Raw genomic sequence first — 144,179 nt, 5'->3', positions numbered from 1 at the left:
GTTGGATATCCTAACAAACTTCTGGCAGACGAAGGAGGTCAGCTCATCAAGGGCTGTGAGACAATGAAACTCGACATTGTTGACATCGCATTCCAACTTCATCGAGATCAAAGAATCAACTTTGAAACATGCCCAGTTGGTGGTCATAATCATCATGGCCGTGTTGAGAGGAAAATTCGTGAGGTCAGATCATCCTTAGAAAAATCAATGCACAACGAAAGACTTTCAATCATACAGTGGGAGACAATGGCAGCCATCCTCACAAACTCCATTAATGATGCACCAATAGCTGTTCGAAACGTGAAAGGAAACTTCGAAATGGGAGACTTGCTAACACCCAACCGCTTAATCCTTGGGCGAAACAACAATCGTGGCCCAAGTGGTACCTTATCTGTTGAAAATGATTATGACAAGATTATCCGATCGAACCAAAAGATCTACGACGCTTGGTTTGACTCATGGCTAGTGTCACACGTTCCAAATCTTATTGAACAACCAAAATGGTTCAATTCAAACAAGCACGTCAAGGCTGGTGATATCGTTCTGTTCACAAAACAGGATTCCGTCATTTCATCCACGTATCAATATGGGATTATCAAAGAAGTGAAAGTGGATCGTGATGACAAAATACGAAAAGTTGTCGTTGAATACCAAAATTCATCTGAAAATGTAAAACGTCTGACTACAAGATCTGTGAGATCACTGGTATTAATTCACTGTGTTGATGAACTAGATCTATCTAAAGAACTTTTCAAGTGTTCAACTTGAATATATGATCAATGGGAAAATTCAAATAAATTGTTTTTTCAAATACAAATATATTTTTCAATTCAATATTTTGTGGGGGGAGTGTTACAGCATCAGCTGCAGTTTTGTTTGTTTTCAGTTTCATGTTCTTTTGGTCTTTTCAGTTTCCTGCCTTTTGGCATTTTTTCAGTCTGGTCTGTGTTTTGTCTTGTTTTTTGCATTTGGAGTTTTTGTGCCTTTTGGCCATTTTTATGTTAATTTATGTTAATTTATTCATCAAATCAATATTTATTTAGTCAACTTTGCTTTATTTTTGCATAATTAAATTATAAATTTTTGGTCTGTATTTTACACATCAAAGTGCATAAATTGCAGAGTCACTCTCAGACCTGCTATTCATTTCACAAGAGACACTTGAAGGGTGAACATCAAATTCAATAATTCAAATTCAAACTCAAAATATCATTTCACATTTCACAACATTCACACCCAGGCTAGCTGGTAAGTTTGCTTTTCAGTGTTTGCTTTTGTTTGCCATTTTTGCCTGGGTGCTTTCTTTTTGCTTAGTCATGCACTTGTAGGATTTAGGTCGGCCATCTTGGATTTTTATTTTCTACTTACATTTTTTCAACATAGACATACAAATTATACATATACTCTTAGATTTCATTTTTCAATTCAAATATTCAAATCAATCTTTGTACTGACATATAAATTTCAAATTAGACTTAGATTTTCAGACTTATATTTTTCAAACTTATACTTTTCAGACTTAGAGACATTTTGTAAGACTTAGTCAAATTTTTCTCTTTTAGTTTGAACACATTCACATCAAGTGTTACGAACACAGCCTTCTATTGTCACCCTTCATTGTTTCTGCCCCAACTTATGACAAAGCAGAAGTGAACCTTGAAAAAGTGGACCTTCAATTCGCGTAACCACGCAATTTGTTTTCACATATTCATGCAATGTCTAATTTGTAAATCAAGCAATTTCTGTTCATGCATTCACGAAATTTGTTAAGAATTTTCACGCATTCGTGCAAGTAAAACACAAAATTGGATTTGTCATATTCTGCAACGTTGTCAAATTTTGCAGCTTTTCCGTTGCTGAATTTGACAACGCTTGCTTTTGAAACAAATACGAGGTTGCAGTGTCTTGAGCACGATCTCAAAATTGTGTGCATAGAACAACCCAAAAGTAAACTTTTCACCCTATGATTTTAAATTCCTACCTAGGGATTTTTTACAATCATCCTTGACAGGAAGGCGAGATTTTGCCTGATTTTGCTTAAGATTTCTAGAAAATTAGCCGGTGTTGATATTTTTCAATCACAAAGCTTCAGTTGGAAGTGTTGCGCAGAATACAGCCCCAGAAAAAAAGCGTTTGGAAAAACCACAATGTTATGGAATTGCTTCAATAGTTCTTTCGTTATTAAGAGGATACCGTTGAAAGGTATTAATAAAGGTATTAAAAATAATTTCAATTTGAAAATAAACAAACATTTTTTTAGCTCATCCTAACTTCAACTCCGTGACAGTAGACCTTGAGGACTAGATTGATATCAACGCACAACTTCTCCATCTAAAAATCCTATTTGGCAATCTAGACTTTTACTTTATAGGATTAGACCTTTACCTTTTTTTATTATTACCTTACAGGATTAGGAACTAGGCTAATCTTAACTCTTTTATCTTTCCCTTTGCAACAATACAATGCTGACAAGTTGACACGACATTGACAAGTGTGAGAAGTTCTGCAACCAAAACGCAAGTGGTCTCTTCTAGTATCTACTGATGGCAGACTACCTTAAGTGGATAAATTTTGGTGTGGATTTAATTTGGCGATAGATCAATTTCTTAAAATTTGCCGGGATTTAATTTGGCAAATTTGAAATTTTGTCACACTGAAATGGGTGAAAATTACTCAAAAATATACTAAAAAGTTGAGATCTTTCACATAATTCTCTTTTGTTAAATTTGGTGGGGATTTAAATTTGGCGAATTGCCGAATTTGGAAATTTTGGCGAGGATTTAATTTGGCGAATTTTGGCAAAATTTGCCAAATTCGCCAAATTTAATCCCCGCCAAAATTGATCCACTTAAGGTAGTTTCAAATTTCCACCAATGACATTGCAGCATTTTACATGGCCCTGCTTTAAGGCGTCTGTGGCCTTTCAGTGCCTTGCATGACGGGTGGCTGTCAATGGTTTTATTTTTTTCAATCCTGGATCTAAAGGTGTAGACTATTTCTCGTCTCAAATTCTCATCTGAAGAAAGCGGAAATTTGATGCAAGAGTTAAATTGTCAATAAAGTGCTGTAAGTACTTTCATGTATATAAGTACTTTTTAGTTTTTAATGGAAAATAACTTTTAAAATATTGATATGGCTCTGGTTCTTTACTAACCGAGCACTCTGATGGCAACGATTTACCACACTTGTTTTTTTTTAAAGTACTGTAAAAGTCTTTTTAATAAAGAAGAACTTAAAATCTTAAATATATACCTTATTGGTATTATTAAATTTTGCGATTTTTTAGGTCAAATTTTGCAAAATTTAAGACCGTTTAAATTTTTCAAAAATTCAAGATCGCAAAATTAAATACACGCGAAAAATTTTCAAAATAGGCCGAAAATTGAAAATACCTATTTGTTAAACTTAGTTACTATTTTTGTCAGTAGTTTTGTTACTATTTTTGGTATGTTTACACCCAATACGTCGTGTTTCAAGCAACTAAATCAAAAAAATTTTCAAAATAGGCTGAAAATTGAAAATACTTATTTGTTAAACTTAGTTACTATTTTTGTCAGTAGTTTTGTTACTATTTTTGGTATGTTTACACCCAATACGTTGTGTTTCAAGCGACTAAATCATTTTTTTGCTTTATTCCCACTTTTTAAAAATGCCCAATTTAGTGAATCGCAAAATTTAATACACCCAAAAATTTCCAAAAACTGGCAATCGCAAAATTTAATACACGCGACACACGTCTCCTCGAAAAAATTTCACGATTGTAACCCGCGAAATTTAATACCAATAAGATATATATATATTTTCATTTTTGAAGGATTGGTCCATTGATGCAGATTTCGATATAAACTTCTCTCAGGGATTACTTGTCAATGTTTCCCTTTCACAACAATAAATACAATGCTGACAAGTTGGCCAACTTGTCAGCATTGTATATTGTTGTAAAAGGGAAAGATAAAAGAGGCTTACGAGTCTAGCCAGCCTTGTTTCTAATCCTGATATCAGGAGTTTTTATACAAAAAGGAAAAATTCGTAAATACTAAGTTCAGCACTGGAAAAGTGCGCCTGATTATTTTTGGTCCAGACAAGGTGCACCTTATCTTATTATACCTCGGAAATTGGCCCAAAAAGGCAAAAAATTGCTAGAATTAGCTGCACCTTCCTTGAGGAGAAAATAGCAGAGAACTCTGCACTTGGGGTTAAAAAATTGTCTGCACTTGCACCTGAAAACCTCAAATTTTGCACCTGCACTGGAGTTTTTCCGAGTTGTGCACTCGAGATCTTGATGAGCAAACGTGCCACACTCTGCAACTTGCCAAACACACTAACTAATGACTAAACACATCCTATCTTGCAAAAGATCAATTAGGGCCCTATTTGTTTCACTTATTGTGAAAGTTGTAGATGGTATCTTCAAAAAGTGCTACAAAGATTATACTGCAAACCTAGTTTATTACCTGGATTCGATTTTAAAACTTGAATCTTGAATCTTGAAAATGAAAAGCAAGCAAAATTGGAAGAAAATGTTTTGTTGTCTGCCATTTTGGTGTCCCTGGTTGTTCTTGAAATTTAAAAAAATGAGTTTTGACTCATTGTTTATTGACGGAAGTGTGGCCACAACCCTGCAATTATGAAAAGAGCTGCCATCTTGATTTCAGATATAGACCGGTCTGTGAAGCAAGCTACAGTTTCAGCTCTTCAATTCTCTAATCTCATTGGTTTAAAATCGGCTGCTCTAACTTAGGTATCGGTGAAGAAATTACCAGGTAGTAGCTTTTTACTATTTTTACTGGCCAATGAGTTTGCAACAATAGTAAGTATATTACAAGACAGTTTAGGACAGAAGAAAATGCCCGTTTACCTACCTATTTGCTTGAAGCCACCTCTGATCAAGAGGCAAAAATTGCATGATAAATGTTTAGAACCAGTTTAGAAGGAAGGATGTGAATTTGAACATAGTGACAAAGTTTGGATAATGGCCCCATTTACCCTTCTCAATTTAGCAGCAACAAAAGAAGTATGAACCTTCCAGTTTAGATGATTGTCAAGGTGAACACCCAAATACTTCACACTCTTACTTGGTGATAGAATCTTCCTGCAAAGCTTAATTCTTGGAATACAGTCCATCTGTCTCCAAGGGGAACGAAAAATACCAAACTGTAAACTGACTAAGACTCTGAGATCAGCGTGAACCCTGAGGAACTCCATGATTAGGTTTTAAAAGGGAATTTGAGCCTGCAAGAGAAACATACTGGGAGCAGTTAGTGAGGTAAGATCGGAACCAGTCATTGACAATGCCTTTGACTCCGTAGTGATTGAGTTTTTCAAGTAAAATTTCGTGATCAACTGTGTCGAAAGCTTTTTGTAGAATGACCAAATACACTACAGGCAAACCCACCATTGTTTCGAATACGTTCGACAATTAATGAGTGTATGCCTAGTAGAGTAAGCCTTACGAAAACCAAATTGTTGAGAGTAGATTTGATTATATTATGATGTTCAAGAAAGTCAGAAGACGTGAATACATCACTTTCTCAAAAAAAATTTCAATGTTAGATAAAAGTGACATTGGCCTATAATTAGCTAGAGACTACAAGGGAAGAACCTCAGTGAGGCTGGAACTTCAATTTTTGAGAATTACAATTTTACCAGCTTTTTAGCGATTTTTGCCTCGCTAACCCAAATCTCTCAACCTCTTAAGGAAGATCGAAATTAGAGTTTTTCAGCGTTCCGTAAAAAACACATAGCAGACTGATCCTTTTGTTTCGATAATAACATCAAAGCGGGAACTAATTTTCTTCTCGTTTCTTTCTTTCCTTTTTCTTTCTCAAAAGTTCAAGCTTTCCCTCACACTCTCCAAGCTGAAGAGATTACAGATGCATATGTTAAACTATTCACCGCCTCACTTAAACAAGGGAAAGTACCGGAAGACTGGAAAAATAGCACTGTCACTCCAATTCACATAGGAGGAAACAAACCCAGATCAACTGCTGAAAACTATCGACCAGTCAGCCTCACTTCTATTTCCTGCAAGATCATGGAGCACATCCTATTCAGCCATATCATGACCCATCTCGAGAAAGACGGTACACTTAGTGATGCTCAACACGGTTTTCGCAAACAACGCGAAAAAATTTGCAAAAGCCCTTAACAACAGTGAACAGATTGACTCAGTCCTTCTAGACTTTAGCAAGGCTTTCGATAAAGTTAACCACAGAAAGCTACTCATCAAATTACATCACTACGGCATTCGAAATGAAATATTATCGTGGATCACTGACTTTCTATCCAACAGAACCCAATGTGTTGTTGTCCGAGGATCTACGTCCCCACAATCAAAAGTTGAATCAGGAGTACCGCAGGGATCTGTATTGGGCCCATTACTCTTTCTCTTATATATTAACGATATGCCACTCACAACCGAATCCACACTTGCTTTATTTGCTGACGACTCACTCCTACACCGTATCATTCGTAGCCTAAACGACACCACTATTCTCCAAAACGACCTTGACAAGTTACAAAAATGAGAAGACGATTGGTCCATGGAATTCCATCCCAAGAAATGTAAAGTTTTGCGAATAACAAATAAAGTAAAACCTACTGTCTGTGATTACTTCATCCACAATGAGAAACTAGAAACAGTCAGCAAAGCCAAATACTTAGGGGTAACCATCAAAAAAAAGCTAAATTGGAAAGACCACGTTAACACGATTGTCTCTAAAGCTACCAATGTGAGACTTTTCCTGCAACGCAACCTTCAATCATGTCTTGAAGAGACCAAACTCGAATGCTACAAAATATTCATCCGCCCAATTCTCGAATATGCTAGCCCTCACTACTGGGTCAGAAACCGTTCGATTCGGACACACGAACGCTTTTCCATGCGTGACGAACGGGTCACCCGTTCGTGACGAATGCTTATGATTTTTTTTAATAAAAGCGTTCGTCACGAACGGGAAACCGTTTGTGACGAACGGTTTTTATAGAAAACCGCTCGTGAAGAACGCTTTAAAACCATACGCGAAGAATGCTTTTCCGTTTACCGCGAATGCTTTTGAACAATCGTTTAAAATCGTTCGTCACAAACGGTTGTAAGTTTTTAAAAATGTGTGCTGAATGGCTCTTCTTAACAATTGTCAAAATTGTCGTCCTTAAAGGTATTCTATAGGAATAAAAGGAGCCTTTTTTATGCAGTCTTTATGCTGAGCCAGATAAATCAAAGCTACTTTTTTACGCAACGATATCCTGTAAACAAGTGAAAGATCAAAATTTGTTTCGAGATGTGACCTCGCATTCTTTTGCTTTCGTAAACAAAAAAAACTAAGTTGATTTCGAGCAAATTTACAATCGAATGTTTTGATTATACATAAGATAGAAAACGTTCTATTTATTATAAACATAAAAAGATTCGAAAGAGTATCAGTAAAAGTCTGAGGAATGAGGAAGTGTTTTTTTATTCAATGTATTTTCATTTTTTCAAAACCTTTTTTAATCTTGTCGCACTTGTTTTTACTACATCCGCATCATCAGACCTTTCAATCAAAACAAAACCTTTAACAGAGGTTTTCCTCACATTGACTGTTTTTAAAGTTTAATGATGATAAAAATAATTTGATTTTTCTTTGACTTTAAACGGAGTCACTGAGACAGGGGTGTATAAGGAAAGTTTGATAATAATTAAAATCATTTGATTATTCTTTGACTTCAGTCGGAGTCACTGAGACAGGGTTGTAAGGAAAGTTTAATCTACTAAGGATGAAAATCATTTCATTTTATTTTTACTTCAAACGGGGTCACTGAGACATGGTGTAAAGAAAGTTTATTTGATACTGATGAAAATCATTTGACTTTTCTTTAACTTTTTACATTATTTGATCGGGTTCTTCGATTTGGGAGGGCTTGGCTTTTAGGCTATAATTTCAGCCACGTTGTAGGCTGTACACATCCCTTCTGATATGAGTTGTTATAGGAGATGCCGTATCGTCTGGAATGTCGGTGAACAACCCTTGTCGAAGTACAAGGTAAGAAAAAAGAGCTAATCCTCTGTGGAAATTCACTTTATAGCATATTTCATTTCATCAAGGATTTCATCGATACTTAACATGTCATTTCTGCTCTCTGTGAAGAAAAGGAAGACAACGCAGTGTCATTTTATCAAGATAAAAAAGACCGCCATTCTTGGGCAACATTTTCTCTCCTTTTTTGCAACATTTAAAAGAAAAAGAAGACATTCTAATGCTTATTACGTGATAGCAATCTCCCACGCTCTAAGAAAAGCTCTGATTTTCATTTTTACAATGTATATAACCTTTTCTTAAAATTAAAGAAGGACGGAAGTAGAAAAACGTGCAAGTTTTCGTACTAAACGCTTGTGACGAACGCTAGCTTCTTAAAACGCTCGTTGCATAAACGAGTCGAATTCTACGTTTATAACGAACGCTTTGGAAAAGAAAGTCGCTCGAAAAGCATTAGTAATAGTCATTGCATTGTTTTTCTAAAGATTTTCGTGTTCGAATGTTTTTGAATATGTACAAATTAAAACATTCGAAACTAGAGAACGTAAATTTAGAACGGGATCTCTCCTTCAAAAATGGTGTGGGGACTGATAACTTTTCACCATCTTTTGTTTTTGGAGAACAAATCTTACATAAACCCTGTCTCTTACTCTATTCTTTATCGAATGCTCTCCGTAACTTTTATGAGTACATGTTTTTTTATAAGTATTGCGCTTATAAGCATATCTAGGCTCATGTATGGCAAAAATTTAAGAGTTTTTCAGAATTTGTTTGCTTTTGGCTGGATTTTCGAAATTTCTCTAAAATTTTGCTTAGGATATAAGCATCCTTCAAAGCATTTTTCAGCTTTGTAAATCTCTCGATCTAAGCATTTCCGAGCCAGCTTTTGGATTTTTGTATGCTTATAAAAAATTAATTGTATTTCTAAGATCGCTTTTATTGAATCGCTTTTTTCGAATCGCTTTCTTTGCAACTTTTAAGAGAGTTTCTAAGATCACTTTTATCAAATCGCTTTCTTCGTAACTTTTCAGAGTGTTTTCTAAGATCACTTTTATCAAATCGCTTTCTTCGTAACTTTTAAGAGTGTTTCAAATATCACTTTTATCAAATCGCTTTTTTCGAAACATTTTTAAGAGTGTTTCTAAGATCACTTTTATCAAATCGCTTTCTTCGTAACTTTTCAGAGTGTTTCTAAGATCACTTTTATCAAATCGCTTTCTTCGTAACTTTTAAGGGTGTTTTCTAAGATAACTTTTATCAAATCGCTTTTTTCGAAACATTTTTAAGAGTGTTTCAAAGATCACTTTTATCAAATCGCTTTCTTCGTAACTTTAAGAGTGTTTCTAAGATCACTTTTTTCAAATCGCTTTCTTCGTAACTTTTGAGAGTGTTTCTAAGATCACTTTTATCAAATCACTTTCTTCGAAACTTTTAAGAGTGTTACAAAGATCACTTTTATCAAATCGCTTTCTTCGTAACTTTTAAGAGTGTTACAAAGATCACTTTTATCAAATCGCTTTCTTCGTAACTTTTAAGAGTGTTTCTAAGATAACTTTTATCAAATCGCTTTTTTCGAAACATTTAAGAGTGTTTCAAATATCACTTTTATCAAATCGGTTTTTTCGAAACTTTTAAGAGTGTTTCAAAGATCACTTTTATCAAATCGCTTTCTTCGTAACTTTTAAGAGTGTTACAAAGATCACTTTTATCAAATCGCTTTCTTCGTAACTTTTAAGAGTGTTTCTAAGATCACTTTTATCAAATCGCTTTTTTCGAAACATTTAAGAGTGTTTCAAATATCACTTTTATCAAATCGGTTTTTTCGTAACTTTTAAGAGTGTTACAAAGATCACTTTTATCAAATCGCTTTCTTCGTAACTTTTAAGAGTGTTACAAAGATCACTTTTATCAAATCGCTTCATTTGTAACTTTTAAGAGTGTTTCTAAGATCACTTTTATCAAATCGCTTTCTTCGTAACTTTTAAGAGTGTTTCAAATATCACTTTTATCAAATCGGTTTTTTCGTAACTTTTAAGAGTGTTTCAAATATCACTTTTATCAAATCGATTTTTTCGTAACTTTTAAGAGTGTTACAAAGATCACTTTTATCAAATCGCTTTCTTCGTAACTTTTAAGGGTGTTTTCTAAGATAACTTTTATCAAATCGCTTTTTTCGAAACATTTTTAAGAGTGTTTCTAAGATCACTTTTATCAAATCGCTTTCTTCGTAACTTTTCAGAGTGTTTCTAAGATCACTTTTATCAAATCGCTTTCTTCGTAACTTTTAAGGGTGTTTTCTAAGATAACTTTTATCAAATCGCTTTTTTCGAAACATTTTTAAGAGTGTTACAAAGATCACTTTTATCAAATCGCTTTCTTCGTAACTTTTCAGAGTGTTTCTAAGATCACTTCTTTCAAATCGCTTTCTTCGTAACTTTTGAGAGTGTTTCTAAGATCACTTTTATCAAATCACTTTCTTCGAAACTTTTAAGAGTGTTACAAAGATCACTTTTATCAAATCGGTTTCTTCGTAACTTTTAAGAGTGTTACAAAGATCACTTTTATCAAATCGCTTTCTTCGTAACTTTTAAGAGTGTTTCTAAGATAACTTTTATCAAATCGCTTTTTTCGAAACATTTAAGAGTGTTTCAAATATCACTTTTATCAAATCGGTTTTTTCGTAACTTTTAAGAGTGTTACAAAGATCACTTTTATCAAATCGGTTTCTTCGTAACTTTTAAGAGTGTTACAAAGATCACTTTTATCAAATCGCTTTCTTCGTAACTTTTAAGAGTGTTTCTAAGATAACTTTTATCAAATCGCTTTTTTCGAAACATTTAAGAGTGTTTCAAATATCACTTTTATCAAATCGGTTTTTTCGTAACTTTTAAGAGTGTTACAAAGATCACTTTTATCAAATCGCTTTCTTCGTAACTTTTAAGAGTGTTACAAAGATCACTTTTATCAAATCGCTTCATTTGTAACTTTTAAGAGTGTTTCTAAGATCACTTTTATCAAATCGCTTTCTTCGTAACTTTTAAGAGTGTTTCAAATATCACTTTTATCAAATCGGTTTTTTCGTAACTTTTAAGAGTGTTTCAAATATCACTTTTATCAAATCGATTTTTTCGTAACTTTTAAGAGTGTTACAAAGATCACTTTTATCAAATCGCTTTCTTCGTAACTTTTAAGGGTGTTTTCTAAGATAACTTTTATCAATCGCTTTTTCGAAACATTTTAAGAGTGTTTCTAAGATCACTTTTATCAAATCGCTTTCTTCGTAACTTTTCAGAGTGTTTCTAAGATCACTTTTATCAAATCGCTTTCTTCGTAACTTTTAAGGGTGTTTTCTAAGATAACTTTTATCAAATCGCTTTTTTCGAAACATTTTTAAGAGTGTTACAAAGATCACTTTTATCAAATCGCTTTCTTCGTAACTTTTCAGAGTGTTTCTAAGATCACTTCTTTCAAATCGCTTTCTTCGTAACTTTTGAGGGTGTTTTCTAAGATAACTTTTATAAAATCGCTTTTTTTGAAACATTTAAGAGTGTTTCAAATATCACTTTTATCAAATCACTTTCTTCGAAACTTTTAAGAGTGTTTCAAATATCACTTTTATCAAATCGCTTTTTTCGAAACATTTAAGAGTGTTTCAAATATCACTTTTATCAAATCGGTTTTTTCGAAACTTTTAAGAGTGTTTCTAAGATCACTTTTATCAAATCACTTTCTTCGAAACTTTTAAGAGTGTTTCAAATATCACTTTTATCAAAGTCCGATTGCAGCCCTGCATTGTCGAAAATAATAACAAAGAATTTCAATGAGTGGGACAGGGCTATATATACCAAACTTAATTTTTTATTCGGTTATTCCGATACAGGTGTTCTCTAAAAGATCGTTTGTGGTGAGACAGGGGTATCTTCAAAGTTTTTCTTTTAACTACTTAAATATTCTGGTTTTGACTTTCTAGACGGAAGGAAGATTTGATTTGGACTTGAAAAGAAAAGTTACAAATGATTTTTACTTAAAGTTTCCTTATACCTTATCGACCCAGAACAGTTTTTTAAAGCAATTTTGCTGCAAATTTTTAATGACTTTTATTTCAATTTTGACCTCTTCTATAAAGTTGTCCTTTTGAAAAAAACATTAATGAAAGAAGTAACTCAATAAGTAAATTCATTCCCCGTTCCATAAATCCAAGTACATATGCTAAGTAAATTTTCTTAGAAATCTTTCCCATTAAAATCCATTCGTTGCGTTTGTGACGAACGGTTTTTTGAATAATTCTTTAAAAGCATTCGCGGCAAACGGAAAAGCACTCTTCGCGTACGGTTTCATTTCTCAAATTTTTGTAAGCGTTCTTCACGAACGCTTTTCTTTTTAAGCCGTTCGTCACAAACGGGTTAAAAAGAAAAAGCGTTCGTCGCGAACGGTCGCAATCAAACTTTTTTGTAGGGCGTTCGCGAAGGATGCAAAAGCATTCGTCGCGAACGGTTAACCCGTTCGTCACGAATGGAAAAGCGTTCGTGTGTCCGAATCGAACGGTTTCTGACCCAGTAGTGCCTGTCTGGTGCCCTCATAACAACACAACGTTATCTAGCAAGATCGAAATGGTCCAGCGCAAAGCTTGTAGATGGATTGAGAACAAATGGGCATACCATTACAGCCCAACAGCAATGGCTAAACGATTGAATCTCGAGTCTCTTGAAATGCGAAGAGACTTATCTTGTTTGAAAATGTTATTTGATTGCGTAAATGGCTTTAAATACATGGAGAAGCCTTTACTACCAACAAGACAAAGGACTTCTAATGTAAGATATAACTTGATCCATGCAAAACTTAAAGTTTATGAAAACTCATTTTTTCCTTTCACTATCAAACTATGGAATAGCTTGGACAATGGAATTGTAAATTTAAAAGAAAGGGATGAATTTAGAAACTATTTGACTATTAAATAAGTATTATAATCATATACACTTTTCAATTACTCAAGAAAAAACACTTAAGCTTCTGTCTAATTCTCCAGTCATGTCTATAATCTACCTCACGACAAACTTTTGCAAACTTTTGCCTTCGTTAAATTCCTAACTACTGTTAGTTTTTCTGGAAATATTATCTTTAACTTACTATTTAAACTTACTTATCTATTATTTATTATTTACCATTTTAATATTTTAACCATTATGTACATTTTAAATAAACTTAACTTAATAGACTTAAATTTTTTTATTTTCCTAAAAAAATTTTTTGTTAAATATTTGCGAAAGTAATTCTAATGAATTTATGCAAATAAATATATAGAAAATATAGAAAGCATGGTTAGCTCAAGCGGTTAGAGCGTCTGTCTCATAAGCATGGGTTTCCAGGTTCGATCCCGCTGGGTGTCAAGTTTTTTCAATTTTTCAAATTATTTTTTTTATATATTACCTCCGCTCTCCGTGTAAGTTTTAGATAAGCTATGATAGCATCACTTAATAAGAACTTTTTTAAGTTTTTTTTTCTTCAATCTTGTTTTTACCACAAGCGATTATTCAAGGCTGAGATATAGAAGAACAGGTATAGGCGTTTGCGCCTGCGTTTGGTGACTGACAGTTTCAGTTTCATTTTCACTACTTTCACTTTCACTTTCAGCCAGCGAGTGAGCGAGCGATTCTTTGTAAGAGAATCGTCAAATAACTCCTTTCAGAATCATTCTCGTTTTATACTTTAAAGACAGAATGATAATTGATTTCCAGGTCAAAATGTTTGACACTTGATCCAATCGTTTGCTTATCTTTCTTGCATGGGCGTCATTTGAATTTCAGTATTCAATGCTTATAAAATACGGTTGTTATAAGGGTATTAAACTCCTCACTAGGAGGGAACAGATCATAGATTCGAATTGAACGCGTAATTACTAATAGCAATTAACATTACATAACGCATCGATATCACTTCACTCTCATGAAATGTGATTCATAACTAAAGTGATGAGCACAAAAACAAAATCAAGAATTGGAAAATTTGTCCCCCATCGGGATCGAACTCGGAAACCCATGCTTATGAGACAGGCGCTCTAACCGCTTGAGCTAACCACGCTTGGAGTGTGTGAGGGAAAGCGTGAACTTACTAGAAAGAAAAAGGAAAGAAAGAACCGAGAAGAAAATTAGTTCCCGCTTTGATGTTAATTATCGAAACAAAAGGATCAGTCACACCGACATTCCTTTCCACACGTCAGCAATCTAGTTTTTATAAATATAAAAACTACATTGTAAGGTTGATTCTAAAAAAGAATAGGCGTTTTTTTAGACGACTACATTGTTTGTTTCTGACGTTTTTTCTTCAAAGAATATCGATCACTTTCTAATTCCCCTTGAGCGCGCGAGAAAAAAATGAATAGCTCGCGTTCTCGCGCGGGCGAATAAAGATGAGGCGGCAATCTTGCACTGAGGGAGCTACTTAGTTTCCGCCCTATTTTGCGCCCACGATAGAATGGTCCAAACACAGGGGTATTCCAAATGATAAACTATGTTGTTCTTTAACAAGTGTTTATTTTCTGAGAGATACAAATAGTATATTGAATATTATTAACTTATTTATTCAAATATTTTTGAGCGCAAATTTAAATATACAGATAAATAAAAAACAAATTATAGCAGCTCTGTTTATTCCTCAAACCCCAGGGAAAAGTTTTTTTGCCGACTTAGCTATATTACAAATCTCGGAAAAGAACTCCCATGGGAAGTCCGATACATAACCCGATTGGTTAATTTCAGAAAGGCTTCAAGAAAGTCATTAATGGTAGATAATTTTAAAAGTTTCTGAGTAAATGTGTGTAATTTATCGATGTTGATGTCTTGTTGGTTCTTTAATAAAGAAAACGCTGGAAAAAAGCTGGAAAAAAGTCTTTAGAGAAAAGCAACAAAAAAAGTGGCGTTTGGACGTGTTCAAATTATGCACTTTTAAAATGCTCCCAATCGTCCCAAGTTAGAGCAGTTGGCGGTAGGGTGCGCACTTGTCGGGATTTTTGGTGCGGAACAAGGAAGAATTCACCAAAATAAACTTCAATGCATCAGTACTTACCTTTTAAGTCATTCAAATCTTTTCATTCACTGGAAATACACAACTTGCGGAAGTTAATTTTTTTTCGGTTGTGCTTCGTTTTAAAAAAAAGTTACCATCGATCCAGCGAGTAAAAAGAGGTATTCTGACTAGGATACGAAAATGTGCTCGCGTGCGGTGAATAGATTATCTCGCAAATTAATATATATGCATAAAACTGACAAATTCCTTTCTCTTTTATTCTTAGGTGACGTCACCATCGATCCTGACTTGACAATAAGAAAAATGGAGAACACCAAATTTGACAATACATAATTATTACAAACGGTCGAGAAAGGCGCTAGAAAAACGCCTACTGAAAATTGAAACTAGGAATTTATGAAATATTTCACTACTGTAATTTAGCATCAAACTTTTTGTTTTTTGTAAGTATTATAGATTCATAGTTTTTAAATACCTTTTTTGGAAGTTATTAGATTAAAAAATTTAATACATTAACAGGGCTGCAAATAAATATTTTTAGTCAATCGGACATCATGTCCGACAGAAATGAAATCCTGTCGGTCAAACTCAAAATCCTGTCGGTCATTCAGTGTATTTTTTTTTTTAAGTTACGGAGAAAGCGCGTAGGAAAAATAAAAGTTACCTTTGAACAGTTTGTTACTGTATATAACAGAGAAATTGATTCGATAAAAGTGATCTTAGAAACACCCTTGGAAGTTACGAAGAAAGCAATTAACTTTGAAACACCCTTGAAAGTTACGAAGAAAGCGAATTGATAAAAGTGATCTTAGAAACACTCTTGAAAGTTACGAAGAAAGCGAGTCGATAAAAGTTAACTTTGAAACACCCTTGAAAGTTACAAAGAAAGCAAATTGATAAAAGTGATCTTAGAAACAAAGAAGGTTACGAAGAAAGCAAGTTGACAAAAGTAATTTAGAAATACCCTTAAAAGAGTTACAAAGAAAGCGGGTTGATAAAAGTGATCTTAGAAACAAAGAAAGTAACGAAGAAAGCAAGTCGATAAAAGTTAACTTACAAACACCCTGAAAGCTACAAAGGAAGCGAGTATTAAAAGAATAGGCTAAGTAAGAGACAGGGGTGTAAGAGATTTATTTTCAACTCTTAAGTTAATGGTTTATTCCTTTTTTCATTCGGACATCATCATGACCGACACAAAAGATTTTCAGTCGGTCAAATAGCTTTTTCAGTCGGACATTGACCAATGACCGACGCTTATTTGCAGCCCGGCATTAACGCCCCGTCTTTAATTTTGTCTAATTTCCAATCTTGGAATATGATGAACCGGACTGACCGAATGCATTACATAAATTATTGTAGAAGTGAACACATAAGAGGAATGTTGGGGAAATCAAAAAGACAACTTTTGTAAGGATGTTGAGTTTTGTGTATATCGCATTTTGTGACGCACTGATTGTATTATGTATTTATTCTGAAATGAGTTTTGTATTGTTTTATGTCCTTCAGTCCTTGGGGTATTACGTAATATTTACAGGGATCAAAGATAGTATTTATATGTGAAACAGTGTTTGTAGTGGTTTATGTTGTGTATACGTGTTGTAGTGACGTGATCTGTGTCAATGTTGTGCCAAAGAGTTTTAGTAAGTAAATTTCTTGTACATACATTTTTCTTTATCTCATGTTTGATGTATTTTCCTATTGTTCTAGGCTTACATAATATGTTGTTGTACATTTTATTTACTCGTGTTTTCTTGTAATTATTTTTAGCGCCTTTCTTATGTCAAAGAAGCCAGTAAAGCTTCAAGCACCTCAATGGTCATTTTCTTTTGACCATTACACTATCTTTATATATTCTGTAAGCGTATAAACATACCCAATACTTTTTCATTAAGGTATTTTTCTTCATAGATTTTGGTTGACTCCTCTCTGAATCTTCAGTGGATTTGTCAACTCTGTGAAATATTAAATTGCATGCTGTGGATTGAATTTGTCGTTTTGTTCTTCTTGTCTTTCTCTTCAAAATGCGTTTTCTACTATGAGGCCCCCCAGCAGACCTTCAATATTCATGCAATCACACAAAATTTTTTTCAAAATTCACACAATTTCTGTTCACACAAAGTTCTCCAATTCACACTTTCACACAATTTTTCAAAACTTTCACGCATTCATGCAGCTGAAAAAGCCCATTCACGCAAACTGCTGCGTTCTATTTGCAAGCTGTCAAAATTCATTAAAAACAGTAAGCAAAATTTGAAATGTAGAACTCACACTATTGTAAAGTAAATATTAGGGAAATTATAATTAATTAGAGATCAATCAAGCTGAGAGTTTTGAGTATTGTTTTTGGGGATATACCTTAAAGTTAAAAGGAGAGAAATTTTGGCAAGAATTTAATTTGGCAGATGGCTGAAAAAGTTTTTTCAAAGGTAACTTGAAAAATTAAAATTTGGGGAAATTTACTTTGGCAGATGAAGGACATTTTTGTCCAAAAATGCCATTAAATGAGAAAAAATCTGTTTCAAAGCCTGAAAGATAAATACACTGGTTTAAACTAGACGGGAATTTAATTTAGCAGATGGTGGAAAAGATTTATCTGTGGAATTTAATTTGGTAGATTTCAAGAAATTAACCTAAATTTCTTTCCTCAAGGTATTGTTTTGATGTTTTTGGGACCCTCAAAATACCATTTTGTTAAAAAGCAATCCAAATAAAGCATGCAAAACTGCACCTAATAGTGTCAAAATATTGATGTGCTTGTATTTTGAGCAGCTTTCTTAAATATTAGGTGACACATTTTTCTTTGTTTATAGCTATTTAACCAGAATTTTGATGATGTTAACTTGAAATTTTGACCAGTGATAGATGTTGATAATGCAAATTAACTTTAACTTTTATTGTTTCACCCAGTCACCGGAATCTATTAGAGACTTTAGTGTAATGCTCAATAACAAAATCAACCTCCCAACTTGTTTTAAAGTATCCTGTATTTTCTTACTTTTTATTTTTTTCTTTCTATTTTCTTATTATATCAATCTCCAAATATGTCCATTCAGTATGAAGCTTTTTTATTCTGATTTAGAAATGCCTCACTTTACCAAAAAGCCTGGACCATTTTTTTGCATACATTGCCATAGAGGTGTTCCGAGGCAACATGAGGAAGGGGTAATGAATTGTTTTTTTAAATAAGATTTGACTGCCTTTGCTTTTAACATTTAACCTTGAAATCAGTGAAATCAATCAGTGAAGCTCCCTCTTCTATTTCCTTCTTTAAAATTTTCATCTTTCATACCTCCAAAAATGGACCAAAATTGAATCCCTTATTTATAGACCAGAGGTGATATGCTTTTTGGGCTATCAATAACACCTTTTAAATAAAATCTTTTTTAAGCTTATAATTTTCATCGCTAATAGTTGCTAACTGTATTTATTAATTTCAATAGCTCAACACAGTGTTATCATTTAATAGGTTAATTGATTTTATGTTTCCATTGTTTATGAATTTAACTAAAAGAAAAAAAAGTATTTTATGTAAACATTTCTCAACTTCCTTTTAGATTGTTTTGAAATGATACTAAAAATTATAATTACTTTGTAGGTAACTTTGTATTAAAGGAAATTAAGATATCAGACTTTCAGGACAGGTATCTATCCTTTGTGACAATTTTTTCTTCTACATTGGTTAATAATACTAATCATAAGTCATATAAACAGTGTTTTATCCTAAAAGATCTAAATCTTTTGCCCACTTGGTGCTGGTCAAATCAAGATAATATAAATTTGATTTGAATTATATTTGTCTTTTATTATAATGTAACAGTCCGATAGATATTTATAGTACAGCTAGATAGTCTTTGCTGAACTAGGAAGTTTAATTTTCAATGATTGATCAGATCAAAACGATAGTTAGTTGTATTGAATGACTTCCAATTTTTGCATACCAATGTTAAATTTGTTCTCATATTTTTGTACTTTTATTGCTTAATAAGATAAGTGTTTTTATTGAATAATACATTGGTCATTTAAATCTGTCTGTTAGTGTAAAATTCCTTTCATTAAAAATACTTTTTTCTGTTTTCATAACATATTAAAAAATGCTTGACGTTGAGAGGTCAATCAAACTGTTTTTTTATGTCTGCTTGATTTTTTTTTGCTGCAAAGTGTCTCGAGTTTAGAAAATGCTTTTTTTCTTTATAGTAGTTTTAAAGGTGTGTTACTTTTTCTATGCTTTATGGTTTAAATTCTACAATCTTGTTACTAAAGATTTCTTAACTAACAAATCATTGGATGTGAATGGTATAAGCTAAAATAAGAACCTAAGAATTTTGTTTTTACTTTTGTAGGTAGAAAATACATTATCCTTAAAATTTCTTAACATTAACAATGATCTAAAGTAAGGGAATATCCTTAGAATGACCCTAAAAAGAGGAGCTTTGAAAGAATAGAAAAAGTACAAATTGAGAAAGTTTGTTTTTAACAAAAGATTAACCGATTAACGTCGATACTCAGTCACTTCATCATAGTTTTGCTGTCCCAAGCAATGCAAAGAGATAAAAATTAAACTTTGAGATATTTTTTGTAAAGAAAGAAATTTATGTTGCCAATTAGACATCGTCGATAGTTCATGTCAACGTGTATTGCAACCAAGTTGCAACCAAATTGCAAGTTTACAAGAGAAAGTAAAAGAAACCAAGTTTTCTGGAAATGCCTAATTAATATAGTCCCTGCTTTGGTAAAAATCTCACTTTCTTGCTTTTGTCTCATTTTAGCTCAACTAAAAAAGAAAAATCATGAAAAATGGTACCAAAACAAAATGCAAATGAAATTGCTAAATAAAAATAGCATAATCATGTAACAAGTTTTACACGTTATTGAGTGGTTCAACTTGGCATGAAACAAGTACATATAATGATTGTGTAACTCGATCCCTATTTTTGACATAACATAACAAGATCCTCCATGAAATGTCTGAATCACCAACACCATCGTGTGATGACTATATCACTACCGAAGAACTTTTCCAATCCTTTATGGATGTGGCTTTAATTGCTGAGCAGGAAATCAATAATCCGGAAAATGGTGAAATTATACAAACAAACAATGAAATCACGCAAACAAACAATATTAAAAGATCTGTAAAGAACCACACATACGCTGAAATCAGTTTCCCCCCTAAGACTGATACTAAACCATCAGAAACACACAATAATAATGAAGTTTTAATGCCATTACCGCTAATGGTCAAAACAAGTGACCCTATCTATGAATGCGTAGCTGAACAGCCACAACTGTTAGCAACACCAGATTATCCACAATTTTCAGATACAAATAAAGATGATGGTACTATTGTGACTGTCTCAGCTTCACCAACAAAAAAGACAAGCTTGCCAACACCTGATTACCCAGGAGCTGATGATAATGACATTGTAACGACACCAATACATAATGACTACGAATCTGTTATACAACCACCTATAAGACTGGTCACAGATATTTATGCTAAAGTTGATAAACATAAGACTACTGAGGTTCACAATGAGATTTCAGTGTCCCCAAATTTGTTACACAGACAATCTGGCTCTAATGAATCCATTGAAATTATTCATCAACCAGCAAGCAGGAGCAGTAGTAACAGTAGCCTGGTCCCGACTTCACCGCCAAGTAGAACAAGTAGTATGAGTAGTCAGGTTGGACATTTAACGGCTAGCAGAACAACCAGCTCCGGCAGTCAAATCGGGCATTCACCACCAAGTAGGACAAGCAGTATAAGTAGTCAGGTTGGACATTTACCGGCTAGCAGAACCACCAGCTCCGGCAGTCAAATCGGGCATTTACCTGCTAGCAGAACAAGCAGTTCCAGCAGTCAAACCCAATATCTACCAGGTAGCAGAACAAATAGCTCTGCCAGTCAAATAGGACATTTACCGGCAAGCAGAACAAATAGTTCTAACAGTTCAATTAATCACCATCCCGCAAACCGGACCAGCAGTACCACCAGTAATGTTCATATACCGGCAAGAAGAGAACACAGTTTCAGTAATACTCAACCATTATCTAAGGGTGATACTTATGAGACTATAATAAGCATCTCATCTTCACCACCAACCCCTGTGACTGAGATTGAAACAAAGGTTTCACCTTTAAGTGAATATGCTATTATTCATACAGAAGGTGAGGAGGAAGAACAAGAGCCAGATTCCTGTACATATGAATCCGTAGATGATTTGAAACTTGATTTAAGGAAACAAGGATTGGATATCCCAACACCAAGTGATGGAGAATTAAGTCCTGAAGTTATTGCTTTTGGGTTCCGCTCACAAAGGCTACATACAGAAGGACAAGCACAACTATATCAATCTTGTTTGAATACCATTGATCGGTCAGCACGTAATTCGGATAAGAAGAAACATCATTTCTTTGGTTTTGGCAAGAAACATCAAGATGTGTAAGTCTCGCTTTTTTCTTCATTTGAACCCTGTACTGAAAATGGAGACCCCACCAGTATAACTGCTTTTGTTGTTCTAATACCTTTCGTTTTAACCTTATACTGAAAATGGAGATCTTCCCCCTCCCTGGCCCTATATTTTTATCATTCCCAACCCTCCCCCGGCTCTCAAAGCAAAGAAAACGCCAGGATGTAAAAGTCTTGCTTTTGTTGTGCAAATACCTTTCGTTTAATCCTATACTGAAAATGGAGACCCCCCACCACCACTATATTTTCATCATTCTCAACCCTTTCCTGGCTCTCAAAGCAAAGAAAACGCCAGGATGTGTAAGTTTCACCTTTTTTTCATTTGAACCCTATATGAAAATGGAGATTTCCCTCCAATACTATATTTTCAAGTTTTCCCAACTCTGTCCCAATATTTTTTGCAGCTCTCAAAAGATAACAAACAATAAACATTCAATTAAAGGATGAGGTTTTGTTAAGTATTTCAATTAATTGTTTTAATTGCTAACAAATGTTGCCTGTAATTAACTTGATCTTTGTTTCCTTGTTTATTTGTTTGTCAACAAAAAATGTTTGAAGATTTTGCTGTTTGATGTTTTGTATGAATGCTTTTTGTTTGGTTACTCTTTAAATGTTTTGTTTTTTAATAAGAGTGATATCGTTTGCTTACTCATCAATTTTAATTCACAAGCTTTGGATTGACACGAATGCGGAGCAAGATTGGTCAGAAAGAGGAAAAGAAAAACATTTTTTGTTTATATCAGCACAATATAATAATAGCAAGATATATGATGTAAAATGATATGAAATGTGTGCCTGATGTGAAACGAAAACACTTTATATGTAAAAATAAGACCTTTAAGACCCTTTAATGTTTTGGACCAGCTTTTGCTTTTGCATTCTCTTACTGTCTTACAATACAACACTGCCACAATTTTTTTCTTGTTCGATTGCCAAACATTTTAGTTCGTTAAATTGTTGCAATTACATGAGGCAAAATTAAAATGAAAAACTTCGAAAAATAATTATTTCTGAGAGAGAGAGTCTTCTTCAATTAAGCAAACAAGATCTCTTTTGCTACTGCCAACCATTCATAATAATAAACGACTCAACAGTTTGAAATATATGTTAAGTTGTCTTCGATTTAAAAAATCTTCGGTACTTCAAATAAGCGCAGTGTCTTTGTTATACTCGTTTATAAGAACATCCGAAATTCTTCATGCCCTCGGATGTTCTTAACTTGTTTCTAATATTTTGGCCATAAGAGCCTTCATCTCCTCATTTAGTTTATACTTTATATTTTATAAAAAACGCGTAACTTTTCACGAAATAAAATTTAAATTCTCTCTTTGTACCAAGAATATCAATAATTCGGGTATAGAAGTACACGTTTTTTTGATTCCCTTGAGAACGGACCGAGTCCGAAACATGTCGGGAAAGATCAAAATATAATAGCCGCATTCTTTTTCACCCTTTAACATAAGTACACGTTTTATATAAATAAGAACGTAAGGCTTCGATGGCTAAAATATTAAGAACATTTTAGGGTTTCGCGGGACCTAAAACGCCCTTTTTCTTAGGAAAATCGACAAAAATGCTCGAAAAAAAGCGAAAAATAAGAATAAGAACATGTTAAGAACATTTTTAGGCTTAAAGAACATCGGAAGGCTTCAAAAATTTTGTATGTTCTTATAAAACGTGTAGTAGCTCTACCTGCCTGGAGAGTCCCTTAGAGACCATTATTGTGTGCCTGCAAAAGACAAAAAACGAAGCGCTCCAATATTTGCATTTTGAAAATAAACAAAAGCTGAAAGATTATTCCGCTTCTATTCAACATTTCTTGAAAAAGAAAAAATCTTTGAAGTTTTCAGTTATGAAAGATTATTTTGTCCACTCTGTCCAGTTCAGAAGTTTGCAAGAAATCTTACTGTAAACAATTTTGTAACGCTTCTTCAGAATGATGTCAGCATGTAGCTGGGAAGATATTCCTCTGAATGAGGATGGAAGGTGAGACTTGCTACTTGGCTACAAATATTTTCACTCGTGACAAAATGAAAATATTGTCATTTTTTTATACATTTGGTGGTATCTTTGAGGAAAAGAATCTATCTAAGTGACACTATACATGGAATCAGATATTTTTTAATTTTACAGAATTTAAATTAAAACACCAACAGAATACCAGCACTTGCTCTAGCCAAATTGGCCGAGCGACATAGCCTGTCCCACCCCCACCACGGGCGATTTGATAAATTTTGCCGTATGTCTGTCTGTTACGGTTAGAGATTAGATTTTGTGTCTCGCTAGTGCCAGCTTTCTGGTACTAAATCATCGAAAAACAGATGCATTGGAGTGCTCTTTTGAAAACGAAAAATGTCACTTCATTGTGTCGGATAAAGTAACGTTACTTAGGCCATGTTCACACGTTACTGTTCCGTTTCGTTCCGGTATGATTTTCGTTATGGATCGAGTGTGTTCATATATTGGTTTCGGAACGTTTCGGAGAAAGGAAACGGAGCAATTCCATTCCGATGAAAAAAGTGGAGTGAAACCGTTTCGATCTGTTTTGCTTTGTAACGTCTTCTTTTTTGACGTTTCGAATTTTGACGTTCACACTTGTTTTCGGAACTGTTTCGAAACGGAACGGAACGGAATTGTAACGTCTGAACATAGTCTTAAAGTGGAGGGAATTCGAATGCTAAATAAGAACATCATTCACACCGCAGAGGCCAACGAAGAACTTGCGAGAAATGTCTTAGACATGAAAAAGTACTTAACCATAACAGACCGTACTTCGCACACTTTTTCTTGTCAAAAGAGTTTGGTACAGATTCCGTCACAAAGCATAAAATCTCTTCAACATAAGCATTCCATCCTTAGTACACTCAACTCTCTCTCTCTCTCTAATTCGGAACTCTATTTTTCCAATCTTTCTGTAATTCGAACTAAAACATCGGTAGCCTCATCTGGAAAGTGGTATAAAATACTCACCGTAATCCGAATCTTTCTATAAATCGAAGAAAATTCATGGTTCCTCAAAGATCGAATTAGAGAGAGAAACCACTGTAGTGTGCTACCATTTACCTTTTCACCCACTCATCGAAAACAAAACAACATCATATATTTTTTCCAACTAAGGGAATAAAAACGTTAAAATTAATACGCAAATAATACCTCAGTTTGTTGACGGCAGAGATTTTTATCCTCTAGGTAAACAATGATTGTCCTCATGTAAACATGCAGGTTTAGTTTTAAGCATTTTCACATTTTCTTATTTTGAATTCAACACAGTGTTCAATACCGTACGTTAATTGGCAGAGCAGTGTCATATTTTCGATTGACGAAAGAACCTTTGTTTCCAATACTCAGAGAGTTTTAGCTTAGGAAAACAAAAGTTTCTCGGTCTATCAAAAGCTTGAAAGATTCATATATGAAAACGAATTAACCTTGATTGTTGATTTAAAAGATGATACTCTCTAGTTAGAATTCGAAGCAAGGAAGAGGGCAAGAAGTTTTTCGATTTAAAGAAGAATGGGCTCTTCCAGAAAAAATTTTTACATGGGGGGTGGAGGATATATTGTCTGGGGGTAGCAAAAAATCATCAAAATTTGCCTTGTCCGGGGTGTAAATTTGGTGTGTAATTTGGTGTGTCCGGGGGGTCAGCAGATGCTTGTCCGGGGGGTAAAACCTATTGTCCGGGGGGCCAAAAGTCACCCTGTCCGGGGGTAAATCACTAAAAATTGTTATATCCTCCACCCCCCATGTAAAATTTTTTCTGGAAGAGCCCAATTCTGAATTCTTTTCATCATTGGCAAAATCTATTTGTACTTATGTTTTGTAAGTCTGAAAGAATTATATCCACAGACATCTATTATAAAAATTCTAGAAAGAACTACTCCTTTTTCTGAAGCCACGGCAGTTAGAACAAAATTATGCGCCAGAGGAGGTTACAGAATTGTCTCGATTTATCTAGTGTTTTATATGAGATATATGTGACTTCACCCAATGTTTAGTATCAACCTTTCTGAGACAATAGTGCGTGGCTTGATTGTTGACAATAAGATTTTACACTTTTATGCTTTTGGGCTCTGGCTTAACCTCCAATGTACGAAGGGGCTTATGAGTTTTTTCTTTCATTTCCTCAATTTGTCGTAAGTTAAGTGAGATTTTCAATGAGACTCCGATGTTCTTATCTTTTGGAATTTTGAGCCTAAAATTGTTCTTATCTTGTTCTTATCTTTAAGGCAGAAACTGTAAGAATAATTTAAATTTAATGTCTAGTAAACAAATTCAGTCAATAATGTAATATATACGGCTTCTGGCGAGATTAGTTTCCAAACGATGTTGCGTACCTTAGCTCCAAATTTAAGTTGAGAATCTTTTTGATTCATTTTAAATGTTCTTATAAAAATCAACTATTTGTGATATTGGCTAAGTCATCATTTGTTTATTTTCGCAACTGTTCTTTTTTAATTTTGTCATTTTTTTGTAAAGAAATGCTAGAGAGACTGCTAGAGGTTTGGTTTCTCAGTAAACTAAAGGTTTTATTTTATCAGACTGGACTTCAAGTTTTTATAAATTTTGGGAAAGTTTTGCGATATCAGTTTTATTGTTGTGTTTTGCTACTTATAGAAATCTCTTGTTATTTCTGGTATGTGATATTTTAACTTCTTAGTCGAGTGATTAGAAATTGATACTAGTTAGAATTTTCATCATCTACGTAAAACATTGAAATGACATCATCATATCGTAGTTTCCAAGTAAAGAATCTTTCTTTAAAAATTAGCTGACGAAAACTATCTAAAACGTAGCGAGCACTTCACTAAAAACCGGGATTTTTCATCTCGTTTCTTGCGTAAAAAAAGCGCGGGTGATGTCTAGTATAGGCTATCTAAAACGGGGCCACCCAGCGATTTGCGTGAATGCGTTAATACGTGAATTTGGACAAAACGAATTGTGCGATTGCATGAATTAAAGGCCTGCCTGGGGGCGGGGAGGGGGTGCTTTGAAACAAGCATTGAAAAATTTTAACCATTTTACTGTTTATTTCTGTTATATATTTCTGAAATCTTTTTCAATTAAAATGGCAATCTCGCCAAGTGCTCTACACTGACCTCCATGTCATCAAAACTTTAAAAAAACAAACATTGAGAGACACATACTGACTTCACTATGGGGTAGTCTATTCCAGACAATTTCACTTTTGATATTTTGTGATAGAGGGGGTCAATGAAACATTATGCAAAATGCAACCAGTATTGGGTTTCTCGGAAAATGAAATAAGGGGGGCGCTGATGAGCGATAAGGGGCGATGACCGTGTGGTCAAGGGCACCAGCGTTTCAAACCAGTGTTTCGTGGTTCGAATCTCCGCTCTTTCCAATGTTTCGTTCTGTCCATAGTTAGCCTAGCCGGCTGGCCGTGGACCCCGTGAAAACAATCAAAAGACTGTCTAAAAGTCCTAGGTTTTTGGCCTATTTACTTTATCTCTATCTCGGACTCTATCTATCCATAAGAAAGGTCAAAATATACTTTGAAAATCCTTACTTTACTTTTTCTCTCCAGAATCGAGATCAAACCAGAAGAAAAAACGGCCTCAATGAACCGAAAGGATACCAGTAAGTATTTCACCCGATTTTTCACCCGATTTTTCACCCGATGTTTCATCCGATATTTCACCCGATATTTCACCCGATATTTCACCCGATATTTCACCCGATATTTCACCCGGCATTTCACCTAGCATTTTGTAAGTTCTTGTAATAATGACATTATACATGTTTTTGCGACTTCTGCGATAATTTTTCCTCTTTCGCCAAAATTATCTCCGAGAATTTTAAACATGGCGGCAATTCGCGAAAGTATGTTTTGTATTCTTGAAATTCGATCTTCATCAAATAAAGGATCGTTACTCTCTTTGTAATATTCAGATTTTATTGTCATGACAACAACAAATAACAAGAAACAAGACTCTTTCTGATATTATAAGCAACCACCTTTCGTTTTTCATTGATTAAAACATGCACAAACTATTACCTTCCCAAAATAAATCCAAGTCCAACATCACATCTTTGATCATGTCATAATCTAATATAAGATCACGGCATAATTATATTATTTCCAATTATGTATTGCCTACCATCCAACTACTCGAATATCTTATCTTGGCGTCCCCTTCTGTTGATCATTTATATCTGTATAGTGCAGATCGCATACCTTATCGTGGAAAAAAATGTCGGGGGAAAGTGACAAAAATTTTGAGGGGGTGACGAAATTTTCCCCTGACGATTTTTTCCCCGATATTTTATCACCCGACCAAAACTTTTACCCGATTTTTTTATCCCCAACCAAAACTTTTACCCGATTTTTTAAACCCCAACCAAAATTAAAATCTAAATTTTTCACACCTTTAGTAACCGAAATTAGTGCTTTAAACGTCGAATTACAAGATCTTTTTTCGAGCTAGTGAAGGAAACCATTTCATTTGGACAATTTAGTTGGGTGAAAGTGACTAAATAGTAAATTTCGTCGGGGAAAAGTGACAAATTTGAAATTTTGGTCGGGGGAAAGTGACGAAAATGCCTCTAGGTGACGAAATTTTTCCCCGACTAAATAAAACTGACATTTTTTTCCCCGATAAGGTATTATGCCTTGCCAATGTATCTTCTATCAGAGTGGTTTTCAATGTTCCAGATATTTCAGCGGGATAAGATTTCAGGGGATTTTTTGCGGTTGAACTTTTATGAGTATGACATATTTATTTGATGGACAATTTCAATGCAATAAAGAAAAAAAATTGATTCTTTTCTAAAAAACTTTTCGACTTAATAATGTGTTTCACGGGCGAGAAAATTCCCATAGGACTTGTATTATTGCAGTTCCCCAGAAGTGAGCTATTTAATATTTAATATTCCCATTATTTCGTTGTATAATTGCTTTTTCCGTACTTTAGGTATACCGTGCTTATGTTCCGGTTATTTATTCAAGCAAGGTGGAACGGGAATCACACCAAAAAACTGGAGATTAAGATGGTAAGAATGAATGAATGAATGATTGAATGAATGAATGATTGATTGAATGAATGAGTGAATGAATGAGATGTAAAGAATAAGAGAATGATGGTCGGCCAATGAACGGATGATAAGCATAGATATTGGTGTTGGTCTATAGATTTCCATATCTGGATCGTTCATTGTTTTTGATTTACTTCAAATTTGCTAGAAGTAGCACAGTGCTTCATCCGAGATCGTATCGAAGCTTCTGTTGTAGAAACCAAAGCTAGTTGCACGGTGTTCTAGAAAACTTCCAGACACAGCGAGTAGGGAGAGCGGACTCGAGATAGTTGACCTGGGAATCGCCACACAGCGAGTAGGGGCAATGGACTCGAGATAGTTGACCTGGGAATCGCCATGAGAGACCGTGACAGAATCCATTGTTTCGACCGTGGTCGAGCAATGATGATGATAATCAAAAGCTGATGCTAGCTTTTTCCTTCTTTTTCTTCTAGGTTCGAATTGAAAAAGGATAACTGCTTATATTATTATAAGAACGAACAGGTTTGATAACTTACTAATTTCCATCGTTTTAATGCAGTGTCTCCTTCTTATAAAGATTTGGTCATAATTATCTCAGAAACTTCTCTATGTTTTCTGGTAAATTCGTATCTTTGAAAGTACCGTTGATGCTCTCTAATTGGATGTTCGACTGTTCGATACGCTCCATTATTTGATGATATTGAAAGCCACCCTCAGCAAGAAACTATCATAAACGACGCTCTATCGTTCGACACGCTCCCTTATTTGAGAGAGCGCTAACTGTACACTTCATTTTGCGCTTAAACTTTTGGAGATCTTAAATGATTTCCGCAGACATAGAGTGGGGTACCCAGTTGGCGTGAGTTTAAAGATTCCCGTTTACTTATATCGGCAGTATATTTTGCTGGTACTTATTTTCAGTTCTTCCGCGTGGACTAATTTCTGGCGAGGAAATATTTCATGTTTTCTTAACATGAAATGCCATAACGAAAAATAGAAAAATAAAACTATTACGAAAGTTTTCACTTTTCCGATTACTGTTACAAAATTGTGCACCCTAACTGCTATGGTGGATTTTTATTCCTAAATTTTTCTCTATAAGTTACTAAAAGATACTTCTTTCAGACTCCGAATCTGATTTTCTCTGAAACGCCATAGATTTTGTTAAATTCATGATATTCATGACGTAATGTTTTCTACGGAAACACCCCGGTTTTAGCCATTAGTGTCAAATTTAAACTCGACAAAAGTTGTATAAAATTTGCCACTACTGCCAAAAAACGGGGTCTTTCCGTAGAAAACATTACATCATGAATATCATAAACTAGCAGTTAGCTGAAGCTATAAATGCCCCGAAACCGCCGGAGTTAAACATTTATTGCCAGCCATTTATAATTTGATAAGTAACATTTAGTTACGACGATAAAAGCCTTTTAAAACAACATTATGTTCTAAAGTTGAAATTAGATGTAAAGTCCTTTTCTTGGCTGTCATCCTTAAAGTCCGGCAGTAGGACGTGACAACTGAGGAGTATATTCTGACTCAACCTCAAGATTACTTTGGAATAATTAGGTTTGAGAAGAACGTTTCACAATATACGCAATCAGGGTAAACTTGGGTAGGATTTGTAGGACAAATTTTTCTGGAAAATAAACATTTCTTTTTTGTTGTTTTAAGACTGAGTGTAATAGAAGAGTGGAAAATTAGAAGGAATTTCAAGATCAAGTGAGGGTGTAGCCTTGAGGCGCTTTCAGAGACACACTCATAGCTGTCAACTCTCCCGCATTGCGCGGGAGACTCCCGCATTTCTCGACGCGCGTTTAAACCCTTTATCTAAATCGGAATATTACGGAATTATTTGAAAAGTCATTGTCTAAATTCGCCCGATTTTTCGATCCCGATTTCCCAATAATAATATCCTGATTTCCCGAATTAGAAAGAATCGAATATCGCATTTTTATTCCTAATTTCCCGATTCCCTGATTTTTTTCCTGACTGTTTTTTGAATCTGTTTCTACCGCATTCTAGACGCTTCAGGTTGACAGCTATGCACACTGCATATATTAAGTTATTTGATATAATAGAGGCCACTAGTGCGTCTACTCAAATCTATTGTGGTTTGTTGTTTCGGACGTTATTTAATGAGAGAATGATAGTCATAGGTGAAATTTTGCAGTGAATATTAGGCTTTAGCCAAAGTTCAGAGCGCTTTAATTAAAAGAGTTGTTAGCTTTAAGTGAAAATAAAGGAGTTTTAAAAATGCCAAAATTAACAAGAAAGAAATGTTAAAGAAAACCATCCTTAAAACTGAAAGTTACAAATGTCTACTTAGTCAAAAGAAAAAAATACTAACTTGAGTAAATGTAAAATAGCTAAACATTTGAAGGCTTCAACTTAAATAATTTGTTTACACACCAAAGCACAAAAGCTAGATGTGGAAGCTTCAAAAAGATAACCTCATATTCAGATGGTGTTATTTCAAAGCTCTAAAGAAGCAATTAAAATACACCATCTGACAAATTTGGTTTGTGGTTTGTGCAGGGATCGCGCTTAACCCTTAGAAGCCAGAATACGTATATATACGTTTTGAAAAGGCCATTTTACCGATACACAGTCTTTTGGTCATAACTCCTGACCACTTGAGATTCAGAGAAAAAAAATCTGCTATTTTTTGTAGCTGAGAGAAAGAGCTTTCCAACGATACCAAAGTTGATACCTGAATCGTTTGTCCTGGTCGAGAAATTGCCTTTGAAAGAAATAATTTCCAGAAAAAAATGATGAAATTTTTGGCATTTTTCAAAAAAGAGAGCGGCTTCTAAGGGTTAATAAAAATTTTTCAAGGATATTTTAAGATTATACCTCTGTTTTCTTGATTCTTGACTGTGAACTTGTCCAAATGATTCGGGATAGCTCAGAAACCTACCTTCTCTTTAGGGTGTACGTATATATAGCTAGTTTATTCGGACGCAGCAAAAGTAAAGTAAGTACGCACGCGTGAACATTTTTAGAACCTCGGCGGCCCGCCTGAGAAACGAAACAACATCAACATCATGAATATTTTTTTGGCGAGCAAGTCCGCTACGTGAAGCAACAAAAGCCCCTTCGGGGCAATGAGTACCCAAGTCGAAATTCACACCAACTGGGTTATGACGCCAACTGGGTACCGCACTCTAGTGCAGTATCGATTAATAAGCTTTACACTGACATGGTTTGCTTTCAGGATCCTACACCGGCTGGAGCTGTTATTTTAACAAAGTATCAAGTGACCAGAGCTGTGGAAGCGAACAAGAGGTTTTCATTCAAGCTAACTAAAGGTGGAGCCAGAACATACTATTTTGCTGCCAACTCAGAAGACGAAATGAAAAAGTAAGACTTCCACTTAATACAGTTTTCGGTGTTAAAAGTTGTTCTTAGATGGATTTCCATTGAGCTTACTTTCCGCGCGGTATTAATTTTTCATGCGGTACACATGTGCACTATGTATTTTTGACGTCATCTGAAATGAAAAACTTCCACTCGCTCGCATAATAAAAAGCAGAACCATGCTCTAGTTTTTTGAAAAACCAAAACAGCGAATTAAATTAAATGCGATTGACGTCACAATTCAATTGTTATAAAGTGCCACGCTGAAAATAGAACATTGGAATCTTTTTCAGAATGTCGCCAAGATGAAAATTCAGCTCAAGAAAAATTCATCCACTCGGAAAATAAGCTCAATGGAAAACCGGCTTTTTAGACGGATTTTCTTCTGAGCGAAGTATGTAAAAAATAAAAAGCCTTTGCCCTCTCATAATTCTACAAAATTCCAAATTCACCAAATTTTGAAGAATATGTGCTGATTTGCTGTATACAATCCATTTTCCGCTGTGACCACTGTTTTATGTGCCTTAGTCAAAGGGGGGGGGGTGCAGAGGCAGGGTACTAAGTAACCCATACTAACTTGATTTTTTACTAAAATTTTGTTTAGTACCACCCACCCATATTTAGTACCGGGTACTACTTCATCTTTGCTGTAAAAAATAGGGACACCACCCCTAAAATCTTAAATTTTACAGATTAGACCAAGAGACGGGTACTATTGTTAGTTTTTGGACCTACCCCGGTGGGGTGAAGGTCTTATAAATTCACCTCTGTCCGTCCGTCCGTTCGTTCGTTACCAGCTTTTCTCGAGATTGAATCATAGGAATCATTTGATTTTTGGTACAAAGGTGCAAAACGGTGGTGGCCAAAATGTGACGGAGCCCGATTTTCGAAAGAAAAATTTTTTGGCCAAATTTGGGCCAAAAAACGGCTAAAAAACGGGTTAATTAAATTTTTTTGATTTTTTGCATGTAAGTAGGGTACCATCATAGGTAAAAGATAGCTCAAGCAGATTTTTGCTAAAAAATTTATTTGTCTTAAAAAACACATGTTTATCTATAAGAATCACTATTAAGAAGCATACATCAATGTTCTTAGTCAAATTACTCAATTTCTTTATGAGATAGAAGTTTTTTTTTGCTCACGAGGGCTTACTTTTGAAGAATATGTGTGTTTAGACATGAAATTTTGGTTGCTTGGCGTGTTTTTATAGAAAAACTGGCCAAGTTCAATATTTTTTTATAAGCACATTATCAATTACTTAGGTAATAGCTTTGTTCGAGATTGGCTCTTTCATTCTTTAAGACTTTTTGCACAAAGATGCATAACTAAAAACCCTCGAATGTGACGGAGCCCAATTTTCGAAAAAAAAATGTTTTTGGGCAAATTTAGGCCAAAAAACGGCTAAAAAGCAGGTTTTTTGGACTTTGTGAAAAATTGGATCATTGATTTTTTCTGATTTTTTGCATGGAAGTAGGGTACCATCATAGGTAAAAGATCGCTCAGGGAGATTTTTGCAAAAAGATTTATTGGCTCAAAAAACGCATGTTTATCTATAAGAATCACTATTAATAAGCTATACATTAATGTTCTTAGTCAAATTACTCAATTTTTATATGAGATAGATGTTTTTTTTGCTCACAAGGGCTTACTTTTGAAGCATATGTGTGATTAGACATGAAATTTTGGTTGTTTGGCGTGTTTTTATAGAAAAACTGGCCAAGTTCGATATTTTTTTATAAGCACATTATCAATTACTTAGGTATTAGCTTTTCTCGAGATTGGCTCTTTCATTCTTTATGATTTTTTGCACAAAGATGCATAACTATAAACCCTTGAATGTGACTGAGCCCGATTTTCGAAAAAAAATGTTTTTGGGCAAATTTGGGCCAAAAAACGGCTAAAAAAAGGGTTTTTTGGACTTTGTGAAATAATTGGATCATTGTTTTTTCTGATTTTTTGCATGAAAGTAGGTAAAAGATGGGTCAAGCAGATTTTTGTAAAAAAACTTTCAGCTCAAAAAACGCATCTTTATCTATAAGAATCACTATTAATAAGCATACATCAATGTTCTTAGCCAAATTACTCAATTTTTTGATGAGATAGATGTTTTTTATGCTCACGAAGTCTTGATTATGAAAGAATATTTCAAGAGCATGAAATTTTGGTTTCTAAACGTTTTTTTATAAGAGACAAACGACTAATTTTAATAAATCGTCACTATTTGTGTTCTGAATGATTGTTTAACGTTCATTCTCACGTAGATATCAATTATATATGTGTTAAATGCATAACCAGGTAGGTCCATAAAAGTATCACTTGTTCAGACTTAAAATTCAAATCAAAAAAATTTATTTATTTGAAAAAAGTCAAAATATTACAACAAACTACTTTTTTTATTGAAAAACAGCAAAATTCTGTGAAAAAGTACCCAAATTGTATCCTGTACTTGCTTGAAGAGTGAAAAATACACACCCCTACCCCCAAAGTAGTACCGGGTACTAACTTTTTTGAAATGCAAAAATAGACACCACCACCTGGCTATGGGTCAGTACCCTGTGTCTGTACCCCCCCCCCACCTGCTTAGTCTGGACCCACTGGCTGTCTGGGTAAATATTTAAGAATCTTGGCAGACAGACAAGAAAAAAATTCAAAAATTTACTGTTTCTAGTGGTTATATGGTTCTATAATTACCGTGTAATGACTGAAAATATCCTTTTATTTCACTTTCTGTCTCTAGATGGATGAAAAACCTCGGTGAAGCAGTTACCATTGCAATGTCGGACCAGGTACGATTTGAATATAATTTCTTCTCGTTTTCCAAAATACAGTGCAGCCTCTTTAACTGGAACTTTTCTAACTCGAATCGAAGTACAAGTGTCTATCACGTATGAGAAAATTAAGCATAAATCAGTCAAGTCTCTTTAACCCAAACCTCGATAACTCGAATGTCTCCTTAACTCGAACAAGTTTTATGGTCCCAACAGTTTTAACAATACCTTATAAACCTTGCTCCATACAATCGATTGTCACTTTAACTCGAATGTCACCTTAACTCGAATGGGTTTTATGGTCCCAACAGTTAACAATAACTTATAAACCTTGCTCCATACAATCGAATGTCACTTTAACTCGAATGTCACCTTAACTCGAATGGGTTTTATGGTCCCAACAGTTAACAATACCTTAAAAGCCTTACTCCATACAATCGAATGTCACTTTAACTCGAATGTCACCTTAACTCGAATGGGTTTTATGGTCCCAACAGTTAACAATAACTTATAAACCTTGCTCCATACAATCGAATGTCACTTTAACTCGAATGTCACCTTAACTCAAATGGGTTTTATGGTCCCAACAGTTAACAATAACTTATAAACCTTGCTCCATACAATCGAATGTCACTTTAACTCGAATGTCACCTTAACTCGAATGGGTTTTATGGTCCCAACAGTTAAACAATACCTTAAAAGCCGTACTCCATACAATCGAATGTCACTTAACGCGAATGTCACTCGAATGGGTTTTATGTCCCAACATTACAAACCTAAAAGCCTTACTCCATACAATCGAATGTCACTTAACTCGAATGTCACGACCTTAACTCGAATGGGTGTTTATGGTCCCACAGTTAACAATAACTTATAAACCTTGCTCATACAATCGAATGTCACTTTAACTCGAATGTCACCTAACTCGAAGGGTTTTTAGGTCCAAACAGTTAACATTTATAACCTTGCTCCATACAATCGAATGGATGTCACCTTTAACTCGAATGTCCCAACAGTTAACAATAACTAGAAATGCTCCAACTTTAATCGAATGTCACCTTAACTCGAATGTCCCTTAACGCGAATGGGGTTTATGGGCCCAACAGTTAACAATAACTTATAAACCTTGCTCCATACAATCGAATGTCACTTTAACTCGAATGTCACCTTAACTCGAATGGGTTTTATGGTCCCAACAGTTAACAATACCTTAAAACCTTACTCCAATCGAATGTCACTTTACTCGAATGTCACCTGAACTCGAAGGGTTTTATGGTCTCAACAGTTAACATAACTTATAACGCCCATACAATCGAATGTCACTTTAACTCGAATGTCACCTAACTTAACTCGAATGGGTTTTATGGTCCCAACAGTTAACAAACCTTAAAAGCCTTACTCCGTACATCGAATGTCACTTTAACTCGATGTCACCTTAACTCGAATGGGTTTTATGGTCCCAACAGTTAACAATAACTTAAAACCTCTCCATACAATCGAATGTCACTTTAACTCGAATGTCACCTTAACTCGAATGGGTTTTATGGTCCCAACAGTTACAATAACTTATAACCTTGCTCCATACAATCGAAAATCGAATGTCACCTTAACTCGAATGGGTTTTATGGTCCCAACAGTTAACAATAACTTATAAACCTTGCTCCATACAAGCGAATGTCACTTAACTCGAATGTCCCACCTTAACTCGAATGGGTTTTTATGGTCCCAACAGTTAACAATAACCTTAAAGCCTTACTCCCATACAATCGAATGTCACTTTAACGCGAATTTTAACTCGAAGGGTTTTATGGTCCCAACAGTTAACAATAACTTATAAACCTTGCTCCATACAATCGAATGTCACTTTAACTCGAATGTCACCTTAACTCGAATGGGTTTTATGGTCCCAACAGTTAACAATACCTTAAAAGCCTTACTCCGTACAATCGAATGTCACTTTAACTCGAATGTCACCTTAACTCGAATGGGTTTTATGGTCCCAACAGTTAACAATACCTAAAACCTTGCTCCATACAATCGAATGTCACTTTAACTCGAATGTCACCTTAACTCGAATGGGTTTTATGGTCCCAACAGTTAACAATACCTTAAAAGCCTTACTCCATAACTCGAATGTCTCCTTAACTCAAACAAATTTGCGTTACCCGTGCGTTACCGAGTTATAGAGACTCCACTGTATTCTTGCCTAAGTCCATGTTTTGTTCAAAATGATTAAAACAAAGACTTTGTCTATACAGTTGACGCTCTCTAATTTGACGTTCTATCATTCGATACACTCCATTATTCGATAATATTGAAGTCACCGTCTGCATACAAGAAACTCTCATAAATAACACTCCCTTATTTAATGAAAATCCAACCTCTTGAAAATCGGATTAGAGAGCGTCAACTGCAGTGCGATTTCTTTCTACTTTTCCTCTTAATCTTAGGTGCCTAATAAACGCCCCTCCCCCCCCGGCTTGTTAATTGTTCGATTTTTCTCCAACCCCATCAGGACCCCCATCCCGTTTATTAATTCTTTAAAACAATTTCAGCTGTCAAAAGAAAAACCTCTTATTCTGCTCTAAAAAGCTTGGTTCTAGTCTATAATTACCTTTTTTGGGGGGATTTTTTGAGGTACCGTCAATCAGCTCCCCTTATCGTTTATTAGACACCCGAGGGTAAGTTGTGAATGAATTTCAGAAGATTTTCATACCACTACTATTTCTATTTTCAGTCCTCAATCCCAGAATGTAGTTTAAAGAACGTCAGCGTACCAGCAACCTCCATTATGGAACCCGATTGTCATGGGTTTCTATGGAAACAAGGAAACTTTCACAAATCATGGCGTCGTCGTTACTGTGTCTTGAAATACGGTTGTTTGTTTTATTATGAAGAAATCACTGACCAATCAGCTATCGGTGTCTTCAAACTACACAATTATACGATCGCCCATTTTGACATGAAAGATTCTAACAAACATGGCATCCAAGCTTTGCCGCCTGGTCGTAAAATGCGAACATATTATTTTTACGCCGAAAGTGAAATTGATTGGAAAAGGTAGAAACTTATTGGGCTTTTCCAGAAAAAAATTTAATATTGGGGGTGGAGAATATGACATTTTTTGGAAATTTACCCCCCCCCCCCGGACATTGTGACTTTTGACCCCCAAAACAGCAGATCCATGGAGAGCCCATTCTAAGAAAAATAGGTCTCTATAAAGACAAGATATTCAACTTTGAGTTTTTTCGATCTTGGTATGAATCAGATTTTGCTTTAGGAGAATTTTGAAATCATAAGTTAGCAGAGCACAGAAAGTATTTTTTAATATACATGTTTTAATTTGGGCACGCCAAGCAAAGAAGGATGGGGAAGCAAGACTCAGTCAATTAATTAAGGATCAGTGGGATTGTCTCATTCAGATCTTTTATCTTTTATTGTTTAGATGGATGGAGGCTTTAAAACATTCGATTCAAGTCAAGAAACCTCCTGTTGGTTCTTGAAAACTTACATTGTGACGTTTGGGACGCTGTTTCATTTGTGGATGTAGAAGAAGATGGTACGTTATTTCGGAGTGTGGATTGCAGAAGCTTTGCCAATTCAATTCAAGATGCTGTTTGAATCGACTCGTCTAAGCAGAGCCTGAGGGTGAAACTAAGATTGTTTCAATCTCGTACCCAGACCCACTTGTACAACACTTTGGTTTTTCTGTCTCGTGAGCGTTTTAGAAAAATCATGAAAAGGCACTGGATAAAAGATTATGGTTTGTTTGATGACAAAGTTTGTCTGAAAACCGACTCTAAAGGGAATTAAAGTTCATGTACAATGTGATTACATTTGTGGAAAGATTTGCTATCCTTAGAAAGGCGATGGGTGAACGACCAATTCTTATCGTCTGCTCAACGGCTATTTTTGCTTGAGTACTTTTTTGTTTTTAAATTTGTTTTAACAACTGCAAAGTTTTTTCAAGCTCGTCATTTTTTTCATAGCGATTAAGACCCCACTTCAAATGTAGTTGACTTTGAAAATTTTCTGTAAAATAATTGATTCAATGAATTTGGAGGCTCTGATTATTTCTTTCGATGGCTTCAGTATTTAAAATTTTGTTTTACAAAAGGCCACGTGGGTTGGTGGTACTAGGGTTAGAGAATGCTGGGTATGTGGACTGGACCTCTGAAAATCGACCTTTAGAGAAACTAAATCTTTGCGGAAAAGTTACTCTGAGAGAGACGCGAAAAGTGATCTTTAGAGAGATAATTCTTAAGAAAATTCCTAACCTCATAACCTTACAGAGAGATTTTTTTACTTTTCATGGTTTTGCCGTCCGAACATACCAACGTATCACCTATTGCTGTCCGTTTTTGAAAGGCTTATGATGGTAGAACTGATAGAATTTAGACGTTTCTGAAAACCATCAAAATCATAAAAACGTACGAATCAGACAATTTGTACGAGGTTGGGCCCATCCATAAATGGAGTAATTTCCACTACTTTTTTCCTAGGAAATAGGAAATGCCCAGATTCTGTAAAAATATGTATATATTTATATAAAAAGATGTATTTTTTGTGTGCAAAAAAGTGTTTTTGTATTTTAGAGAGTTCTAAAGTTAATACCGGGTGGTTTTGATGTATCGCTTTAATAACTATATATACTTTATAATATTTTTATTTGAGTTTTATTTTTTTTTATCTTTTTTTTCTTGAATTCTTTTCTTGCAGTGAGCGCAAACTGAATTTGTACCAAAAATTAAGATATCTTTTTCAAAATATTATTTTCTCAATATGCTTTTAATAATTTTTTTTTTTTAGGGAGAAGAATGATATAGATTTTAGTTTTATCCTTTTGAGCAAAGTTTTATATTTTATGATTTTTACACTTATCTTAGTTTCTATAAATTTGAGATCGTTGATATTTTGAAATTGTTAAAATTGATTTATCCTTTGAAAAAGAAATTACATAATACATAGTTAATTGTTAATTGTTAAAGATTAAATTCTGAAAATAATTTTCCCTCTCAATAGATGGACCTGATAGACTACAGATTTCCTCCTTCACTTCAGACCACTACTCGCTTGAAAGAAGACTTCTATATAATTTTACGAGAGCCTTCTATAAATTGGTTTTGGCCTAAAGTAAGTTAGAAATTTCCATAAAAATTTGACTCTTGGACTCACGGGGAGGCTACTACCATTTGTGCCCTTCCCGACAGACGGGGGTGTTCCGTTGAGGTTTGAAAAAATGGACCTTATGTGGGACTCGTTTTTTTGAAAATTTTGCCAAATTTTGAGGAAAGTGCATCACAGGCGGCACATCCCCGTGTCTCTTTTCAGCCAAAGCACCCTAGGACTTGGACTGTTTGCTTAAGCTAAGTTACACCTAATGGGGGGGAGTTTTCACTTTTACGGTATGACGGTATTGGGCCTTTTTACCACCGGTAAATCGGTATTACGAGAAAAAAACGACGGGATTACGGTATTTCATTTTCTACCGGTATCGGTAAATTGCCTGTTTTTTTGTCGGTATTTCGATATTCTTATCAATAAAAAACGGTATTTCGGTATAAAACTATTTACCTTTTAGTTTCTTTATGAGTTTCATGCAGAAAAATTTTCAAAAAAAGATAAGTCTATTCCGCTATTTAACCAGTAAAATTTTCTTGCTCGCTTCGCTCGCACAATCTCGGATGTCCTATTGACTTATTCTCATTGTCATTGTGAGGTTATTCAAAATAAGCAAAACTTTACGACATCTAAACAAATATTTTCGTTATTTATCTGCGGGCGCATTTTTTTAATGACAACACTTTTGTGATGCAAATACTGCATCCAACGAATGAGTCTAGATAAAGTTTTCTCCGTCAGCCCTAAATGATATGGTCGTCTCTCCGTATTCACTTATATTGCTACTGCAATACAATACACTGATACTGCAGTAACTTTGAGACAGTAAAGGCGGTATTTACTCCTTCAATAATTTGTAAAAGTAGGTTCTAAAAACATCTTGTGCAGCATCGAACGATTAAAAAATGATTCACATCATGATGCATATGATGCGTTTTCAGGCAATCTAGGCATTCTAAATTTTAAATTTTTTCTTGGGCGAAACTCTTGGAACGCCGCACTGGGTATGGCAGGTACGTCGCTTTGCCGTACCATATTTTTGCCAACAAATGTTTAGTGTTAAATAAAATCAAAAATTGTGTGACCAAACAAGGCATACTTGGCTAGCAATAGCGTATTAAGGCCGTTTTTTAATAAAAAAGGAGAGCGAAACTTGGCGAAAAATTTTCGCGCTCGCTTCGCTCGCGTTCTTATTTTTCACTTCTTTTCTTTCCTCCGATAGGGGGAGGGTTAAACTTTAGAATTCGCCTCCTCTAGTAGCACCACAAAACCACCTCTATGAAGCCTATGTGGACGTCTACCGCTTCTCTGACCATGATTGGCCCAAACCTCGATTTTAAATTAATTCTCAATATAAAAGATATCTTACGGGTCTGCGATGAAGAATTATTGGGGAAAGGCTTCATTTTGCATCTACCTCCCGTAACAAGCAAGTAGTTGGGCGCAGTAGACCTAAAATATTCCTTTATGAAAGCTCAAATACCTGTAAAAGAGGCCTTAAAAAGTCGACGATATCGAGAATAAGGTCACAAAACTAGCAAATAACTTTATATATTGGCAAAAATGTTTGGTATAAGAATAGGTCAATCTGTTTAAAAAGACCATAAAAAGGTTAAATTTAGCCCAATAAGGTCACAATCGTTTAACCAAAGATGTCAAAGCAAAATTGGTGCGTGAACGTGAAAAGTTTTTTTTTCGCGCGTGAATACGTGAATTGGCAAAGATTTGTGCGTGAATACCTGAATTGAGGCTTGACTGGGGGGCCTCATAAAGTACAAGACTTGTTTCTACACCCGGGGGGCACTGAGTTTGGTGGACTGACGGTATGTGCGGGCCAAAAATTGGCTTTTAAAATTGCACCCTTACAGTGCAGCAAAAATCAGTGAAAATCAAACCCTTAGAGTGCATTTTCCCCCCAAAAAATTTGTCAAAATTCTAGCATTTTCATCTAGATTTTCAAGAATTTTCTGAAATTTCTACCCTTACAGTGCATTTCTAGTTATTCCGACCTTTACAGTGCATTTTTAACATATTGGAAAAGGTACCCTTAGGACCCGCACATACCCATCGGTCCTTTTGCCCAGCTGCCCCCCTCCGGGTTTGTACAGTTTCAAATTTGTTACTACACAATAGATTTGATAGCTGAAAATTCATTTATCATTATTTTTGAAAAAAAAACATAAATATGATATCGGTATCGGTATTAGGCTTCCTTCACCGACAGTATTACGGTATTTGATCCAAAATTCTGTCGGTATGACGGTATTTAAGACCCCTGAAAACCCCCCCCCCCTAATGGGTCTAGAGGTAGAAATAATGACTACCCTAAAACTTTTCTGGGCTTTTCTGAACACAACGTAACTCTTTTACATCGGGAAAAAAAACAGGGAAAAAAGGTCATTTCGCCACGTTCTCGCTTCTTAGACTGTTACATCAAGGATTTTGAAAATAGGATTTAATTTGATTTGAAATTTCTATTTCAAAATCCTTGGTTTTATAAAAGATTCGCACGAGGGCGGGATTGTTCATTGGGCGGAACAGAATAAACGCCCATTTTCCTCTCTTTGTAGCCTGGGTTCATTTTTTTTTTCGCGCGTCAAATATTCAAAATCGAAAGTGTCAGTAGTGGTGAAGAAGTAAAGCTCGAATCTCATTGGCTATCCATTTTTTCAAAAATCCAGGCTATTTATTATCGAAGATTCAGGCTATTTAATTCCGTATTCTAATTCAAAGTTGATAAATTTCAAAATTCAAATCCAAATCTTGTGTTCTCCGTGTTCTTGTGTCCGCGATGGCAAAAATAAATTTTAAATAAAATGGTACTGAATCTTTAGGAGTTATCTAAAAAGTTAAAAAATTATTGTCAATCGACTTATAATTCTAACTTTTTATATATAAAAGAGTATGATAAATTAACTATTACATCACGATAACGATGTGTTAATTTTGGTATGGTTTGTATATAAATCTTATAAAATTGAAGTAAAAACAAAACATTTAGAAATGAGTTCAGAGTTTCTCAGATTTCTATGGTATGTGAGGTAAGTGAAATTATAGTATCTGGCGAAAAGCATAGGGTTGTTTTGAGAAGGTTGTATATAAATTGATATGAGGCTCTAGTGTTCGATATTTAAGATTGCAATTTGCAATCTAGTAGTATATTCTAAAAATGAGTACTGAAGAACCATGGACATTCAAATATGTTACAAGGCTTCAGTCATTTTGAAGTGGTCCATTAAGATATCATTGGTGCATAACTCATTTAGAAGGACGGGTGAGGAGAATGGTGTGGTAGGAGCGAATAATGTAAGTCTTACCGTCGGCAAAGTATGAAGTGTTGTTGGCCATCATGTCTTATTTATCAGTGGTTGTGGAGAAAAGGAGTCTCGTGGTATTTAGAAGCTGCTTTTCTAGTATGGGGTTTGGGTCCGATTTTGGTCTATTTGTATTCTTCCTTTTGTATTTTCTGTTATGGCACGCGTATATAAGCGAGGGGTCTGGATACGATTTTGGTGCGCTTTTGTTTTTATAGTAGTTTGTTGAATAGTAGTCAATCAGTGGGTTGTTGTATTGTTCTTCTTATTTGATAATGCTTTGAGCTATCAGTGGAATTAGTGGGGTTTCTTGTTTTGAGTTGGTTATGATTATGGCTTATTTAGTTTAGTTTATTTAGGTCGAGGGCTAATGTAGTGGATATATATTGTGGGTTTTATAATAGGGCGTTGTTGGTGGTTATTAGATTGGCATATTGAAGGTTTTGTGGTGGGGCGCCGTTGGTTAATTTGATTGACAGGTTGAGATTATGTGGTAGGGTGTTCTATAGTGCAATAGTTTAGTAATCAGTTGAATGTTATGTAATTGATTATTTGATTGACAGGTAGGGCGTTTGTTGGGGATTTTTTCATTTTTTAGTTATTTGACTGCTATTAGTAGCTATTCGATTGACATATTGGTGGTTATGGGGTAGAGTGTTTTTGTGGTGGTTATCTATTTATATTTTGATAGGGTATTTTGTTCGTTGGTGGTTATTTGGTCCGCAGGTTGAGTATTGTGTGGTCGTGTAGTAGCGAAAGTTAGGTTGTTTGTATATTTATGTGAAAGGTGTATGCTGGTTGTTGATCATGTGATTAAGATAATTTTCAGATTTAGCGTGTTTCAGATGAGGAAGCCCCATATTTTATTCAGGAGATGTGTGCTAATATATAATTATAGGGAGGAAATGGAAAGTATTGGTACTGTTGGTAGTAAGTTGAGGATTATATTGTTATTTCATATGCAATATTGACTATATACTAAATATCACTAATAAAGTTGTTTATTCTACAAAGCATGTTCTGGTCAGGTGTTGTCCGATATTTTTATGACGTTTATGTACAATGAATGGTTTATTAGGAAATATATCATGCAGTGAGGGGTCATTACGTATTAAGTGCCAGTGTCTGTTTAAGATATTTTTTATAAGATTTATGTTTTCATAGTATTCTACAATAAATGGTAGATTGTGTTTTTTGGATGAGATTCTTTTATGTCGAGTGATGTTGTTCTTTTGTGTAATTTTATTATGTAGACACTCATCTTGTGTTAAATGGGCAGTTTTATTAAAGATTTTTTTAATCAGGTGTAAGGGGTAACCTCTATTTATAAGTGTTTTTGTTAGGTCTTTCAGTTCTCTAGTGTAAATTTTGTTGTCCGTTGTTAGTGACCGGTAGCGTAGAGCTTGTGAATATATAATATTTTCTTTTGTATGTGTTGGGTGGTAGGAATTGTAATGAAGAAGTGGTTTAGAATCTGTAGGTTTTGTGTATACTTTGCTTTTGAATTTTCTTTTGTCAATGTAAATTGTAGTGTCAAGAAAGTTGATGCTTGTTTTGGAATGTTCAGAAGTAAATTTTATAGTTGGGTGTATTTGGTTAATGTGTGTTTCAAAATCCTGTAATTCATTTAAAGTGCCTTTCCAAAGGAGGAAAATGTCGTCTAGAAAACGATAGTATTGTAAAATATTTGATGTATAAGGGTCAATCAGAATGTGTTCTTCTTCAAATTTTCCAAGGAATAAGTTTGCATAGGCTGGTGCCATTCTGCTTCCCATTGCTGTGCCATATTTCTGTCTATATAAGATTTCTTGGAACAAGAAGTAGTTGTTTTCAAGTACAAATTTGAAGAGTGTTTTTAAGATTCTTTTGTTAGGTACGAATTTTGGGAGTTCTGTGCCAAACAGGTCAACGTAGTGTAGACATGCTTCAATTCCCTCGTCGTGTGGTATGTTTGTGTATAACGACTTTACGTCTATTGTGACAATATAATCAGTTTTATCTACTAGATGTTGGTTGGCCAATAGTTTAATTAGAAAGTCTTTGGTGTCCTTAATAAAGGATTTTATGTTTAATGTCAATGGCTGAATACATTTCGTGAGGAATTCTGATATATTTTCAGTCATTGAGTTGAAAGATGAAACGATAGGCCTTCCTGGGATCAGTGGTTTGTGTATCTTTGGTAATATATAAAATAAACTTATACGTGGTTGATCTGGTGGTATTAAAAAATCGTATACTTCTTTATCAATATGGTAATGGTAAAATATTGTTTCCAGGAAGGCTTCTATGTTTGTTTTTATGTCTTTAAGAGGGTTATCTTTTATTATTTCGTAGGAAGTAGTATCATTAAGGTGTGTCATAACTTTTTCTTTGTACATGGTTTTGGTTAAAACGACGATTGAACCTCCTTTATCAGCCTTTTTTATTTCTAATCTTCTGTTGTGGCTTAGGCGGTTTAATGTTTTCATTTCTTGTTTGTTTAGGTTTGCAGTTAGTTTTGATCTGGTTAGTGTATTGATACACCTATGTATGTCATGTGTAACATTTCGGAAATATGCCAAAAGTTTTTGGTTCTTTGGTTTTGGGGCTTGCCAGTTAGTCTTTCTCCTTAGGGTTTTGTTTTTGTGTTGGTTTTGGCTGAAAAAATATCGTACTGACATTTTGTTAAGAAAAGTTTTTAGTGCAATAGTGATGTGTTTTTTTATGTTGTAGGTATTAGGTGTTGGGACAAAAGTGAGTCCTTTTTTCAATAAGTCTAATTCAACTGTTCTTAAAGTCTGTCCAGATATAATTGGCAGTGGAAACAAGAATGCCTGTAACTTTTGACAGTCAAATATAATTATGGAAATTTTTTTTTGCTTGTTTTAGAGAATCAAGAGCGCTATATTTCAATGTATTTTTTGTTGAAAAATTCGCGATTCTTAACGGTTAAATTTGCGATTGCAAAAATTGAGCATTTTTTCTACTTATGCTATAACCTTCATTTTTACACCAGTGGTAGTTCAACCTTAGGTTAAGAAGTTTGTAAAATTTCAAGGCAAACAGAAAAGTCCTTCGGAAGATATGGGACCCGAAATACCCCTTGGTAGCACTTTTATGTGAAATATCAAATCTCCAACTTATTACTAAAAACGGGGGTTGTGTTATCTTTTTTTAACAGTGCAATTAAAAGTTGGAAAATGTTAAGTGTTGGTGCATTGGTATTATTCGTATCATTGATTATTTCGAAACGAAGTCACAGTATAATTGTTTTTATTGAAAAGATAAGCATGAACTTATATTGCCTTTGTTATTTTTAAGTCATTAAAGAACTTTGCTAATTCCCAAAACACTAAAGACAGTTTGGCTATGAGGTCATTAAAGAGATCGTAAAATCTTTTATGATCAAAAAACTGTTTTATCAATCATATCACTACCCCCGTTTTTAGTAATAAGTTGGAGATTTGATATTTCACAGAAAAGTGCTACCAAGGGGTATTTCGGGTCCCATATCTTACGAAGGACTTTTCTGTTTGCCTTGAAATTTTACAAACTTCTTAACCTAAGGTTGAACTACTACTGGTGTAAAAATGAACGTTATAGCATAAGTAGAAAAAAAGCTCAATTTTTTTAATCGCAAATTTGACCGCTAAAAATCGCGAATTTTTCAACCAAAAATACATTGAAATATAGCGCTCTTGACTCTCTAAAACAAGCAAAAAAAAATTTCCATAATTATATTTGACTGTCAAAAGTTACAGGCATTCTTGTTTCCACTGCCAATTATATCTGGACAGACTTTAGTTTTCGGGAAGTTACTATAGGTATTATTCAGTTTTGCGAGTTTTCTTTTAGAAGAGTATATGTATGAGCTATTTACATTATTTACATTATGTACATTATAAACTAGTTTTTTTGGAGTTTTTGTGGTCTTTGTCTTGGTCGGTATTCCTTGTTTCCGGTGTTTTCTAGTAGTCGTTGTTGCTTTTCTTTTCTTGGTCGATATTCCTTGTTTCCGGTGTTTTCTAGTAGTCGTTGTTGCTTTTCTTTTCTTGGTCGATATTCCTTGTTTTCGTTGTTTTCGTCACGGTTTCTCTTTCTAGTGTGGTACTCCTCGTGAGCAGCGTTGTTGAGGGCCTCAATGGTTGTTGGTTGTAGGTGTTGCTTGGCGTTTTTGCGTTTTGAGGTGTGATGGTTCCTCCAAAATTCATGGTGTTCAATGAGGATGTCCCTTGCGATGCTACCTGCCCTCAACAAGTTAGCATCCCACCTTCGTTTTAGTTCATCATTGAGAATTGAACGGGTGTTGATTGTGGGTTTACATCCATTGGGTACTTCTTGCTTTGTTTGCTTGTCTTTTAAAAAATTGAATTGTAGGGTGTGGTCGATGGTTTTGATGGCGTGGTGTTTGTATTTGTCTTTGTAGTCAGGTTGGTTCGTAATTGTTGGTTGTGGTCGTTTTGGAATTTTGAAAGAATTACGCTGTTTTAGTGATTTGTCAAAGTCATCATCGGAGTCGTTGGGCGAGGCTGCTGGTGTTGTTTCGTTTCGGTCTGTGTTGGGTTTGTTCAGTGGTGTTTTTTCGTTTCGATCGATAGGTTTTGTAAACGACAGTGGCGTTTTGTGTAGTGTCATTCCATGTCTGGTCATTCCGGGCGAGTTTTCTATTTGTTCCAGATCTTCCTGGTCGATATCTGGAGTTATGGAAAAAAGATGTAGAAATATTAATAAATTTGTAAATTTTGAATGTGTTAGTTTTAGTTATAGGAATGATTTAATATTAGTTATTTAAATATTAGAGTCTGGGTATGTGTTAAGTAGGTGGCATGTAAAGTAGGTAGGTAAACTTATGTGTAAGCTTTTAAGAGATTTTCCAAATAAGAGGTCAAATATATGTTGTAGATTCTTTTTATCAAATCATTAGTTATTGTGCTTATAAAATTATTGTGCTTATAAAAGTATTTCTTCGTGTGTTGCAGAAGAAGTGTATATGTATGTGTGTATATAATCTTTTTGCAGTTTAATCGAAGTTTTCATTTCGGTTCTTTATTATAAAGTGAAGCTATTTTGTGTTAGTTCATTATTTATGTATCTATTGTTATAGCTATGTTCGAGTTGTGGTAAGAATAGAAGTTTTATTTGTTCGTGTAATTTTTATATAATGTTCATAGTGAAGTCCAGTGTTTTATAGTTTCGGTCCGTTTTGTTCTCTTCTATGACTCTATTGTGTTAATTTTTGTGATTTCGCTGTGAAGGTTGTTATAATTATTTGCTCAAAAATATGTATTCCTTTGTGTTTAGAGAGTTTATTTGTTCAAAATTATATATTCTTTTGTGTTTCGAGAGTTTATACAAATAAGTCTTTTGATTATACTCTCGTTATTATTGGTGTTGAAATTTTGAGTTTTTTGAACATTGCTGTTTTTTGAACATTGCTGTTTTTTTGGTTTTATTGTATTATGCTTGAAGAAAAAGATTTTTCGTATGTTTATAATTTTTGAGGCCCGGAATTCCCGAGTTATTTTTTCCGAGTTAAAAAAACCGAGTTAAAAAAAACCCGAGTTATCCTGAGTTATGACGTCATTTTTGGAATTTAGTGACGTCATTTTTCATTTCATAACTCGGTTTATTTTGCTTCCTTTAACTTTCCGAGTTATTTTCCATTTTTTAACTCGGGAATTTTTGCTTCCTTTAACATTCCGAGTTATTTTCCATTTTTTAACTCGGGAATTTTTGCTTCCTTTAACTTTCCGAGTTATTTTCCATTTTTTAACTCGGGAATTTTTGCTTCCTTTAACTTTCCGAGTTATTTTTCATTTTTTAACTCGAGAATTTTTGCTTCCTTTAGCTTTCCGAGTTATTTTTGAATTTTTAACTCGGGAATTTTTGTTTCCTTTAGCTTTCCGAGTTATTTTTCTTCATAAAAAAAACACCAGTTTTAATCTTTTGATCCCATACCAACCTAAATCAAAGACATAACCATCCATTACCAACTAGAAAAACCTTAACTTGCTTAATAAAATGAATAATCAACAAACAAGTGAATAATTGAAAAGCAAGAACTTAAGTTAAAACCTGCTAGATAAACAAAGTGTAAGCCCTTCAAAAATATTACAGCATAAATAAAATCTCAAAAAATACAGCAGGTAAGTGATGAGATAAAGCTATTTCAAAATTCATATTTCCTCCCTATTTCATTAAAGAATACTGTAAGTGACATAACAAGATTCTCAGAAAAATTCACTGAGTCCTTCCCCCTTCGCGGTAAAAAAATTGAATGAATCACCAACGATTCTTGAATCAATCATTTCACAGACTATTCGTAGATTTTTATGAGAGATATTAAAAAATAAATAAATAAAACTGTCCAGAGTGCACACACTCACCAAATCAACTTACCGAAAAACATTGGAAAGTTTCCCGCACGCATGTGTGACCTTTGCAAAACATTCGAATTATGAATCGAATCTTTTTGTGTCATAAGGCTCTAATTAGACTTGCGGGTAAAAAACATTCCGGGGGTCAAATACGCTACTTTTTCAAAGTGGAAAGTCTTTAAATGTTGACCTGAAGGTATATTGTTATTCGAATGTTTACCCCCGTCTTTTTATAAAAATAATTCGAACATCAAACCCATTCTGCGCAATGTGAAGTGAAAGATACTGGAAAATTTTACTTAAGCAACGAGGAAACTGCTAGTCGAGTTTTTTGTCACTCGTTGTCACACGTACAAAGAATAAACGTAACGTAAGCGAATGAATGAACACCAAATTTTCGTGAGAAAATTTTTAGAAGCAGAAAAGTCGCCCTTGGCTTGGCACATCCCTGTGTTATTGAAAAACAATGGAGGGATCGTGTAAGACCCGTTCGGCTTTAAAGAAGCCCCGGGGATACTAGGGTTGCGAGCTGACGGGTATGTGCCGCAAAAATTGATGAAAAAACTGATTATTTCGGGATTTTGTGACCCTTATTGGAACTTTTGGCAGTTTTAACAAGCCAAAAAAAATGGAAAATAACTCAGAAAGCTACAGGAAGCAAAAATTCCCGAGTTAAAAATTCAAAAATAACTCGGAAAGCTAAAGGAAGAAAAAATTCCCGAGTTAAAAAATGAAAAATAACTCGGAAAGTTAAAGGAAGCAAAAATTCCCGAGTTAAAAAATGGAAAATAACTCGGAATGTTAGAGGAAGCAAAAATTCCCGAGTTAAAAAATGGAAAATAACTCGGAAAGTTAAAGGAAGCAAAAATTCCCGAGTTAAAAAATGGAAAATAACTCGGAAAGTTAAAGGAAGCAAAATAAACCGAGTTATGAAATGAAGAATGACGTCACTAAATTCCAAAAATGACGTCATAACTCGGGATAACTCGGGTTTTTTTTAACTCGGTTTTTTTAACTCGGAAAAAATAACTCGGGAATTCCGGGCCTCATAATTTTTTCGTGTAAAATGTGTTGGTAGTTTTATTTAACATTGAGAAAAAATGATTTGGAAGTATGTTTGGTTTTTATTATTATGGCATCAACCTTAAAAATATGAAGTAGTACGAGTTTTATTGTCGTTTTTTATTTATTGTTTGTTAAGTTCTACTGTTAATTTTCAGGTTTTTGGTTGTGGTGAGTTTTTACTTGTTATGTTTTTATCGATGAGTATAAAGTGCTACTCGTTTATACCCATGTTTTTAATTAATGTAACTGTCACTCTTTTATTTGTGATCTTCTGGTGTGGTGGGCAGAGATCTAAATCTTTAGGAGTTATCTAAAAAGTTAAAAAATTATTGTCAATCGACTTATAATTCTAACTTTTTATATATAAAAGAGTATGATAAATTAACTATTACATCACGATAACGATGTGTTAATTTTGGTATGGTTTGTATATAAATCTTATAAAATTGAAGTAAAAACAAAACATTTAGAAATGAGTTCAGAGTTTCTCAGATTTCTATGGTATGTGAGGTAAGTGAAATTATAGTATCTGGCGAAAAGCATAGGGTTGTTTTGAGAAGGTTGTATATAAATTGATATGAGGCTCTAGTGTTCGATATTTAAGATTGCAATTTGCAATCTAGTAGTATATTCTAAAAATGAGTACTGAAGAACCATGGACATTCAAATATGTTACAAGGCTTCAGTCATTTTGAAGTGGTCCATTAAGATATCATTGGTGCATAACTCATTTAGAAGGACGGGTGAGGAGAATGGTGTGGTAGGAGCGAATAATGTAAGTCTTACCGTCGGCAAAGTATGAAGTGTTGTTGGCCATCATGTCTTATCTTATCAGTGGTTGTGGAGAAAAGGAGTCTCGTGGTATTTAGAAGCTGCTTTTCTAGTATGGGGTTTGGGTCCGATTTTGGTCTATTTGTATTCTTCCTTTTGTATTTTCTGTTATGGCACGCGTATATAAGCGAGGGGTCTGGATACGATTTTGGTGCGCTTTTGTTTTTATAGTAGTTTGTTGAATAGTAGTCAATCAGTGGGTTGTTGTATTGTTCTTCTTATTTGATAATGCTTTGAGCTATCAGTGGAATTAGTGGGGTTTCTTGTTTTGAGTTGGTTATGATTATGGGCTTTATTTAGTTTAGTTTATTTAGGTCGAGGGCTAATGTAGTGGATATATATTGTGGGTTTTATAATAGGGCGTTGTTGGTGGTTATTAGATTGGCATATTGAAGGTTTTGTGGTGGGGCGCCGTTGGTTAATTTGATTGACAGGTTGAGATTATGTGGTAGGGTGTTCTATAGTGCAATTGTTTAGTAATCAGTTGAATGTTATGTAATTGATTATTTGATTGACAGGTAGGGCGTTTGTTGGGGATTTTTTCATTTTTTAGTTATTTGACTGCTATTAGTAGCTATTCGATTGACATATTGGTGGTTATGGGGTAGAGTGTTTTTGTGGTGGTTATCTATTTATATTTTGATAGGGTATTTTGTTCGTTGGTGGTTATTTGGTCCGCAGGTTGAGTATTGTGTGGTCGTGTAGTAGCGAAAGTTAGGTTGTTTGTATATTTATGTGAAAGGTGTATGCTGGTTGTTGATCATGTGATTAAGATAATTTTCAGATTTAGCGTGTTTCAGATGAGGAAGCCCCATATTTTATTCAGGAGATGTGTGCTAATATATAATTATAGGGAGGAAATGGAAAGTATTGGTACTGTTGGTAGTAAGTTGAGGATTATATTGTTATTTCATATGCAATATTGACTATATACTAAATATCACTAATAAAGTTGTTTATTCTACAAAGCATGTTCTGGTCAGGTGTTGTCCGATATTTTTATGACGTTTATGTACAATGAATGGTTTATTAGGAAATATATCATGCAGTGAGGGGTCATTACGTATTAAGTGCCAGTGTCTGTTTAAGATATTTTTTATAAGATTTATGTTTTCATAGTATTCTACAATAAATGGTAGATTGTGTTTTTTGGATGAGATTCTTTTATGTCGAGTGATGTTGTTCTTTTGTGTAATTTTATTATGTAGACACTCATCTTGTGTTAAATGGGCAGTTTTATTAAAGATTTTTTTAATCAGGTGTAAGGGGTAACCTCTATTCATAAGTGTTTTTGTTAGGTCTTTCAGTTCTCTAGTGTAAATTTTGTTGTCCGTTGTTAGTGACCGGTAGCGTAGAGCTTGTGAATATATAATATTTTCTTTTGTATGTGTTGGGTGGTAGGAATTGTAATGAAGAAGTGGTTTAGAATCTGTAGGTTTTGTGTATACTTTGCTTTTGAATTTTCTTTTGTCAATGTAAATTGTAGTGTCAAGAAAGTTGATGCTTGTTTTGGAATGTTCAGAAGTAAATTTTATAGTTGGGTGTATTTGGTTAATGTGTGTTTCAAAATCCTGTAATTCATTTAAAGTGCCTTTCCAAAGGAGGAAAATGTCGTCTAGAAAACGATAGTATTGTAAAATATTTGATGTATAAGGGTCAATCAGAATGTGTTCTTCTTCAAATTTTCCAAGGAATAAGTTTGCATAGGCTGGTGCCATTCTGCTTCCCATTGCTGTGCCATATTTCTGTCTATATAAGATTTCTTGGAACAAGAAGTAGTTGTTTTCAAGTACAAATTTGAAGAGTGTTTTTAAGATTCTTTTGTTAGGTACGTCATTAGGCGGGCATCACAAATAACTTGTGTTCGCGTCGTTTTTAGGTCTAAAAAACGAGTCGGTCGGTCGGCAAAAAAAACGTCGGAAAAATGGATTTTCAAACCATGAGTCGGGCGAAAATCAAATCTATCGGAAATTTGAAAAGCTACGCTAGAGTCACGCCGAAAAACAAATAACTTTTATAAACTTATTTCTATTTCTATATTTATTTGCATAAATTCATTAGAATTACTTTCGCAAATATTTAACAAAAGATTTTTTAGGAAAATAAAAAATTTAAGTCTATTAAATTAAGTTTATTTAAAATGTACATATAATGGTTAAAATATTAAAATAATAAATAATAAATAATTGATAAGTAAGTTTAAATAGTAAGTTAAAAATAGTATTTCCAGAAAAACTAACAGTAGTTAGGAATTTAACGAAGGCAAAAATTTGCAAAAGTTTGTCGCGAGGTAGATAGATTATAGACATGACTGGAAATTAGACAGAAGCTTAAGTGTTTTGTCTTAAGTAATTGAAAAGTGTATATGATTATAATACTTATTTAATAGAGTTTCTAAATTCGTCCCTTTCTTTTAAATTTATAATTCCATTGTCCAAGCTATTCCATAGCTTAATAGTGAAAGGAAAAAATGAGTTTTCATAAACTTTAAGTTTTGCATGAATCAAGTTATATCTTACATTAGAAGTCCTTTGTCTTGTTGGTAGTAAAGACTTCTCCATGTATTTAAAGCCATTTACGCAATCAAATAACATTTTCAAACAAGATAAGTCTCTTCGCGTTTCAAGAGAATCGAGATTCAATCGTTTAGCCATTGCTGTTGGGCTGTATTGGTATGCCCATTTGTTCTCAATCCATCTACAAGCTTTGCGCTGGACCATTTCGATCTTGCTAGATAACGTTGTGTTGTTATGAGGGCACCAGACAGGGCTAGCATATTCGAGAATTGGGCGGATGAATATTTTGTAGCATTCGAGTTTGGTCTCTTTAAGACATGATTGAAGGTTGCGTTGCAGGAAAAGTCTCACATTGGTAGCTTTAGAGCTATTGTGTTAACGTGGTCTTTCCAATTTAGCTTTTTGTCAGTGTAGACCTAAAGCTCTAAAACAGCATCTAATAACATGAAAACCAGAATATGATTCTTCAATGGGAATCAAAACTATAAAGAGCACTTACAAACATCAATTTGTCAGATCTAACAAAATTAATAACCGCACTGTCATCATTGACAATAAAACAAACGATTTTCTGTCAAGAGCCTTGTAAACATTCCAACAACTTCCATCGAAATGATCTATCACAGCTCAGTCTACCATTTTTAGCACGGTCCGAGGATTGAGCCGAGAACGCTCCGCGAACTCCTGCGCGGGTGAAAAACTTCAATCTGTCAATCATTTTCTCAAGCGAAGAGTACGCGAAGCGATTCTAGCTTTACGATAGTGCCGCGGGTCATCAATGGATAGTATTCAATTATCATTATCCCTTTATTTTCATTCCTAGAACTTTTGCAAAAAAAAGGAAAAATAGAAAAGTTGTATTTTTTACTGCTCTATTCACATACTGAATTTGAAAGATCTTCTATGTGGTGTTTTTTTGCAAACTTCAAAAAACTGATTTTTGTCCCGCTTTTGCGGGACTTTGGCTTAAGTGCTCGAGTGCAGCATAGGGTACAAAGTCCAAACATGCGTTTCCCGTAATTTTTGTGTGAAGAGTTAGGTCTATACTGTTTGTTGATGGTTACCCCTAAGTATTTGGCTTTGCTGACTGTTTCTAGTTTCTCATTGTGGATGAAGTAATCACGGACAGTAGGTTTTACTTTATTTGTTATTCGCAAAACTTTACATTTCTTGGGATGGAATTCCATGGACCAATCGTCTTCCCATTTTTGTAACTTGTCAAGGTCGTTTTGGAGAATAGTGGTGTCGTTTAGGCTACGAATGATGCGGTGTAGGAGTGAGTCGTCAGCAAATAAAGCAAGTGTGGATTCGGTTGTGAGTGGCATATCGTTAATATATATGAGAAAGAGTAATGGACCCAATACAGATCCCTGTGGTACTCCTGATTCAACTTTTGATTGTGGGGACTTAGATCCTCGGACAACAACACATTGGGTTCTATTGGATAGAAAGTCAGTGATCCACGATAATTATTTCATTTCGAATGCCGTAGTGATGTAATTTGATGAGTAGCTTTCTGTGGTTAACTTTATCGAAAGCCTTGCTAAAGTCTAGAAGGACTGCGTCAATCTGTTCACTGTTGTTAAGGGCTTTTGCAAATTTATCAATCGTTGCTAGTAATTGTGTTTCGCATGAGCGTTGTTTGCGAAAACCGTGTTGAGCATCACTAAACTTACTTAAACTTATCTTCCCAAAACATTGAAGAAGCCTATACTAATCAAAGTAAATGAGAGAAGAGAGGAAAAAACCTTAAAATCAACCAGAATTTATATACAACATTTTTTCTAAAGCAAAAATACGTACTTTTCTTGCCGCCATCTTGAATTTAAAATGAGAATTATATTCAGCCCCAGTTCACACAATAATTTTTTCATCCAATTAGATCGTGCGATTTCACTTTCACTTTCTCTAGTCCAAAAAGCGAAAGTGACATAAATTCAAGATGGCGGCGAGAAAAGTGGTATCTCTAATTGAAAAACCATGAGGGAGAATTAAAATGAATAATACAGGGTGTCACACTACTTACTGGCTACAGGAGCTGCAAGCAAAGGATTAAGGCTAATGTTTTCGGCTTTTCTGAAGGACAAAAGGTATAGGAAGGTTCACTAAAAGTGGGATAAAGCTTAGCTGGGACTATATTATACTTATAAAAATCTGACGTTTCTCCAACTTTCCGACTCAAAAGAGTCGGAAAATTAGAAAAAATCATCAGTCGGTCGGACGACGCGAACACAAGTTATTTGTGATGCCCGCCTTATCAGTCAGGAGTTTTTGCCTGTGTAATCAGTCAGGAGTTCTATCCTAATTAAGCATATTTTATCGCACGGACTTTCTTAATTAGGATTATCCCTTTGTTTTTCAATCCTAATTAAGAATATATATTGAATTTCCAGTTTTTTTCCAAAATAACAAATTTCCACAGATTCTTATCAGCCTTCAATAAAAGAATTTAGTGTGTAGAGCAGATTTTGAAAGTTTGATACAGTAATATGGATGGAGTCTTGAGTTATGACATTTAGAAAAATGTTCCATTACCTGCGACAAAAACGCGTATAAAACGCGGGTGTATTGCCCTATCTACACCGTAGCAGATAAACATTTATAATGTAGCACGGGCTTTAATATTCCTAATTAGTACTAACGTGCCTAATTAGGCAGATTTTTACTTATGGCGTCATTTTGAAGCCCTCCGCCCAAATTTTATTTTGATTTTTGGCTCAATATATCATCTTTGACCTGCTCTATCTATTTCTCATAGTTAGAATTTGCTGATTTTGTTTGTTGGTGAAGAATCTGAATTTTAAAAATCATATTCTTAATTAGGATTGAAAAACAAAGGGATAATCCTAATTAAGAAAGTCCGTGCGATCAAAAAAAAAATGCTCAATTAGGATAGAACTCCTGACTGGTAATTACGACCCACGGCATGGCCCAAACATGTTCGGGCCTGTTCCGACCATGCTCGGGCCACAAAAAAGTATTATTGAATCGGCCCGAACATTTTGTTCGGGCCATGTATTTACAATTGATCTTATTTACCTTTCCTGATTGTTAAATATTTTCATTAGACAAATTCAAAGTTCCAAATACCAGTTTGATTCACAAAGTTGTATAACAGTACAAAAATATATCCAGAAAAATTCTGCTTCGAATAGGAGAAGACCACGAGAAAAGGGAACGGGATAAAGAATAAAAAGAAGACCATATTATGTAAGATTCAAATCATTCTTTTTAATAATTTTCCTAACTTAATTGGAAAATAGATGATTAACTTTTATATTTGAACAATATTTGAATAAAGATGAAGATTTTTAAATTTGTTTGCTAAAATAAGGAATTTAAAATATAAATATTGGGTCCTGAAATTACACGCGCGATCGTAGCAAGTTTTCCAAAATCTGGCCCGAACATGGTCTGAAACTGCGCGGGCCCGCGTGTGCCATTTTTAAAAAGTATTAATCAAGAGGCCCGAACATGTTCGGGCCATGCTTCGGGTTGTGTGTAATTAGGAAAGTATTTTACAATTTTCCTACTTTCCTGACTTTCCTGATTAGGAAAGTGCTCAAAAAAGTTTACCTTTTCTCCTAGCTCTAATCACTCCATATGGTTTTTTTTTTTTTTTGGGGGGGGGGGGGGAGTTCTTCAAAATCATAATTAAGACCTATACTACCTATACTACTATATTATATCAAATTCTCAACTTTTTAGATCAAATGTTATGTTACCGATTTTGTTCAAAAATTGATTGAAAACAGGGATTTTCCCCACAATCTGCATAATTTATGCAAAATTTTTTTAGCACTTTTTGATGAACTAAACTGTAACTAAATGATAAACTTGATTAAACTTTTTCGTGCATGTAACTATGCAAAACCTCTGAGGGGAAGTGCATAAAAGTTTGTTGATTAAAGGTATAATTTTTGAAAGTATGCACCTTTAAAAGGATTTTTTGGAAGGCAATACAGGGCCTAAAATTAGCTATAATTGGTTGGATTGTCTGACGTGATCAGTGTTTTGGTTGGACAAAAAATTAGACCAGCTAGAAATTTAGAAAGACATTAGTGAGGGCATTTTTTGTGCTGTGATTTTGACTTGAAGCAAGCTTGAAAAAGGATGAATTGTTTGCTTTCAGACACAATAAAATATATAGAGGACATTTTTAACTGCAGAGAGTTTCTCTATGTAAGAAGGTTGCTAATTTCAAATTTCCGTAAATATTATATTATTGATTTGTTTGAATTTTTTAAGGGACTGAAAATATGGGTCGGACATAATGTCCGATCAGAATCTATTTTGGTTGGACATTTCATCGATTGGGTCGGACGATGTCCGATGTCCGACTGTTAGTTCAGGCCCTGTAATACCCCCTTTCAGAACCGTAAACAGTTCTTGTGTCTTTTCCAGAAGAATACAATAGATTTCCATCTGAAAGTCAGATAAAAATATTCAAGCTATAAATTCTAGCCTAATAAACCCTAAGATAGCAAAAAGCAGAACCAATCATAACCTGAATGTATTTTACACTCATGCTAATACATTTTTCATAAATAGGAAAAAAACTAAAGTATGCCTCAACTAATGCGGAGATTTTCAAAGATTGAAAGTAAAGCTGGAAGGGAAACAATTTTCATTGAAACAATTGGATTTGCAAAAGGAGCTTTTCAGGAGGTAAGTTATTACTAATGAAATGTAACTAGTGACTAGTGTGTCACCGGAATGTAATCACTTTGTGATTTTAAATTCTCAAATATATTTTTTTGTTCAAATGCTCGTACACAGCTGAATTAAGAAAAAATACTAATCTGAAATTAGTTTTTATTCAGGTTGGGTCAAAAACAGGTTGGCATAGGTCGCTGCACTCCTGCTGGGTCCACAACTATTGGTATATGACCAAAATCAATTTATTTCATATGATGCCAAGATATCTTGGAATTATGATATTTTTGTGTTTCAACATATTTATAGCATCTTGTCATAACGGTCAAATTTCAACTCCTCTTTTGATAGGAAGTTCGTCTTTGGTCTAATGGATTATTGAATTCACATGGAGGTGTTATCTATTTTGGTGTTAATTCATCAGGTAGGTACAGGGATTTTTGTTCCCCACAGAGAAATAATTTTTCCCAGAACTTTTTTCATTAAACCTCTGTTAATTGGTTGTGTTAAGTACAGTTTTCATTAAATTCTCCTCTGGGTGGCTCCTAGGAAAAGAGGATATTTTGTATGCACAAGTAGTAATAAAATTTGAGGGGAAATCACTTGGGGTGCCCCAAAATGTCAAAACTTTCGAATTATGGCATACTTACCACCTGGCAAACCTGGTACATATTTATTCCTGTAATAGATAATTGATAATAGTATTACTGCTTAGGCAATATTGTGGATGATCCAATTGATGGTATTCATCATATGTTTGTATTCAACTTATATTTATATAGGACTATAGTTTTCTTTCATTTTCAGGCATCATCAAAGGAAAACTGATCTCTAGAAAAGAGGAAGATGATCTCAGACTCGCTGTGGATCGCACATTTGGTCATTTTCAACCCTTTGTATCAAGTCAACATTATAGGTAAATACGTCTCAAACTTTTAGAAAAGTCTAAAAAGCTTGCGTCCATCTGCTCATAATTATACTTCCAACGAGGTGTTGCTGTACCATTTCCCTTTCAAGAGGAATGTTTAAAAAAGTACATTGTGTCCCCCATCTATTCCCGGGGCCCAAAACCCCCATTTGAGGGGGAGAACCTCCTATCCTTTTCCCCTCAACCCCCCCGCCACTTGGAATTATTGTCATGAAAAATCAATTCACTGCATTTTCTATTATGATAATTAAATACCGATTCCCTGCAGCCGATCATAAAGAATTAGAAACATCTGATAATACACCTTATTTTTGCACTTCACATTTTCTAAAATCTCCTATTTGGCTTAAGTCCATCATTAAGATGAAAATATTCAATCCCCCCTACTAAACAAAAGTTGATCCCTTTTTGCCTGGAGTTTGAGGATCGCATGAAGAAGTATCTTAGTTCAGTTTAGTTTTTAGGTTCGAATTATTGTTGTTTTTACATTGGATTTGATAAGATTTACTTTATTCTTCTTCTCTATTCTTCAGACTTTCGTTTGTCCCACTGGATGGTGGTTACAGATACATTGAATTGAAAGTATCCATTGGCGAAATGGGAGAAATTTATGAGGATGGAAGGCAACAGGTACATAAAGCTGAATAACATAAATTTCTAACTATTTTCTATTCGCAACGACTGCAGCGAAATTACGTACATTTTCTGGTGTTTTTTTACCCAATACGTCGCTTGTATCCAATCAGCTCTTGTAAAAGTGATCTGATGTCAGGAGTAAAAGTGAATTTATATCTTGAACCACAGGGCCTTTGTTACAAGGAACCCTAGGTAGTAAGTGCATATTAAAACAAAGTGTCTTTAACTTGATTTACATATCATTTGTAAATTGCACGAGTTAAACCGAGTTCTTAACCATTAGGAAAAATTTTCATGTATTATTACCCTTTGCCCCACCAAGACGGTAAGAAAAACATACTACTACTCATTAGAATTCCCTGTTGTTGTTTTTTGACAGGTGTATATTATCGATGCAGCAAAGTTGATTGGCCCTTTACATCCTCAAGAACTTCAAGAACTTATTCTTCTGAAGTATAAACAGGTATAACCTTGACACTGTGATGACTGGTCATCGCTTCTAGTAAATGACCAGTTATCACCATATCCATTACGTATTATTTTTTACGGAAACGCCCCGGTTTTTTCTAGTAGTATCAAATTTTAAACAATTTCTCTCTAGTTTAAATTTACCACTACTGGCAGAAACCAAGGTGTTTACGTCATAGGCTGCTTTGTCCACTTGTGTTTAAAGAAAAGATTGATCATCCACAAGATTGATAGATTCTATGCAGTGGATTCTCGCTTATTCGAAATTTTATTATTCGAGTCAATTCTCGGTTCCCGTCAAGGGGGAACCCTCATGAAATACTGCCTCCAGCCCGAATCTTTCTGTTATTTGAAATGATTTAACTTTTTGTTCCACTTCGAATTAGCGAGAGTTAACTTTTAAACAGTCTTTTGATTTTTGTCGTTCGATCAAATGACAACTGGTTCAAATATCAATAAACTGCCTGAATGGAACATGGCAAAAGCGGGGCGTGGATTCGGGAACCGCTGGAGTGTAGTGTGGACTGAAACTTTAAACCACTCGGCCATAGCTCCTCATTCTATGTTTTCTTCTTGTTTCACAGAGTATCGAAGGTGCAGAAGAAGCAGCCAAATATTGCACGCCCAATTTACACCGAGCAAAATCACTCGCTCGTACTGCAAAGGTATAATAATGCAGGGGGGGTCAACATCCAGATACCAGACCCATAGCCGGGTGGTGGTGTCTTTTTTTCCTTTAAAAGTCTGAAAAGTCAAGTTGGTATTGATGGGGGTGGGTCCCCCTTTTTTTAGAAAAAAAGAGTTATCCTCAGTTGGTATTGATACCAAAATAGGGGGTGGGTACACCTTTTTTTAAATAATATGATTCAGAAAGTTGGTATCCATATCAAAATGACAGCAAAACTTTCCTAATTTTTGCCCTTTTATAGCTAGAAAATACCCCTGGGTACATATCAGTCTAAACAGGTTTCAATTGGATTTGTTTTAGCTTTTGAGTATAATGACTGTAAATGAGTAATAAGTTTAAATGACTTTGAAGTTTGTTTATTTTGGACTTTTTCGATATTTTCAAGTTTTATTTTTGATCAAGCCTGAAGCAAAAGTATTTTTTCTGTGATAGCATTTGGTAATGAGTGAATCTATTCTGTTCTAAAATTATGTACTAATAATAGCTTCTCCTAGTTTTTGCACATCAATTATATTCAGATAATACCGTGAGATTGGGTAACTTGCATCAATGGAGGCTAACATGCATAGCCCTCAAATGAAAGACTTGGCTGGTCATTAAAATACAAAGTTGAATCAAAACAAAAATGGTAGAGTAGAGCTGTGAGCGGAGCTGCGTAGTTGTATTTTAATGACCAGACCGGTCATTCATTTGAGGGCTATGCATGTTTGCCTCCACTGATGCAAGTTACCCAATCTAACGGTATTGATTCAGATTGATTTTGCTAGCTTCATTGGGTTTGTTTTTATTATATTGTCAGTTTTTAGTCATTTTCTATTTTAGCATATGACATTTTTTGTGTTGTGTTGAAGAAAGAGTATTTCAAAAATGAGTTTTTTTTAAGTTTCTCTTAGTACCCTGTTTGTGTGGGAGGGGGTGGGTTCCCTTTAAACAGCTTTAAACTCAAATTTGTCAGATTGGTATTGGTACTAAATTAGGGGGTGGGTCCCATGATATTTTGTCAAATTCAAAAAGTCATGTTGGTATCGATACCAAATTAAGGGGGTGGGTCCCCCTTTTTTCTGAAAATTATGATTTTCAAGTTGGTATCGATACCAAAATAAGGGGGTGGGTCCCCCCTTTTTCTGAAAATTATGATTTTCAAGTTGGTATCGATACCAATTTTGGGGTGGTGGTGTTAACTCAAAAGGTCAAAAGTCAGGTTTTTGGGCTATGGGTTGGTATTATAAATGTTGACCCCCCCCCCTGAATAATGTACTTCAAAGCTTAGTTAAATGCATCTAGAAGTTTGTAATTCTACCCCTCCACCCACCTTAATAAGAGAGCTAATTTTGTTGAACAACAATAATGCTTAAAAAATTATTTTAGTGAGAGAGACCTAATTTTCTTTTTTTTTCTAAAGGGGGTTTCAACGTTGGCGAAGGAGTGAAATTGGCTCTTTTCGAACGGAGGGGCTGGATTGGACGGAATTTAGGAAATTGGGTTCTCTGTCGAAAACGGAAAATTAACACAATTTTATTGTGGAATTTTCAGTGGCCTAATTTTGGTTCGGTCGGTTTGACGGAAATCGGGGAAAAAATTGGAGGAATTGTGGTATCAGATACCTCCTGAAACCTCCCCTTATAATCTTGGCTAGAACATTTTTCGATGGCAGGGTAGGTCGGTACTTTTTAGCCTAGCGTCAGAGGTAAAACTTTGTGCTTAAAAATATTATGAAAAAGGTATCAAATAACATCCTTTATCTTTTTTTCTAGAAGCCTGCAGTTTTAAGTCCGATCGTGGAGAATAACACTCCTCCTTCAACGTCGGTCACTATCACCAAGATCCAGTCTGCATCGAAGAAGAGGCCGGCATCTCCATTGATCTCCAGTGGAACCATCATCAATGCTGGTGATACTTCAATAGAGGTACATTTAGATTCTTCATATGTACCTTATCGGCCCTTTTTACGCCGACCCTTATTGGCATTATTCTTTGGCCTTTGGCGTAATAAGGGCCGGCGTTAAATTAGGACCGGCGTTGAAAGGACCGCGATAGGGTAATAGGAATTCCCCGCTATTCCCCGACTGAGTTGATTCGTTGTTCAAGAACTTTTAAACACTTATACTAAAGTCTTTCTCAATGTAATCTTCTTCAATTTCAATCTTCAATTTCTAATCGTTTTTATTTTATTTTATAATATTCTATAATATCCAACTCCTTTATATACTTTCAACAAGCGCAAAACCGCCATTTCATTCTAATTCTTTCAACAACTTAAAGCCTTTTTTGTCTCTGCTGCAGATTATATTGAGACAGACTATAGACCTTTTGACAATACATTAAAGGAAGAAATCTTGGCGGGAAGAAAATTTGAGCGGATTCGGCGGATTTGGTCAAAATTAAGTTCCCGCCAAATTTAAGTAGTTTTATTTATTCCCCCAAATGTGTGCTATTTCAGGCGTTAAAACAGTTTTTTTTCTTTTTTAATGGCGTTTTTTTGGACAAAAATGTCCTTCGTCCCCCAAATTTAATTCCCGCCAAATTTAATTTTTCAAGTTAACCGCCAAATTGAATTCCCTATGTAAAAACTTTTTCGGCCATCCGCCAAATTAAATTCCCACCAAAATGTCTTCTTTTAATGTACTTCTTTAGTAGCTCCTTGAAAGAAATGCACAAATGATTAATAAGAATCACCATGTCCAAAGACCATTGAGAAACACTCAGAAACCCTTCAATTTTTAACAAAAAATAGAAAGGTTGAAGAGTTGCTACTATTCTTATTATACGGACCATGAAAATGCCAACGTAAATAAAATAATCTTACTCGAAATTTAGATCACTTGTATTAAATCACCGCCGAAACCCGCCGCCGTCTCCAAAACAAAACCCAACTCAACGACAGTCAGTACGGCTGCTGCTAAAACAACGACAAGTCAGAAACCTTCGACGACGAAATCTACAACTACTACAACTACCACAACAACTAAAAAGACACAAAAAGATCTTTCTACACAAAAAGAAAACAAACCGATGTCATCCGAGAAACCAGTGTCAAGTAAAACTACTAAGACGTCAAAAATCGTCCAAAAACTTTACTCACCTAGAAGCTACTCATCTGTTCGTCGTTGTTCGCCCAACATGAACGCTACCGTTCAGCGGACATACTCGATCGGCCGCTCAGCGCCGCCACCGCCCCCATCACACTATGGCGGTTATTTTCAGCAACCACAAGCACCCATGCACGAGGGTGGTTATAATTTCAACAACAATTACGATGGGGCAAATAATTGGAACAATAACATTAATCGGAATCATTTCTATAACCGTTTCGGGTTTGGTTTGTATTGATGCCATTCAGTAAAAGGTTTTGTTTTTCTTCTTCTTTTATTATTACTTTGTTCAAATTTCTCTTGCGTAGTCTTTAATACGCCTTTTCGACCGTAGCCGCCAATTGCCGCGCGGGCATTTTTTATTTTTCTAAAAAAGCGATGCATTGTGAGATTGTTTCTGGAGTTATACAATAGAATTTCCTCGAGGAATTCCTAAGAGATTTCTATTGTAATACTCCCAAAACAATCCCACAATGCATCATTTTTTTAGAAAAATCAAAAACTCCGATAAGATCTATTGCCGGGCGGGCGTTCGGGTTTTTTGTCCGTTTTACCACCCTAAAACCGTCCCAGTCTTTTTTTTTCGCACCTAAAGACGATAGAAAAAAGTGTAAAAAAAGGATTGGATCGAGTTTAGGATGGTAAATTAAATAATAAAGTGGCACGCGCCTGACCGCGCGACTACGGTCGAAAAGGTGTATTCTATTTTGAGGCGAGCTTTATTAGTTAGGTTAAGTACCGGTAGATATTCCGCCAACACGTAGGGAAAACGTTGCAGGCTAGTGTAAATACGAAACTTGATTAACTGAACTTCACTAGCCTGATATTGTATTTTTCGTTCACATTCGTGATTATACTCAATCGCATTTATCGAAAACACTGCAAGGTAGTATAATGACCAAGAATACGTGCCAGCAGTTTAGCTTTGTTGAAGCTCACCACCCTATTATATTTTCCACCCTATAACATATTCAAAACCTCTAATTAGCATTAACTATAGAGGAGAATAAAGCAAGCTTTTTCTAAGTCATGTTTAACGCGATCCATTTTTGAGGGTCAAGTTGAACATTTACAAGAATTTTTGTCATTGGATTGGTCGTTAACTATTCAAACAAAAACTTTTATTATATTTTTCTAAAGAACGCGTCATCTCTATTGTTTTGAATAACCAATTATGTGAGCATCTTGTAAAAACTTTAATACAACGATTTTTGACATAGGGTTTCAAGTGTAAATACGACGAAATTTTTAGGTAAGTGAGATTTTTTTGAAACGAATTCAGCTTTTTAAGGGTTAAATTGGATATTTTGTGCAAGTATTTTTACAATCTGTCTAAAATCTGGGAACTTACAATTGAATTATAATCGAATTTACGTAAATCTCTGCAAATATTAACCCAAATTTCAGGCAACGGAGGCCTACAGAATTTGCCAAGGAATGGTTGGAATGGATAAAGAATTCAACAGAATTCATTTGCCATTCGTCAGCCGAGCAAAAACAAAGCATTATTTCTGGGAACTACCTTATTACATGAATATTAGGAGACGTGTAATTAATTAATTAAAACCAGCCCAAACTGGAACCCAGTCCCTTAGTTCGTTTTTTATGATTTTGAAAGCATTCACCAATCTGTAAAATCAAAAAGTGGTGTAGGTCCGGTCTGGGTATGAGATTGAATGAAGCTAACCTTGTAAATAGAAGAAGAAAAAACTTGCGAAAAGATTTTGTATAGCTTATATATTTTTTGTACATATTTTCTGTATACAACGTATATTTCAATGTATAAAGGACACTTTTTAACAAGTTAGAAAAATAATATGTCCGAAAATCACCTTCCATTCCATTTAAGTTTTAATTCAGTTTTGTTCTTATTCCTCTTTTCCTGCGCGGAAATATAATCTATCTACCTTATCGGCCCTTTTTACGCCGGCCCTTATTGGCGTTATTTTTGTGCTCGTGGCGTAATAAGGGCCGGTGTATGAAGGGCCAAAATTTTGCACTTTTTACCTAAAAGCGGCTTTAATTTTTGACCCTTTTTTTCAATTTAAAGGATTTTAGGCATGATTAAAGGATGAAAACTATCCATTTTTTCACTGTATATCTAAAACTCAATGATTTGTAATGGAATTATCAACAGTTTAATACTGAAAGATGACATTTTAATGTAAATTTTAGTTAATACTTACTGTTTTGAAGCCTGAATAGGGATTTTTACAAGTTTTGGTGTTATTTACGGCCCTAATTGGCGTAAGCCCCAAAATTAGGCTGTGGCGGAATTAGGGCCGATAAGGTATAGGGATTACAAAAACCAAATACCTTAAAGGAAATTTAAATTTTGACGAGAACTAATTTTAGTAAAACAGGAATTTTTTTAATTTTTGCGAGAACTTATTTTGGCGAATCAACGATTTTTTAAATTTTGGCGAATGACAGCGTAAATCTGTTCTATTTTGCCTTATTTGAAGCTTTTTTGTGAACTCAAGAAGTTATTTAGGCAAAATACCAAAAAAATTTAATTTTGCGAGAACTTATTTTGGCGAATCAACGATTTTTTAATTTTTGCGAGAACGAATGACCTAAAAATTAATTTTGGTGGGAACTAAATTTGGTGAATTTCGAGTTCGCTCGCCAATTTCGCCAAAATAAGTTCCCCTTAAGGTACACCCTCTGAAAACGCGTCCCAAAGAAAAATTTGAGTTAAAATAAAACTGTTAGTTACGTACGTTTCTTCGGAACGACAAGTTGAAGAGGTAGATTCAGAAACAAATCTCGAATCGATCTACAAATCAAAATGAGAAAATATATGAACTGAATTTCATAAACCCTCTTACAAAGATGCTCATTTCGTTTTCGGCGTTTTCGTCGCTTTTTTTGTGTGTACTTGGGGCGTACGAGGGCGGTGTCATTAACCGAACTATGTTTGGCATTCCTACAAAGCGCGGGAAACCGAATTTTGTTCGGAAAAAAAATCATGCTTTGGTTCAAAGTCCATTTTTTTCGTTCTTTCTTTTTGTTTTGATTTTGAAAGATGGCTGGTCTTGTCTTTTCAGGTTACAGGTTTGAAATAATCTTATCATTTCCTTTGTTTATGTTGCAGAGAAAGAAAACAAGTGACTATTTTCATTTTAAATTCAAATTTTTCTATTATTTTTACCATTGCTATTTGAATTTGGTTGAGTGACTAATAAACTGGTTTTGTGATTTTTAAAAGTGTTGTTTTCTGTTTCCCAGTTTTAAAATGATGGAAACCCTCCGCCAAGCAGTTAATCACACTAGGAAATTTAGCTTTCAGAAAAAACAACATCAGTCATCTACAGGATGTATTTGCACAACAAGGATGAGAGTTACCTGAATCAAGTTCGCAAGACAATTAATTAAAACTTGAAAGTTTGAAACAAAATAAAACGTGCGGCAGCCAAAATCATCCAACCAAAATTTGTCATTCAATTCCAGAGACAGCGCTTCGATTTTTAAGGCCTGGTTTATACGCTAAAGTAAAAATAATTCCGCATATGTAAATGGGTCATTATTTGAGGTCCGGCAAAATTTCCGGGAAACAGCCTATCTGGTGTGGTGCGCGGATCTAGGTGGGTTCCGCCTCCCCCGTAGATCTTTTTCTTGGGAAGTTACGACCCTCGACATGGCCCGAGAATTCTCGGGCCAAAACTTTTATTGGAATTCGCGGTAAAAGCCCGAGCTGGCCCGAGAATTTGGGCCGTGTTCAGGCCACACGCGGGGCACGCACGGGCCACAGGCCACACTCGGGCCAATTTTTGAAAACATGATTTAAACAGGCGTGTAATTTCAGGACTGAATTTTTTTAATATTTTCTTTGAGAAAAACTTGGTTTCTCTTGATTATATTAAATATATGAATGTTGTAAATTCAGATAAATATTAAATGTCTTATTTGGTATGAAAACGTAGTTATAAATATACTTAGGGTGGAAATATTTGCTAGTAAACTGGTCCTGGTTTTAAACTGAAGCGTGTCCACGGGTAAGTAAGTAAGTAACTATTTATTTACCATTTGAACACTTAAAATACATGAGACGGTATCCACAAAATAAAAAAGGATGGAGACTGCCTTATAGCCTGGACTAATCATAAAGATGCGGCCACCTAAGTGCAAGTAACAATTGTAAAATACATAAATTATTTCAGTAGATTAATTTGAAAATTTTTATTTATTTACGGATTAAAGATAAGCTGTGGGTAGGGAGTGTGCTCAGTATTCCCTAAGACAGTGAGTAAAGGCAAGAGATTTGACAAAGCTAGAATCAGATGAGCTCAGAGTAATATTTGGATAAGATCGCTGAATACTATTCCATTGTATTATGCAGATTTTAGAAAAAGATTTGTTACCAAAAGTAATGGTATTGTAGGAAGGAACAAAAAGGAGCTTCAATCTTGCTCCTCTGGTACCTTGATTATCGTCACCTTCAGCTTCAAGCTGAACAAATTCAAAAAAATTAAGAAGATCTTGGGGTAATCTATTGTTCAGGAATTTGTGAACAAATGAAATATTAAGAGATTTGACTAGGTCAAAGATTTTAAGAATTTTAAGATCAGAAAAGAGTGGAGAAGAAGGACATTGAAAGGAATTAAAAGTCATGAGACGTAAGGCTTTCTTTTGAAGAATAAATATAGGTTTGGATGTGGTGTTTTCAGTGAGGCCCCAGAGCTGACAACCATATTGGAGATGAGAGTGAAATAGAGCAAAGTAGATGTTAACTAGAGTTTTTGTTGGAACGTAGTGCCTGAGCTTAGATAAGATACCATTTGCTCGAGCAAGTTTGGCTGACAAAAAAGTGGTGTGAGCTTTCTAATTGAGATGCGAATCAATCAAAATACCGGGTGCGCCACAAAAAAGTTTCTCTCTTTAAAACTAATTTTCTAGAAATCTAAAAATTTTAAAAGAACCATTCCTATTTCATTGGAAAGAAGAAAGATAAACTTAAATTTTGATGGGTCATTTATTAAATTCGGTTCATTAGATTGAAAGTTATGCTCAATTGAATAAAAAAGTTACATTCTGAAAGTGCTGAAAAACGTTAAAAATCGACCTATCAAATTAAACGGAAGCATAATTACATGATACATCATTATCTTCGTTTCAGTCATTAAAAATGATAATTAGCTGTCTAAATGACCTTTTGTTATGTAAAGGAAGGTTGTATTTCAATACAAGGAGGAAAATTTGTTCAAAAAGGCCAAAAAATCTTGTAAAATTCATAAAAATCCATGAAATATGTCTTTCGAGATATATCCGGCCTTACATAGACTTTATCCAATCTAAAACCAAAAATCGGAGAAAAGTTTCGGTAAAAGTAAATTAAAGTGATTTTGATGAAGATTTAAACCCTTTCGGCATTTCAGTTTCGAAATTTATTTGTTTAAATTACTGAAAAATGCTTTTAATCATGTAAAGGCTATTGCAATTACCGATTTTAATCTAAAAATTTGATAGGTCGATTTTCGACATTTTCGAGCACTTTCTGAAAGTAACTTTTTTATTCAATTGAGCATAACTTTTGATCTAATGAATCGAATTTAATAAATGACCCATCAAAATTTAAGTTTATCTTTCTTCTTTCCAATGAAATAGGAATGGTTCTTTTAAAAATTTTAGATTTCTAGAAAATTAGTTTTAAAGAGAGAAACTTTTTTGTGGCGCACCCGGTACCAAGGGAAGCTCGTAAAGTTTTTTTGAGCGATATAAACAAAACAGACAAAACAGACAAATCTTATTTTGTACTATCTTGTTTGACTGGACATGCTGAATCAATTTAAATTATTTTAACCTGGCCCGAACATGGCCCGAATGACTCGGGTCATGTTCGGGCCAAAAGAATTGATAGGGTCTCTCGGCCCGAACATGGCCTGAAGAGGCCCGAGAATTCTCGGGCCATGTCAAGGGTCGTGGGAAGTTGATCTTCAAATTAGTTTTCAAGGTTGGCTTGGCTCAAATTTTTTCATATATGGCTCAAATTTTAGGCAATTTCTCAAAGTTTTTGAAAATGTAATAATCAATGATCAATAATCAATGAATAAATAAATTTTTGTTGTTTCTTGCCTGTGACCCATCCAAATACTCAAAGTTTGAAAATGTTAAATTTCATTAAAAAGTGCCGGGTTATTTTTTCATGAATCCCTTTAGAAGTTTTGCGGCGTATTTATTTGCTTGAGAGTCAAGTAAACGATATAGCACTTTCGCAGCTTTAATCTTTGATACGCATTTTGGCGTGACGCTAGTGTGACTAACTGGCAAGCTAGACCTGTGTTAAGCTGCTTAACATCCTGAGGTCCTTAAGGCTCATCTTCAACATCTTACCGTCAACTGGTCTAACTTGGGACGATTGGTTGAAACATGGGACTACCTACCTTTGATTACCTTTGATGTGTTTCAGCAAATTCTCTGCTCACTCAACCCGTGGGGTCCGGTGTTTGACCATTTCAACAATTGAATTCGAGTCAGCCATCCTGTAAGGGAGATGTATGAATGTAATAGTTTATTTCAAGTTGACGAACAGGTAGCAACAAAGGCTAATAAAAGTCAACGCTACTTTACAATTTGTAAGGTGATTACAGTTGAGGCACAAGGGCCTCTAAACCGTTCTTGTACAAAAAATCTTTTTAAAATATAATTTTTCACGAGGGCTTCCTCGTACCCTCCATTTAAAATTGTCATTCGATCTGGCTTTATTCATCTCGTCTGCTCTCTTTTTCCACTCTTTGATTTGTTCCCTCTCCATTTTTGTCAAGTCGTCGGTGATACTTAATTTCACGTACTTCTCGTGTTGTTTCAATTCAGTCAACTTCTTCATGAATCTGTATTTGTTATGACTGTCTTTGAATACAACTTTGATTGGGCGCATAACCTTAGATTCTTTTCCAACACGAGAGACGTAGGTTGGTTGAGTCTTTAAATTAACGTCATTCAGAAGCTCAGTAACGAAATCGATATCTTCTTTATTTTCATTTTCATTTACCCCATGGATAATGATATTTGCGTCTGTCGATAGTTTCCTTTGGTCCTCAATTTGTTCGTCGATTTTTTCCTCTCGTAGTAGCTGTTTCATGCTATTTACGCTTAATTGATCATTGTTTTTAGTCGCTTCAGCAAAACTTTTCTTACGTGGTTCTGTTGCGGTTTGAATTTTGCAGTCTTGTTATTCAACGTCTCTTCTATCTTGGATGTTAGTTTTGTTTCTAGCGTGGAAAACTGGCTCTGTATTAGATTGGTAACTTGATTTTTATCCTTGATGTATTCCTGATATCTTGCCTGTAAATCTTTGATCATTGTGTTTAGACTTTTTTCACTCTCACTTTTGACTTTTATTATACTTTCGCACGATTCGATTTCTTTATAACTGTGCGTGCAGCTTTTAATTCTTTCCACTTGATTATGAACTTTTCTACCGAGTTTTTTTGCCGGAGAGCAACAAGTTATACACACGTATTTTCGGTAACCTTTATTTAAAAACATATTTAACTGGTATGGTGGTAGTCCAGTGCAGGCATAATGTAGCGTTCGTTGGCATTTATGACATTGAATTCTCATTTTTTCATCGTCTTTTATACAATTATGCTCGGTACATCGATTGTTGTCACTCGCATCTTCATCAGGGATCAGGATCTTGCCAGGTGATGTAGTTTTTGGTTGAAATTTGGCTATTTTTTCCATACTTTTAAAATTTTATTGAAAATTCTTCATTTTGAAAAATAAACAAAGAGCACAACCTTTCTGTTTGACGTCAAATTTATTTTTGATAGGCAGGGAGCAGTGGCTGGTCGGGAACATCTTGGAGAAATTGATGAAGATGTTTTTGAAGGAATTTTTGGAACATTTGGTCATGTCACGTATTTTTCTTGGACCGGTGTCTGAAAGGCAGCTCTTCCAAATGTTCTTGTTTGTTGTATTCACTGGTTTGAGGTGGCATTTTCTTCCCAGGCGTTGGTTTGTATATGAATAAATACCGCCTTCCCCTTCACCATAGTTAAAATTTGGCACCAGTTGTTCGATTATACACCATGTTTATATAATTTGGTATCTTTCGCGTCTTCTCTTGAGACTGTACATTGAGGTGTTTGAGCTTCTCCCAATAATTCAAATTGGGTGGAAGTTGGATCCCTTTTATAAAAGATTTTTGCAGATACTCAAGTTCTTGCATCAGGGAGCGCTTTGTAGGAGACCATAGCTGGGAGCAGTATTCCAGATGTTGAAGTACCAATGTCTTTCAAAGGGTGATCATTTACTGATTTATCTCTGGACTTGAAGGTTCTGTATATCCAAGCACTTATACCCTTGACTCTGTCAGTGATCGTTTGAATGTGCATTTCATGTAACAGGTTGTTTGAGAGTAGGATACCCAGGTCTTTCACGGCACTTTTTATTTCAATTGGCTGTTGTACATCTGATTTGTAGACTGAGTGTACTTTTAGTTGTTCATTTTTTCCGTATGCAATGTGTTCAAACTTTTTTCCATTGAGCTCCATATTGTTGATGGATGTCCAGTCATAGACAATGTCTAGGTCATCTTGAAGCAGACTCACATCTGCAGCGCAAGATATTGCATTCATAAGTCTTGTGTCGTCAGCAAAAGATGAGAGGATGGAATGTTTCTATAATTTTAGAACCTGATAATGTTTATCAGGTTCTAAAATTATAGAGTCTGATGCACCTAACAGTTTGCTACAGTTTGTTTGATACTGTCTGTTAATGAACCCTTGACAGACGCTCAAAACTTCGGAAACCCAAGCAAACAGGTAAAAAATATGCACATGTAATTTAACATTAAATCTAAAGACTGTCAAAACAAACAACAATAGAGAGCCAGCCAAATGTAACCTGAGATCAGATTGTGAATGTTTTCTGCACACCACGCTGAAACTCTAAAGGGATGTGTGAAAACAAACAATCTGACGAATATGCAATCTCGAAATCTTAAGGACCGCGTTCGTCTAAAAGGACTGGGAATGACAACAAAGTTGCGCGATTGTGTTTATGAATAGGGCGCTGTATTAGTTTTTATTTTTCCGGCGCACAACAAGATTCTTGTTGTAGAATTTTCCGCGGGAGGACTATTTTCCTCAAATGTATAATTTTCAAGTGCCTTTAGAGGTTTACCGTGCGCGTAAGAAAATTATGAACATCTGTTATCAGGTTAGCCAAATGCAAACCACCACCCAGCAGTCAGCCATTTTGTTGTTGCAATGTTTTAGCGTTCTTCATTCTTCACTTCTTCAGAAAAAATTGTTTTGATGATTGTCATTTGCATAAATTATTTGGGCCCTATAATGTGGCTGATAAGCGTCGAAAAAATCTTGATAAGCAAGCAGGCTTGCATCGACCAATCACTTTTTACATCCTCAGATTTGGATGCAGGTGATCTAGGTAAAACATACCATAAAATATACTAGACAAAAATATGATATTTACTAGACTGTTAAATAGTTTACAGTCTGGATATCCAGGTTAAGTCAAGACTGAGCTTGTGTCAACCAAATTCTGCTATAACCTCAAAATTTTTCCTAGAAGGGGTGTATCCGGAAGAGCGTACGTACAAATGTTCTGACTTTGCCCCAAAAATAACTGACGTCCTACCCTATCCGGATATTTCATGGCTTTTTCAATTTTTTTCATGTTTTCTGTAGTTTCCTAAAGAACTAAAAAGTGACTTTTCAGGTAAACCCTTGTTATGAAAGGTATTTATCACTTCAGAAAATCTGATACTTTTCAATTTTTTTTTTCACAACTTATTATCAATTTGTTTTTGTGCTAGTAAAAAAAGAATACTAAATTTTTCTGGAAAGCTCATTTACTGGATGTCGTTTTTTGGTTTGCAAGATATGCTGAATTTTATTTGGGCAGTTATTCTCCTTGTTTTGTCCTATGTGGAGGCAATGTTTCGCTATTTCTTTCCCATATCAAAGAAGGACCTCACTGGAAAAATTGTTCTAATTACAGGTAATGATGAACCATTTATTGTTTCGATTTTTTCTAAGCCAAATTACTATTTTTGTTAAAATCACATGATAATGAACTCATATTCTCTTTTGTTATACAACCAGCTTTAAAGTTTCTAAAAATCATTGCGCTTGTCTTGTAAAATTCACACTCTCTATTATATTCGAATTCGTTCTTTTACTTTTTCCAAAACATATATTAATGTATTTGTTTTTTGGTACCAACAAGGTGGTGGTGGTGGACTTGGAAAACATCTTGCAATCTCTTTTGCTAAATGTGGAGCTACCATTATTTTGTGGGATATAGAAAAAGGTATATTAGATTTTAATAATCAAGATTTATAAAAAAAATCACATTAAATTCACTTTAGAGAGAAACTTTTTTATGTATGGTGCATCCAGTCATTGAAAATTCCAAGCACTTTTCTGTGGCCGTTATACGGCCAGAAAACTCAATTTTAAATTGAGTTTTGAAACTCAATATTTGAAGAAGAAAAAATTTACTAAGAAGGCCGCTAGAAATATGTCCCATTTTCTGATCAATTTTTCCTTTATATTCACTTTTAAAACTCCAGATTTGTTAGAATAATATCGAGTGGAAAGTACATTCCACAATGTTTGCTCCTTTTTTATTTTGAAATCTTACTTTAATAAATAAAGCTTTGTTTCTTTTGTTCTTGAAGCATTTCTTTTATTCTTCAAGCATTTCTTTCCATCAGGGGCCGTAAGCTTTAAAAAAGACCTGTTTTAACCAGTCTAGAAGGGCTAATTTTCAAAGATTTTCTCCCGTCGGCGCCAACCATCGTCGCGCCTCCTTAAACACTAATTAAGGGACACTAAACTACGGCCCTATCACCCTAACACCTACCACTTTCAAAATGGAGCCGCAGTCCCTATCCATGCATGGTTAAAGTGTATTCTATTATAGTTACTAGTAAACGATAATTTTGTTTATGTTACGAAAGAAAAGTACTTATTTTTGTTGCATTTTAATTCTTGATATCATTAATAAACTCTTAACTAGGAGTCCGTTAGGGGGGGGGTCTCAGATAATAGCAATGGCATGGCTGAAACTCAATTTCTAGATAAAAAAACGGCCAGTGGTAAAAGTGCTTGGAATTTTGCCTGCCAGTACATGATAAAGAAAAATAATTCCGCTCAAATTTATTCATTCTATTAAGGCAAAAACTCCTTTTTAAATACTTAATCTGCAATTTTTCTTATTTTTATTACAGAGAGCAATGATAGGAATCGTAATTTGGTCAAAGCGATGAAGTTCAATGCATTTTCATACCAATGTGATTGCTCAGATCAGGAAAGTGTTGCTAAAATGGCTGAAAAAGTTGAAGCGGAAATTGGTCCTATAGATATTTTAGTCAACAATGCTGGTGTTTTGAATGGGAACAGTATAACAGTGTTGTCAGAAAAACAAATCAGAAGTACTTTTGATGTCAATGTTCTTGCACAGTTCTGGGTAAAGTGATTCACCATTTGCATTTGCACTCGACTTATTAAAAAGAATTCTAAATGAAGTCATTCTTTTTAGTGAAAAGGGAAAGTCATTTGAGATCTAAAAGTAATGCCTAGCTTGATTGCATGGTGTTTTAGTAATTTGCTTTCAATATTTTTTATTATTTTGATATATGAATCGTCTCAAAATATACATCTCCATGTTCACAGTTCTTTGGTCTCAGACGAATTTACATCTCTGCAAAGCTTAAAAACAGGTTTTGTTCCTTCAGAACTCAGCAAAAATATAAAATCTGTGGGCTTATTTGAGTCCATAGAAGAAAAACTTTGCTACAGCCACTGTTCAATAAATCTTAAATTATTCCAACAGACAATCAAAGCATTCTTACCAGGGATGATGCAACGTAGTGAAGGACACATTGTAACCGTTTCATCAAGTGCTGGTCTTAACGGAACTTCATATCTCACAGATTATTCGGCTTCAAAATTTGCACTTGTTGGTTTACATGAATCGCTAGCATTGGAATTGCGAGAACAAGGCTTCCATAACATCCAAATGACTTGTGTTTGTCCTAATTTTATTAATACTGGAATGACATGGTATCCTAAAACAAAGTAAATGTTGTTTTATTTTAATCTTAAAATTATTAGATCATTTATCTGATACAGATTTTTACTTCAAACCAAATTACTACACAATCATAGTCAGCAAGAATTATTACCTGTATCTTGTAATTGTTCTAGTTAGCATAATGCCATAATTTAAATCTTGTTTTGAAGCTACTCCCTCTTGCTTGTTTGTTAAGAAATATCTGCATTAATATTTTTATACAATAGACACAAGGGATCAAATATATATCTAGTCTTTTTATAACATCATGTTTTCACCTATTGTTTGATCTTATCTAGTCCACACTAGCGTTTTCCGCTTTTTCACATATAATATTCAAAACAATTAAAATCATAACTTGACCAAAGCATAAATTGACAGTAAAATATCACTCAAAATTAAATTATACTTTTCTGTTTTAGCGTTCCATGGTTAATTCCAATCTTGCAAGTGGAGGATGCAGCGCAAGATATTGTAGATGCTGTACGAGAAGATCGTAATGTTGTTGTGTTGCCAAAAGTACTTGGAAAAGTTCTCAGTCTGAAAAGGTTTGAATTTGAATAGCTTTCCGATGATTTCGTACCTGGGTCATGTGAATAGAAATCTTTATTTTCAATGTCGTCTGCCAATATAAAATTAATCTTACTATACTAAAGTCTATTCACGATAAGTGTGCACTCTTTTTTCTTTCACCTATAACTTTTGAAGGAATTCTTCAATCTTTATAAATTTGGTATCGTCGGAGAGATATTTGCACGTGGAACAATTTGAAATAAAAAAATCTTCAAAAGAATTCTAAAAATGAAGATGAAAATGAAGAAGAAAAAAATGAAGATCTTGTAGAAAAATGCTGTAACTTTCATTTTTACTGGAGAGATTCTTTGATCTTTGGAGGTTATCACTGTGAAAAAATTTCACCAAAATATTTATTCAATACAAAGTTATGATACAAAGTTAATAAGTGATTGACCCCAAAAAACTGCAGAAAACAGCAGAAAACAGCGTTTTTAGATGTCAATTAGCTTATAACTTTGTTTGATATCTTTTGACTGAATGATTATTTTTGAGAAATTTTTTCACAGTGATGACGTTCGATAATCAAGGTTTCACTTCAGTGAAAATGATAGTTATAGCACTTTTCTACAAGATCTTCATTTTTTTCTTCTTCATTTTCATCTTCCTTTTTAGAATTATTTTAAAGATTTTTTTATTTCAAATTGTTCCACTAACTAATATCTCTCCAATGATACCAGATTTATAAAGATTGAAGAATTCCTTCAAAAGTTATAAGTAAATGAAAAAAGAGTGCACACTTATCGTGAATAGACTTTAAATGAGTTTATGAAAAATGTGTGTAACGCATAATGGTAGCTGAGCTGGTAATTCTCTAATTTTTCCAGAGGATGGTCGAGTATGAAAGAGGGATTTCGTGCAGTTTTGAGACAAAAAAAATCTTATCTTTCAAATAAGGAGTTGATGATACATTGTGGTTTTAATGTTATGTTTAAAATTTCATTTTCATCTATGATTGAGCGCAAAAATTAACACTACCTTCCGATAAAAACCCCGTCCAAAAAAGAATTTGACGTTTGAATAAAAGAATCCCCTACAGTGACTTTAGAGAGCATCAGCAATACCATCTTTATCATCCTAAGGGCTTTTGATGCGCAAGCTAAACCAACGTTTGCGACGACGGGAACTGTCTAGTTCTACTAACCTGATATTCCAATCCTTCTGTCCCCTTGTTTGCTAATTTTATTTAAGGTTGATTGGCTAACTGTTTTCTTTTAGATTGATACCATTAAGAGGGCAGTTAGCTATTTATGACTATCTTGGAATCGGTATTGAACCTCATCTGTCACACAGAAAAAGTTCTTCAAGTTTGTCAAGAAAGAGATCACCAAAAATGAAAAGGTAATTTCTGTTAGTAGAAAATTTACAGTTGACTGAGCTGACCCTGATTGAACTTTTCTCGTGTTGTCTCTTGATTCTGCTTCAGATTCTACCGTACGTTTGGCTCTTTAAGGGTCCCATTTCCAAGCCTCCCAAATAAAAATGCACTGTAGGGGTCGAGATGAGCAAGGATGAGAAAATGTGCACTCTAAAGGTGTAAAGTTTGGAAAATCTGACCATATTTGGAAAATCTGACAATATTTTGCCTAAAAACGGTCAAAAGTTTTCAAGAAAATGCACCGTAAGGGTAGATTTTAAAGGCCTGATTTTTGGCCGCTTATACAATCGTTTTCGAATCGAGTGCCCCCCCCGTCGGCGGGGTTGAATTTACAGAACTTTACTTTTTTCCTTTTTAGTTTCACTGCAACTTGAAAAGAAAAGAAAAATTTGTTGTGTTTTGTATGGATATTATTAAAAATGAAAAATCTTGAAAGACAGATGTGTAGATGCCATTGCAGTTGATTTGATTGGTTTTGTTAATTAGGCAGGTTATCAGCACGAATCACTTGATTCACAAACTGTAAATACTACGCTCGTTTTTTGCATTTGTCAAATATCGCTAGAAATTAAACTTCTCAAAGTAAATCCTCCTTTTGATGCCAATAAGATGTATTCTTTCAATCTTTTTCAGTAAAAACTTTTTAAATTAGAAAAAATTTGTACCCTCTATGTTGAGCAGGTCTTTTTGGGAAAGTTGACCCTTTGTTTGGATTTTTTTCTTATTTTTTTTATCACCCTGAATTTTCAACCTCCTTTTACTGACCACCCTGGATTTTCAACCTCATTCTACTGCTCACCTCGGATTTTCCACCTCATTTCACAACATTTGTACATTGGTCTCGGATTGAAGTTTTTTGAAGCTGAAAATGGCATCCACAACTCCACAGAAATTTTTATGATTATTACTGCTTGCACAGATTTGAGTGGTCCCTTTGCCCTTAGTGGACTTTTGCCTGGACGCCTCCTTAGTATTAGATGGATATAACTTAAAATGGGGACTTTTTAACCCAAAGCAACTGGTTTCGCACTAAAGGCGAAAATTACAGTGGACTGGCGAACATTTTTTTGTGTTTTAATTTTGCGAGCATTTTTTTCTTTTTGTGTTTGTATAATTATATTGAACAACAGTTTCTTGTTGAAAGCTCAAACATTTCAATTTTTCGATTTTTCATTTTTTCAAACTAATTTTTCGATACAAGACGGCGCGATGTGTTTGAAAAAGTGCAATAGTTTTAAGGTATTGTTTTAGATGCATCGGTTATAAGCTACATTACTTTTATAGTCTTTTAGTCTGTTTTAGAATACTGATTTTTTAATGAAATTTTGAGGTTCACCCGTTTGCGTCAAATCAAAAAATTGTATTATGAGCTGTTTGTTTTCTTTGTTGATTAACTTTTACAATTTTATATTATTTAACATTTACGTCAACTTTGTGATTATGTGATTATTGTTAGTATAACATTCGATATTTAGAACATTCGATTTTTTTTTTCGAATTTAACTTCTCCTTATTTTTTATAGTGTTATTTGTGTATTACTATTATTATTGTTAAAAATTTACATTAAAAAGAGATTTAGTTTATTATTCATAGATATAGTTTTAGATATTTATATACTCGAAAAACAAAAAACAAATGCAAGTTTTTCATTAACGTTAATTCTTGTTCTTTCCCATGTACTTTAGGTATTTATTTCACAATTTTCACTTTTTCTTCAAAATTTAAAGGTTTTTTTTACATAAGTGTTCTCCTTTCATATTAGACACATATTTCATATCAGGACAGTGTCTACCTATTGTTATATTATGCTTTTATAAGCAAAAATATGTTTTACCTTTTCTCTTTATGACCAATATTGCTCTACATATGTGTCAATCCAATGTGAAAAACTTGTAAATTAAAATTAATGAGTAAGCAAACGATATCACTCTTATTTAAAAACAAAACCTTTAAATTTACAAATATTACCGTACAAACGCACTTGATTGATTCTTTCACCGAAAATTTTTACTATCGAAGTTCAATGATCAAACTAATTATTCCATTGTTAACATACTTTAATGATCTTTCCAAATCGAAAGTTAAACTGTTACTTAGAGGGGAGAATTTCCATGTTCCAGTCTTTCTCAACAAATTCTTTAACCTTTTTTTACAGGGAAATATGTATGTACTCTGCTTGTCAACAAAGAGCGTAAAAAAGTTGGGCTTAATTTTTTCATATGATTCTTTGTTTTTCTTTAGATGAAAATATAGACCAAAACAAAACAAAAATAGACATGATTCATGGATCTCCCAAAATGATGTTGAAAATAATCTTCAAAAGTCGACAACTCACAATCAAGGGTCATTATGCTGAAACGCAACATCCAAGCATGAAACCATATAAATATTTAATCAACATTGTTGGACTTCATGACCAGAAACCATTTCACATTGTTATGAAGCTTTGTTGTGATTTATATTATGTTTTGGTCCAGGAGTTGAAGAAATGCCCAAATTTCCGACATGGTTTTCTTAGCTGGGTATTCCATATTAGAAAAGGTAATTAATATTTTCTAATTGTGCTCATTTTTCCAACCTTCGACTGTGATGTTTTCTGAATTACTGAGGGTATATTGAGCCATTCCAAATTTTATCCATACAGGGGGGATGAACATTTCCAGGGCTAATCCAAGAAGATTTTCTAGGGGGTCAAAGAATTTTTTTTTTCATTTTTCTAAGGGTTAAAACTTCCAGAAGGTGAAAGACTGATTTTAGTTCGTCAATTCTCACTATAATCAAGGTTGTGTACCATTTTCTAACCTTCGATTGTGATGTATTCTGAATTACTGGAACCAGGAATAAGTTAACCATTCAAATTTTATCCATGGGAAGACAGGGGAGCTTAAAGTTTTTTTCATTTCAATGGGGTAGAATGTTATACTAACATTTCATGGGGGTAAAAGATTTTAGTTCGTCCACCTTCACTTAAAGGTATGAAGAGGAATTCTCCTAAGGTTTTCTTTTTGCAAATTTTGAAATTTTATAGGGGCTATTCAGGGGTAAATAGGTTGGTGGATGAGGGGTATGTGCGGACGGGACCTCCGAAAACCGACCCTTAGAAAGACTAATTTTAGCTGAAAAGTTGACCCTTAGAGAGACTTTTTGAACAAATTTTCTTCCATTTTTGAAAAAAGTGCTACCTATCCTTTTACCGTCCACACATACACATTTTTGCCTAAGTAAGGGGGGGGGGGGTACTTAGGCTTCCATTCTATGCTAGAATAATACACCTTTTAATAACCAGGTTGCTAAGGCTCGAGGCCTCAAGTTTGCCAAATTCTTTTCATTATCTCGTAAAGTAAAAAGCTTTTTAGATAATCTAACCATGGGAAACGATAGCCCTTGACCCACAAAGCATAAATGTCATAATATCAGGGTTGGTTAAAACTAATTTTTCAGAAAATAAGCTAGAATGCTAAGCAACCCCAGCCCTGACCCAAAAATTGGAGTTGCTTTATAAAAATGTGTAGTTAATTGGATTGTCTTTCAGAAAGGCATCAAATGGACCTCAAAAGTTTTGGCTCAATCAAGATATTACCAATCATAATTGACACTGACAGACCCGAAAAGAAATTCAAATACAAAATTACCATTCAAAGTACACAAGAATTGAAAAAGTTGGCTTTTGATAAAGAACTTTTATGGTAAGACAAGCTTATTGTATTTTTTATATACCTTAGAAATAAGAACATGATGAGAACAATTTGAGGCTCAAAGTGCCAAAAAGATAAGAACATCCAAGTCTCATCAAATATTTACTGGTTCTCATAAAAAAGAATACTTTTTATTTCTCATTGTTAGTAAGGGCCATCCCTTAGGATCCGTAGCATCTTTCTTTGGACTCAACCGCATGTGATTGGCTCGATAGGATTTTGTTTTAGACTTTTTTGAGATGGGGCCCGCGAATTAGGCCTGGCAAAAGTTTTTATGGTCAAAGAAATGGCTGTAGTATACGGATCCTACGGGTTGGTCCTCTACTATGTTGTCATTAACTCATTCCCATTGCATTATGGGTACCACTAGAGAGTCTTCTGAGAGAAATTTTCCACCCAATATGTTACTTAAAAACAATAGAAAAATTGACGTTTTGGGTGGAACAAAAACAGAAAAGTTGCATAATTTCGTATAGTCATTGCGGTTGTGCATGTCATGAATTGCATTATGGATACGAGACTGAAATTAAATTCAATTTACTTTTCTCTTTTTTCACAGCTGGTCGATATTGAGTCCCTACATTCTCCAGAAAATGCAGAACGAATATGTATCATCCTACTTGTCCACCCTTGGCGGTGCTTATTCCGCCCTAGGTGATTACTTTCATAAGCATGTAAGTCATTGAGTTTAAAGGCCGAATGGGCTAGAGAGCATTTAGAATGACAGATTGAATGTAGCCATTGTTTTGTTTTCAAGCGATAAATGGTTTTTACTTTCAATCTGGCTTTTTTGTGAAAACCGCGCAGGTCACGTGTTTTGGATGGGAAATAAGTGGCTTCATTTCCAATCCAAGAGTCTAACCTAAATCTAACCCCTTTGTGTTTACTTCAACAATGCGAGTGTGTGTATCAGACTATCTAGCCATTTCTGACAAAAAGAACTTAACTGGACAAAAAACCTAAGACAAATCAAAAATTTGTCTATCTCGTTTTTACTTTCCCAGAAAAATGCTCAGAAATATATAGAGTTGGTATATGTCGGGTATGTGCGGACTGGACCTCAGAAAACCGAATCGTACCGACCCGTAGAGGGACAAAATTTTGCGAAAAAGTTACCCTTAGAGAGACAAAAGCGGCAAACACCTAGCACCGATTTTTGTATAAGTACCCCCTCCCCAGAGCATGATCTTAAAACTTTTTTCATTTTCCAGGCGAAGACAGCTGGTATGATATCGAAGAAGCAATACATTCTGGCCACCAAAATGAACGATCCAGCGCAACGCCTTCGTTGTCAACTCTTCTATTCCTTCAGTCTGATGCAATGTAATAAAATGAGAGCTGCTCGCAAACTCATCCAGTAATGCTAATGGACTTTTCCAAAAAATGTCCGTACATGGGGGTGGAGGATATAGTGCCCGGGGGTAGTGAAAAATCTACTAAATTTGCCTTGTCCGGGGGGTAAACTTGGTCTGTTTGAGGGTTATTTTGCTCTGTTTGAGGGTAATTTTGAATATCCAGGGGGTCAATTGATGCTTGTCTGGGGGTTAGACCTGCTGGCCGAGGGGTCAAAAGTCACAATGTCCGGGGTGTAAATTTCCAAGATATGTTATATCCTCCACCCCCCATATTCAAATTTTTTTCTGGAAAGGCCCAAAGTTTTTAGATGACTCTCTGATAACAAGTTTTAGAGTTTGAGTCTATTTGCACTATGTAGAATTCTTTTAGGTATTAGCCTACAACTTGTCAGCTTTATCAATCAATAAATAAACTTTTGTTGTTCCTTGCCTGTGACCCATCCAAATATTTAAGTCTTAATAATGGAAAGGCAATCACTGAAGAGTTTTATGTCAGCTTTAATCTTTACATCTGAGTATACATAGACTCACCATAAGTTGAAAGTTGAGAACAGTCATTTGCTACCAGCTAGCCTACTGGTTCTTTTACAACATTGCTAAATGTACAATCATGGACGAAAATTGTGAGACAACCCTCCTCCCCCTTCCCCCCAGTGGCAATGTTGAAGGGCATTGGAAAAGTCGGTGGGAAGGTCGTTTGCACTAAGCATTGCCACTGGGGGGGAGGGATACTTACTTTTGGATACTTTTGGATATGTTTGAGCGTACCGCTCTGGCAAGAATCTTTTGATCCACACCACAATCTTCATTCAATCCATAATTCCTGAAGGAAGAAATGGATCAGCAGAGAGATTTCATGTCTAAAATTGAGTTTGAGTCAACTCTCCTGCACCCTGTATAACCACGGATTTGGGGTTCATCGGGAAGTGTTTGTCAAGTGCATTTTTGAATTTGTCAACAGTTAAATTTTTCAAGTTTCTAATGCTCTTTGGCATTGCATTGAAAAGTTTTGCTCCTTGTATAGTCAGGGTACTGTCGCGTAATTTTGAATTGTTTGGACCGGCGTATTTGCTAAAACACATTCGTCCTAATCTTGGATGGTCTTTAGATTTGAAGCAATCATTGATATTTGCCACAAGATTTTCCAATATTTTCCAGGTGTATATGATCCTGTAGCGTTCTCTCCTTCTTTGAAGTGAGTATATTCTAAGCTTCTTTAGACTTTCCCAATAGTTTTGGTGTGTTCCTTTTATTTGTTTTAAAAATGATTTCTGGATCTCTTCAAGTCTTTGAATAAGACTAATATTACTGGGGCTCCATAACGCGGAGCAATATTCCAGTATAGGGATCACAAGTGATTTATAGAGAGTGATCATGGTATGTGTAGAGCGGGAAGTGAAGGTACGTAATATCCAAGAAATGATGTTTTTGGCTTTTTCAATTATTGATTCAATTTGATGTTTAAATAGACAATCATTGGACATAAGAACTCCCAGGTCTTTAACATATTCCTTTCCTTCAATTTTATCTCCTGATGGTGAGGTATAGTGAGATTCATTTTTGATTTCTGTATTTGAGCCATAACGTAGCAATTCAAATTTTGCATCATTCAATTTCATATTGTTTGCGATTGTCCATGATATAAAATCTGAAGGTCTTGTTGCAATATTTTTACATCTTCAGCATTCTTTATTGACTTGGTTGTGCGAGTGTCATCTGCAAAGGACTTGACGATAGATTGGATAACATTCTCATCTATGTCTCCAATGAGTATCAGGAAAATCAGGGGTCCAAGTACACTTCCTTGTGGAACACCTGAGATAACTTCTTGGTTGTTTGATTTCACACCATTAACCACTACAGTTTGTTGCCTGTCTCTCAAAAAGGACTCTATCCAATTATAGATTTTACCAGTTATTCCTAGCCTTTTGAATTTTGACAGAACAATTGAATGATCCACTTTATCGAAAGCTTTAGAAAAGTCTATGTAAACAACATCTACATTGGTCTCTTTGTCAAGTAAGTTTAATATAAGATCATGTTGTTCAAGGAGCTGACTCAGACAAGATCTTCCACTTCTAAAGCCATGCTGATTTGGGTTGAAAAGGTTATTTTCCTCCATGTGTTTGACAATGTGTTTTCTGATGACTTTCTCAAAGATCTTTATAACGTGTGATGTTAAGGCGACTGGTCGGTAGTTTGCAGCCAGTGATTTGTTTCCTCCTTTGTAGATTGGGGTTATAGTTGATTTTTTCAATTTGTTTGGAACAATTCCTTTTTCCAGACTGTTTTTCCATAGATGGCACAATGGGATGGCTAATTCTTCTTTACATTGTTTCAGGACTATTGCTGGGAAACCATCTGGACCAGAACACAGTCAAAAATTGTGTGACATTTTTAGAAAGTCAAAAAATTGCTCTTTTTGGTAAATTTAGAATAAAATCATAAATAATCATTTTTAGGCTTTGAAATTTTACACCCAGGGTCGATGTCTTAGCACGGTATTGTCATAAATTTTTCGGAAGATTTTATGGGGTATTTTTATAGGGTAACCTTTGAAACACCACATCTTTTAGTAAAAACTATTTTAACATCTAAAAACTTGAGAGCATACTCTATACTAACATGGCAACACTTGGTCAAAAAAAGTGCGAAAAATATTGAAGATTTGGTGTGATTTTTGAGGTTACTTTTCGGTGGATTGTAGTAACCTCAAAAACCCATCAAAATTTGAATTTTAAAGATTCTGATTTCTTCTACTTCTAATAATCCATCTTGAGATGTGATTTAGTTTATGATTTGATGTTATAGTCATGCAAAACAAATAATATTGATCTTTGATTAATAGCCTTATTAGCTTTAGCTTAACACAGGATTAAGGTCTCCAGAATTTCTTCCCTCAACAGACGAACTACCTCTAAAAAAGAGGCAGGTTCAGCAAGTTTTTTTGGCATTTCGTCATTATTCATTAGAGGGGGCCGTTCCATGGTTTTTCCAGAGCATTTTCCAGTGTTTTTCTCAAACATTAAAGTCCATGATTGTAATCGTGCTTGACTGATCTATAAAAATTATATTGCAATGCAGAAGACTTAAAATTTCTTTTTATCTTGTTTAGGTATGTACACCAGCAATGCAAAGCACTCCTTGTTGATACTTCTCTAGTAAGTTGGTTGGAAAGATATATGTTTATCATTTTGCGAGGGTTTAGAAGAAGAAGGGGTAAAAAGAAAAGTAAAAAAAGACTTAGCCAAAGTATCCGATCCCCTGTAGTTTTTGTTAAAAGCAATTCTGCTGCAATTCTGTGATGACTTTTATTTCACTTTTGAACAAATAGGTCCCGCGTTTATCCAACATATTAGACAGATGGATAAGGACAATATTTCAGTTGGGGACCCGGTTCGAATTACCGCTCCTTTTCAATGTTCCGTCCAGTTCATAAATAACCGAGCTGATTGGCCGTGGACCCCGTGAAAGCAATCAAAAGACTGTCTAAAAGTCCTAGATTTACTGGCCTACCCAACTGAAATATTGTCCTTATCCATCTGTCTAATATGTTGGATAAACGCGGGACCTATTTGTTCATACCCCCTGTTTGTAAAGCTGATGCTTTAACCACTTGAGCATCGCTCCATTTGTTATTTTCTCTGTTTTCATAGGTTGAAACGTGTTGTCAAGCTGCTTGGAGTAAATACAAATACTTAAGATCACTCCGCAATCATGTCTCTTGATTCACCCAAACGATGTCTTGTGTTAGGGTATGTATAATTTGAATCCCTCTTGAACTGCTAATGTTCAAATATATTTTGATTTCAAAATAATAGTTCCTCTCAAACATGCTAGGTCCCCCAAACAAATTGTGGGCGCCAAGACACAAGTAAAGGTCCTCAAACATGTCAGCCTCCCTAAATCATGCCAGGTCACCCAAAACAAGTTATGTGTTCATAGATGCTTGTGATTAGGACAGTTTTTGGAAGGATTGTAGAGTTAATTTTAGGAGGTGACCTTAGAAGATAGGCTTGTAGATTAATTGTTTATACTTTTATTGTGTCACTCACCTAAACTCTCAGTGGGGGCTTATGTTATAGTCTAAAGTAAGATTTACGGTAAGATTTCAAAGAAGGAAAAATGTATCATTATTCGCGATAATATTAAAAGTCACCGTCAACAAGAAACTCATAGAGGACGCTCTACTATTCGATAGTTCCCTTTTATTCGATGAAAATCCAATATCTCTTGAAAATCGAATTAGAGAGCGTCGGACTGTAATTTTCGAATATTCTTCTCGACAGTGATGTGAAGACGTGGTGTGATCGGAGGTTATCTGTATGATTCACCAAGAACACTGACCAGCCTGAATTTCTTGGTCGCAGAGGTTTGTTAATAATTATTTCAAACATTGTATAAAATTGTCATTCTCATCGTTTGTTCAGTTACGTTTATTGACTGGGACGCGTCGAGCTTCATCTTCAATAGAGATGAGGCTACATTTATAGATACACAGAGAAAAGGACTTGAATTATTTTCAATAAAACTGAGAGAGGCTGGTACCTAAAAGTCGTATTGTTATTATTGTCTTATTGATATAAAGAGATTGCCTGAAAAGGGACTTAAATTTTTATAAAAATTGAAAGATCGGTAGAGACGGTTTTACTACATTGAATGGTTCCATTTGTGGACAAAATGTTTTATTGCTTTCAATCGGAACATAGAAATGGATTTGACCGGACACTCGTTCACTCGTCATACCGCAAAACTTATGGATATTTTTTTCTTGTACATTGGGCTGGCAGTGGTAATGAAAAACATTTATTTTCCAAATAAAATGGGGAATTTTGGAAGGACGAACGTTATTTTGAATTATCAGGGATAACAATTTTTTTGTTTATGAGGTTTGTTTTGTTTTCAAAAAACCAAAACAAATATTTTTACATCGCAATTTTTGAAAATTGGAAAAAATGAAAAGTAATATAAAATATCTAAAATGGTGTTGTGATTGTCATAAAATAATTTGAAATGGTCTAGCTAGAAGGAAAAGAAAAGAGAGTTGTTCAAAAGTGATCGAAAGCTTGAATACAGAAAATATGAGAGGAAAAGGTTTGCGAACTGAGACTGAAAAAAAGCGCCGAAAGAAGAGAGATTGAAGAGAGAGATGGAGATTTTGCTCAACTTAAAAATTCTAATCAATGAAATAACTAAAATAAATTCACAATGTAAATCTAGCTTTATAAAAACCGTCTATGATAATGGGCGGTGGGCGTCATTTACCATCTACCACTATTTTGTCGTGGGCGGTTATATCTCTTATCAACAACACGGTCGAAATTCTCAATGGTCCATTGAGAAGCGTACGTTTTGAAATATTTTTCGCACGATGCTTCAACGTAGAACGTCGATGGGATGCGGTCACGGTGATCAGAATCGCCCTGGATTCGGATGCTGTTAATTTTGACGGGGTTTTGGAATTCGTAAGCGATCCAATTCAACCCTTTACTGGAGATACCATTTGGCGCCCAAACAGATTCTGGATTGTTGTCGAAAGCGTTGCTTGGTGAATATCCTACATGGTGAAATACAATTAGAGAAGGTATGCTTTTTTAGATTTACAATGTACAAAGTTCTTTCGTCTTAGATAGATTTTCATCTCAGCGAGTTATATAAAGAGGCTTTTCTTTCTGAAAATTTCTGATGAATCTTGCCTAAATACAATGATGGAAGGAATTGATCTGTTATAAATTTAAAACTCGCTTTTGAATGAACCGTCTTGAATGAACCGGCATCCACTTTCGCGCGAAATGGGCGGACAGTTTTTTTCTCAACCTTTTTTGCCTAACGTCATAAAAAAGTTTCGCGCAAACAAAAAAAGTTGAAGGAAGTTTTTCAACCGTTACGTCAATTTTGACCAATGGAATTGCTCCATTTTTCAACTGACCAATGACCTTACAGAAACGTCGAAAAGTTTTCGCTCATTTTGTGCGAGAGTGGAGACCGGACTTTAAAGGAGTTTTGATTTAAGTTTACCAGGAAGGAATGACGTCACAGTTTCTGAAGTCATTGCATTGACATTCTCATAAATACAAAGTCTACATTTTAGAATTCGATAAACCTTACCTGGTGCATATCTGGAGCTAGCGTATCCTTTACTTGGATCAGCGGAAAGTGCTTTTCTTGCATTAGCGTTATCAAAAAATTGAAGTGTCTTGATCAAGTAAACAAAGGAGACGGGTTCCGCATTACGGATACGCCAGTATGGATAACTTCCGTTTGTGAAAGGACATTTGTCACGGCAGAATCCGCTTGGTGAGTCACATTCGTGTTTTCGTTCTGAAAGAAAGAAGAAAAATGATGGTATCTCATGACGTAATGTTTTATACGGAAGCACCCAAAGTAGCCCGGGTGTTCACCATTCGTTTCAAATTCAAAACCTAGTGGCAAACAACTGGTCTTTTTTGGTGCTTCCGTATTAAGTATTACGTCATGAACATCACATCATCAAAAATTGTCTTTGATAAACGATTCCAAAGTGTCCGAGAAAAAACCCTTTTCGAAATATAGTAAAACTGTCCGAAAATAGACTTACGTCCTCCGAGTTTCTTGCAGATTTGAGTTCGTCTTTCTCTGTATCTTTCGTCGGTGTGCCATTCCCATGATTCACAATATCCTGGTTTGAATGGGCGAGCCCAGGGAATGATGACCTGTTAGGGTAAAAGGGGAAAATTTGTTTGAATGAACGAGACCAAGAGATTATGCATTGAAGGTAAAGGCGAATTTTGAATTAGCGAGACCATGTAAAGATGATATGAGAGGGCCAGGGGCGATAAGCTGGGTAAAAAAGAAACTTTTGAATTGGATAAACCAATAAACCAATGAAGCGAAAGTTTGTTTCAAGGGACGAGACCAGAGGCTTATGCAAATTAAAGTTATTAAGAAATTATGACCCGCAGTGCTAGGGCTGGAGAATGTTGAAAGTTTTTGCGAAAAATGGGATCTTAGAAAGATTTAAGACTTTTCATAGTTTTCGTATGCTTGAAGAGTTCCAAACAAGGAAAAATCGCGACCCTTCGAGAGACTATTTTGAGCTGTCATACACTGGATGGAACTTTTCAATGTGTTCTCTTTATTTTTCTCTATTTGTAAATTCAAAATTCTTTCAAAATTAAACTTTTAATAAGAAAAAACTATATAAGAACATATAGATTCTTTAGCTAAATTATTATGAACAAGTTAAGAACATTTTAGGGCTTTGTGGACTAGAAAAGACCCGATTTCTTAGGAAAATACAGACATCAGAAAATGATGATATTAAGAATATTTTAAGAACATTTTTAGGCTTGAAACTCAAAAAGCTCAGAACATCAGAAGACTTTAAAAAATTTGGATGTTCTTATAAAAAACGTGTGTAACTTACCTCGTGTGAAAAAGTCTTTGGGTCTTGATCGAAGCCTAGCTTTCGGATGTGTACAATTCCTGCATTTTCTAATCCAGTTGAGAAAGCAACCAAACTCACTAAAAGGAAAACTAAACACAACATTATTGCTCCTCCTGTTGTCCTGTTGGTCTCTGTGACCTCACTGGAGTATGTGTTTTTTTGTAAATGAGTTTTCTTGAATGTGAAGACTATCTCTGTTGCAAACTCTTCATTTAACATTTTTTGGACTTGTTGGCAATTTACTTTTAATCCGGGGGTTATGATATATTGAAATATAAGCTAATTAAATGTTTTATAACCCCCGTCTTTTGTTTCAGACACGTGTTTTTTTGAGTTACTAAGTAAGTGAGTTAGAATTTAGTAAGAATTTCTTTTCAGTGTAATTATAACTTTTTCTTTCTTTTTATTCTGATGAACACTCGTTTACTAATGATTCTAACACGTTGCTAAGCAATATTTTTTTTAAATTATGATTCGATGCGAAAAGTTATTTTTTACGTATTAATTTTTTTTGAAAAATGAAAAACTAAGTTTGAAAAATTGTTATTGAAAAGTTGTTCCTAAAGATTTTGTCACCAAACTAGATTTAACTTTCCCACGTAACCAAAGAATATGAACTAAAGGTTATAAACTTTCCTTTATAAGTATGTACTCTATAAGAATATTCATTTCACAGAAGATTACCATGAAACTTTGAGTATGAAATTAACTTAAAACTCGTTTTCATGCCAGTATACGTTTAAATTGGTAAAAAATTAATAAATATTCTAAATATAATTTTTTTGCCCAATCCCTTCACAAAAATGTTATATTTTTCATGCTTAAAGTATGTATTTCATACCCGGGGGGGGGCAGTGGGTTTACCAACTGACGGTATGTGCGGCGAAAAAATTGGCTTTTAGAATCGCACACCCTTACAGTGCAGAAAAAAATCGGTGAAATTCATACCCTTACAGTGCATGTTTTCAAATTTTAAACTTTTTTAGAGCAAAAAAATCAAGATTTTGGGGTAAAAATTTCCAATTTTTCCTAGATTTGCTGAAATTTCCACCCATACAGTGCATTTGTCAAAAGTCCACCTTTACAGTGCATTTCTGCTATTTTGAAAAACATACCCTTATACGCCGCGATACCATAAGAATATTTCAAGATGAGTTTTCTGAAAACGTTGAGAATATCTATGATGAAATGGAAAAACAGAATATTTATAAAGTGGCTTATATCATTTCACTGATGATTGGTGCCTGAGCGCCATGAAACTCTAAGTTTGAAACATAGATATTGAGTCAACTCTTTAATATAAAAAGGCGTATACAGTTAAAAACTCTCCTATTCGATGTTCACCCAGGCAAAACAGGTTTATCCCTCAAAAATCCCTCAAAGGGGTAAAAATTCATAGGTTAATCTCTCAATGAGAATGAGAATTTAGGACAAAAATTATTTTGGCAAGAACAAATTTCGCTAAAATTAGTTCTTTTTTGAAAAAAATTTCCTGAAAATCTGAGAAAACTACACCATACCGAAACTGAGGGGGGGGGGCAAAAACTTGGATTGAAACAGGGCTAGCCATTTTCATTTTAAGACGGCTTTTACTACATACATAATATTGTATTAAACGTTTGCGGAGACAAAAAAGACTTTAACTTTTGATAGAATTCGAATTTGATAGCGGTTTTGTGCTCGTTTAAAATATATCCCGGGGTGGAATATTATCAAAGAAGAAAAAAATTTAAAAAATTTAAAAATGAAGATGAAGAATGCAGAAGAAGAAAAGGAACTTCTTGTAGAATCGTGCTATGATCTTGGTCTATTAAGTTTATTTTGTTCTTGATTTTCAATCTTCATTTTCAGCTTCTTTTTTTTCTCGATAATATTCCGCTCCTGTTTATCTTTTCAACAAGCACAAAACTGCTATCTAATTCGAATTCTACCAAAATTTATAGCTTTTTTGCTATTTTTTCAAAATTTCAATTTAATTATCAATTTCAACTTTTAGATTTAGCTTAGAAATTCTTTTTCGAGTGGCGATTTGTTACAACGGGCTACAACACATTGAATTTGCTGCCATCTTTTTTCAGCGTATCCATGGAGAAATAATGATAACGTAATGCGAAAAATGTTATTCAATAAATTGGTGCTATTACTTTTGTTTTGATAAAAATCACGTGTTATTTTCTTCTTCTTTCTTCATTCTTCTAAGATTTTGTCTAACTTCATTTTTCACATCTAAAAGTTTTTTTAAATAAGCGTGTTTATATAAGAATATCCAAAATTTTTGAAGCCTGAATATTCTTATTTTCCCCTTTTTTTTTATATTTTTGTGTAACTTTTTAAGATATTGGGTGTTTTATAGTCCTCAAGACTTAATAAATTCTAGCTCTAAATATTTTGGCAATCGAAGCCAATATGTTCTTATATAGTTTGCTCTTATTAAAAATATGTTATTTTGTCCCGTAAAGTGAAAATTTTAGAAAAGATTTTATGTGACATCTTGAAAGTTTCTGAGATGTTTACTTAAAATAGTAAAATTTAACAACAATAAGTGAAGATCTTCTTCTTAATTTTAGAAAAGTTTGTGAATCCCTCTTGCTAGACTCAGAGTCAGAAAATAAAAATCTTAAAATCTTCATTTCAGCAGAAACTCGCTAATTGTAACTCGAACTTTTATTATTCGAATCTTTCTATAATTCGAACTAATTCTCAATTCCCGTCAAGGGGAATCCCTCGTAAAATACTCTCTGTAATTCGAACGCAAATTAGATTTTCCTTTCGAGTTCGAATTAGCGAGAATTAACAGTAGTTGATACGAAACATAGAGAGTTAAATTGCAACCTGATCGCCTATGACAAAATACAAAATCCATATTGTGAAAATGATAAGCCTTCTTCAAATAAATATGTTATTGCATATTGAAAGTCAGTCAGTGGATCAATATATTTGCTTTCTATAGCGAATTTCATCACAGATTGAATTTCATATCCTAAAATAAATTTTAACAGGAACAGCTAATATAAACAGCTACATCTCTAACTCTAAGAGGGCGAAATAATAGAGATTTGTGTCGAAGGAAAAATATTTTTTATGACAATTGGCATCCAACCATAAATTTATAAAGCCCGAAGGGTTAGATGTCGTGCTTTGGCTGAAAAGTGTGTGCTGTGGAAATCCTACCTTGGTCACGTGACATTACAATAGTATTTCAGAGCTTACCCAATAAGAAGCTTCGCGGGTTTTTGAAAACAATAGCAGCAAATCTTTTTGCGTGCGGCCAATCCTAGAGGAGCATCCGTATTACCTTAAGGGAAGAAATTTTCGCGGAAGAAATTTTCGCGGAATTTAATTTCGCGAATTTGGGTGTAATTCGCGAAATTAAATTCCGCGAAACACACCAAAATTGTTAAATCGCGAAATTAAATTCCGCGAAATTCGATTTTTTTCTTCTTCTTTTGTTTTGTTGTTTTTGACCAGGTATTACCAAAAAATATGGACACAATTGATTTTTAAGCATTATGACGTGTATTTCTTATCACATATAAACAAATATAAATAACTCCGTGATGGTTAAAAGTTAATTTAAGTTGATAAATTCTTCTTAATCGCGAAATTAAATTCCGTGAAACTTTTGAAATTCCGCGAAATTTGCCATTTTGAAACTCTGATTCGCGAAATTAAATTCCGCGAAAATTTCTTCCCTTAAGGTAGTATGGAGCCAACCTTTAGGATCCGTAGTATCTCTCGTGGAACGCAACCACATGTGATTGGTTCGAAAGTAGATAGGATTTTGGAATTTTTGAGATTTTTTTGAGAAAGAGACCGAGAGCTAGGTCTGGCAAAAGTCTTTCTTGTCAAACAGGCAAAACTCCTAAACCCTGATATGAGTAAAAAAAGAAGTTTTCAAACGAAAATTAATGCGATTTAAGTAGATCTAGATGGTATCTATCTGATAGAGCGTGAAATTTAGATTTTCTCCAAATCAGGCGATCAAACAACCATGGTAAGATTACCCAATTACAGCTTATCAGAAATCAATTAGCAGGAATTCGGTATTTGTTTTGATCGGAGGAGGTATAATCTACAGCACATTTCAAACACAAGGTTAAGAGCACATATGTCCATAAAAGGAATGTTAACATGTTAAAAAATCTCCTACGTAGAGTTTTCTGACGTCATCGGTGGATCAAGATTTCAATTACAGAGCAAACACATAATGGAAGAAAAAGTTATTTTTTGCGCAAGAAAATATCAATGTCAATTTTGCATACCTTCTTTATCACTGTAATATGAACGAATAGTGGAGATAATGTAGATGGTATTTCTTGAGGATGGTTATAAACATTGTGTGTTTTGTGTGCATGTAGAATGGTTTAGTGTTTAGTTGTATGTGTCTACTATAGATAGATAGAGTCGATATTTTACGTGGATCGCCAAGTAATCTAGGATTTTTAGACAAGTCTTTCGATTATTTTCACGGGGTCTAAGGTCTTCGGCTAACTATGAACTGAACGGAGCATGGGAAGGAACGGAGAACTGCAAAACCCTGACTTGAAACATTGACTCTCGTCAATTCGAGTTCAAAAGGGAAATGAATTTTAGATAGTTTTCTATAAGAGTGTCTCAAGTGAAAAATTTAAAGATTCGAATAATAATAAGAACTCAAATTAGAGATTACTGTATGTGTTTAGCCTTGTGGATAAATCGGTTTTGGTTCTAAAATACAATTTTGTCATTTTTAAAGAGCACCCATGTTTTACGTCACCGCTTCCCAATTTTCTTGTGGACAAAGTTTTTTTATCTGGCACCGAGATGATGAATTTTTTATCCGACACGCTAATGCTCTTAAGGTCGGGAAAATTTTCAAAACCTGGAAGGTTTAGATTACGGAATTTTGCAAGACCGCGTCAAGGATTTTGCAGAGGGAAGTCTGGTAGCCAGCCCTTGTTTTTGGGATTGCTGGGTCCAACTGAAGTATTTTTAGCTTTACGCGCAAGGGTAGTTGAACCCGATGCGGCACATTAAAGGCCGACTATCATTCCTCTCCGATGGGATATTGGCGCGCTGCTTTAGAGCTTAAGCGTGGGCGGCCACCATCGGAATATCAGATAAAAAGTGTTTAGGTCATTAAATTTTCGCGCGGACTTTTTTTCGAGAAAAGAAGACCTAAAAGTTTCGTGTGGTCAGCCTCTTTTTCATTTTTCTAGTAGGGGGGTTTTAGTAAAAATTCGGATTCTAAATTTTCACGAAAAACGAAATGAAATGATCAAAGTCATTGTAGAACTATAAAGAGTTATTCACTTTTTCATATTTTGGACTAGCTGCTAGTCTAGTTTTGAATCATGGATGACCAAGAAATGAGATGTACTGATGAAGGGGAAGAGAAAAAGAATTGGGACATGGTTTTCATGGAAGGATATTTAAAGAAATTCGGCAAAAAGGTATATTTCAGGAACATTATGAACCTCGGGAAAAGATTTAGATCTTTTGCCGGGGAAGCTATTCGTCTCGTAGCCAAACTTTCCTTACGGGGGGATACTATCCTTGCCGACCGACGGGGGTGCTCCGCTGAGGTTCGAAAAATGGATCCTACATGGGACTCGTTTTTCAAAAACTTTGCGAAAAAAGTGACCTTGAATGGGACTGGACTGGAATTCCAAAATTTTCTCAAGTTTTCTACTTTTTCCCCAAATTTTCCAAAAAAGGCACCCTACGAGGGACTGATTTTTCTAACTTGGTGTTTTTGCGACCCTACCTGGGACTCGTGGAGGTTAAAAAAGGTACCCTGACCAGCGGCGCATCCCTGTAACCTATTTTGCCCTAGTACCCCCGGGCTTTCCTTATTTATTGACAGAGTATTTTCTTTTATATTTCAATGTTTGTTACAATTTGCACTTTTTTATTTCAGTCTCTGGTTGGCCTTTAAAACACTGAAGTGTGCCCGTCAAGATCTGCTTAATCGTAAAACTACAATGATAACTAGCCTGTGTATTTACCTTTTTCTTAGCGTAACAAGAGGCGTTATTATGTCTTACATCATCAATCAAGTGAATGGAAAACTAGACTGGATTGTTTTGAGAATGAGAAGAAATACAAGGCTAGTTTACCTCCAAGACGCACCATCTACCTTGCAGACCTGTTCGATGTTGTTGCCATGGATTCCAGACGGTTCCCTTGCTCCTTTACTCTGTTCACCAATCAAGAGAAAATCTCTCTGACAGCTGATAACGAGAAACAAAAACTGATTTGGATCAATGTTATTAAATTTAACAAAAATCAGGAAAAGCAGCCACAGTTATGTGCCGCAGGTAAGGTTTCAGTCTCATTTAAAAGTACAATTGACGCTAACTATTTCGACGTTCTACTATTCGATACGCTCCCTTATTCGATGATATTGAAAGTCACTGTCAACAAGAAACTCATAAACGACGTTCTACTTTTCGATAAGTTCCCTTATTCGATAATTTGAAAGTCACCGTCAACTCTCATAAACAACGCTGTACTATTTGATATGTCCCTTACTCTCCTTGAAAATCGAATCAGAGAACATCAGTTATGTGCCACAGGTAAGATTTTGGTCTCATTTAAAAGTACAGTTGACACTAACTATTTCGACGCTATGTGCTGTGCAAGAGAGTTAACTCTAGACAAATTAGTAATATCTATGACGTAATGTTTTATATGGAAGCACTCAAAATAGCCCGAGTGTTTGCTACTGATTTTATTGGTTAGATTCAAAATAAGTGGCAAAACCCGGTCTTATTTTGGTGCTTCCGTATAAAACATAACGTCATGAATATCACGAATTGATCTCTTAGTTTATTTTCACGAATTTCGTTGAAAATGTCTAATTTTTTGGTATCATATTATTTTTTTAAGTGGAGGAGAAAAAATGGAATGTCGTCATTCAAAAACATTCCATTGCTCAGGACAACTCATACCAAGTTGAAATGTGCTCTCAAGCAATAGACTTTATCGACTCTTGTGATGATATTGCAATTTCTATTCCCATGGAAACCATTATTAAATATGGCTACACTGAAGACTCCTGCTATCTTGAGGTAAGGGTTGATCCTGCTGACCTTTACAAAGCCTAGACCAAACTATATCCGCCATCTTTGATTGGAGTTTTTAGCATACACTTTGTTGTGAAGCCTGGGTTACATCTACAGTAGGTCGCTTATAAGCGCTTACACACGTTTTTTTTATAAGAACATCCAAAATTTTTGAAGCCTTCGGATGTTCTTAATTTTCTTAGTTTTAAGCCTAAAAATGTTCTTAACATGTTCTTATTTTGACCATTTTCCTAAGAAATAGGATGTTTTTGAGTCCACAAAGCTTTAAGATGTTCTTAACTTGTTCTTAACATTTTGGCCAGCGAAGCCTTATGTTCTTACATAGTTTGTTCTTATTAAAAAACGTGTACCTTAAGTGCCTTCCCCTCGGTTCACAACAATGATGTATCATCGTCATTTGCAAAGAAAGAACTATGAAATCGCATTAATATTCTGTAACAAATTGTTGGCTTCATAGATTTCTCTTTTTCTCTTTAAGGTCAAGTGTTCTGTTTCCATTGGTGATGCCTCGCTTATTGATGAAGCTTCAGTGATTTGGTTGAAAATGGACGGGGATGATGAGGCAGAGGAATTCTGTGAAAATATCAAAGAGTAAGTTAATCATCTAGACTTCTCTATGGGACCCCTGGGCCGGCGGGGTACTATAGTTGCGAGCTGAGGGGTATGTCCCGCCTGACTTTCGACCCTCGGACCCTTAGCGGGACTAAAAAGGAGAAAAAATAGAAAAGTTTTGCGATTTTTACGATCCTTAGTGGGACTGAAATTTGATTTTCTATTTTTTCCAACCCTTACAGGAACTTCAAGGTCCCGAGAAAGGCATCCTTAAGGGCGGCACATACCCGTACCCTTCACTTGCCTAAGTACCCCCCGGATACCCCTCAATCCGGGAAATTGTCAACCACGATTGGAGATGTCAATGTCTATGCCCAATTTAAACGCCTCTATAGGTGCTATTAAATGGTTCATAGGTAGCGGCGCTCCTAGCTCCCTACTGGCGGTAATCAGTCAAAAAATGAGCGCGAAGGAAGGCCGTATGAAGCAAAGTACCAAGTAGCCCGGAGGTCACTTAAAGCCTTTTTGATAGAGTGGATGGTACTGATAAGCGACCCAGTGTAACTTGGCAGACTCCTTTTTTTGGGTTTGCTTGAGCACGTAGCAAATCCATACCACTCAATCCACTAGATCCACGTTACAAAAAACAGTCTAGTGTTTCAGTGATTATAGTCTGTCTTTTCTCATATTGTGCGAATCTGATTCCACATTCGTTTTTGTTTTTGGAGTATTTTGACACAACAGCGCGTGTCTGTCTAACGAGATACACGTTTTTTATTAGAACATCCAAAATTTTAGAGGCCTTCAGATATTCTTAACTTTAGTTTTTAGCCTAAAGATGTTCATAATATATTCTTATTTTCACCATTTTGTGAGTGGGTGTTTTAGAGTTTGCAAAGCCTTAAGATGTTCTTAACTTGTTCTTAACATTTTGGTCATCGAAGAATTATGTTCTTACACAGTATGTTCTTATAAAAAGAGAGTTCTTCATATTACCATTTCACCGACTTTCGCTTTTTGATATATGAAAACAGCAAATCTCATTTTACTTTGGCATTCAAACCATAACATGACCAAAATTATTTTTCATTTGAATAGGTATTAGATTAGAATTTAGCCGCCAGTAAATCAGCAAAAGCTATCATTATAATTTTGTAAACGTAAAAAGCTTTGAATTCCAACCTAAGAGCTTTAATTTAGAAATTAACCTGGTGAGGACTTCTTCTTTTGTGCTTCGGATAGTGCTCCAAAATCTTTCGGATTTGTAGCAAAATTTCGTAATGCGCAATCGAATTTGTTTGTTTTGTGAAAATGACCCACGCTACTACACACGAGCCCAAATTGTCATTTTTGCACTGTGAACAAAAACCTGCCTTGACTTGCATTATTCTCTTAAGTACATTCTCTGCGGTGAAGTGTGATGGTACACGTTTTGTTACAAGAACAAACTATAAAAAAGCAAGAACATTTTGAGACTCTAAAGCACCGAATTTTATTAGGAAATTACACAAACTTACTCATAAAAACGTTAAATTAAGAGCATGTTCTGTTAGGGAAATTGCATAAACTTACTCATAAATTGATATTAAGAACAAGTTAAGAACTATTTTTTGGCTTAAAACTCAAAAAGTGAAGAACATTCCAAAGGCCTTCAAAATTTTAAATCTTCTTATGATAAAAACGTGTACTTATTAATCTCCTACGTAGTCTCCACTGACTTGATACATTTCTTGACTCCGATGACAGAAGAGTTGTATCTAGTCTAGAATCTCACAAATTTAGAAAAAATAACACTTCAGTAAAAATAGTACATGTTTTATAATGGATAAGACAGTATAGTAAATTATTAGTCATGGGTTTCAAGTTTGGTTTTTAAATTACCGGGTTTTAGTCATTGAGTTTAAAGCCCGAAGGGCTAGAGTAGAATCTCTAACCTTTTTCAAATAAGAAAAAGTGAAGTCACTTATTTCCCATCCAAAATGCGCCTAGAACGTGCCGCAACCATGCAGCCGATTGTATCTAGCGGTTTCTTTATTTTTGAAGACTGCAGTTTAGCGATAGATTTTAGTTTCAATCCGGCGTTTGTGTATAAACCACGCGCTGGCGTTCTGGATGGGAAATAAGTGGTTTCATTTCCTATCCAGGAGTCTCGATTCTAGTTTCAGTGGTGAGGTTAAGCACAGTAAACTCTTGCTTATTCGAACTTCTTTTATTCAAATTATTCCATAACTCGAACTTGTTTCCAGGCGCCGTCAAGGATAGAAAAACCCTCTTAAAAATCTTTCTATAACTCGAATCTCTCTGTAATTCGAACAAATAAGATTCCCCGTTCAAGTTCGAATTAGCGAACTAAATACCCACTGAATTTAAAACCCGAAATGCTAGAGTGAAATCATTGCGTGAGGGAAGCAACTGCGTTCTCCTACGATGCGTTTTTTTGAAAACCACACGGGTCGCGCGTTTCAGATGGGAAATAAAGGCCTACATTTCCGCTCCAAGAGTTTCCTCTCTAGCTCTTTCGGGGCTTTAATTTCGAAGAGTATACCCGTATAAATGCAAAGATGTAATTGGACGAACGAAAATAGTGAGTTCCAACCAATCACGCCTCGTATTTTCACTAGCCAATTACATTTTCCGTTTGCACTCGGGAATTATTTACCGGCACTTCACCTCACTAGCACGTCCATAAAAATCAAACCGTGAGCTTTATTTTTGTGTTGCATGATGGGTACTTATGAAATGCATTATTTTCACATTGTTGAATGGCTCTTCAATAAGTGAGTATAAATTTCTTTGCATACGCAGAGATTTTATCACCCGATTTTTTTTTGCTTCCTGTCTCGTTTAGTTATTGATTTTCGGGCTCAATTTTTTTCCAGGGCGGGCAGTTGGTCTCCCACTGCAGTCGGTGGTGACCCGAAGGTTCCTCTTTCGATAGCTACCTACCCGAAGGTAGGGGAGGGCACCTCTCTTTCTCCCTGGATTACTCCACTTACCCTTGATCTCTCTCTTAATTGCTGAGCATCAAGCAGAGAGGCACCAAGTACCATTTTGGGAATCTTTGGTATGACCCGGCTGGGGGTTGAACCCACAACGTACCCGGATATTCTACCACTGCACTATGGTCGTTTTTAAGTGTCTGAAGTAATTAGTAAGGCAAGATTTACAATGGTCGGTTTTCCCAGAACTCGAACCCTCTACTCTTAAGTCAGAAGACGATAATCTGAATCACAGAGCACCAGAAAGATTTTTCATGTTTTGACGGAAGGCGGAAGGGAAAATCCGCCAATGTGAAAGCAGAGAATCGATTGCATGGGGCCGATGGCGGGAAATAAGTCAACCAATTTCAATCGAATTTCTTCTTCCATAATAGTGGATTCCCTGATTCCGGCAAAACGTGAAAAACCTCCACTATCTGTTAGCATGCCAGCAACCTAAAGAGGTGACAGCTCGGTAGAGCAGCAATATATTTCTTTCGCAACAAAGTTTGCTAAGAGCATGGTCTGTTGACTTTCAAACTTACTTCACATTTATTTCTCACTACAGGTACAAGAAAAATCGCCCGCGCGCACGAACAGAAAAACGCCCATCGTTACGTCCAAGAGCAACCGATTTGAGACGATCGTTAAGTTTTTCAGACCTTTTAGATGTGCCTGCTACAAATACAGGTAGATATTCACAGTTGGGACTTTTTTATAGGGAATAAGGATAATACCCTTTTCTTTCGAGCGTGAAAAACTATGAATTATAAGTACTTTGCAAATTAACTCCGGTGGTAAAAATGCTAAATATGCTTGTTAGGTCAATCGAAGTTATGGCGCAGTAGTGTCGTGGTTATCAGCCTTGACTTCCGTGCAGGAGGTCGGGTTTCAATTCCTACTCGGTGCTGTGATTCACTTGGCAAGTGAATGTACCTTCGTGAGTGGAATTGGGTACCACGCCCTAATACAAGAGTGTGGGAGATATGTTTGTTATAGGCATTTTCATAAATTATTGTCAGTGCAACAACTGCCTCGTTCTGTAACCATTGCCAATGTGATTAAGTCTTCAAGTTTTGCTTTGATGAATAGAGTAAACTTCTTATGAACTCTTTTGGAAATTAATTACCATAGCAATATTTTGAAAACGAGGTAAGTATTGCTCGTGACGAAATTTATGAAAAGGTCTATTGCAAATACTTGTTAGGTTCGACCATGCGAGGATGCAATTCCCAAATCATTTGAGTATAGTTACTATACTCTAGAACTTGTGTGTTTCGAAACCACGAGTTTAATTTACCCTATCCTAGGATAGTGGTTTTTGTCCTGGATACGGCCTTTTCCGTCCCCCAGAAGGACTTTCTCTCCAATCTCTGCGTATATTATTTATTTCGCTTTTCGGTTCCTTTACTTTGGTGTGTGTTTCTTGAGATCGAATATTTCAACTCTTGTATCAACCATTATGTTTTCAGAGCATTCGCCACGAAATTCTGGTTACTTTGAATCAAATCACTATGGTTTGCTCACGTTCGACCACGATATGAAACCAACAAACTCCATAGTGAAAGCAGAAATCCCCATATTGAAACCAGCAAACCCCATAGTGAAAGCAGAAATCCCCACCGCGGAAAATCTTATTTTTGAGGGAGAGGGAACTCAGACAGTTGATGACATTGATTGTAAACAGTCAAATAACTTTCACACAAATTCTGAAAAATATATGGTTGACTCTTCAATCTCATATGGTGATTCAAATCCCTTGGCTATTTCACCAATTCCCAATGGGGAATCTACTCCTGGATATGATAGGACAATTTCAGAGGTAGAAACATACGGAAGCGAAGAGAATTTTACCGAGCTGATTTTCCCATCTAAGATAGACGCGAACAACAACGTGGAAACTCTTTTCACAATGGGAAACGAAGAAAATCACAATGAGGAATTAGACGAATTCCCTAATTATAACTCCCTTAATTTCAAACGAGAAAGTCAACTATCTGATGACATATTTTATGATAGCTCAACAATTGATTCCCATGGGGAAACAACAGATCACACAAGTGATAAAGAAGCAGCAAGACTGAGGAAAAAGAGTAGCCACCAGTATGGGAAATACAGCAATCACAGCTTAAGTTACGACCCAGCTAGTGAAAAAGAATCAGAAAAACAAAGGAAAAGAAGCAACCATGAGTATGGAAATTATGATAACCATCAGTTGACCTTTGATTCAACAGGGGTGAAACCTGAGTCCCCTAAGGAAAAGCACGCAGAAAGACAAAGGAAAAGAAGCAACCATGAGTACGGAAATTATGATAACCATCAGTTAGCTTGTGATTCCACAGAGGTGAAACCTGAGTCCCCTAAGGAAAAGCACGCAGAAAGACAAAGGAAAAGAAGCAGCCATGAGTATGGAAATTATGATAACCATCAGTTAGCTTGTGATTCCACAGAGGTGAAACCTGAGTCCCCTAAGGAAAAGCACGCAGAAAGACAAAGGAAAAGAAGCAGCCACCAATATGGGAAATACGACAATCACCGTTTGAGTTTCACTTCCCATGGGGAAACATCTGATACCCTTAGTGAAAAGGAGATTGCTAGACAGAGGAAAAGAAGCAATCACCAAGACATCCCTCCAATTTGGGGGATGAAGTGTAAAGTGGTATGAAGGAACATACTGGAACCACGGGGATGGTAGCATTCAACGCAGCGGGTGGAAGAAAGGGTTGTAGATTCGATCCCTGGTCGCTTTGGAAAGAGTAGCTTAGATTTGATGATTGATTCTATTAGAATGGAGTGTTGTTTCGAAAAAAGAATTGTTTTATCTAAAACAATGTTATGGGAAAACGTAAAACAATCTTTCACCGTTTGAAGTTTCACTTCGACTGTTTTACAATGGGGATTTGAAGGGTAATTGTTCTGAATACTGATGCTTGAATTGAAAAGGTTTATTTTTCACTTTTTTTTTTTTTTTTTTTTTTTGTTTCTCTCTTTTTTTTTTTTTTTGATTCGAAGGTTTTTTTTTTTTCCCATCTTGTTTTCTTTTCCACATTTTTTTTTTCTTTTTTTTTTTTTACTCTATGAATACATAAATAAGAGTTTACCGTAACTTTTTTTTTTTAACATTGTTAAGTTATCGAAGTAGGAGTTCAACCGAGTATTATGAGAATACGGACATTAAACCCAAATTGCGGACATTTTCAGACGTGTCCAGTTATTCGGATGTCTTTATGGAACACGATTTCACTGTTCAGACAGATGACTTGGAAGATGACGTCATTTGTACTGTGGACGAGGAACCACAAGATCAGCAAACGCAGTTTTCAACATACTGTAAGTGTTGATTTTATGTTCTTTTTTTGTGGGGTATGACCCGCTAGCTCAGTCGGTAGAGCATTCGCATTGCAATCAAAGGGTTGTAGATTCGATCCCTGGTCACTGCAAACTCAGCGAATGAGTAGCTTAGATTTGATGATCTGATCTAGGCGGTAAGTTAACGGAGTAGCTGTGACGCTCCACTTTAGCATTCGACCCCGCAAATAAAAAAAGAGATTGAAATGGTAAAACGGACGAAAAAATGCCCGCGCAGCAATTGGCGGTTACGGTCGAAAAGGTGTATAGAGTGCTAATATACAGTACACTTGCGTGAGGCTACTTTTGGAATTGATGTTATATCCCATTAGAGTAATTACAATGTTACAACACAGCCCACAGTTGATGATCATTTATCAATTTGTATTACACTTTCTTTTTTTATAAGAACTTCCAAAAAATTCTTCAGATGTTCTTAACTTTTTTAAGTTTTAAGCCCAAAAATGTTCTAAACGGAACATTCATTTTAACCATTTTATGAATATTTTTGTCAATTTTCCTTAAGAAATTGGGTGTTTAAAAGTCCACAAAACCTTTAAAATGTTCTTAACTTGTTCTCAATATTTTGGTCATCGAAACCTTATGTTCTTATATAGTTTGTTCTTATGAAAACGTGTTTAATAATACAATTAGAACCAGTCAGTTCCTCATTAGCTCGATGTAATGGATTTAGGGAGGTGTTTTTCCTGATGATGTTATATAGTTGTTTGTTGGGTATGCTTACTGATTAGCAAACCTTTGTGAAACTATTTTGATATAAGAATTTCAACAGATTTTTCCCTAAGTCGGAAAGACCTGTGAGAGAAGTTGATCGAGTTGGAATCGTTGATAGTTAGTGTTATAAGAGTTCTTGTGTTGTGATTGGTTATCGTTCAATCGAATTAATTGCACAATGAGGACACCTTGGCCCATGGTATTCAAAAAAGGTATCAACATATTTTGTATATTTTCGTTGCTTCACCCGTAAGTACCCGCTGTAAACTCTTTTCGGCAAAAAGCCCGTTTACGAATTTTCTTTGGCTTTGGGGTTATTTCTTAGATAGTGATTTAGACTATGCTATAGTCTTAGACCCAACGTCCATCACATAAAACCGGCAGAATTTTTCAGACGTTCCTGTACCGGTTCATGGTTCTCTTATTGAAAAAGACAAAGGTTTCTTAGTTGAGGTACGATAAAGTTGCAAAGAGGTTGCATTTAATTGTTCTGAACGATTTCTTTTGGCAGGATTTGTGGAAAGCATTTAATGCTTTAGTGTTTTGACGAATACTTACGCGTGATAGTCTCATAGCCAATTAAATACAGTTGACACTCTCTAATTCGATTTTCAAGGGGAATTGGATTTTCATCGAATAGTAGAGTTTTATTAGTTTTTGAGTTTCTTGTTGATGGTGACTTTCCAAATCACCGAATAAGGGAGCGTATCGAATAGTAGAGCATCGTTTATGAGAGTTTCTTGTTGACGGTGACTTCCGATATTATCAAATAAGGGATCGTATCGAATATAAGAACGTTGGATTAGAGAGCGCCAGCTGTACTGTTTATACTGTACATGTTTTAAAGTAAATTGACTTTTTACCTTTGGGTTTTTCAAAGAATCACCCCCAATCTGAAACTTATTAGCGACTTTTGAAGATTAAAATTCTATCACGATCTCTGAAGTTTTTGGAATCTAAAAATTGTCGTCAGCTATACAATATCTTTTGAATCTGTAAATACATGAAATGTCTAAAAATGTATTACGGTAACCGCAGATTTGATGTATGGGAATTATCTAAGAATAGCATCTTCCATAACCAACATGAACAATTTTTAGTTCGATTTATAATTACATGTATTTATGTCGTTATGTAGTCTGACCTCTATTTTTTTATAAGAACAGAAACTTTGTTGAATATTTTGTTTCGATTTTAGTCCTCATTTTCTTTAGTTCAAAGGGTTTAAGATAATCTGTGTTATTTTTGTTTGTACGATGCTGTATAAATAAAGGAAGTGACATGATCAAAATCCATTCATATGCAGTGTGCAATGTTTATTCTGCATGTCAGTGTTTAGGGGCATTCAAGGTAAATGACGTACCGTGCGTGCGGCCCTAAGGGTATATTTTCCAAAGGCCTACTGGGTCCTCTTAGTACGAAAATAGAATATACGCTCTCCAACCGGTTGCTCCTTGAAAGTATTCTTATTGCTTGGATCAAATGAGTCGAATCTCCTATATAGGGTTTGAAGCCAATCACTTCTTACATAAGTTTTGCAAAGCCTGTGTGCCTTTTATACAAACACTAAGTTGAATATATTTCCCGCCAGAGTTCAAAAAATATAAAGCGCGACAACAAAGAAAGTGCTAGATTCAATCTGTCATCCGAAATGTGGCGCAAGTTTTAAGGCTTCACTTTTTCTTGCCTGAGAAAGGTTTCAGATTCATCTCTAGCGCCTTCGGCTTGAAGCTCAATGCTTTGGCCCTCTCCTACGATTATTAGATATACTTCATTGTATGAAAAAAATAGAAAACGTTAAATGTGAAAGCAGCAAATTTATAAAACAGTCATCTTTTGCGACTTCATCAGCATATCTATCAGCATATTGTATGAAAAATACACAGGAATCTTAGAAACAGACATAGACCGTTGGTTATCTTCCTTGGGAACTAGCATCAAAGAGAGGCCGATCTAGTTGGCATGTTAGCAAGCAGTTCTGTGTCTATAACGAAATGATGTGGTTCATTAGAGAGTGGTCTAGTCTTTTAATTCGGTATTGCGTAAGAAGAAGAGATGGTTCCAACTCTCCTACCCCTTTAAATGTGACTGTCTGATATTACTATTAGGATTGTTATTTTTTTTAAATATCCATATAGAAATTTCCCAGTTTTAAAATTGACGAGCTGAAGGTTATTTGAAGTTTGACTCAGGGCATGAAATAAATGTCTAACGCCAAACATATTCCGGCCCCAATAGCTCCTTCCTCCGACCCAAAAGTCACAATTTTCAAACTTAAGCAAATCCAGGTGCTGGTGGTATAATCTGTTTGATATTTGATTATCCATCTCATTAGGGATGGTCTAGTCTTTTGATTTGCAAGTCTTAATACTCTTGGAGACAAAAGACCAAACGTCATATTGAGTTTGGGCCACCTAGCGGTTTGCGTGAACGCGTCAATTGGAAAAGTTTTCATGAACAAAAATTGCGTGAATTGTGAAAAAACATTGCGTGAATGCGTGAATCTGGAAAAGAAATTTGCGTGATTGCATGAAATGAAGGTCCGATGGGGGGGGGCTCTGAGTTAACCTTCGGGAAATTTACTAGACCAAAACATTCAGTGGTCACGCATTCACGTTGATTCCGGGTGGCTTGATGAATAAATGTCATTTTTATTCCTAATGAAAGTTTAGCTGAAGTTTATAAATTTCTCAAAACTTTAGACGATGTGATCGTCCGTTACAGTGATAGTAAAGGCGGGAAAATATGGCGTTATGGTGGTATACGGAAAAAAAATCAGATAGTCTAGAATGTACAAGTGCCATCTATTGTGATAAGTTCTTGTTTTTTTACACCGATAAACGACGGACTCATCTTTACGCACTAGCCTTTACGCATAGTAACATCGTTTAATTTTACGATGCCCTTATCATTGACTTCCAAGCCCGAAGGGCTAGACTCGAAACTCCTGGATGGGAAATGAAGCCACTTATATCCCATCCAGAACGCCCACGTGTGGTTCTTACACAAACGCCAGATTGAATGTAAAATCTATCGCAAAATTTCAAAAAATGCAGTCCTCAAAAACAAAGGAACCGCTGGATACAATCCGTCGTCATGATTACGACGCGTTCTAGGCGCGTTCTGGATGGGAAATGAGTAGCTTCACTTTTTCTTGCCTTGGAAAGGTTAGAGATTCTACTCTAGCCCTTCGGGCTTTAAACTCGATGGCCCTTATCATTGATTTTCATAAAAATAAATCCAAATTAGAAAGCTCTCACTTTTTAATAAAAGATCAAGTGGAGAATTTTAATCAATCAATCCTTCTCTCAAAAGTTTATTGACGTCAGAAACCCTTGAATGACGCAAACAATTTGGCATAAGCTCCCACTGACTTGTCATTGGCTTAATCACATCATCCAATCAAATTAAGCTAAATCTATAATACCCAATCAGATTATTTGTTTACGTTCTTCTCGGCCAATGAAATTCAAGCAAACGCGGAATCCTGCATTTTTGTGTCACTCATTAATTAGTCGATTTCAAAATATCTCTTAAAGTTAGGAAACAGTGAAATTAAGTAACATTAGCTCGAGTAATGATTGCGAAATCGGGTTAAGACCGGAAACCACAGATGGTTAAATCGGATTGCAAATAAACCGTTATGATCAACCGCAAGATAATTATAGGGAACCTGCAAAACGAAAAAAACCCACGCCGCTCGTTTCTCTGCAATTTTGATTATTTTTTCTTCTTCTTGTTTTGCGAGCCAAAAATGTTGCAATCATTTGATTGCGTTTAATATAAAAAAATTGTTTTGAGAAAAAATGGATCCCTAATCCTACTAAACCTCCTTCTCGCAGACCCAAAAAAGCAGGTGGTCCAGATCTCTTCAAAACCATAGTTACGTGTTTTTTTAAGGAGCATGAGCCCAATAGAGGCTGTCAGTAGGGCTGGCAGATTTCTCTCGTTACTCTTGGGGAGAGGTTCGTTAGCCGAGCCAAGTAAGGTAGGTGTAGAGTATATTCACTCTGCGGCTGACACACAACGTTCTGTTAACGTTCATTTAACGTTATATGGACGTTGAGAACATTAGATAAACGTTGAAACAACATTGTGTGCTAGCTGGGAATTTCCTGATTTCGAGAAAAACGGTAATAGTCAACCAGGTTTCTATCTTTATCATTCGATATTTCCTTTACGGGCCGCCCATAACGGGGGGTGTATTTGCGGCGGTTTAAGGGTATGTTTTTTCAAGATAGCCGAAATTCACTGTAAAGGTTGACTTTTCCATAAATGCACTGTATGGGTGGAAATTTCAGGAAATCCAGGAAATATTGCAAATTTTTGCCCAAAAATTCTTATTTTTTTGCTCAAAAAGAGTTGAAAATTTGAGACAATGGTCTGTAGGGTATACATTTGCGATTCTAATTTTTTTCGCCGCACATACCGTCAGTTGGTAATCCTACTACTGCCGCCCCCCCCCTTGGGCGCATTATTAGATGATGCCGATCAATAATCTGAGAAGTAAATTAATCTTGAAATATTAAGCAAGCATAGTTCTCTGTGTTGAAAGTTATGGTCCTTTAAAGTACTAACGTTAATTTGAACCCTCTACCTCTACTAGGAGTATACTCACTTTAGTGTTTTACCATTCGATAATTTGGTATACGTGTCGGCTATAATTTTCTCCTATTCATTTTTCTACACTGTTACACAATTTTATCAGAACAATTTTATAAGAACAAAAATAATTTAAGAATAATCTAAGCCTGAGATTTGAGAAATGGCCAAAATAATGCTGATTTTAAACCCTATTCAAGTCAATAGTGAATAAATTTTCATATTAAGAACATTTAAGTCTGAAATTACGAAAGGAAATAAGAACAGCAAAAATTTACTGGTTATTCTTAAAAAGAGACGTATACACGTATTTTTATAAGAACATTCAAATATTTTTGAAGCCTTCGAATGCTCTTAACTTTTTTTAACTTAAGTTTTAAGCCTAAAGATGTTCTTAACATGTTCTCATAAAAAAACACCTTATGTTACAACATTAAAATGAGGATTGCTACAACGCATGTCTCTCACATTGTCGGCTTTCCATCCGTCACGTCAAGGTATGATCTTTTGGCACGAACATCAAAGGATGGATTGATTCTGTTTATAAGAACAAGAAAAAAAAATATTATTTAAAGAATTCTATTCTAAAGAAGAAGAGTTTCCAAAGGACGTACGGTTTTTACGGTTTGAACGTTTTAGCCCTTTTTCAATCCGGTGTTTCGGTGTTTGAAGTTAAAAGCGCCACGTGGTGACGTGTTTTCTGTCGGTATTGACTTTCAAGAAAAGTACGTCGGTTTTTACGACGCCCGTATGCCCCGTTCTAGTAACAATTGTTTAAATTTGAAAGTAATATTTATGTTAAAGTTTTTCTCAGATACTCAGGTAGCTAATATATTTTAGATTTGCATTAAGATATGCATGATCTTTCAAGTGTTGAATTTGACAAACTCTTGACGAGTAACTATAAGAACTTTCTTCACTGTTTATCATGCATACATTTCTTATAAAAAGAATTTTGTGTTGGGACATCTTAAACGTGCTCAAATTGGGGTATTATTGCTAATCCATATGTGATGTTTCTAATAAAGATTAGAAAATTTTGATTATGGCATGGGTTAAATTTATGGTTGTTTCTACTGTTACAGAGAGGATTTTTTTGTTGAAAATTCTAAGAAAATGTTAATTGCAACAAGTACTTTGTGATTACAGAGAAATTTTGATCGATATGTAGAGCTGCAGAAAATTGATACAAATTCATTTGAATTTTGTTCTAGTTGTAGTTAGACGGCTTTGGTTTGTTATTTGCATTTAATTTGTGCTGTGGATGACTATAAGGGGAATTTCGAGAAAATTTCACTTTTTTACCCTCGTTCTTTAAATACAGTGAGCAATCATCATTAAGACTATGAACCTCATTTCAGTTCTGGTTCCAGAAGTATTTTAATATCTTTTCTTTCTAGAAAAAGCTAAAAAAAAAGCGCGGAAAACAATCCTTGCGGCTGGTATATGACGACATTTGAAAGATTATATTTAGATTTTTGGTTGTAAAGAGAAATTCGAGACCTCCTTTCTGCATTCTACGACATTTTTTTGATTGATTGCGTCCCAAATTTTCATAGTTTACTTTTATATAACTTTAGATTTGTGAACTTTTATTTTTTTGCACAGAAAAAAACCTTAGTTAACTTTTATCGGTGACATTGCATGATTTTGTATGAAGAAAATGCCGGAAAGAAGATCGCATTCACATAGAGAATTTGTAGGTAAGATTGTTTCATTGCTGTCTGCATTCACATAGAGAATTTGTAGGTAAGATTGTTTCATTGCTGTCTGTATTCACATAGAGAATTTGTAGGTAAGATTGTTTCATTGCTATCTCGAATCAGCAACCTTCAGATGCAACATTTTTAGATGGTCTTGATGACCAGCTGGCACACAACGTTTTTTCGACGTTCATCTAACGTTCACAACGTCCATTTAACGTTAGATGAACGTTGAAAGAACGTTGTGTGCCAGCTGGGTGACGTTTTTTGGCCGTCCATCTCTTTGAACGTCTTACATCCGTTCCGAACTCTCTATTGGCAGACCTTGTTACACTTTTTAGTAATGTTCTTAAGATATTCTAAAAATGTTCGAAAACAACAGCTTTTCACTTGAATTTGGCCATAAAATCGTTCCCGGTGGAAAATAATCCTCCAATTTTTGTCCCCACTGAAAATAATCAAATAAACCCTCACTGCAAAATAACTTACTATTTTTCCCATCCCCACTGCATTTTCTGATTTGAAAACATAATAATTGGAATCCCAGTCATAAAAAAATTTGGTAACATCGATCCTCATCGAGTTTCAGTTTCAGTTATTTATATCCCCACTGGCTGAAAAAATCCTACCGGTTCTGCGAGAAGGGGGTGTAAAACAACATTTTTAAAAACAGTTTTTTCTAATCAATGGGCTTTTCTAGAAAAACGTTACGAGTTCCCTAGTTTACGTTTTTTACAAGAACAAACTATATAAGAACTTAACGCTTCAATGGCCAAAATGCCAAGAACAAGTTAAGAACACTTTCAGACTTTGTGGACTCAGAAACACCCGATTTTCTTAAAAACTTCTTTTTGTGCAATTTCCTTAGATATTGAGTGTTTTCGAGTCCACAAAACGTTAAAATGTTCTTAACTTGCTCTTAACATTTTTGGCATCGCAGTCTTATGTTCTTATAGTTTGTTCTTATAAAAAACCGTGTATGTTTAGTCAGTACTTTGTTGTTCAACTTCATTTACTTTGAGTTTTTAAAATCATTAATATCAACTAATAAACCTTTTGACAACTGAGAAAAGTTTTAACAGGCAGGTATAAATTTGTGGTGACAATAAGATGACATTGACTTATGACAGACTTTTTATGTAAGCAGGATTTAAACCATATTCTTATTTATAACGACTTTTATATAAGAGATTTTGAAGTTTTGAAGTTTTCAAGGCCCGTGACAAACAGAATACGAGCCAATATTTTGATTTTCACTTGATTTATTTTAGGTCCAGCTTGTAGGTATCCGAGAAAACCTTTCAGAAGAGTTGGACTGGAAGTTTTAAAAAAGTCAATTGAACTGATGTTTTTTATAAGAATGTTTGCATTTAATACTTACAAGATGCTTATAAGAAATGTTAGGCTCGAAGAAGTACACGTTTTTTATAAGAACAAACTATATAAAGACATCAGGCTTCGCTGGCCAAAATGCTAAGAACAAGTTGAGAACATTTTAAGGCTTTTTGGACTCAAAAACACCCTATTTCTTAGGAAAATGGTCAAAAATATTCACAAAAAGGTCAAAATAAGAACATGTTAAGAACAAAAACTCAAAAAGTTAAGAACATCCGAAGGCTTCAAATATTTTGGATGTTCTTATTAAAAAACGTGTAGGTTGACATCAATATAACCTGTAGAAAGACTTCTCTCAAAACCAACGCTCTTTTTATTCAACTCGTTTCGATAAAAAAATGTTAATTGATTGACTTTACTCTACTCTTTAAACTGTGTTTGATATACAAACCAGCATATTGATTGATTCCTTTAGATTATTTTTGTATTTGTTAAGTTGAAGGCATTTTAGCAATCTAAGGAAAGCTCAGGGTTATCAAGTCAAGCTATTGCTAATGATTTTATTGCAAATACTTTGAGATGAGTTGAGAAATTTTATTGAAATTGATGCAGTTCAAATAAACACCTTTTGAACGGAAAATTAGAAGCTATCATTGCACAATTACTGCTGAAACTGAAATCATCTCTCTTTAGCCTGAGTATTTTGACACGATAGCAAATTTTGAAGTACCAGTTTAGCTGATTAGCTGTAGAAGAGTTTGTTTTGATTATTCTGGTGTTGGATTTGATTTTGTCAAAATGTTCCTGTATACCAAAGGTAATTCTACTTCGTTCAAGTCCATAGTAACCATAGCAGCCATAGGTGTACCCATAATAACCATAGGTGTACCCATAGCAACCATAGGTGTACCCATAGTAACCATAGGTGTATCCATAGTAACCATAGGTGTACTTTGGAAAAGTCCCTATTGACTTCATTTTGAGATAAATGTATTCTTGGTTTATACTTACTTCTCGAAAAGGTGTAAAAATTGAGAGAATATTTACCCAAATTTAGCTCAAATTTAGATTTAAAAGGTATGGCTGAATTTATTTTTAATTGCGAATGGACTTCGCATTTTCTGCAATTTTTAAATGCATAATATTTACTGACCTGTTTTTCAATCCTGGGTTTTCAGGCTATTCAAAGTGAAACACATACACATTTTTCATAAGAACAAACGATATAAGAACATAATGTTTCGATGACCAAAATATTAGGAACAAGTTAAAAAGCCTTTGCGGACTCTAAAACACCTTATAAACTATAGAGGTCTTGCAATCACTTTTGATTACATATCAACATGTTTGTCAAAGGCTTCAAATAAATGGCAGCCTGTCAAATCGCATCATTTTTGTCTGAAAGAAGAAGACACGAGTGTACTGAAAAGTCTTTCCTTTTGAGTAGGCAATCACTTTCCACTTAAGATTGGGTTACAAGCAAGTGAAATGATAACAATCCACTCGAGAACGAGTTTAGCTTTATGACCAGTTTTTCTGTACAATCTATGTACGAAAGTATCTATATTTAAAACCTTTGATGAAAGACCTAGCCCGAGGTCCACTTAAGGCTTTTTGATTGACTTGATGGCGCAATTAAGTGGCCCAGATTAATATTACGATTTGGTAGAGCCATCTTCTTTTTTTGCTTTGCCTTAGTAGAACATAAACAGTCCGCCAGATTCTAGATAGTTGTGTTTGGAAAACGATAAAAATGGACGGGGCAATGGAAAAATTCAACCAGATATAACCGGAGGCTAGATTCGAATCTCCAATGTAGGGAGTTGCGCGGCACGCAGTTTTTCATACAAACACTAGATTGAAAGTAACTTTTACCGCTAAAATTTGAAACGCAAAAACAAAAAAAAGTGTTAGATTCAATCCATCATGCGGTGGAAATTTATGGCTTTACTTTTTCTTGCCTTCGGCTTCAAACTTGCTCAATATTTGAGATTTGAGTTTCTTTAACAACAGATTCTTTACATCCCGCCCTTTTTGGTGATGGTACCCCCTGTCATTCGTCCCCAGGACTATGAGTGTTTCATTACCATCTTGATAAGGAGTAATCATAGACAATCGTTCACTATCTCTGTTTTTGAGTTTTAATGATGATAAAACCCTCTTTTGGATTACACGCTTTTTTTTATAAGAATGGTGTAAATTCATTTCATCATGGATATTCTTAACTTTTTGGGAAAATTATCCTAAAATATTCTCACAGCATTCTTAGGTTAGGATCCTAATTCAGACTAGATTTAACTTTTAGTACATACGTCTCAAAATTCCATGATGGTGATATTCTTAGCTTATTCTTAATTTTTTGACCATTTTCTTCATGGACATTCTTATAAAGTGTATTCTTATAAAAGAAAAGCGTGTACGTGATTTCTTATCATGATATGATGATCAAATACATTCTATTTATAAGAATCAGGAAATTTCCAGTTATTCCTGATTTTCGTGATTCTCAAGTTAAATGTTCTTAAGATGATCTTGAAGCCAAGATATCTATTGGGAAAATATAGCAGCTTTGTTCTCGTTATATTAATTCTTCGTTCGAGATCCGAGATGTTCTGTTATCACGGTTTTGTTAATTTCACGGTTGTTCGTTCGTTCGTTTTGTTCTTCATCATCATCATCCTTCGACCTAGGTCCGAATGGACCTAGGTCGGAAACAAACAATAACCCTCCCTCCACAGCTCTCGATCAGCCATTGCAGTGCCCAGTTCCTCAATCTCTAGCCCTGTTTCTCGTTTCAAAGTATCAAGAAAAGTGCGCTTTCTCGAGCGCCTAGTGCCCGCAGGACACCAAAGTAAGATCTCAGACACCATTTCGTTTTTCGCACGGAAACAGTGACCTGAGAAAGAGAGCATCCTGCTGGTCAGGACAGAGGAAATTCTTGGGAGTCCATGATATATCTCTTGAAGGGTTGGGTGGTTGCGCCAATCAAGATTCTGGACTCTTTTCAAAAGATTTGTATAGCAGCCATCAAGGCTCTTCAGCATGGTTTTTGTCATGGTCCAAGTCTCCGAGCCATATAGAAGAATGGGCTCGACAAGACTTCTAAAAGTTTGAAGTTTAAGAGCGTTAGACAAATTAGAGTGCCATATCTTGTTTAACTTATTACAAGCTTTCCAAGCTAGACCTTTCCTAATTTTAAAATCGTTTTCAGAGCTGTTAACCCTTTAAGTGCCGATGTCGTATATATACGACATGGGCTATATAGGAGGGCGAAGCCCTCCTGTAATGCCCAGTTTGATTTAGAAATCGTTATTTTTGGTCGAACTCGTAGGAATTAGATTGTCCTTTATGGTCAAGCAAAAAAAATTTCAAAAGTGAGTCTTTTCCAGCGAGATTTTAAGCGAAAAAGTCAAAAAATGCAAAAAATTGACAAAAATTCACTTTTTTGAGATTCTGACCGTTTTTTGACTATTTTTGGTCAACGAGTGATCCAAGAACCTCCAAATTTGGCCCTGTTTTACTTTATTCTGTCTGTTCTAGTGAGTCAATTTGAAGTTTCAATCACCACTGGGCACCTTCCATCAGTTCAGTCAGGTCCGCGCAGCGGGCCTGACTGCTTTAATTCCCTAACCCTACCCCCCCCCCCTTGGCCCCGCCCACCACGCCCTTCCTAAATCGGCGGCGCCGAAGGCGCCCAAAAGAAAGAGGAGACTCTAAGCTATCCAACGAGCTATATACGAGCTTCTAATTCATTCTAGATCAGAAGATATAAGCCCTTAAAGTTTGAACTAGCAATTTTTAAAAAAAAAACTTAGAAAAAAGGACCCTGGCACTTAAAGGGTTAAAGAAAAATTGCAAATTATTTTTTTTTTTCTTAAATTCTCAATTTTGACCTAAAATCACTCAAAAATGCTGAAAAACACCAAAAATCACATTTTCAAATTTTTTTTTCACTTTGTTTAACCCTTTAAGTGCCGATGTCGTATATATACGACATGGGCTATATAGGAGGGCGAAGCCCTCCTGTAATGCCCAGTTTGATTTAGAAATCGTTATTTTTGGTCGAACTCGTAGGAATTAGATTGTCCTTTATGGTCAAGCAAAAAAAATTTCAAAAGTGAGTCTTTCCAGCGAGATTTTAAGCGAAAAAGTCAAAAAAATGCAAAAAATTGACAAAAATTCACTTTTTGAGATTCTGACCGTTTTTTGACTAGTTTTGGGTCACGAGTGATCCAAGAACCTCCAAATTTGGCCCTGTTTTACTTTATTCTGTCTTCTAGTGAGTCAATTTGAAGTTTCACCACTGGGCACCTTTCCATCAGTTCAGTCAGGTCCGCGCAGCGGGCCTGACTGCTTTAATTCCCTAACCTACCCCCCCCCTTGGCCGCCGCCCACCACGCCCTTCCTAAATCGGGCGGCGCCGAAGGCGCCCAAAAGAAAGAGGAGACTCTAAGCTATCCAAACGAGCTATTACGAGCTTCTAATTCATTCTAGATCAGAAGATATAAGCCCTTAAAGTTTGAACTAGCAATTTTTAAAAAAAAAACTTAGAAAAAAGGACCCTGGCACTTAAAGGGTTAAAGAAAAATTGCAAAAATTATTTTTTTTTCTTAAATTTCTCAATTTTTGACCTAAAATCACTCAAAAATGCTGAAAAACACCAAAAAATCACATTTTCAAATTTTTTTTTCACTTTGTTTAACCCTTTAAGTGCCGATGTCGTATATATACGACATGGGCTATATAGAGGGGGCGAAGGCCCTCCTGTAATGCCCAGTTTGATTTAGAAATCGTTATTTTTGGTCGAACTCGTAGGAATTAGATTGTCCTTTATGGTCAAGCAAAAAAAATTTCAAAAGTGAGTCTTTTCCCAGCGAGATTTTAAGCGAAAAAGTCAAAAAAATGCAAAAAATTGACAAAAATTCACTTTTTTGAGATTCTGACCGTTTTTTGACTATTTTTGGTCAACGAGTGATCCAAGAACCTCCAAATTTGGCCCTGTTTTACTTTATTCTGTCTTCTAGTGAGTCAATTTGAAGTTTCACCACTGGGCACCTTTCCATCAGTTCAGTCAGGTCCGCGCAGCGGGCCTGACTGCTTTAATTCCCAACCTACCCCCCCCCTTGGCCGCCGCCCACCACGCCCTTCCTAAATCGGGCGGCGCCGAAGGCGCCCAAAAGAAAGAGGAGACTCTAAGCTATCCAACGAGCTATATACGAGCTTCTAATTCATTCTAGATCAGAAGATATAAGCCCTTAAAGTTTGAACTAGCAATTTAAAAAAAAAAAACTTAGAAAAAAGGACCCTGGCACTTAAAGGGTTAATATGAGAGCCAAGATATTTAAAATCCTTCACAAGTTTGATATTGACACCATTCTTGGAAGTTAAAGGGAGAACAATCCCAGAGGAGCTGATAAATTCAGTTTTTCCAGCATTGCAATAAAGACCGACTTGACTGGCCGCAGTTTCAAGTGAGTGAAGAAGACTTTCAAGATTTTGAATACTCTCAAAAACTAAGGCAAGATCGTCAGCAAAGTCAAGATCGGTCAGAAAAAGGCCACGGTTACGCTTGCGCAGGGGAACTTTAATTTTGATTCCCTTGTCATTAGATAAGTCAACAGAAATTCTTAAAACATAATCTAAAACAATGATAAAAAGAAAGGGAGCTAAGGTGTCACCTTGTAGAACTCCAGCATGAATGTCAAAAATATCAGTGTCTCCGTCAGCTGTAACGACCTTTGCTTTGGTGGACACGTAGAGTGCCCTGATGGCTGAAATGAGTTTCTCTGGAATGCCGTACAATTTAAAAATTTCAAACATTTTTACACGAGATATGGAATCAAAGGCTTTTTTAAAGTCAACAAAGCAAATAAAAGCATCTTTGTTGAGTTTTCGCATTTCTTCCAAAATACGCCTGATGGCTAAAATCTGTGTAAGAGTACTTCTTCCCTTCCGAAAACCATTTTGGTTTTTTCTTAGAAGAGGATCAGAACTGGAACGATACGTTGTAAAGAAGTTTGTTGAAGATTTTGGCGGCGATAGGCATAGAGTGATGCCTCTGTAGTTGGATGCTAAGGTCAAATCACCCTTTTTTTGAACAGAATGATACCGCAGTTAACCAAGCAGAAGGGGGAGTTTAAAAACTCAAATGTGTGATTACAAAAATCGAGAAGCATTCCATAAAGACGGGATCTTTTCCAAAGCAAGATTGGAATATCATCAAGGCCTGAAGATTTATTTTGAAAAAAGTTTAACGCAATTTGAAAGTTCATCAATTGTAAAAGGAGAAGTTGATATGTCAAGCTCATCAAAAATTTGAGTTAAAGGGAGAGCATTAGTATTTAAAATAGGTTGGTTTCCAAGTAAAGTTTTAAAGTGGTTGAGCCAGTTTTCTCTTCTTTTATCTGGTGAGCCACCTTTGAGCTGAATAGAAGGGTGGTCTTTTCGACCTGTTAGATTATTGATCGTTTTCCAAGCGGCCGAGTGCTGATGGCTAACATGAAGATTGGAAATTGAGTTTATCTTACCCTGAATAAACATCATTGTAGGGTGTCGTTTTGTTCTTAGATTCTCATCTAAAAATGTTCTTATTTAAAGTGTGTATAGCAAAAACTTTGTTTGCTAGTTTTAAAAAAACGGCATAAAAGACCGTCTAATGTTTGTTTGCCGATGATGCTGTCGACCGACTGACGTTGATTTAATCTTTTTTCCAGCGACATTTTGGAATGACGTCGTTGTGTTTACTTAGAGTAATTTTATTTGAATGATCACTTTTAATCGATCTTTTTACTTTTACCTCCTTTTACTTTCTATAAATTGCGTCACTACTAGCCTTGATAGCCAGACTGTAAACTTATTCTACCTTTGATGTTTTTTAGGATTTACATTTTCATATCAGAAGACAGCGCGTGCGTACTTTGCCAATTTCAATATTGCGGGAAGCTAAAAATTTGACGACCCAGGGTTTACAAGCATCTACAATCAGCGTCGAAATGTTTGGCACAAAAAGGGGAATTTCCTCAAAACTTTAAAACTGCAAGTGATTTTTAGGTGCTTTGAAGTACGGTTTGAAAGTAGAGTTTTAACATTAGACCTAAGACTAATATTCCAATAAGGCTTGAAATATAGCCTGGAAGCCACTTAACCCCTTCCCAAATCGAAAAATCCAATGAAACAAAGTAGAAGTATTGGAACTGCAATTCTCGCCCGAGCTTTAAATTCTGAAAAACGTCAAAATACCCAAAATTGCAAAAATATGTCGTCGCTGATTGTAGGTAAACCAAGCCATTGAGCAGAAAGATCAAAATAGAGTAATGATTTACAGCTTGGATATCCATGCTACACTATCTACATTTTCTTGTCATCTTGAACCGACACGTTGCCTGAGCTTATTTCCCATCTAAATGCATGACCCGGATGGCTTTTACGAACGCTGGCTTGAAAGTACAGTGGCGTCAGTGTAATTCAAACATCTTTTACTCAAATGTCTTCTAAATTCGAACAAGTTTTATGGTCCCTGCAGTTAACAATACCTTTTATGAACCTTTAACCTGAAATTTCCTTAACTCGAACAAATCTGCGTGTTCGAGTTATGGAGAGTTCACTATAGCTCGCTTAGCTTAATTTGCTTTTTGTGCTCTCTACAATATAACGTTCACCCTAAAATCATTGAATGAGTCACAGATAGAAAGCTTAATAACAATGAAAGACTTGTGATTTTTTGGTCAACTCAAGGGGTTAATAAAAAATACTTCTGATATATTCTTGAGAAATTTACCGCAAAAGCCAAAAATGAACTCATCGCAACTTGAAGACATCAAAGATGGAGTGCAAAAAATCCTCATAAGGGAAAAGGGGTCAAATTTCTTGGGTTTTCTCCTTGGAGGGAGGTGAGAAAATTGATCGGTGATTCATTCAAAAATATGTGGGCGAACTTTCAAAGCATTTAAAATTGGAAAATCTAAAAAAACAGTATCATTGGTTTTGCGAAATGCGATTAAGGGCTTATTTTTGATGAGTTTTTTTACTACTTTTTTAAATGCTATTTTCTTAACATATCGTTGAGGGAATTATGATTTTATTACTTCGCATTTTGTGATACCTTCATGTATGTAAATGACAGTCGTTAAAGTTTATACTGCTGTTTTATTAATGTTTTGTTTATTATTGTTTTGATGATATATCTTTTTCCTCGTTGGAAGTGTCATGTATTTTGTATTACTTGGTGAAAAATTGATTGTTGATGAAAATTGTATCATGTTTGGTGTAGACATGGGTTCAACTGAAGAGTGGAAGAAAAATTGCGATTGTATCGATCAAAATAACTCGATTATATCGAATCAATATCGAAAAGATCGAAGATTGTCATTATTGTTTCGATTAAAGTATGTCCAACAGTTGAGAAAATGTGCTGTTAAAATGTTTAAAGTTAATGGTTAGTGTCTCATTTTTTGTGATACACCCCTGTCTCACAGCCCCGGTGGAACCCCTGTCTCACAGCCCCGGTGGAACAAAAAACACCCCTGTCTCACAGCCCCGGTGGAACAAAAAATTTCTATCATATCCAAATGATGGGAGATGGAAATTCTACTGTTTCAAGTTAAAAAACCTAGTGGGTATGATTTTGGAGTGCATTTTTCCCATTGAATTTCGAATAGGGGTGAGATCAGATTTGATTCCCCTGTGAGGTTGAAATTAGAGGTTATTTTTCCCACCGGGGACTAAATTTTAGGTAAAGTTTCCAGTCGGGCTGGCGTCCCAGCGGGTCTGTGACATACAGGTGTGTTATATGATTCCATTTTGCCTGTTCAAACCGGAGTATGGAAAATCTATTTTGTACTTACGGCTTACTATCCAAAATTTAGTCTGGATATTCATGCTGTTAGCCTGGATATCCAAGCTTTAAATTTCAGAAAACTAAAATTATAACCCAGGCTATGCAAAAGTCCGCTCGACAATTAAAGGCTTTTCTGAGCACTGATTAGTTTATTTGGCTCAATTACATCATGATTTTGAGTTTCAACCAATCAGATTGATTTGATTGTTGGGTGGGCAAACCGTAATATTTTGACCTTTATTCACTTCAGTCTTCATAGCTTAGACGACTCTCTCTCTTTCCAGTTTCCAGGGAAGTTTAAAGATTATTTTGGTATTCGAGTTATAGGGTGCAAAAAGTGTTTCGTCAAATTTTTCTTCAGAAAAAAGACTTTTTAAAGATAACCTAAGATAACCTAATAATTCGATTTTTCAAAGATGATCCAATTTCAAATACCTGAAAATGTAAGATTTGTCACGACTATTGTAATATGACTCATTGTGTCACAAGACACACGCAACAATCAAAGTGTACTGTAAATCCCTATCTTCATAAAATTCAAAGAAATCCAAAAATTGATGAATATCCAGCTGACACACAACGTTGGTTCAACGTTCATCTAACGTTATATGGACGTTGTGAACGTTAGATTAACGTTGAAATAACGTTGTGTGCCAGCTGAAATGTGATAAGTATCAATCAGGGTGTGCCGGTCGAGACACAGATAATATGCAGTGAATTTAAGTATATTATCCTGTCAAGAGTAAAATGTGGTTTTCCCCCTAATTTCATGCTGACGTCATCAAAAATCTCAAATAAGAAACGAGACTCACTTCTATCGAAAATCTCTAAATAAACTTTTTACAACACCGTTAAGTACGGTTTTATAACGACATCATGCCGTCAAAAAATTAAAATTGACGTGCGACGCTCAGCTGTAAAAACCGACTGTTTACTTTTCCTTTGCTATAGAAACGACGAATATTGTTACCTAGGAGATAATAAACTAATCAAATGAGATTTTATTGTTCGAGTTTTATTAATGACCTCATAAAACAATAGTTCTGTAATTAATTCTAACCTCAATTGATTGATATTCAATAAAATGCAAATTTACTACCATTTCTCAATGATTACGACTATAATATACACGTTTTTTTATAAGAACGTCCAATTTTTTTGAAACCTTCGGATGTTCTTAACTTTATGAGTTTTCAGTCTAAAAATGTTCTTAGCATATTCTTATTTTGACTGCTTTCTGTGTATTTTTGTCCATCTTACTAAAGAAATCTATCTGCAAAGCCTTAAAATGTTCTTAACTTGTTCTTAATATTTTGGTCATAGAAGCCTTATGTTCTTATAAAAATACGTATACAAATTAAACACTATTTCTCAATAATTACGATCGTGATATATTGCTCTGCTTTAAGTTCCTTGTGCGCTTACTTCATTTTGCAATATCGCATATTTAGATCTTAATTAAACTGAATTATTTGATAATTACTTACACCCATTCAATATATCACATTTTTCTAGAGAAGATGTCAAGTAAAAAACTACCTATCGCAATGTATTACACTATAGCCCTTGTGTTTATTAATTGTTTTTTGATTGGGTTTTCCGGACATTACATTTTAGTCCTGTGATGAAAAATTCTGGTCTTTGAGAGTTAAATAAGTGAAATATATATTCTCCGGGGTGTCCGGGGGCCGAAGACGTCATTTTTGGTATAATTACCAAAAAATGACGTCTTCGAAAGCTCACTAACCTCCAGTTAATTTGGAACCCTTTACTTATTCTGTCTTAAAAAAAAGGTATAGTTGATTCAAATTGATTGCACAGTGTTTCGAGAGAGCACTCGACCCAGCACAACATGTGCCTTTCGAAATATTTCCATTTTAAATTCTAAAAGATTAATTATGTACCCTAATCCGCTATTTCCATACCTTTCAGATTTTCACAAGACTTGATCCTGAAGACTTATACTCTCGGGTACCTAATCCGCCCCCCCCCCCCCCCGCTAATTAATTTTTCGGAAATTTTCCACCCAGGATATTCTTATTCCAACCCCCCCCCCACTTATTAATTTCTGGGAAAATGTTTTTGAAAGTTCCCTCTTTTGTCTTAATTCTGCTGTATTAGCCACCTTTTCAAACATTTTCCGCCCAGGACATTTTTATTCCAACCCCCCCGCTTATTAAATTTTGAGATTTTTTCCAACCCCCTGCTTATTCCACCCCCCCCCCCCCGGCTATTAGGTACCCGAGAGTACCACATTTTATCTCTAATTGCACGTTTTTTTTATAATAACATCCAAATTTCTGAAGCCTTCGAATGTTCTTAATTTTTCCAGTCTTAAGCCTGAAAATGCTCTTAAAATTTTAATTTTGTGAGTATTTATTTTGTCATTTCCTAAGGAATTAAGTGTTTTAGAGTCTTTGAAACCTGAAATTGTTTTTAACTTGTTCTTAATATTTCAGCCATCAAAAACTTATATTCTTATATAGTTTGTTCTCGTTAAAGAATACGTGTAATTTTTTCAAATTCGTACGATCTCTGCAGCGGATTCCGAACGTCAGAACTTTGCACGGGTGAACGAAAATACGTCACCATACCTATCAATAGGAAATTCTCTGAATGTGTAGACCAGCAGGGATGTCGTAGGCTTTGATCACATACAAATATATAACAAGAAAAACAAATAGAGATTTTAATTAATTGAAAGATCGTTTTGAGTCAAGAGTGTCAGGATCAAAAAATTGATTTTCGAAGGATTTTGTGGTTTGTTTTTTTTATCATGGAAGTTGAAACTTGTGACTGTTCGGCAACGGCTAAACATTTAGCCCGGAAACTTTTAGGTAATCTTTTCAAAACTCATTTTCAATGTTTGGAAATGTTTTTCCAGATCAAAATCGAGTAATATCTTTTTTTCAGTACTCAAAAAATGTTGTTTTTTGCTATTTCCCCGATAGCTTGATAGTAATTTTGGGTTATATTATAGTAGTTAAACTTTATAATTTAGGGAAGACCCACTTCCGAATATCTTTCCAACGTCTGCAATATCCAGCTGTCGAAAAGTGATAAAAAATTTTTTTGAAGGTTTCAGAAAATTTGCTTTAAAGTAGAATATGAGAAATTTCGTCATTAAATTGAATACATTTGGTACATTTCGAGTTATCAAGATGTTGGTTTTCCACAAAGATTAGAGTTTGTCCTAACATGTAATTAAAATGCTCATTAATGACCCAGTAATGATCCAATGACTCAATGATAAATTAATCTAATTTATCCTAGTCCTTACACCAAAGTTTCATATTTTTTGAAAATCACTTTTGAATTTGATCAAAAATTTTATGATATTGTACTTTCGAAGAAAATTTAAGTACAGCGGAGTCTCCATAACTCGAACACGCACAGGGAACACAAATTTGTTCGAGTTAAAGAAATATCGAGTTACAGAGATTTGTTTATAAGGTACCGTCAACTAAAATGAGAAACAAGAATCCTTGTTTGAGTTGAGGAGACATTCGATTTATAAAGGATCGAGATAAAGTGACTCCATTGTATTAGCGAGGTTAAGCACAGGATTATTTTGAACTTAAAGTGCGATACCGTAGACCTGTACATAACTTGCCAAAGCAAACCATGCAAGTGAAATCTTATGTACAGGCCTACGATATCGTATTGAACGGTCTAAATAAACACTTGCTTAACCTCGCTATTATAATCATGAAGAATTTTTTCTAAGAATTCTCTTTTTCATCCTTTCAGCAATTCGTGATCACCTTTTGCAGAAGACGAACAATGGAGTCTCCAAATCTTCAACATCATCCAGTCTAGCTGGCGATGAATCTGAAAGCACAGAGGCTAACCAAGGTAATTTTTATTTATGTCACTTCGAAAATATCATCTAGTACTTACAATAATTGATTACCTTATCTTAGAAATGAGCGAATTTACACTTTTGAGGACGGTAAAGTGACTGATTCGATTTGGAACATCCCGCAATTTTGACCTGCAAAATTGGTTGGTAAAACTATTGGATTCACTATCGTCAGGATTTAGCCAATCAAAAAATAACTGTCTCCATCGCAAGAAAAAGAGCCATACATAAACTTGAAATGAATTCGGCGGGGGGGGACTGTCCTCGTATATTTCAGCTCAACTGAAACAGTTATTCTGGCAAAGAGACAAATTTCCTCGATTTCTGTCCCGAATTTGTTTGCTCGTGAAGTACACTGAACGATTCTCTCTCAACCCGGGCTGAGAATTTATTTCTAAGGAAAACAGGAAAAAGGGCCGTAATTAGTAATTAATAAATCATTCAAATTAGAGTGGAACCACTAATATATGGTAGGAAGTTGATCATAGATGGTCCTGGGCTCCAAGCTTTATCCTGAAAGTTTCAAAAACGAAAAAAATGCTTTATAATGTGGAAAACCGATTTTAAAATAGCGTTCCGGTGTCACACAAAAATTTAACTCCCCTAAATAATGACCCCCCAGTCATAATAAACTAGTAAATAGTGACTCCCCACCTCAAAATAAACTAGTAAATGAAGACTCCCTAGAGTTGCTTTTTCCTAGGAAATCTTGGCCCCCTTTGGTTTAAAATGACTCCCCTCTATTATCTACCTTAAGGTGGAGTCCTGGAAATTCGCCTTTTTTTGACTTAGAATGCTTTTAACAAGCTTTTTCTGCTTTTGCTTTTGAGAACTTCATCTCGACTTACTCACAGAGTCGCTAGAATCAATAAATAATCCCATTACTAGGTGATTTCTGTTTCAAAATGTATCCGAGATAAAAACTCTGTTGTGCAGGTGCGGTGGTTATCATTTTTCTTGCCTGGAGGGTGCTAATTTTTTTCATTAGGAAACTTTTGCCTACGTACCTAGATTTATCTAATGAGGTGGGGTTTGTTGTACTTTTGGACTCAGTTTGAATTGACAATGTCCTCATTTACTTTCATTTGATGTTATGTATTGAGAAGACACCCTGCCACAGATTTTTGCAAACAGCCAACTACAGTTCGGTCAACGCCCGGGGGGGTACTTAGGCAAGTGAAGGGTACGGGTATGTGCCGCCCTTAAGGGTGCCTTTTTTCGACCCTCAAAATCCCGCTAAGGGTCGTAAAAATCACAAAATTTAATTTCAGTCCCCCTAAGAGTTGTAAAAAAAACAGCGAAACCCAATTTCTTGACCTCGAAAAGCCTAAATTTCAAGCACATAAGCGCACAAGACTCCCATCGATTTTTCCTCGATTGCAGTCCCTCTAAGGGCCCATCCACCAAAAGTCGGGCTATAGAGCACGTGTCGGGAGGGAAATTCTCATTTTTGAAAGCACTGATATATGAGGAAGGGGTGTAGCATGCTTTTGAAAACTGAAAATGGGGCTATAATTACCAGGACTCCACCTAAAGGGGAACTAATTTTGGTGTGCAGCAAAAATTCTAAAAAATTTTTAATTTTGGCGGGAAATAACTTTGGCGAATGACGGCGTAAATCTGTTTTATTTTGCCTTATTTTAAGCAATTTTGATGAGTTTCAGGTGTCATTTAAGCAATAATAACAAAAAAATTAATTTTGGCGGGAACTAATTTTGGCGAATTTTGTCCGCAAAATCCGCCAAAGTAAGTTCCCTTATGACAAAGTTATTTCAAATTCATTTGGCTAATCCAGGGCTAACTCTACAGACCCCGTAAAAGAAATACTCCATCTGAGGGAAGCATTTCCTTCAAGAATTTTTAGATTTGGCTCAAAATTTGTATACTTAAGACCTGCCGTATACTTCCCTTTTTGTAAGATCATGTCACAAAATACTGACGAGAAGCGGGATGAAGAATAAACGTTTAAACTTTGTGTCTACCGAAAATTACCTGAAAATTTGTTCTGCGGAATACCATAAATTCTGAAAAATCTTAAAAGTCCCTGATAAATGAAAGAATTTCGACAAAAGATGGGTGTCGACGACGAAAATCAGCTCTGCAAAAAATTCTTATTTCACAGCCTTGAGCGAGAAAAGTAACGAATTAGCAAAATTTGGCATCTTAAAGCAATTCTCAAGAGGTTTATGGGGAGTCATTATTTACTAAGGGAGTCAATATTTCCTAGAAAATTTCTACTCTAGGGGAGTCATTATTTCCTAGTTTATTTTAACCGGGGGGGTCGACATTTACAGGGAGTTAAAATAATCTGCTACACCGGAACAAGCATACATCTAAACATAACACGAAAATTTTTTTGAATAGTCAATCCTTTGGAGCGTTTTAAGAAATGTGTATTTTTGTTTTCTTCCGGGTATGCGCATAGCGGGTGCACCCGGCTTCGCAATATGATGCCCAACTTGCGGTGTATTGATGTTAAAAATACCTTTTCAAAATACAAGTATTTTTATAAGAACAAACTATATAAGAAGGCTTTACGGATCAAAATGTTAAGAACAAGTTAAGAACATTTAAAGACTTTGCAAACTCTAAACATACAATGTCTCAGAAAATTGCACAAAAATAAAATGGTGAAAATAAGAATATTCTTTTAAGAACTTTTTTGGGCTTGAAACTCAAAAAGTTAAGAACATCCGAAAGGCTTCAAAAATTTTGGATGTTCTTATAAAAAACATCTTTTCCTATGAACCTTTTTCAAATACCTTTCTCATATTAGCATCCCTGTATTAAGACGCGAGCGGAATTGAAGTATTTTAAATAACTGGCATCCGCTTAATTAGTTCTTGCTATTGTTTTTGTGTGCAGATCTTAATATCGAGATAATTAACTATCTTAATGTCTTCCGTGCATGATAACAAAAGAAAAGACAAAAGGATATACATTTGAATAAGTTTAATTACATGGTTATTTTAAAAAAGAAAAAGATCTTGTGAAACACACGGGTTTTTTGTGAAGAAATTAAAAACCGTTTGATATATTTGTGGTTCGTCAATTGCGAAGATCATTGTAATCTTTTTGAACGCGTTGAAAATTCGAATTTTTTTCTTTTTGTGAAATTGTATCGAAGATTTATTGGGATTTCGAACAACAAGAAGGTAGTTATTTATTTTCAAGTTTATTATTTGTACTTATAATTTACTCTCTAATTCAATCTTTAAGGACCAACAATTTTCTTCAATTTAAAGAAAGATTCGAATTACGGGGAGGATTTATACAACTAGCTAAGCTAAGGGGGGTATGGTTTAAGTTCGAATTACAGAAAATTCGAATAATAGAGGTTCGAATTAAAGAGAGTTGACTGTTTAAATTAGTTAAATAGTCCTTTCTTGTTGTTTTCATATTTCCATACGATTTTCGTTCTATGCTTTCTTTTTCACTACCGACGACATCGTTTCTAAAGGTAAGATATACCTCCACATTTCAAAAAGGGTATTAGATGCTATAAACAGTGTATCTCTTTATGTAACTATAACTATCGCCTCTTCGAAAACCTTATAAGGAAATATATAAGAAAAAGTTCCATCAAAAATTCCTGCACGCTAGAAATTGACGAAAAAAGCTTAATCCCGAACGTCTTTTCTCAGCTTGAACCAAATTTCTTTTTAATGTTCAATACAAGAATCAACGGTCAAGTGTATATTGATTTTATATAACTATATGATATATGATGATTTTGAAGCTTTGATTGTGACAGTTGAATACCGACATATTTAATGACACTTATTTTAACGTCACTATAGTGATTCATTTTGTGACATGGAAATATGCTGTATTTTAGCTTTTAAAATGGTCTTACATCAATCGAACTCTTGTGTCCCCCATTACATTCCCTTTCTGATACAAGCTTTATATAAAGAATTCCAAAATTTTTTAAGCCTTTGGATATTCTTAACTTTTTGAGTCTTAAGCCTAAAATTTGTTCTTATTTCTACAATTTGGTGTGAGTACTTGTGTTCTTAACTTGTTCTTAATATTTTTGCCATCGAAGCCTTATATTCTTATACGCGTTCGAAATAATTTTCCAAGCCTGGAAGCGTCTACGAAAATATAGAAAGAGGATTACCATCAAATGTCGTGGATAATTACTGAATATTCTTACTTGTGGTTTTTTTAATCATCCCTACCACGCACCTTAAACCTCTCATTACGCGCATATCATTATAAATATCTTTCATTCATCGCGAAATTGCACATTTGCCATAAATAGATTCTAAAGTTGAAAATCTTCTGTTAATTTGAATCAAACTACTTTTTGTACACACCGCCCGTACACAACGCCAGGAATGAATTTTCTCAACTAAATTTCTCGTTTATTCGAACTTCTTTCATTCAGATCTTTTGTATGATTTGAACTAAAATATTGCATCTATTCCTAATCAAACAAAAAAATACTTTTTGAATCTCTCTCTAATTTGAACAAACAAGATTCCTCTGTTCGAGTTCGAATAATCGTGAGCGAAACTGTTTGTAGAAGATTGTGTATAATTTCTGAAAACTTTTCCGAGTCAAGTCGACCTCGACACACAAATATACAATTTAATATCAGAACAGTTGTAAGAACATTACTAAGAGCAATAATAAGAGTTATTACAAGTTGAGAACATTTAAAAGGCTCTGAAACACGCAATTTCTTAGGGAATTTCAAAAAAGAAACTTATAAAAATGGTGGAAATAAGAACAGGCTTAAGACTCAAGAAGTCAAATACACGAGAGGGCTTTAAGAATTTGAGATACAAGTTTTTTTTATAAGAACATCCAAAATTTTTTGAAGCCTTCGGATGTTCTTAACTTCTTGGGTTTTAAGCCTAAAAATGCTCTTAACATGTTCTTATTTTTTCCATTTTGTCACCATTTTGACCGATTTTCCTGAAGAATCGGGTGTTTTTGAGTCCGCAGAGCCTTTAAATGTTCTTAACTTGTTCTGAACATTTTGGCCATCGAAGCCTTATGTTCTTATTAAGTCTGTTCTTATAAAAAAACGTGTGTCTAACACACATATAACAGGATATCGGATATAAATACCATCGCTATCCTGTCTTCACTTTGATTTATACTTATCCTTTTTATTTCCGTTGTCATTTCATGAAGATATTTTAATGGCACCTCTAATGTCCATTTTGAATATTTTTTTATGGATTCCAAGATCCTCAATTCCAAAACTCGAATCCTTATTAAACCAATAAATAGCCCCTGCACGTTTTTTATAAGAAAAAACTATACAAGAACAAAAGGCCTCGATTGCCAAAATATTAGGAACAAGTTAAGAACATTTTAAGGCTTTGCAGGGTCTAAAATACTCAGTTTCTTAGGAAAATAGACGAAAATACTCTAAAAATAGTGAAAATAAGAACATGTTTAGAACATCCTAAGGCTTCAAAAAAATTGGATGTTCTTATAAAGAAAAGGTGTATAATAGCTCCTAGTAACTGTTTAGTCGAATGAAGGCTGCGGTTTGTCTACTAGAGTTTAGCATACGAGGATAAGAAAACTATTTTGTTTTGAAATTTCACTTACTCCACCATTTTTGATATTTTTGTCCAAAGTCAAATTTGGGTTTTAATGGTCGTTAAAATGAACTTAGGGAATGCTAAACTACTTTGTTTTCATAATTTCAAACTCCAACATTTTTTTGGAAGTTTTAATGGATAATTAATGGCTGTGACAATGAACTTTGAATGTTCAGGAGGTTCAAAGTCTGATAAACCTTTTACCGAAAGAGAGATTTAAGAATGATGAAATCAGGATATAGATTCGTGCTCCTTTGCAATACTTGCAGTTTTTTTTTAATGTTTGTTTGTTTGTATGTTTAGTGGATGATGAAATTGTCTAAAGAAAATTTTTGCAATATTTTGGTATTTCCCAAGACAAAGATTACTTACAGACGGATCAAAATTATCTTTTATTGGAGAATCTTGAATCACAAAAATGTTTAATCAAACTTCTTATAGCTTGAAAGGCAATTCTCGTTCAGTTAATTTTTTACTTAACCTCAGAGATTGGCCAATTTAGGCTAGAACACAATCCTTTCTTGATTAATGAGACGTTGAATTAGGATTTAGCCAGCACCTATCTGTAAATAGGTGATTAGATATAGGTAGATAGATTCCAAGTATAATTTACTGACTACCATAAATTTGAATCTAGGGGAAAGCGTTTAAAATGAGTAGAACCATTTCTTAGAATGTATCATTTCACATTGAACAAGATGAAAGTAAGATACCAATTCGTGAATACATGTCTTTTATAAGAACAAACTATATAAGAATATAAAGCTTCGATGTCCAAAATCTTAAGAACAAGTAAAGAACATTTAAAGTCTTCGCAGACTCTAAACCACCCAGTTTCTTAGGTAAATGAACATAAATACTCACATAATGATGAAAATAAGAACACGTTAAGAATATTTTAAGACTTAAAACTTAAAAAGTTGAGAACATCGGATGTTCTTATAAAAAACGTGAATATTTCAACAAGGGTGATGATGAAATCGTGTCAAAACAGAACATGAAGTAAGCAAAACAAACAAATAAAAAAAGGATGATATTTTTATTCTAAATCCACAAACCAAAAATCCGTATCTTTCACACACAACATACACGTTTTTTTTACAAGAACATATAAAATATTCGAAGCCTTTGGATGTTTTTAACTTTTTGAGTTTTAAGCCTCAAAATATTCTTAATATGTTCTTATTTCAACAATTTTATTAGTATTTTTTACCATTTTCCTAAGAAAATAGGTGTTTTAAGGTCTGCAAAGCCTCAAATGTTCTTAACTTGTTCTCAACATTTTGGCCATCGAAGCCTTATGTTCTTATATAGTTTGTTCTTATAAAAAACGTGTATATGTAAAAGCAAAATATTATGCATATTTCAACGATTACATTGAACTCTTTATAAGAAACACGGCTGTCAGAGGGTGCTTGCTTCATTTCAAGTTTAACTAGCAGAATTCTAAAGACTTGTTAGGAATTAAAAACCAAATCTATTTATCGGTATGAGTTGGAAAACCTCATCCGAAGAGCTCATTATTCAAAACTTTTTTAAGATTTTTAAAGTCAACTGAATTGCATAACTCTTATTTTTAGCTCTTATAGAAAATTTGATCATTATATTTTTGTTTAGCTTAAGTCCTTTCACTTTTTCCTTCCTCAATAATATAACTCTAGTTGGTTCGTTCGGTTGAGCAATGGGTAGAGACCACAAGATTTTTATATTTCTGCGGATAGTCTTGGATAATATTTTAGCTGAAAAGTCTTTTAATAAACTTCAAACTTTAAACTCTATTCGCTCTTTAAGTGTGCACTCTTCTTTGGTAATAAGTGAAAACCACGTCAGCGTAATCAGACCAACTCCCTTTAGAGTGGTTTCTACATAGTAGTAAAAAAGGCTGCACACTTGAAGCGAATAGACTTTAAGTTAAACGAAAGTGAATTAATCGATTACTTGTACTGGTAGAAAGTGTTATGTAGACGATGCTATCGTCTGTTAGAGGGATAGTGATCGCGGGAAAAATATACGCGCTGTAGAGTCAGGGCGTCAGGGCGGTTTACGAAAATTATAGTGTGGCGGTAGAGTCTGGAACAAATTGTAAACACCTCCACATGCTTACTCCGCCCTGGGCTAACCAACCGTTCACAAATTTTTCCCGCCTTCCTAAACTATTCCCTTTTTTAGTGATCTCGTGTAGAGGATTGGGTCGTCTAAGTGTTATGTAGTTTTTGGATAACATTATTGGAATTAGATGGAATTATACGTATTGAAAGATCAAAAGTACACGTTTTTTTATAAGAACAAACCATATAAGAACATAAGGCTTCGAGGCCCAAAAAATTAAGAACATACTAAGGCTTTGGAGACTTAAAAACATGCAATTTCTTAAGAAATTATATCAAAATGCTCAAAAAATGCTGAAAATAAGAACATTTTAAGAACATTTTTAGGCTTCAAATCCAAAAAACTAAGAACATCCGAAGGCCTCGAAAATTTTTGACGTTCTTATAAAAAAAACGTGTATGACATTAGTTGTTTTTCGTGTTGACTTAATAGAAGATAATTTTTCTATATCTCATAAAACCTTTACCCTGTTATTATCGAAAATTATAAACGTAGCTAATTAAAGTTCTGATTAATTAACAAGATAGCAAGATAGTGAAAATTGTCTGATTAGTACAGTGTGTAATGTTGAAGTTGAGTTTACTTAATTCGAGTTTACATAATGTGGTTAGGCATTTAACCTTGACTAGTAGCCAAAGATTTGACAATCAAGTGACAAAAAACAAATCAGAAAGGTTGCGTGTTGCCTAAATACCCCTGTCTCGCAGCACCGGTGTCATTTCCATTTCCTACATAGGAATATAATTTCTATTGAAATCCCAAATAGGGATATAAATTTTATTCAAAAAATGCCAGTTGGGATGGTTTAAAAGTGAAAACTTTGCAATTTTTATCCGATTTTTTATCCACCAGGGACGAAATTTCGAACATATTTTCCAGTGGATCGGGGATCCATCGGGGTCTGTAGATATGATAAGTCTGTAAGATAAAAATGTGACGCTATTTCTAATTCCTTGACTTTTAGGGTGACGTGACGTCATCATTTGTTTACAACTAACTTCGAATTCCTATTCACATTTTTTATTGAAAATATGGCAAATCATTATTATATAATTAGCTCTCTTCTTAATGTATGTCAACGTCAATTAGTGTAGAGTTCCACCCAAACAAAATACACCTTTTTTATAAGAACATCCAAAATTTTTGAAGCCTTTCGAATGCTCTTAACGTTTTGAGTTTTAAGCCTAAAAATGTTCTTAAAATTTTCTTCTTTTTTTGTCCATGTTCCTAAGAAATTGGGTGTTTTAGAGTCTGTAAAGCATTAAAATGTTCTTTAGCTTGTTCTGAATATTTTGGCCATCGAATCCTTATGTTCTTATATCGTTTGTTCTCATAAAAAAAGACGTGTATCACTCCGAAATCTTTCCTCTTCACTCTGTCGTTTTATTGATTGATTAGTTCGTTGGCTTCAATTGATGAAACTTTTTGGCTCAAAAAATCAAAACACAAAGACAACTGTCTCAACTTCATGATTTTTTATAAGAATAGCAATTTCTTGGATATTCTTAAGGTATTCCTAGTAAGGATCCTAACCAAATCTAAATTTAACATGTAATACATGTTTCAAGCAAAAATATGGAAATATACTACAGTGAAATCTCTATATACAGTAACTCGAACACGCACGAGGAAATTGAAATTTGTTCGAGTTATGGAAATTTCGAGTTGTCGAGTAAGGCATTGTTAACTGAAAGGACCAGCTAACTTGTTCGAGTTAAGGAGACATTCGAGTTATAGAGGTTCGAATTAAGGAGATTCGATTTAAGATTTTGTCCAGCCAACTAATTATCGCCGTCATAAAATATCGTCGTCGGTCGTAATTATCGACGTAGTCATGTACCAATTAACTATTAAGAATTTTCATTCGAAAAATTGAAAGATTACTTGAATGTAAACAGAAAATGAAACAGTACATGCTTTTTTATAAGAACTCCAAAAAATTTGAGGCTTTTGAATGTTCTTAACTTTTGACTTTTAAGCTTAGAAATGTTCATATTTTGTGAGTATTTTTGTCAATTTTCCTCAGGAATCATGTGTCTTAGAGTTCACAAAGCCTTAAAATGTTCAACTTTTTGGACCTCGAAGCATTTGTTTTTTATACTTGCTCTTATAAAAAAACGTGTCACCTTTCAATTAAACAGACAGTGGGCTTCAGTCATTAATTTCCTCATTTTCAATGTTAATTAGGGTCATAAAACTTTTAAATATCATTTTCACAAACACTTATTTCTTTTGAATGAAGATGTCATCATCGATTATTGTTCTTCCTTGAAGGTTGAACATCTTAAAAACTTAAAAAAAGTTGAAATGAGTAGTATAAGGTGAATCTGATTATGGAAATTCGCGTTTTCTATTTCCCTCTCTAATTCGATCTTTAAGGGGCCAAAAATTTTCATTGACTCTCTCTTATTCGATCTTCAAGGAACCAAGGATTTTCTTCGAATTAGAGAAACATTCGAATTACAGAACGTATCTTATACTAATCTCTAGCTGAGGGCACAAATTTTTTAGTTCGAATTACAGAAAGATTTGAATAGTAGAAGTTCGAATTAGAGAGAGTTGGCTGTAAAGAAGCACGAATTAGTTGACCTTATGTTCTTTTCTTAGACAAAGGATGGGGAAAGTAAAAAATCTGGGCTATTCTGACTGAGTTTTTCTTTCGTGGATTTGGTCATATGTTTTGGGCTGATTTACAGCTAAATGAATACGAAATATTGAGAATTTAAGTGTATACAATACACCTTCTCTACCGTGGTCGCGCGGTCAGGCGCGTGCCACTTAATTATTTAATTATCCCCCTAAACTCGGTCCTTTTTTGACACATTTTTCACATTTTTCACACATTAGGTGCAGTTTTAGTGGGATAAAGCGGACAAAAAAATGCGCGCGCGGCAATTGGCAGCTATGGTCGTATTAGAAACTCTTTTTGGAACTTTTTCAGAGGATAAATACTAACAAAAAATAAAAAACAAAAACAAAAAGAGCTTGGAGAGCAGTTAAAGTAAAAGACTAAAATAACGGTCCCCCAAAACGGCCTGTATTACAGATAAATTTTATTGTTATACTCAATATATCGTGATTTTGGACAATGCTAAAATCGGGGTCGCCATAAAGAAGTATTCTACACAATGTTTTGGGATTAAATGGAAACAAGGTTATGTCAAGTTGAAGAAGGCTGTCAAACATTACAAGTCTGTCATTAGAGTAATCAGAGCAATGCATCAAAAAATGCTGTGTTGTTTCTACTGAATTTTGTCGACAGTTGCAGAAGGGGTCAACTGTGTCTGCAAAATTATGCCTGAACTTATGCTCACGAAGATGACTGAAACCAACCCTTAATCGGTTAAGGAGAAACAACACCATCGTTTGTCACTAGCTCTGAAAATTGAGTTAGCACTGGGTCTGAGAAATCGAAGAATTGCTTGCTTGAAAGACTTAATAGTGGGAAGATTTCGTATATGATCTCCGAGGTTATTCCATTCATTTATGCAAAAAGGAAAGAAAGAGGCACGATAACGCTCGGTTCTACAAAAAGGTGCCTCGAGTGGTGGTTTTATCCTTCGCCCTGCATTGCGTTCTTCCTCTCCTCTCTGGGGAGGAAGAATATTCGTAAGATAAGCAGGAGCAAAGCCATTGATTATTTTATAAAAAAATACGAGTCTTCTAATTAACCGTCTGTCTGCCAGGCTTTCAAAGCCTAGCTCAAGGTGTATTTTTTCTCTGGATGTTCCTCTGAAGAATCCAGTAATTGCAAGACAGGCATCATACTGAACAGACTCGAGTTTTTCAGAAAATGTAGAATTACCAGGACGATCATATACGATATCTCCATAATCTAGGTGTGGTCTAACATAGGTTTTGTATATAGTGACAAGAGATTCCCTGGGTAGAAACTTACGAATTCTACGAATAAGACCAATACCTTGATTAGCTTTTTTTATTTTTTCATCAAGGTGACGGTCAAAGGCCAGCTTTTGATCAAGTATGAGACCAAGATGTTTTTGATGATCCTGAACTGCAATGGCTGCATTATTGAAAAGAATTTCTGGGGGGTCAGCTGGATTTAACCTCCGGGTAAAGTACACTTCAACTGCCTGTTTAGAAGGATCAGGGTTGAAGGACATTTTCCATTGATGAGCCCACTCACTTATCTTCTGCATGTCACTGTTCAGTTCTTGAGAACAGCGAATATGGTCTAGGATAAGCGAAAACAAGGATGAGTCATCAGCAAAAATTTTGATCATGGAAATGATTCCTTCAGGGAGGTCATTAATGTAAATCAAAAAAAAGAGGGGTCCGAGAACTACTATAATTACACTGACATGATTTCCATATTATGGCAAAAAAGATTGCACACTTAATGCGAAAGAAATTTAGAATATTTCACACTCAGCCATGATAGCTTGATTTCATGATAGCTAACGAGTGGAGATTGTAGGAGTAAAGAGATTGTCTGTCTCTTTCTGTCAAGTGTTTTTTCAGTCATCATGTCATCATCGATTTTCTTCTTCCTTTTTGAAGTTTGAACAACTTAAAAACTTTAAAAAAGTTGGAATGAGTTGTATGAAGTGAATCGGATTATGAAAATTCGCGTTTTCTATTTCTTGAAGGCACGCTTTAAGTGAAAGAAATTTAGAATATTTCATACTCAGTCAATCAAACTTTTGATTTAACGAGTGGAAATTTTAGGAGTAAAGAAGTTGTCTGTCTCTTTATGTCAAGTGTTTTTTCAGAAAGTATGTATATGTGCGTAGGTAGAGTTTTTGTTTTGATTCGCTTCAGAAACTCTACTAACCACAAGAAAGGTTGCATCATATCTATAACAGATGATTGCTAAACAGCCTCAAAGTTCATAAAGTCTTTTCTAGGATTCTAGGAAGTCGGTGTGAAGGTAATAGGTTATGTACTACAACATTTAGCCATAAAAATGCAATCACTACTCATATATAACAGTTTACAATAGCGTAACAGTTTTACATAACATATACAGGCAATTAGATAATAGTACCTCTAGAATTTGACTTTTGATTAACAAAAATTCAATGGCGATTTCGCTGTAATTTCAAATGACTTTACACAGTTGAAACTCTCTCATCGCGTTGAACGTCGTTTATGAGAGTTTCTCGTTGACGGTGACTTTCAATATTATCGAATAATGGAGCGTGTTGAATACTTTAGGCGTACAAACTTTCGCGATCAGAAACTTTCGCGATTTTCATGCGATTTGTCTTTAAAAATTCTAGGAAGGGCCATTTTGCTCGCGAAAAATATTTTTCCGTTAAATTCGCGAAAGTTTGCGTACGCCTGAAGTAATAAAACTTCGCTGATGAGAGTGCCTATTGTTGTCGGTGACTTTTAATATTATCGGACCAACACCCTTGTTCCGATAATAGAACGTCGAATTAGAGAGTTTTGAGAGTTTCTCGTTGACGTTGACTTTCGATATTATCGAATAATGGAGCGTGTTGAATACTTTAGGCGTACAAAGAGCGTCAACTGTATTTATAAGATACTTTAAAATAGTGGATTAAACAAAAATAAACAAGGGAGAACGTAAAGAATTTACATTATGGTCCAAGATAAATCGAAATCCCTACCTCCAATAAAACGAAGGAAAGATTGTAATAGACTTTCCTTAAGCAGGAGACTATCCGGTAAGTAATTTGATATTTGTTTTGGGAAGTAGTCGAAATGCCGTCGCCAGAGAATGTCTAACATCTTTATTACAGTGTTCAAAGTTGTTTGTCTCACGCGTGTTTCCGGTCTCAATGAGTCGCAAAAAGTGGTTTTTCCGTTACAAAGACCAGTGAAAATCTTAACAATTTCGGCTAGTTCGGAAAAATTTGTTGTTCCGTCTGAAAAACGAAAGAGTTTGCTTTGACCTATATATTTGACGTTCGAGTTTCTAGTATTGTGTCTTTTACTCGTTCTCTCAATGTCAAACTTGGAGACTTTTCGATAATTTTCAAAACGCTCAACATTTTACGTTTGTATTTACCAGCTGGGCACTCTTTTTTATGTTGACTTCATTTGTCTTGATAGATTTGAGGCTCTATGCTTGAGATTAAATCTATTTCGTTCCCTTTCAAGCCCATTTGGTGCTGAAAAGATTATATTCTTTGTAAACACTTCCTAATCGATTGGGCATGGTCGAACTCGAATACTGCTTCTTTAATCTGCATTGCCAACAATGTATTGGCCGAAGCCATAATCGAACGGTGTTTTGTCTGTTATACATTATGGCTTGCCAATAATAAATATTTTTGCCAACTCTTTGTCTTTTTACGGGGCTTCATACTTTACGCCGGACAACTGAAACATAGAAACGGGACCTAACGTCCAATGAGTTTGAATATTGATACTTATACAAATTATTGTGTGAGTTTGGCAGAAAGGGGTAAACGGTACTTAAAATCTTTATTCACCATTTTATTTCTGGTCCCCCTTTATCTTTAAAACCTTCGACTCGACACTTTTCACCATGTTGATTTTTGCACAGAGGTCTTTGAAGGGATGAAGAGACGAGAAAAACTCAGAGTCCAAATTCCAAAACTTAGGGATTTTTACGTGCTCTTAACTGATAATTGTCTTTTTTTGATAAGCTTTGTGATTCACACGAGTTTCCATGGCAACGTGTGACCGTTATTCCCCTATTTTAATCAAAATACCCTTTTTTTAATGACTTTATCATGTCCCCACGTAATAGATTTATGCTTATCTTAACTTTCTTTTTGATTCGGAGGGAACAAACACACACGAACAATCTAAACATTAGTTCATTCAATCGTTCGGTTTTTTAATACCACTTCATTAATCTTAAACCTTGTCCTAAACGTTTTTTTTATAAGAAAAGTTCAAAAAATTTCTAAAACCTTCGTATGTTCTCTAATGTTTGAGTTTTAGGTAAAAAATGTGCTCTTAAAATTCACCATTTTGGGGAGAATTTTTTTGCAATTTTCTAAAGAATTCCGTGTTTTAGAGTCCTGGATGCCTTGGACGAATAGTAGAGCGTTGGATTAGGGGAGCAAAGAATTTTTTTTCAAAAAAGCATTTGTAATGGGGACTTTTTCAATAAAAATTTGGTCTCTTTAAGGGTCGGTTTTCGGTTTTCATCTGCCAACCCTAGCCCCCCCCCCCGGGATAGAGTGTCAACTGAACCTGGTCTTATAGAAAATGCACGGGCATGTTTTAGATTGTTTAATGAACTCGGACCTTAGGTTAAATTTGAAGTCTCTCTTATACGTTTTAATACATATCTTGTTGTCAATGATAAAAGGATTCTTGAAAATTCAGTGAAAAAGGACTGAACTTAACGTTCTTAATAGATCTTATCGGAGTTTTTGATTTTTCTAAAAAAGCGATGCATTGTCGGGTTGTTTTGAGAGTATTACAATAGAAATCTCTTAGGAATTCCTCTCCCGAAACAATCCCACAATGCATCACTTTTTAGAAAAATCAAGAAATACACGGGCATGTTTTAAATTGATTAATAGACTCGGACCTACCCTTCATTCAAAAAAGCAAACGTTTTTTTAATTGACGTCAAGAGAGCTTTAATGACACCAGCATTCATTAATTAAGAGATGCTTCTCATTATCTTAGCTATTGTATAAAATGAACTAATGTTCTCATTAACAGACAACAAGAAATTTATTTCTGATTAAGCTGTTGAGCTGTTAAGACGTGTTCTTTTTAAAGATTTGAATATTTTGTCAACGCAACGCTTTCTTCATGGTTTTAGGGTACCATTCCACCGACCAAGTTTTCCGCGATACATTCGTCAAATTGAATTTCAATTCGCCACATCATCGCTCATGTGACGACTTACTGACGACAACCAAAACGAAAAACGACGATACATCGTCAACGACGACTAAATTTAACCGAAGATTACGACGAAAACAGAATCGACGGAGTGACGAGACTATTGATTGTAATCCGTTATTGAATAATAATTACATGACCAAAGATCCAGCCATGAGTCCGATAAACCTAATCGGAATCAAAACAACAAACGGGCAACATTTTCAAGAACCACATTACGAAGCCATTAAAGACCTGTCAATCAAAGCCGCGTTCCGCATAAGCAGCAATAATTCAACACCCGAAGGTTCCCCGAAGTTATTCCATAACCGGAAATACGTTTTAAATAACGACGATAAATTGGCGGAAAAAATTAGTCCGTTGTTGGAGCGGAAAAAGAAATTGAGTGGGAAGGGAGTCAAAAATCCACCACTCCCCAAACGTAATACATCATCTTCTACGCATCATTTAGCAGACGATGGCGTTACCGAAGTTACGGCAAATCCAATTTACGGGAACACGCTAACGTACGTAAACAGTGCTTCAGAACCGTGTTACACTGATGTTACGTTTCATAATAAGAAAAATTCTGTTACGAACTCTCCGCAATTAACGGTTAAAATTGATCATCCGTATTCGGAAATCATTCCTCGCCCGAGACGTTCGGCGAATTCTTCCGATAACGATACTTCACCGAATATGTCTCCCGACCGTGTTATGGGCTCGCCCTTCAGTAGTCGTCGTTCATTCAAACTCACTGCAAACCTCATAGATGGATCAAAAAGCGATGGTGATCTCTCGGATAGTGATATCCTCGACATTCCTCGGCTCTACGATCGTCGTCGGAGCCGTACCGGAAATGGAGCCGAGCTTGCAGACCCATCTCGTTTTTATGAAACACCCGACCAACAAAAACCTCGTCGTGTTAAGCAAAACTACCGAGGTAAAACTTACGAAAAAGACTACGTTGAAACGATTATCAAACCACGACCAAACATCAAAAACTCGGTACAACCGACAACTACCGAATCAACATACGAAAACAATGTTTGTTTATTAATGAACCAATCAACTTCCTCGGATGATGAACCAACGTACGAGAATCCTGATTTACCGAGAATTTTAACATTTGAAACCGAGGCTCAACCGACCTACGAGAATAATGAACTATTAAACGACGAAGCGCCGAGCGGTTACGCGTGTATTCGGCAAACTTCGGTAAGCACTTCATCGGACGCTTCAGACTCTAACTACAATAACATTTGTTTCTCGAGCCGCCAAGATCAACTACAATACGCCCATATCGATTTACACCCTCAACACCCACTATACGATAATCTCACATCGAGTGAACTCGATAAAGATACGGCTAATTCGATTCATTCTCGATTGTATTCGGTAACTAAGAACTCGAAATATACTGAAATTGACTTTCAAAAATCAGACGGTTTAAAGGAAGCGCTTAACCAGTTGAGAGCTGGGGAGAGCGCGACAACACCCGAATTAAACGCCGAATACAAAATTGACTTGTCACATATTAAATTCTCTCGAAGTTCAGAATCGAAACGAAATTCAAAGAATTTGGAATGAATTTTTTGATACTATTTATTTAACTTTTGTTTTGACTTTTTTTTCACTTGGTTGTGCTTTAGTCTAGATTTATCTGTTTTTGAAATGTTTTCGCATCTTTTACAATTCTGGATCTTAAATAATAAGAATGATTTTCTTTTCTTGAATTTATTTTTTGCGGGAAAATAAAAAACTTTTGAAAAGGCCGTCTGTTATTGTTGGTTGTACAAGAAAATGATTTTAGTATTTTATTGTTTTAAATAAAATTTTAGAAATTATTCTTATTGAGAGATTAGATAACGAAGAAACAATTTTGTTAGTTATAAAAATTTTGAGAATTTGACATTTTTCTAGAAGAAATTTTATACATAGCTTGATTTTTGTATTTTTCATACTTTTTTGTGCTTATTTTGTTTCGTAAATGTATTTTTTATTGGCTGGCCATGTAGAAAATTTAAGAAATTTTAAATTTCAATAAAATTATATATAAATTATTTTAAATTTCTATTCGTATTTTATTTCACTTTATCTCAGATTCGAATTTGCTTTATTCTATGAAATCAGCACCTGCAGCTCATGATGATCAAAGATGGCAGATATAGCTAGGTCCAGGGTATATAAAATTAATGTGATTGACGTCCTGTGTACCCTCGATTTGAATTTAAAAGTTTGTTGGTAGGATTTTCGATAAGATTGATCACCTTGCTTCTGAACATCCACTCTAACCGAGGATTGTATTTTACAAAAAAATATTCATTTTTTCTATGAAATTGGTACATGCACGACCCCAAGGTGGGTGCTCTCGATTCAAGAATTAGTAAGATAAGAATTTTTGAGAAGAAAGAAAAAACATAACTTTAAAACCGTGACTTGGGTTATCAGTGATTGTTACCTTAGTGACTCTGGGAAATGTTTATAGAAATAAAAATTCGGTATTTTATATCTATGTGTGCATTCAAATACAGGAGAAAATCTTCCTATTAAAAATTTTCAGACTGATAAAAAACATGGAAGAAAAAAATCAATTAAAAAGAAATTATAAAATTTTTGTTATTGAAATTATGATTCATTGATTGATGCATAAACCACCAGAAAAGGTTGAACGTCCAACAACGAACGAACGAGCAATTATAATTAGCAAATGTTCAAGTTATTTTTCACAACCCACACACATAAGCTGTTTGTAAGGAATTTCATCATTTGACAAAAACAAAAAACAAATGATGCTATTTTTTAAAGCAGGTCCATAAATTAAATCTGTTCTATTTTGACAAGCCAAGCAAGTCAAAAATAGGTGAATTACACGTTCTTTTAAAA

At 34.9% G+C, this 144,179-nt stretch overlaps 8 protein-coding genes across 8 annotated transcripts in view; 6 read left to right on the top strand and 2 right to left on the bottom strand.

The window, feature by feature from the left end:
• The window catches only part of LOC136819550 (uncharacterized), a 7,068-nt gene extending 5,476 nt beyond the window's left edge, over positions 1-1,592 (top strand). The window contains exons 3-4 of the mRNA XM_067075785.1: positions 1-1,248; positions 1,563-1,592. The exon at positions 1-1,248 is cut by the window's left edge and continues 1,386 nt beyond it. Coding sequence (XP_066931886.1) covers positions 1-768 — 768 coding nt within the window. The 3' untranslated portion in view covers positions 769-1,248; positions 1,563-1,592. The remainder of the gene's footprint in view (positions 1,249-1,562) is intronic.
• Positions 1,593-19,804: 18,212 nt separating this feature from the next.
• On the top strand, positions 19,805-39,601 carry LOC136819609 (uncharacterized). Its single transcript, XM_067075851.1, has 8 exons — positions 19,805-21,480; positions 27,050-27,102; positions 28,437-28,515; positions 28,992-29,040; positions 31,739-31,884; positions 34,619-34,667; positions 37,387-37,709; positions 38,095-39,601. The coding sequence occupies exons 1-8, from the start codon at positions 20,000-20,002 to the stop codon at positions 38,150-38,152; spliced, it is 2,238 nt and encodes a 745-aa protein (XP_066931952.1). The 5' UTR covers positions 19,805-19,999; the 3' UTR covers positions 38,153-39,601.
• Positions 39,602-46,938: 7,337 nt separating this feature from the next.
• On the bottom strand, positions 46,939-51,586 carry LOC136819621 (uncharacterized). The gene is made up of 2 exons (XM_067075863.1): positions 51,292-51,586; positions 46,939-47,757 (listed from the first exon to the last, which is right to left on the bottom strand). The coding sequence occupies exons 1-2, from the start codon at positions 51,323-51,325 to the stop codon at positions 46,970-46,972; spliced, it is 822 nt and encodes a 273-aa protein (XP_066931964.1). The 5' UTR covers positions 51,326-51,586; the 3' UTR covers positions 46,939-46,969.
• Positions 51,587-58,403: 6,817 nt separating this feature from the next.
• Positions 58,404-66,117, top strand: LOC136819616 (microtubule-associated protein RP/EB family member 1-like). The gene is made up of 8 exons (XM_067075858.1): positions 58,404-58,520; positions 58,860-58,932; positions 59,316-59,424; positions 59,970-60,066; positions 60,452-60,535; positions 61,125-61,205; positions 62,983-63,135; positions 64,046-66,117. The coding sequence occupies exons 1-8, from the start codon at positions 58,419-58,421 to the stop codon at positions 64,556-64,558; spliced, it is 1,212 nt and encodes a 403-aa protein (XP_066931959.1). The 5' UTR covers positions 58,404-58,418; the 3' UTR covers positions 64,559-66,117.
• Positions 66,118-74,069: 7,952 nt separating this feature from the next.
• LOC136819618 (epidermal retinol dehydrogenase 2-like) lies at positions 74,070-79,586 on the top strand. Its single transcript, XM_067075860.1, has 7 exons — positions 74,070-74,289; positions 74,518-74,601; positions 75,524-75,762; positions 76,129-76,373; positions 76,791-76,916; positions 78,160-78,282; positions 78,678-79,586. Exons 1-7 carry the CDS (start codon positions 74,148-74,150, stop codon positions 78,691-78,693), a joined length of 975 nt encoding a protein of 324 aa, XP_066931961.1. The 5' UTR covers positions 74,070-74,147; the 3' UTR covers positions 78,694-79,586.
• Positions 79,587-80,563: 977 nt separating this feature from the next.
• Positions 80,564-88,345, top strand: LOC136819623 (uncharacterized protein F58A4.6-like). Its single transcript, XM_067075864.1, has 7 exons — positions 80,564-80,861; positions 81,853-82,006; positions 82,575-82,689; positions 83,227-83,372; positions 86,486-86,531; positions 87,027-87,125; positions 87,660-88,345. The coding sequence occupies exons 1-6, from the start codon at positions 80,597-80,599 to the stop codon at positions 87,096-87,098; spliced, it is 798 nt and encodes a 265-aa protein (XP_066931965.1). The 5' UTR covers positions 80,564-80,596; the 3' UTR covers positions 87,099-87,125; positions 87,660-88,345.
• LOC136819624 (uncharacterized) lies at positions 88,228-90,976 on the bottom strand. The gene is made up of 4 exons (XM_067075865.1): positions 90,776-90,976; positions 89,948-90,062; positions 89,479-89,691; positions 88,228-88,927 (listed from the first exon to the last, which is right to left on the bottom strand). Exons 1-4 carry the CDS (start codon positions 90,896-90,898, stop codon positions 88,632-88,634), a joined length of 747 nt encoding a protein of 248 aa, XP_066931966.1. The 5' UTR covers positions 90,899-90,976; the 3' UTR covers positions 88,228-88,631.
• Positions 90,977-96,102: 5,126 nt separating this feature from the next.
• LOC136819549 (insulin receptor substrate 1-like) lies at positions 96,103-143,363 on the top strand. Its single transcript, XM_067075784.1, has 9 exons — positions 96,103-96,228; positions 96,795-97,095; positions 97,667-97,848; positions 98,342-98,454; positions 101,962-102,083; positions 102,866-104,042; positions 104,524-104,723; positions 125,703-125,807; positions 141,232-143,363. The coding sequence occupies exons 1-9, from the start codon at positions 96,130-96,132 to the stop codon at positions 142,881-142,883; spliced, it is 3,951 nt and encodes a 1,316-aa protein (XP_066931885.1). The 5' UTR covers positions 96,103-96,129; the 3' UTR covers positions 142,884-143,363.
• Positions 143,364-144,179: the final 816 nt, after the last annotated feature.

Source organism: Clytia hemisphaerica, unplaced genomic scaffold (assembly GCF_902728285.1).
Source record: "Clytia hemisphaerica strain Z4C2 unplaced genomic scaffold, Clytia hemisphaerica genome assembly, whole genome shotgun sequence".
NCBI classification, from domain to species: Eukaryota; Metazoa; Cnidaria; class Hydrozoa; order Leptothecata; family Clytiidae; genus Clytia; species Clytia hemisphaerica.
Note: the sequence above shows the minus strand (reverse complement) of the source record. Positions and strands in the feature narration are given on the sequence as shown.

Excerpts from the sequence above, each read along its gene's own strand:
- LOC136819616 (XM_067075858.1), top strand. The coding sequence starts at position 58,419 with ATGCCTCAACTAATGCGGAGATTTTCAAAGATTGAAAGTAAAGCTGGA. Across the intron at positions 59,425-59,969 it reads GTATCAAGTCAACATTATAG|ACTTTCGTTTGTCCCACTGG; the intron begins GTAAATACGTCT and ends TCTATTCTTCAG. Across the intron at positions 61,206-62,982 it reads CACTCGCTCGTACTGCAAAG|AAGCCTGCAGTTTTAAGTCC; the intron begins GTATAATAATGC and ends CTTTTTTTCTAG.
- LOC136819624 (XM_067075865.1), bottom strand. The coding sequence starts at position 90,898 with ATGTTGTGTTTAGTTTTCCTTTTAGTGAGTTTGGTTGCTTTCTCAACT. Across the intron at positions 89,692-89,947 it reads CTGCAAGAAACTCGGAGGAC|AACGAAAACACGAATGTGAC; the intron begins GTAAGTCTATTT and ends TCTTTCTTTCAG. Across the intron at positions 88,928-89,478 it reads TAGCTCCAGATATGCACCAG|GATATTCACCAAGCAACGCT; the intron begins GTAAGGTTTATC and ends TTCACCATGTAG.
- LOC136819621 (XM_067075863.1), bottom strand. The coding sequence starts at position 51,325 with ATGATGGCCAACAACACTTCATACTTTGCCGACG. Across the intron at positions 47,758-51,291 it reads CACTTCATACTTTGCCGACG|ATATCGACCAGGAAGATCTG; the intron begins GTAAGACTTACA and ends CCATAACTCCAG.
- LOC136819623 (XM_067075864.1), top strand. The coding sequence starts at position 80,597 with ATGATTCATGGATCTCCCAAAATGATGTTGAAAATAATCTTCAAAAGT. Across the intron at positions 80,862-81,852 it reads GGTATTCCATATTAGAAAAG|AAAGGCATCAAATGGACCTC; the intron begins GTAATTAATATT and ends ATTGTCTTTCAG. Across the intron at positions 82,007-82,574 it reads TTTGATAAAGAACTTTTATG|CTGGTCGATATTGAGTCCCT; the intron begins GTAAGACAAGCT and ends CTTTTTTCACAG.
- LOC136819609 (XM_067075851.1), top strand. The coding sequence starts at position 20,000 with ATGTCTGAATCACCAACACCATCGTGTGATGACTATATCACTACCGAA. Across the intron at positions 34,668-37,386 it reads CCATTGCAATGTCGGACCAG|TCCTCAATCCCAGAATGTAG; the intron begins GTACGATTTGAA and ends TTCTATTTTCAG. Across the intron at positions 37,710-38,094 it reads AGTGAAATTGATTGGAAAAG|ATGGATGGAGGCTTTAAAAC; the intron begins GTAGAAACTTAT and ends TTTATTGTTTAG.
- LOC136819549 (XM_067075784.1), top strand. The coding sequence starts at position 96,130 with ATGGATGACCAAGAAATGAGATGTACTGATGAAGGGGAAGAGAAAAAG. Across the intron at positions 96,229-96,794 it reads TAAAGAAATTCGGCAAAAAG|CGTAACAAGAGGCGTTATTA; the intron begins GTATATTTCAGG and ends CCTTTTTCTTAG. Across the intron at positions 98,455-101,961 it reads TTCTGTGAAAATATCAAAGA|GTACAAGAAAAATCGCCCGC; the intron begins GTAAGTTAATCA and ends TTCTCACTACAG.
- LOC136819618 (XM_067075860.1), top strand. The coding sequence starts at position 74,148 with ATGTCGTTTTTTGGTTTGCAAGATATGCTGAATTTTATTTGGGCAGTT. Across the intron at positions 74,602-75,523 it reads TTTGTGGGATATAGAAAAAG|AGAGCAATGATAGGAATCGT; the intron begins GTATATTAGATT and ends TTTTTATTACAG. Across the intron at positions 75,763-76,128 it reads ATGTTCTTGCACAGTTCTGG|ACAATCAAAGCATTCTTACC; the intron begins GTAAAGTGATTC and ends TTATTCCAACAG.